We start from the raw sequence: 121,896 nt of genomic DNA on the forward strand, positions 1-121,896 counted from the left end.
AAAAAAATGTTGGGTGACCCTCCCCTCAACAATGAATAAACAGACATGACCCTCCCCTATTTTCCTCTGGTGGTCCATTCCATAAATACCGAACGGTCCCTAAGGTCTCTAATTCAGACTCTCCAGACCTGCGTTGGACGCCTGGCTCAAGTCTGAAGAGAAAAGAGATTTCAGAGCCAATCAGAGTTAATAAAAGAATTCAGTTGTGTGTAGACAATATGTAAGCAGTCTGGTAACCACAAGCAGAAGAAAACATAAAACGGAAAGAGAGCAGCTAGACTCTAAAGGAAGAAATGAAACTCAGGAGACTTGTGTTGTGTCCCCATGCTTCACTGACCTAGAATGAACTCCTGGATCTGATCAAAGGACTCAAAGGCATACACGTTGTCACACAGCCATTCAATGATCTAGAGGCAGGATGGAAACACACAGGGGACAGGTGTCAATGTGGTGGGTACAACAGTCATCTTTCAATATCCTTAGTATATATCCTCTATCCTTTGAAGGAATAGTTTGACATTTTGGGAAATATCCACTTTCTTGCTGAAGTGTTAGATGAGAAGATACTGCACTCATGTCTGTGTGTTATTTCCGAATTTCCCCGCTAGGGATCAATGAAGGTGTATCTTATCTTATCTTGATATAAAGCTACAGCCAGCAGCCGATTAACTTAGCTTAGCACAAAGACTGGAAGCTGTGGCAAACAGCGAGTCTGACTGTCCAAAGCAGGTTAAGAAGTTCCATCTCCCAGCAACTCTAAAGCTGAGTCATTGGGACATCATATCTGATTTGTTTAATCATAGCAGAGATTGAAGCGTAAAAACAACAAGTTGCAATTTTACGAGGGATTATGTACTTATTTATTTATTGACCGAGCACAGTAACTTCCTGAAGTCTCTGCTGGTTGACTGGCAACCTCATGGTATGGAACTGTATGGGTTAAACAAACAAACTTGGTAGTTAGCTATTAAAGTGCTAGTAATTCGGTGGATTTAGTTACCTATGGACAGAGCCATGCTAGCTGCTTCCAGGCTTTCAAGCTAAACTAAAATCTCCTAGCTGTAGCTTCATATTAAGCACACAAACATGAGCGCAGTATTGATCATTTCCATCTAAATCTCGGCAAGAAAGTTAACAAGTATTATTATGTGGAAATATGCCTTTAATAACCCTGCTTTGTTTTATTTTAGCCATGCTAGCTATTGTGGCTTTAGGAATGGCAAAGTCGGTCGGTTGGTCCACTGCTTTAGTAACAGTTAGAGAGTTACGGAGTAGAATAAACAAAATATCTCAAAAATAACTCTTTCTCTAATATTAGATGGATTATTGGATGAAATTTGGTACTATGCCCTTGGAGATCCACTGACTTTTCATCTAGCGCCAACAGCAGGGCAATGATAGCATGTTACTGTAACACATGGTGAATATGTTAAATATACTTGCTGCATTTTAGTTTTGTCATTGAGAGAATGCTGATATTAACCGCTGTTCAAACAGTTTTAGTTACTGATCTGTGGGATGATGGGTATAGTGATGTTTACATTACAGAAACATGAAAAATAAATGATGTCCTCAAAGATAGCTCCTGCAAATCTCACAGCCACAGTGCATCAGAGTGAAAACTCATTTTCTGTTGCCCATTTCCCTGCTGTTTGTACAAATATCTCTTTACCAAAGACAGTATGAGTCCAGAAACAAAAATACTATGTAACAATTGCGTGAAGAGGAAGAAAAAAAGAAGCAAACGTAGGAGGAGAAGAACTCAATTTGCACAGCATTCTTTTAAAGTTACAAACAAAAAATTGTGAACAAGCAATCGCCTTTATTAAAGCCACTACTTTTTGTGCTGCTGTCCCTATTAACAGAGTCCACCAAGAATACAAAAGTTATGTGTGGTGTCTAATTTGTCAGTGCTAGCTGCACTAATGAAGCTGGTGACTCATTTAACCTTTAAAGAAATAATTTATAACAATCTATCAGAGCTGGAACATCTTAATTTAAGTGTACTACTTATAGAGTCTGAGTCATTGTCAGCGCTGTGCCCAAACAAAATATCTGCCCCTTTCTTTCCGTCTTTGTTTGACTCTGTTTGATCTCTGTCCACTTTTCTTCTCTCCTCTCGTTTAATTTCAACATACAGTTGTCTCTTTCTTTCTCTGTCTTCTTCCCTCCATCTGCTCACCTCCTACTCAAGGTTGACACCTACCGAATTCACACGGAAGTGGAGAAAAGCAGCCATCTCTACCTATATCTATTTATTTTTAATTAGCTGTTCTTTTTCCTTGAGTGGCATTAACATGTAGAATTGCTCTCTCTCTCTCTCTCTCTCTCTCTCTCTCTCTCTCTCTCCGCATTCAGTCTCTCCCTGACTCCTTGACTAGTTACTAGACTAGTGACTCATTAATCACTGGTAATAACTGTCATTTTTAATGATTTTATGTTATATAAAATAAATATTGTGTTGCATAAAAATGCAATTCTGGATAAAAGTGTACGTTCTGTGGGTAAGATTATGTCTTACATCTTTGTATTAAAACATTTATTTAGGAGAAAAAACACAGTAAATTTGCCTTAAATGTCAATACTTTTGTCCTTTTCTGTCTTTTTTTGTACCTTCAGCTCCAGGTTTGGGTCGTTTCCCATGTAAACCAGGAGCCAGTGAAGGGCGGCCAGGCGCTGAGGGTCAGCCTTACTGCTGGGACACCTTGGACGGAGGTGACATACAGCAAATTTACTTTTATACAACATAAGCATATTCAAACACAAGAGACACAAAAAGGCAGAAGCACAGGCAGACAACCAACAGTTAGGAACCGGACTAAAATAGTGTCCAAAAACAAAATTGAGCAAGTGGCCAGTGACGCATCTTTATCTAGCAGGATGGTAAATCCAATCTGCTGTGCACGAATTAAGCTAAAGCTGTTTTAACATCTATTCCAAATAAGACTCTGCAAGTGTATGAGCACAAAATAACTTTCCACCTGTCTGCATAGTGCCTACCTATACTCTCATCTGCTCTAAACTGCTTCCTCTATGTGTAGAAAATAATAACCCCAATATAAATAAACCCTTCATTTCCACAAGAAGTTCTGATTCATGCTCACCTAGGAGTGTCTGATCGCAGTATCTGCAGCAGGAAGGCAGGGCTAAGCTCAGCGGTGTGGATCCTCCCGCTGGCCAGATCCAACAGACTACCACTGGACTCTTCCTCTGCATGCAACACTGTGATGTTAGCTGACTGACACTGCAGGCCCAAGTCCACGTCAAGACCTTCAGGTTGTTGAGACATACAGACAGAGAATAAGACTCTTTCTACAACGAGATTACACATGAAAGCTCTACGTTTGTACAGGTTCATGTTGTTTTTTAAACCTATCAGGAATAAATATGACCATGTACTGTAGCTGAGAAATGAGGTAAACAAACTGCTCCATAGCCATCACTCAGTTTAGACATGGTTTGTACAAAAGCCTCATCTTACCTGAGAGAAAGAGGGAGTGACAGAGCATCTCCTGCTGTCTGGTGTTGACACAATGGAGGAAATAGTCCTGAAGATACACCAGGATATGGTAACCTATATACAAAAATAACACAGCATCCCTACTATGTTATATTTGTATTCTGTATGCACACCAGACATTTATCAGGCTGCATGAGGATACATGCACTCATTTGTCTTTGTGTGTCGGTGTTGCTGCTTTGAATGCAAAAGTAAGGAATGCATGTTTGGCAGTCAACCTCACAAAGTCACACACAGTTGAACTGATAAGGATTCTAAAGTGTGACTGTTTTACATTTCTGTGTGTGCAATGACCTATAGGAATGAAGAGCGGATGGAGGTAAGCGGCTTTCTGTGGCGACTGGTCGCTGCCCAGAGATACTCTGAACGTCTTTCTGCAGTCTGCAGGAGGTGAGAAAATCCAAATTTGTCACCACGTGCTCAAGATAAAAACAGTAACATAGGAAAAAGAGACTTAGGTATTATACGTTCTTTTGAATGGACAACATTAGACAGCATACTCACCTTTATGGACTAAAACCACAGTGTAGATCAGTTCCTGTTTATCTTTAAGAGGTTGGCTGTAGCACACACACATGCTTCCTAAAAACAAACCAGCGACAGAGCAATGGTGGATCACACAAAAAGTGATATCAATAAAAGATCACGTACATCCATGACAATATTGATGATAATCAATGAGAAATTAAATCAGTTGTGATACGTTTTGATGAAAAGTCAATTCACATATTAATACCTACCATTAATACATTTTCAAATGTGTATTAATCAGTAATCAATAAAAGGGGTGAGTTATTGAGATTTAGTTTTTGGTTCAGAAATCAAAGATTATTAAGATCAATCAACAATTTCATGAATGAAACAAATTAATACAAATGACTAATTCCTTGTTAGAGGTTTGACTTCTAATCTGATAACATTATCATGCAATAATTTGACCAATTTTAATTTTGAAAACTCTAATTTCAATGCACAATACATTACATTTGCTGACAACAAAATGAACCTGATATTCATTGATCCGCACCTCATTTCCAAATGAAACTCTTCAAACAATCTTTTGATCATCGTAGTGTATCATCACTGAGATTGTGAATTATGTGCTGCAGATTATAACCTTGCTTTTGAGTTGTAACAGCGACTTACTTTCTTGTTTTCACAAAGAGAAATGCAAAACACACACAAGTATATATAATTAGTAATGTTCTGTAACTGTAACGTCAGTTTGTTTACATCCGTTGAGAGAATATGTACACAGAATATGTGTGAAAGCATTGCATTATTCATGCAACAATTTATGTGCGTGAATGTGTTACCTATTCTGTCTGTGAACACTTCCAACCTAACAAGCTCCTGCTCTGGTCTCTCCATGTGATAATGGTCAAAACCCAGATTTACAAATCTGTTGGACACACATAGACATACACAAAGTAAATACAATCAGAATATTTGGGGACCTAGGAAGGTGTACAGCAAACTAATAACTTGCAACAGGAAGTGAACAGGAATTAATTGTGGTGTCTTTGATTGCAGGTACATGTCAGTACCGCGTTATTATGGAACCCGCACAACTTCTAGGAAAGACCCGCCCTTCAATAGCATTCACACACTACTATTGGCCAGGCGTTATGCAACGTAACGTAACCCGATTTGTTCAGGTCCTATCCCCTGACCAATCGGCTATCCTAACCTTAACCAATGCCTAACCCCAACCAATCAAGCTGCTTCTTAGGGCAGGACTTGCCTAGAAGTTACGTGGGATCTATAATAATGCGTCAGTACCATTCAAACAATGCAGAATATCTAGTGAACATTCTGCTGAGAGAAAGATATTTATTTATACTGTATTCATAGTTGTTGCCTTACTTGACTGTGTGGAAAAGATTAGCAGGCAACTCTAATGGGAGTTCCAACTGTGGGACAGTAATATAAAGCAAGATAACTATATGTTATTATCAAGTCAAAGCAGAAATAACAATTATGGTTAAAACATGTGCAAAAGACTGGTCATTTATTGAATTATAAGACATAGAGATGACCTACCACAGTTTCGCATTTATGGTTGGTGTAAAACTGAACACATCGCATCAGGAACTTGTCCTATGAAAGACATGTAATGCAGATGTTCTGTTATTCAGTGTACCTAGTCTAAAGAAAAACAGTTTTGTGCTTTTTATGGATGAATTCAACGCAATGTCCTCACAAGTACGGTTGTACATGCCTGTGTGTGTGTCACGTTATGAGTGAGATAGTAGACTCTTTGTGTGTGTCCGTCCCACTGGACCCAGCAAAAGTCCTCCACTATTCTCTCTGCTGTTTTCGACAAACGCTCGGGATTCGCCATCACCTGGTTCACACAAACACCTTAATATTCAGCTTTGTAGACACACTGAATTCTTAATGCAAAGCTCCCCAGGAGGGAACAATACACCATACAGTTTATGGTTTGAGATTGAATGAGGTCGAAACCATATATTCTTTGCACTGGGTTATGCAATTACTTCCCCATATTTTTTCTTATTAATTACTACATATGTGCAGAATATATAACCTTTAAAAAACTGCACAGAACCCTTCAGCCAGAAACTTCTTCCATGCAATTTATTGTTAAGCTAAGGTCACTATCCACTTCCTTCAAAAACAAAAAGAGCTGGCTAAAGGGAGAAATGTGGTGAATGTAGAGTGCAACTTACCACTCTATAACCCTCCTGCCTTGTAAGCAGAACATGGTAGAGATCCGCATCTGAAACGTACAGAAGGATATGCATAAATGTAACTATATCCAAATAATGTGGATCCGGAGAATGCTGTTTTTTTCCTCTCCAAATGTAGAAAGACAGATTATGCCTCTCTAAATTTGATGATCTGTTTTGTCACAGATTAAAGAAATATAGGCCACATAGACAGATGAGCATAAGGGCACACAGACTCACATCCGTCCTCAGTCAGCAGCAGCAGGTGGCTCTCCAGCACTGATCTCCTGTCAGTTTCTGAATGGAGGAACTAGGGACAGCCACAGAAAACATGAGTCAGCATCTTATGGTTTACAGCACTTACCAGATGGAGAAATCTATTTGCTGATTTTCATATTTTAATGCAGGCTTTAAACATTCTTGGCATATATTTAAATTTTGTAGTTTGGCAACATGACAAGCAACCAACTGTAAGGTCTAAAAGGGTTACAGCCACAGTGGCTTAATAACATGTACATACTTAATATTCCTCTGTTGATAAAAAAAAACTTGAAACTTAACTTAGAAAGAGAGAAAGATAAATATTATAAAGGGAACAAGAGAGAGAATGGAAACTACATGCCAGAGCACTTTCAGCAAGCTAGCACAATAACAAAGTCTATGGCACTGATACACTGTTAGCGCAGATGCACCATAACTGCAACATCAGCTCATGGCTGCAGTAAATCCTGCATGAAAGTGGTGGCCAAAACAACACACACACACACACACACACACACACACACACACACACACACACACACACACACACACACACACACACACACACACACACACACACACACACACACACTCTACCTACCTGCACTTTGACCCTGCAGTCCACTGCCTTGAGGACTTTAGTGTTGTTGATTGGATGGATCTCAATCAGGAGAGTTAGACACTTGGATACTACAGAGACAAGGCAGAATGTGAGAAGAAATCAATTGAAAAATGCAAACAGAAAGATAAAAAATGCAATATGAATGGTTGATGTCATGGTCTGTAAATGAAATAGAGAGAAAAAGATCTTGGATGTTACTTGGTTTGAGGCGCTCCTCTCCTCTGGTGTTTTGTGCCAAGCTGACAGCTGAGAAGGAAAAAGTACAGCCACAGGTGTGACTTAATTTACATATATTTTCCACAGAGACTACACCAAATCAGTGTTTCTTTAGTAAGTATGATTTGGCGCCATTACAGTCAAAAATATATACCCAAACTGTGTCTGCGTCCGGTGGCTTGGATCAAGCTAAAGCTTCTCACTTAATTGCCTGATTTGGGGTACTTTAAAGGTATACTAATCAGCAATTCCCTAAAAAACAATGTTTACACCCATACAAAAATAAACCCTTGCAATCATCACTTATGACCCACTAGAAGTGTGTGGTGGTGTCTGTATCTGCAGAGACCCTGCTGCCTGCCAGTATTTTCTCTTTTCTTTTTCTGTGTGGGACTTTCTGGGTGTCATCAAAGGGCCTTTGGGCCCCTACGTGGGTGTGTTTCCCAAAGCCAATAACAGCGTGTGTTTGACCGAGAGACTCTCTCTCTCTCTCTCTCTCTCTCTCTCTCTCTCTGGCTCATTGAACCGGAGAGGAGGGGCCAACTTTGAACGCTGTTTACAAACACCAACTGACAAAGACTGACTAGTAATTTGTTATCTGTATATTACAGAGGCTTACCTAACAGCGTCTCTTCCTTGTTCAGGGAACAGCTGCTGACACACACCTGCTTGTCGAATGTGTACAGGAGCTATTGGAGAGAATATACAGACACATGGGAATGGGTCGTGCAGGAACACACGTGCACAAAAGCGAAATCTGCAGCACTAAAGGGAAAGAGACATGGGACTGACACACAGTACCTTGTTCTGTTTGGTGTTGGAGTCATATTTCCCAATTCTGGTGGTCCCTGTTGCCCCCTATCAAAATAACATGGTCATTAAATCAATCAAACTAGAGAGATAGAAAATCTGTCCTGACCGAGTAAACCTTTTTTCCCACTGGTGTCTTCCACCACATTGGTATGTGTGGAACTTCATGCTTGACCTCTTCATTACCTTGGCTTACCTTGCTGATTATCCTGACTTGACATGCTTCACTTCAGACCAGCGAATCACCACTTTTTCAGGTTCAGAAGATTTAAAATAAAAGGAAGAAGTCTACTCTGGCACAAAAATCCATGGCACAGCGAGGAATACATAAAGCTGTGAACCATGCACAAAAAAGAGATTATTTCCTCGATGCAGACTGAACACTATCTTTAACCTACTAAACCCAAAGACTCTTTGGCGGGTCTATCATTAAAAAGGTATGTTGTGCAGAGAAGCACAGTTCAGCACACAGAACTTTATTTTAAATTCTAACAAGGCTCCCAATGTTTCTTAAAATATGTTAAGCAGATGTATAGAGAAATCTGTATAAAAGAATATTGTTGTTTTTTTCTTTTGGTTGTGTACATTTGATGATCAATGGTGGAGAAAATGGCATCTGGGATTTGAATAGTTCACTCCCCATGACTTCAGTGGACTGGGACGAGCTGATACAGAATAGTTGGCCAGCAGTATGCATACTGTATAATGTTATATCTAACATACACTAAGCTACTTAAGCCCCTACCTCAAGATAAACAAATATACAGTAAACTTCTATAAAAAAGTATAAAAATAGATGGCTTAAGTGCAACAAAAAAGACAAGACAATGCACATGACATGGCAATGACAGTAAAAAGAAGTAAGATCAATGCAGGTTGTACCATAGCTAAACTGTAAAGATCACTGGATTAATAAGGATTAGAATAATAACACTCACTTAATGAGTACATTTCAGTATAGGAAATGCTTAATAGGCAATGCCGTCATTATGGACTTACAGTACCTTCCAGGAGTAAAGGATGCCCCCATCTCTTTCAATGTTGAGGATACAAGTGTCCACTGCTCCAGAGTATTCTGCAGACACAGCATCATTATTTTGAACCATACATCTAATTATGTTTAAACAACAGTCTGCACTGTCAAACACGTTTTTAGTATCCCTGCCACTGCTCATGCTGAACATACTCAATGGTATGCTAAATGAGAATATAGTGTGTTTCCACTGTATAATAAAGTATTATTACACATGTAAAGTGCCCAGATGTGTAGGTGAAATATTTGCTGCTTAATGAGACATAATGAGATGCTGATGCATTACCTGCATAACCACGTACTGTCAACCATTATTTCTTATAATGTTACAGTAAACTTTTGATTGCTTAGTAACAGCATGCTATTTGAAAGTATTGCCGTAATATTTGGATCCTGCAAAGATAATTAAAGTATTTATTTTCAGTCTTAACCAAAATACTTGTACTAAGATTGTATACACTGGAAATAAAATAATCTGCATTCCATTTTATCCAATTTAATATAGAATGTTAGGTGCTGGAATCATGCAAATCCAGATATTTTAGGATATTCATTGAATAAATTGTATTTTCGATAGCTATATTCTATATTTTGTATTTAGTCTTTTATTTTAAAATTGGGACGTTTGGTTTTAAGGCATGCCGACCTAGTTTTTATACGGTCTATGATGCCGACCAAAGGTATTTTTAGAGAGGAAATGTGAAGAGTAAATAGCTCCATCTACTGGTATATACCATAAACTGTATATAAAGAGCTATTAACCTTAAACCTCTTAGCGATTCAGATTTTTTTCTATTTTTGAAGCTAAAGCTATCTAGGACAGTCATTTGTCTCCAGTAAATTGACTTTGTGTGGGATATCATGCAATTTCATACTATTACACAAATATATAATACAAATTCACGTTAAATTCACTTTAGACTCTGCATAACAGTGACAGGTTAAACTTAAAACCTGACACTTAGCTAGCACTGTTGGTCAAAGCATTTAAATGATGTAGCCTACGTTATCAATAGTTCTACACTAAAAAAGCAGCTGCCCATGGACACCTGAACGCCTCACCTTTCACCCTGCAGACCGACGCCTCCTTCCTGAGGATGTCACATACCACATCTCTGTGCAGGTCAAATTTTGGGTTTAATTTCAGCATTTTTAGACCTTTGTCTACTCCTTGGCTTTCAATTCAAAATTCCTGCTTTTAAAATACTCCGGAGTGAGTTTGTTTCCTTGAGAAGAAAAAGAAGAGGCGGCGGGCGGCACCTGCCATCTGATGTTTCTTCAGGGCAGGCATGTGACTGAAACTACGTGCTAACTTTGGGAACTTGTAAAACTGAAAGCAGTAGAGCACACACGCACATATTCACATGAACTATCTACTTCTTCTTCCTCGGCCTGTTGTTTTCAGAAACGTATTTTTATTGGCATGCGGAAATGTTACGTTGTCCCGGAGGTAGCTCCTCCCTTCTCAGGGAGATTCGCTGTCATAGGCCGAGGAAAGCATCGGTCCACCGGGTTGGAATTTCTCACCGTCCCGCTGAATGAGTGCGCCATCCCGCCTCAGCCAGGCACTTCACATTGGTGTGTCACAAATGGTTCCAACCAGGCGGGTGACTGTCAACTTGCTAAATGTATTTAACTGGAAGCTTGACATAATAGCTTGAGATTTACAATAGTGGTGTGTTTTAGGTTAAAAGCTTTACGCGCAATTTATTGTCAAAAAGTATTGCCTATATTTACCCTATTCTTATTCTCAAATTTTAGTGTAGCCTATGTTCACCCCGACAATATGTATCATTGTAAATTGAAGGGCTGTTGATCAAAGAAAATGCATTTAAAGCTGTCACATTGGACTAGAAAACTGTGATGGGCATTTTTCTCACTTAAAAACAAAATACTTTTCATACATAGACCAACATGATAAGTCAAGAAAATAAAGTGTATTAATCAATAATGGAAAAAAAATAGTAATTACTACCCTATAGTACATTTAAAGAATAAACAAGTTTAGTCGCTGCATGATATAGATTTTGTATTTCACAGCCATGTGGTCAATGCAGGAGACATTGACATTTTGAGCTTGATTTCTTGGTGCCAGTCTGGCACCTTGCAGTAACTTCTCAAAGACATTGACCATCTAATCAAAAATAGTAATAACAAAAATTAAAATAAAGTAAAAACAACAACAGAGGAATAAGGCACCCTGACACTTCAGTCCCTGTAGCAATAGGCCTACAGATATTTAAAAAACTGCTAGACAGTCTATTTGTTGTCAAGTTCTCTCTAGCCTACTGTTTACTCGTTCACTGGTTGGGTTGATGGCGAGCACATAAACGAAGGAAGTAAAATGAGGAAAACCCTTTCTGCCAAAGAACTAATTCTCTAACACTTTATTTGGGGATATCAGAGATAGTGTACAAAGTGGAAATATGCAAATGTGTCTGTAGATCATAAATGTCGTTAAAGTTGCAACGGCTAAAACACATTCGAACACTGGGACAATCCCAGAAATCTGATTCAAGAGGCAAATTGCACACACAACATGCCAGAATATTATGAAAAATCTAATTGGGCAAGCTGAGGCCACCCATATCAATTGAAACGAGCCTTGGCTCTCCTGGGCTTTTTTTAACAAGCCAGTATGATCTAGGTCTACCTTAGGTCATTTTCTTCTCCCAAAACACACTGTAGCCTGCTTTACAGATTGTATTCATAATAGCCTACAGAGTAAAACTTTCTGATGCCTTAAAGCCCCTGTAACTTGCTACACCGGCACTGGTCTTTTCACTTCTTTTGTATGATTAGACTGGCACTGGTCTTTTCACCTCTTTGCAGAATGAGATTGATTGACATCTCTCTCACATTAACGTTGGCCACTTTTTACTATTGCCATTCCTATTGGTTAATGGAGTTGTGCAGGGCATTTGACTAGGTAACGTAAATTAATTAGAAATAAAAATTCTTCCTTTGACTCTAGTAACTGCTTAACCCTTGTGTTGACTTTTTTTTTTTAATTTTTGTTTTATATTAAAAAAAAATGGGACGTAGAAATAAGCGCTGAAAATGTGTATAAGAACATTTTTACAATTTAAAACGTTGGAAAAAGCAAAAACAAACTGTGAAAAAAAGGCGTCAAAAACATCTTGGAAAAATGTGTTTTTTTCAAGGTTGACAGGAAGACTTAAATAACGAAACCCTGTAAACATGTGTATGCACAAATGCACTGTACAGCCAAATGAGCCTTTTGTCATTTTTTATATTGTAACAGCATTAGAGGACCAACACTGTCCCCTTCTGCTGAGTTTGAGAACTGCACATAAGAGTGGTTCAGGTCTGTGTTCAAAGAGGAAATGAAAGCAAAGAGCAAACAGAGTGAACAATGGTGTCCGGGTTGGAGAGGTTTATGCCTCGACGCAGAGGAGGTCCAGGGTACGAATCCGACCTGTGACGATTTCCTGCATGTCATATTCACAGGTGCATAGCTAGCTAACCTTTTGTTTGCAGTTTTCCTAAAAAAATATATCTGGTGGCACAATTTGAAAGTTGTAATAAGTAATGTTTCAACTTTAATGTAACAATTATTTTGTAAGGTGATAATTATTAAAATATATGCCATTTGTGTTAGTTACAGTTGCATAGATGCTCAATAATCTCCAAAGCATCTACAACTTAATTTCAAAGTAGCCTAGCCTAGTTGTCAATATTTTTTCTAAGATACAAAATCTACTAAGATGATGTGTTCCATGAGGATAAAGAAAATTCCAAAAATGATATCCTTTGTCAATGAAAATACGAATTCATGTATTTAAAAGAAGGCATTAGCTGAGCCTAATCATATAATGAATAGTTACAAATTTTTTTTAAGTGTACAGTTTCTTTATGAAGGGAAGAAATGAAAATCGTATTGACCATTGGGTGTCTCACTTTCGTTCTTGAGTGATCATCCCTGTAAGTGTAGACAATCTTTGGTAGAATCGGGTTGGCTGGCCGATTAGAAACGAATATAGCCGAGGGTTGCCTCGACTTTTTTGGTGACGAAAGTCCGCCCGCCCCTTCCCAAGCCCGGTTCTCTCAGCTTGTCCTTCCCCCTACCTAACTAGCTACACTACCAGGCTGGAGTCCCCCGGCAGCACTGCACGCAACACACTGACTGCTGCGACTCACTCACAACCGAGGTGGGAAAGATGGAGCACAGAGACTCCGGCTTCAGCATATTGTTGGCGACCGATTCATATAAGGTAATGTTACCGTACTCATGGTGATTTCAGACAGATAGCTAGACTGGGTGGAGGGGAGCGGCTAATGGATGGGAATGGAAAGTCAAGGTGGTTTCATCATCAGTCCCAAGGCCATCACATTCTGTGGTCGGTCTACGTCGGTTTAAAGCAGGCCGAATGGGCAGGAGGAAGAGGAGGAGAGGGGTGGGGTGGTGCTTCATATATGGGGTACCAAATTCTGAAAGCAAGCATCCCCATTTGAGCTAACGTTAACGTTAGCCAACTTATATATAAAAACGCTCTATATAACGGAGCCGGTTTCCCACCAGCTTTGCTAGTCCCAGTGGTATCATGCTAGCTGTATCAGCTAAGCTTGCTAGCTCTCAGTGAGCGCAGCAGAGAGGCACAGGGGATTGTTATTAAAATAAGAAGAAGCTAAGCGAACGTTTATGTTAGCCAGCATGGGGCAATGCCTCACGCTTTCAGGAAATCGAAACCGAAAGTTACAAAGAGCATCAGGGATTTTTGCCTTCTGTGACACAGCTAAAGTCTTGCATGGAATTGAAATGCTCGGTGCCGATAAACGTTATTGAACAGTCGACTCAGCGTCACCAGATCGTACCACAGGCTAAATATTTTTTTTATAACGTTATACAGCCTATGCTTAAAATTAACGTATTTTGAGGAAGATTATAATTCGCGAGTCATAACCATGAAAACTAATAATGGGTACGTGTGTAATTTTACAAGACACTTATTGAAACGACTTATGAAACGCCTGCAAATCTACCCACATCGGTGGGGTTAAGCAAGCTGATGATGTGTGGAAGGGGGTAACGTTATGTGTCTGTAAGTCCATCAGTCTGACAATTTTTGTAATAGCCTACTATTACAAAATGATATTACTAGACAGCACGACTGGAATCATGTTCATATTATTCATGAAGACCGTTAAGGCCATAAGCTAAGATAAATCAATCAATAAATAGCTGGGCTTATTGGTGCATTCAAAACAACTGGAGTTGAACACAGCATACCTGGTTACCTTGCTGACACAACACAACACATTGCATTTTCTAACTATTTCATAATAAAATAAAAGTCAAATCATGTGTCAGCAGTTTAAATGCTTTGATTGTGAAGCTGCAGCAGTGAAAAAGTTTAAGCTCCACCTCAGAGCAAGCCCCCAGGCTTTGAAACAAATTGAATATAGTGGCGAAACAGTGGATTTACAACTCCTGGCCCGCACGTGATGAAATACTTTCTCCCATAGACTTACATGGCCAAAGACACTTCTGTAAATCAGTGGCTTATTTTTAGTGTCAAAACCCCTGCGAAATGACTAATTTCACTATCAGAATTTGATCCATTCGGTCCTATAACATTTCAAAAGTCTAGGAGAGCCTCACGATTAAATCATTTAATCCCCATTCAAGTTAGCGGAGGGCTAAACCGGAAGTAGCTGGCTCAGCCAGCTGGTTTTATACACTTTTTGGCTCCATGATGGCTTCATGGGCCACTGAGCAACTTTAATATGAATGAACGGGGCTCCGCCTCAAACGCTGTATCCCGTTCTTTTTTATAATACATCAATTCCTCTGAGTTACTGTCTGTGGCTGCTGTGGGAGGTAGACAGCCGTGCTCGCGAGCACAGACTAAAACCATAGACTGTATAAATGAAACCAACTAATTTTAAATTGTAAAATGGTCAAATTAACATTAGCATTATGGCACTTTTGGCATCATTGATTGTACAGAGGGCAAAATCAACGTAAAAATACGATGATTATTACACATCTGGCAATGCTGAGGCGACTGCAGGCTTTTTAAGCATTGATGGCAAATATAACAGTGAGTAGTGTTAAAGTCCCATAAGACCGACCACTAACAATGGAATACCATAAGACTACCACTAACAAACAATGGAAATGGAGAACAAATGCCCTTGCAAGTTTAAGGGATGTAGTATCTATTGCACGTAACAGGTGGTTGCCGGGACAGTTGCCATCTACGCTGACAGAAATGCAAACATTATAGAAAGACACCAGCAACAAAATACAATGAACAAAGTTTACAACCGAAAGGTTCAGACTGGGGTCACATAACAACTGCATACATGAACAATGAACTTTTAAATGTAGGCTGATGTAACAAGGTGATGTTGTAATAGGATTTATAGCTGTAAAGCTCCATTAAAATATTGGCATTTATGAATAGAGATGCACCGATTACAACTTTCTAGGCCAATTCCGATTTTCTTTGAGTTAGGCCAGCCGATACCGATTTTAGCTGATTCCGATTTCATTTTTTCTAACCACTTTACAGCACACACAAATATTTATTTTCTATCTTTTCTTTAATAGAAAAGGTTACATTTCTGTGTTAAGGGTTGCTATACCAGGCTGAAGTTACTGCTATTGTCTCTTTTAAAAAAAAACTGAGTTACACAAAAGTAAACAGTAAGCCTACCAGACAGTCATTTAGGATCAGATGTCTGAATACCTGAGGTCTCATAGTATGCTAAATTCACAGCTGTCACAATGTGTGGTTGTTAGGGGTGTAAATCACACTTTTTATTACGATACAATATTATATCGATTCTTTGGACAACGATACAATATTTACTGATATCACAAAGTCTGCCACGATACAATGTCGATTTGATTCAATTCATGGCCAATATGAGACTAGGTTTTGGGTACCGACCAAATTACGTCGGAACTACCGAGGATAAGCTCGCGCTTACGTGCTCTCAGGTACCAAAATTTGCCACGTTTGATTTAAAGTGAATCGGTCCTCTGTATTACCGACAGAATTTGGTCAGTACCCAAAAAAAAATCAGAGTTTGGTACCCAACCCTACATTTTACATTTATGTAACATGACATTTTTCTGACCCTTAAATCCAAACAGAATTACAGTGAGTAAATATGTAGGGGTTAAGGATTTTGTGGGATAAACATTTTCATAGAGCAGAATGGCTACAGTGAAGGTTGAACCTGTGGCCTTTAGGTAATGGGATGGTCTCATTAAGCATTATGCCTTAATGACTAACAGCTTCTGCACGCTTCAGATGTTGTGCTGTGTGGGGAGAGACACAGCATCACCTGAGAAACATCCTTTATGGTGGCCAGATTAGGGTTTATTGTGTCCAAACATTTCATTCTTAATACAAGGTTCTGCCATTATCTCATGTTCATGACACCTAAAATCCTAAAAGGGCAACAGTGAAGTAATTTGCATGTTTTAAAATAACAAGTGTGCCAGTAAATTACTGACTCCACCTGGACTTTCTATATTTTAATGTGCAGTGTGTACGTGTGTGTCTATATTTCAATCAATATATATTGGTGTTCTTAAGTACCTCCACCACTTTCAGGGTTTTATAGTACAGACAAAAGAAGGAATATATCAGAGAAAGTCAGATCAGAGATTACACTGAACATTAATCCATAGTCGGCTTTGCTCTAGACAGATTTAGTCTTGAAAATTGCCCATTACAGTTTGCCACAACCCAAGATGACGTCTTCAAATGTCTTGTTTTGTCCAACCAACTGTCCAAAATCCAAAGATATTCACTTTGCTGTCATGTACAACAAAGAAAAGTATAAAAAAAAAAAAAAATCCTAATTAAGAAGCTGGAACTAGCAAATGTTTGGCATTTTTGCTTAAAAAAAAATTATTTGACTTTTGAATTTCTGTCAATTGACTCATTGTCAGGGCACCCTGGTGGAGAGAGAGAGAGACCAAGAAAACGCTAGTTGTTGGAGCAGGGTTTCCCGCAGCACTTTGCAGTTAAGGCGCCGTCAAAAAGTATATGAGCGATATCCGCCATGTTACTCAGCGTCTTGTTTTCTCCCTTTCGTTCCAAAGCACACAGTTGAAAACCTGCAGGTGGAGACAGGCTCAGACATACACGCCGCTGTGGACTTGTCAGTCTCGCAAGTTTCAGGAAAGTGGCTGCATGTGTCTGACAATGCACAGAACATTAACCGGTAGAAGCCTACAGCTGTCCGCGGATACGGAGTGCGGAAAGTGTGTCAGAGGCTCCCAGACGGTGAACTGAGACTCCGTTACCTGCTTGTTGGTCAACGGTTAATGATCGGTTATTTAATTTCATTGTGCTTTCTTTTGGAAGTCTGGCTGCCAGAAATCACCGCTTACTAGCTAATTAATTAGCCTGAGGTAAATGATAGCTATCAGTAAACAGAAGGGACGTGGTTACTGGCGTCTGCGCCAGTTTTTGTGTGTGCGCCAGTGTTTGTGTATGGGTGTGTGTGGGTGTCGGCCCGTCCCCGCGAAGCTCCGACCTGCACACAGCAGAGGAGCAGAAGAAAGTAGCTGCACCTTCACAAAAATGAAGACTGAAAAACAGAACTATTTTGATACAAACATTTACTCGCCATGTGGCAGATAGCCATATAGATATAATTTATTAATTATATATTATTTAAATGTAATATTTAGTGTTTAATAAATAATTGTTAAATGTAGTACAGAGTCTGAAGTCTATTGCACAAACAAACAGTCGACGAATGCTGCAAACATTTGACAGCCAGTACGAATTGCCTGGGAGAACATACGTGTCACAAACGGCAATTCCACAACAGCGTGAAAGACGACATACTAAAAGAAATCAAAGACATATTGTGGATATTTAAAATGTCTTCCAGTTCCAGTGTTAAATATTCTTTAGAAATAAAAGTTTATTGATCTTTGAAAAGGTGTACCTGCATTATTATGCCATTATCATTATATTAGATGAAAATGGTCTCAGAACGACAATATTATCGTTTATCGCAATCATTTCTGGGACAATTTATCGTCCAGCAAAATTTGTTATCGTGACAGGCCTATTCATTCCAGACACATAGAAATATGTCAGACCTCCGTTTAATAAAACTATATCACCAAGGCTACATTGCTGTATGATTTATACTAAACTATAGGTTTCCATTTTATTAAACGATGGTCCATGTTGTCATTATACTATTATATTGGATAAAGAGTGAATAACCTCATTGGACTAGACTGTTAACACTGCGATTTGTGATTTTTAAAGCAGAGTTTGTGTATATACATCAGCATGTGGGCCAGTGAATGTGTACACACACGTGGTCAGGCCTAGTGTCATGTTGTGGGTCGACTCTATTTTGAGTCCTCGAAAGCCCAGAGGAAAGGACAGACAGGGGTCAAAGACACTGAGTAGTTCATTGACATTTATCTCTTCTCCTCACAAACTGTAATGAGCCAGGAGTTGTTTTCTTCCCTCTTCATACAGTACATGATGCATGTTTTTCTAGCTTGGGATCAAGCCTTTAGGCCATTTTCACAGGTTTATACCTGCGGCTCCAACGTTACTTTTATTTATTTACAATGGTGAGACATTAAATGTTTCCCAAGGTTGTAGTAACATCAAGAACAAGCCCATGACCTATATTTAGCCTTGTATTTTCTGTAGTAAAAGGTCTTCCTTCATCACTTAATTATTTCTGTAGCACTGATCTGCACTTTTTCTTTCATAGTAGTATTTCCTGAAGGCACTTGCACTTTTACCATCGATATTCAGTGAGTTCAGCTTATTACATCGCTGAGATTGAACCCCTGACATCTCTGGCCTCCTGGGGTTGTAAATGTATTGCCATTTCACGTTTTAAGCTACATTTTGTATGGCTATTGAAAGCAGATTACTCTGAAAGCAAATATTAGGTTACATAAGGAGTAAGTGAGCTGTAGCAGTTACTATCATCTTGTCAACCCTATTTGTGGAAGTTGCTCTTCAAATGCCCCGGTGTACTCTCTGTGGCAATCACTGGACTCATTTGGGATTTAATTGATGGCCTGATGGTTCCAGCTGACACTATATTTTCCTTTCTGTGTGTCTATATTTAATGTGTAGTTCCTCTCAAACAGTGTATGCTTTCTCTGTGTGTGAAACATGCCCGGACATGTCTCACACAGTACTTGATTGCACAGTCTTGGTTTTAACCAAACTGTTTAACTGTTTTCAGTATTGCCAATAGCGACTTTTCAGAACCCCTTAGCGACTGTTTTTCAAAAAAGCGACTAGCGACAAATCTGGCGACTTTCAGTATTGTCCAGCAAGCACGCAAGGTATTTCTCTCCTGTAGCCGCCAAAACAGTCTTCTGTTCTGCGACTGCGGAGCAGCCTCTCCCCTCTCTCCTCATGTAGGTAGGAGAGACAGCAGGACGCGACAGGAGAAAGCACCGCTGAGCTGGCCTGGACCTGGGCAAGCCAGCCTTCTTTGAGAATTCTTTATTTACTTCAAAGATAGGCTACCTAAGTAATAATTATAAGGTAAAATAAATTCCTGTATTGAATTTGTGATTATTTGGCTAAAGAGTTCTATTTCTTTCTATCTACCTTACTGACACAACCACTAAGCTTTATACAAATGATTGCGTAATGACGTCAAAAATATGCAAATGAGCGTATGACATCATCTAGCGACTTTTGGAGCTGGTGCTAGCAACTTTCATTGGAAAAGAGTTGGCAACACTGACTGTTTTAGGTATCAGTCAGTTGACATTAGATTAGATGATCACTAGAAACACACACAGCACTTGAATGGTATTTTCTGAATAATAGTAGAATAATGGAGAGCGTGTCTGTGTGGGAAAAGTCTGACATGCCTTGTCCCAATTGTGACATTTTAGTTCTGAAATATTGGTTTAACACAATAGATGTATTGATGGGTCTTTTGTTGAACTGGAATGTTTTCTCTAATCGCAGATAAAATATCACAATGGCAGTGCTCCGTAATCTTTGAGTTGTGACCCTGAATAGCTCCTGGGATTGTGTCTGTGTGAGCTACTGAATTCTTAGATTCCTTCATTTCCAAGCATGAAAATTTTGAGTTACTCAAATGTATTTATTGTTGCCCTGCATCCCAAAAAACTGCTCCGATGTCCAACAAAAAAAGCGTCCTGCGTGTGTGTGTCTGTGCGTGTGTCTGTGTCTGATATGAGCGTCAGTTATAGGGCTGGGCGATAGGGAGAAAATCAGATCTCACAATATTCTTGACCAAATACCTCGATATCGATATTGCGGCGATATCCTAGGGTTGACAATTGGTGCTCTAACAAAATATCTTCACACTTAGATTTTAGATAAATAATCATCAGTAATGTGGACATAATGTCTAAGTGGGGAAAAGGCAAATAATAGAACAGCTAGAACAGTCTGGTAAGTTCAGAAAAGTATGTCACTTTACTGTAATGCAGCCTGTAAAACCAGTAAAAGGCAACACTTGTCATATTACGATATCCAAAATTTAAGACGATATCTAGTCTCATATCACGATATCGATATAATATCTATATATTGCCCATCCCTAGTCAGTTATGCCAGCAGTTTATGTGCATACATGTTCTATTAGTATTATTCTAAATTAGTTTATTTATTGTAAATGGCCATGCTAACATGTCTCATCTCCTTGACGTTTGCTCTGTCTCTGCAGGTAACACATTACAAACAGTACCCCCCCAACACGAGTAAAGTGTACTCGTACTTTGAGTGCCGTGAGAAGCGGACCGATCCCACCAAAAGCAGAAAAGTCAAATATGACAAAACCGTCTTCTATGGCCTACAGTACATCCTCAACAAATACCTAAAAGGTAAGTCCTGACTCCAGAATTAAATTGTGCTGCTCAGTATTGAATGGAATAAAAGTGCCCTTGAGCACAACACTGAAGCGCCCACCTCCAACCCAGGAGGAGCTTCAAACACTGCCAGACTGAATGACTTTGCAACTTGTAGGTTTTGCCCTATGAATCCACCACCTCTGTTAATGATTACTTGTGCTTGTGGTAATATAAATGGGTTTCCAGTCAACTTAATAAATGAAGTAAGGGTAACACTCCAATACTTGGATTACATAACCCAGTTTTCTTTTTTTTCTTTCCTTTTTCTTTTTTAACTATTATTTATTAAAGTCAGCTATGCACATAATGCTACAGCCAACATTCTGTAGGAGCTGCCCAGTACATTATTCTTCTGTTGTCCACTGAGGCTCAGTTTGCACATACCAAAAGTCTTTTGTGGTGCGTTATTGGTCTCCTTGGAAGCATTTTATCTTATTGCTCTCCCGCCTCCAGTACAGGGTCAGACTAGTGCAGGGTCAGCTTAGCTGCATGCCTGGAGCTCCTCAAGATTGAGTGCATTGTTTGAGGACATTTCAGCAGGGCAGATGCTTCTTTTTTTGTGGCCAGCAGCAGCAGTCCTTTTACTCATTTATGAAAGAAAAAGGGTACAATGTGCTTCACATTGACTAGACTTTACAGAGCATAACACAAACCCCGCAGGTTTAGAAGAAAAAAGAGATGGAGAAAACTAAAGACTGAAATGAGGCAAAGTATATCCATCCAATATATTCAATGCTCCAATTAACTCAAGCTTGTAAAGGTGGATGTTTAAGTTCATCAGTGTGAGAGAGGGCAAGAGAGACGGAAACAGAAGGATTTGAAAGAAATAATTCATCTTCCGCCTGTCTCTTAAGAGGATTTCATGGTGCGGTAGCAGGGGTGCAGGGGAGACGGAGGGCCAGGGAGGACAGAGGGAGAGAAAACAAAAGCACAGCTGCTCTTTCACCGTATGAGGGAGATGGACCAGCTGTCTGCACGGAGCGTCACTCAGAGCTTAATGATTAGCCCAACTATTAGAGATGCATCCTTGATCCTCCAGCTTATGAAACCAATTTTGCATCATGATTCTTCTAGACGGGAGTCATCATGGAGTGAATTTTCTCTAACTGTATCTTCGTTCTGAAAGCACAACTTCTGCTTACCCAAACCACCATATTAGGTTTTAAAAAACGAACTTCACCATTAGGAGTTTCAACTGTTTGCATTATAGTTTTTCATTCTCCCAAAATGGAAAGTATTTGATTGAAAACAAAGAAGTGCTTTAGCCTTGAGATTACAGGTAGTCATGCCTTTTAGTGAGCAATGTTAATAAGATTTTGGAGACAGGTTGACAAATGTAAACGCGTTCCCACCGAAGCGTTTTGAAGAAAACAAATCAAGTCAAAGGAGAAAGTTTTAGATTTTGGAAAATTCGCTTTCAAGCTAAAAGTTAGAGGGGCACTCTCATGTCTGTAGGGTAAATCTGAAGCTGGAGCCAGCAGCCAGTTAGCTTAGCTTAGCACACAGACTGGAAGCGGTGAAACCTTGGCTCTGTCCAAAGGTGCCTTTTGTGTAGAAACGCTTGCATTTGTACATATCTTTCCCTGTTGTGGTTTGTTGTGTACAACCGTTTCTATGGTCTTGAAACTTGAAATGAGACAAGGAGATGGTTGGTGTGTCAGTATGCACGGGATGCTTCTAATTGAATTACAACAGTGGACAGTAGAGTAGCATTCCAATGCCTTCTCTCTCTATCAGTGTGTGTTTTTCCAACATGTCTTTCTGAACCTTCTTGTGCTTCTTCTTTCTTTTCCCCTTCCTCCTCTCCAGGAAAGGTAGTGACCCCAGAGAAGATCCAGGAGGCAAAGGAGGTATACAGAGAACACTTCCAGGATGATGTTTTCAATGAGAAGGGGTGGACTTACATTTTGGAGGTAAGAGACTGCAGAAAATGACCTGACCTTTTTTTTCAAGGTGATACTTTTGCAGTTGTACAAAGCAATTTTTCTGCATATTTGTGAGAAGAATCATCCATGAGAGACTATTTACAAGGAATGGGTTTATTGAGGGAAAAGTTGGATGTTGGGACTAGGTATTCAGGTGTACATACACAGCAGGTGCCAGGAGACACTAATATTTGAATTGATGTCCCTTTTATTAGAGAGGCTAGAGGTCTGTCTGTGCACACACACTCAGGACTCAGGAGGAGTGTGTTCCTGATAAACAAACTTAATAGAGAAAGCCTGCATTCTGATTAGTCATAAGGGTTACATTCTGCAGTAGCAAAGTTGTATCTCATAAAAACATTTTTTCTTGATGCGTAAGGGAAGCCTGCACGCTAAAATAAGAAAAATCCGTGGTTTTCCATAGGAGGAGGGAAAGGCATAACTAGTAAAATTCTTGAACTAGAAGTCAGATTCAGCAACTACAAATTAATCTCAGTCAGTTTATATATCTTAGAAAATGTGCATACAATGTTTCTGTTTTTTAAGAGGTACTGTTCAGCACCTTGGAGAGAGCGCTCTGTACTGACCACATATTTTCTCAAGTGAGGATAAGTTTCTACTCCTTTTTTCCTTTTGTCATCTCTTAACCACATTACTAAATCAGCTCTCATCCGGCAGTCTTGTTTTTCACAAAGTAAGTACATCTGTAAGTCAGTACACGGCCCACATCATGCATATATTGCTCACTTTGGGCAGTGGTGTGTATTACGGTAGTTTCTTTCATACAATGCACACTTTACTTTCAGTGTGAAATGCAACACATTTACTTCAGACCAGGTTTGAAATGCAGGAATTCTCTCTGAGTAAATTTGAGCATAATCTCACTGCCTTTCTTCCACATTGCCTCCAGGCACTAAGCAATGTCTGAAGGTTGAATCTCACCAGAAACTGTACCGACTCCAAATGTGTGTCACTTTTGTCTCCTTTTTTAAGGTCATCTCAATAACCAGTCCCTCCAGGATTTTGCGGCCTTTTTTTTTTTTTTTTTTGAGATTGTTGCGGCCCAAAATGCCTGATTTCGCGGGAGCTTTTGTAAAAAATTGCGATAAAAGTTGCGATGTCTTTTGTATGTTTGTTGCAATGAAGTTGCGAGAGACAGTGAAAATTGCAAAAAAAAGTTGCGATTAGTAGTTCTTTAAAAATTAAAAAGGAAACTTGTTTCGGGGAGAATAAAACGACTCCGGGCTGAGTTTTCCTAGGAACCTTACCAAAAAAGCTCAGGATGCTGCAAATGTTGGTATAATATGAAAATGGCTGGTGGGTTTAAGACAAAAAAATAATAATTTATTAAATGAATCAAATTTGAACATATGTGTCAGTGGCTTGTTGATCTTTACATTGTTAGTTAATTACCTAACCTGGCCTGGGACACACATTCATACGGTTTGATAAAGGACTTTAACTCATCATTGCACTTACAATAACGAGAGTAGCCGTCCTCAGTTTAGGTCATCGTGTCGTCTCATCTGCGGTTTTTCCTGCATCCACCGTGTGTGTTTGTGCGTGTGCGCATCAGTAGGGGGGGGAACCGTATGAGCAGCAGCCCCGCCCGCTGCAGAGAGCCGACAGGATTGAAACGGCAGCCGCTGACTTTAGAGTGAAAAAAGGTTACAGCGTACATTGATGATAAAATCTATGCAGGTTGGCAGGACGGTCTGAAATGTTTTGCACGGTCTTGCTGTACGTTTTGTTGGTAAATGTGAGATGTTCGAGTCTCGTCTTCATATCGGAAACCAGCTCTCTCTCACTACCGCTTGGTCAGTGGCACTCAGAGTCACATTATACTAACGTAAAGTCTGGCACGTGGGACTGCTGGGATTGGTTGAAGTCGCGGGAAACTCCGGTTATTGGTCAAATTTGTGGAAAAGTTGCAGTGATTGGTCAGAATTGCGAGTCGCACCAAAGTCACGGTGATTGGTGGAATTTGCGTGAATTGGCGACATCGCAAAATCCTGGAGGGACTGAATAACATAACAGTCTGCACAATCCACTAAGAAGAAAACTGTCACGATGTAAATCGAATTCTGAGTGGAATATTTGTGTATATGTGTTTACAGAAATACGATGGACACCTGCCTATTGAAATCAAGGCAGTGCCAGAGGGGAGTGTCATTCCTCGAGGCAATGTTCTGTTCACAGTGGAGAGCACAGACCCTGAATGCTACTGGCTCACCAACTGGGTGGAGGTAGGTTTGTTTTGTTTGTCCTCTGGGCCTAGAATGGATAGCGGGTTAACTACTGTGGCTCCAGACATGACTCAAGTGTATTATTCAATTAGACTGCATCAGGCAGCGAGGGTCTAACTACAGTCAATTCATCTTCAGTTCTGGACTAGCTTTGTAAAGTGTCTCACCCCTATGGCCTCATATAACAGTTTAGATTTTAATATGCTACCTGTATTGCTACAAAAACTACCTTGCTAGGCATATCAGTAAGATTTAATGGTTGGCTTTATTTGATTATTGATTAAAGACAAAAAAAATATTAGCAACATCTATGCCCTTTTTATTACATCGGAGAATTAACAGTTTAATAAAAGCCATAAACTAGATAGCTTGGCAGCTCGCCCAAGGGCACCTCTTATCTTTCCTTAAATCTCAGAATTACAGCCCTGTCTTGGCTTTTTGCTTAACCGCTGCTCAGAAATGTGCTGTGAATGCAACAGTCAGTCACACAAGTTGGCTGAAAAGAGCGAGAGCAAGCCGAGAAATAATTTCACTCCTAAAATCAACCCCTTGACTTGACCAATTTTCTGTTTCCTGAGGCATCACACATTTTGAACCTATTCTGAACTGTAAAGAATGTGTGTCAACTTTATTCACTTTGTATTTTAATTAACTCGAAAACTGTGCCAGAGATGAAGGGCCACTAGGTTCAAAAAGATTTAGTTCCAAGCCTTCTTTCTTTTTTATACATACAGTAGCTGCTTTGGTGCAGTTTATCACGTAAATGGTATTGTACCTTTTGGATATTCCAGCATCTGGTCGTTTTTACACTTTTCAAATTTACTGTACAGGCACGTGAGTAGTACCAATCTTCTCATCTAACCCTCAGCAAGAAAGCAAATGAGCATATTTCCCAAACTGTTTAACTAATCCTTTAATCATCATATTCATACTGTGGGTTTAGTTTTGTTATCAGGTGACATCGAAGCATGTTTATTACACACAAACTTGACAGCAAGTGTTTTATGTGAGGAAAAAGTACAGCAGAAGTGAAATAGATTTTTTGTTTTTGAAGCAGGCAGTCTGGTGTCTAATGCAGCCTTCTTAGTGCTGCGTTTATGACTTCGAGCTAATGCACTCTCTCTGTGTGTGTGTGTGTGTGTCCTCGCCGAGATGAGGAAGATCTCAATGCTGCATGAACGGACTGTCCTCTGTGACTCTGCAGAACTAAATTCATTTACCATTAGCGATGTCTTCACCATGTCTCTGCCTCTCTCTCTAACTGCTCCCTTTGACTGATGCTCTCTCTGTCTGTCCTTCCTCATGTCAGCCCCATTCATAAATATCATGTTTGACCTCTGCCACAGCGGAATCCTGCAGCAAGTTTTTCTGAAGATGATTAGACAACAACAACAAGCTTTCTCTGTTTCAATCCATTGATGCAAAAAGAAAGCTTTTACAAAAAGCTGTACAAAGGAACATTTGTTCAAGTCATTACAAATTACAAATGTCTCTTTGATTGGGTATAAGTCTGTCTTTTGTTAACTGAAATATCTCAGCAAATCCAGTGTTTCCTGAATGTTGACTAATTTCAGATCTATAATTTGACAAATACAGTCAACTATGACAAATACACCAATGAAAGGGAGCAGTGCTTGAACGTAGGTCACCCACAGCCAAGAGCACAGTCACAAAACACGCACACACACACACAGTCTCCACGGCGCTCCACGGCTGATATAAATACATGCATAAGCACACACACACACACACACACACACACACACACACACACACAGTCATTCTTCATTGCTCATGTTAAGTTAGCCATAGCGTTCAGCCTGGTGTCCTTGGGCTATTTCTCCCCTTTACTCTTGCTCTCCCTTCTTCTTTTACTTTTCTTTGTCGTTCTCTCTGTCATATTCTCTTTTTTTCTTTCTTGTTCTTTGTTCCCCCCTCTCTCACTCTCGTTCCTTATCTTCCCCCATTTTGTTCTGGGACTTTGACAGAGAAGGTGTGTGTGTGTGTGTGTGTGTGTGTGTGTGTGTGTGTGTGTGTGTGTGTGTGCGCGCAGTCACATGAGTCCATATTATGGTTTAGATTATAATTAGTTTGAGGAGGCATGTGCCCTCCTCAGGGTTATAGGGTGAAAACACAGACTGCATAGTATTAGTAGGCAAAGTGAAGTGAGGAATTAGGGCTACGTTTTTTTTCTCGGGGTGGAGGGAGGAAAGAGGGCTGTATATCCTGGTGTTTTGAATGTTTGTCATGCTTGTTCTCTTTATCTGCTGCTAATGAGGTTTAACACACACGTACTTAGCTATCATTCCGGTGATACACACATGGCTTCATGTTGCAAACACAGTGTGTCATTTCATAATAATATCAACATCCCATATGACCCAGCGGTCATCAGAGTCATTCTTGGTTAAATAAGTTGTAAAAAAAAGTATCTATTTGTCTGAAGATGGATGTATGTTCAGGACGATAGACAGGCAGACCTTCACACACACATGTGCTGTACACTTATGATGGTAGAAAGTGTGTATTCATGACATTTCCCAGGTGGTGGTGGTGGTGGTGAGTACAGATAAGCCACTTGTTTTGACATCAAAATCTGTGACTCTGGTCCAGAGTTGACATTAGGCATTGAGGAATGTATTTTTTTCCGGAGTTTGTCTTGTATGAATGAGCAGCCCCCTTTAATCCCTTTGAGTGTTGGTTTTGGGTTTACTACCAGTTTGATACTGGGAAAGTGGGGTGATTGGACCAAACATGCATTGGTCAGTTCAGTGCTGAAAAGACTTGCAACTTTTGCTGTTTTAATGTAACTTAGATTTAATGTTCGCATATAAATGTTTGTTTACATAGGCTCAATAGGCTTGAATACAATGTTGTTGTTTTTTTGCTGAGATGTATTGTTAGTCATTGGTGCATGAGGGGAAATTAGAAGAAATGAAGCTTTTTAGTGAAACAGTCTGACACCCTGAAATAAAAATAAAATGTAGTAATCTGGACTCTCCTTTCTTCCCTCCATCAGACCATTCTGGTTCAGATCTGGTACCCCATCACTGTGGCGACCAACTCCAGGGAGCAGAAGAAGATCCTCGCCAAGTACCTCCAGGAGACTTCTGGGAACTTGGAGGGACTAGCATACAAACTACATGACTTTGGCTACAGGGGTGTCTCCTCACAAGAGGTATTCTATATACAATACAGTAGATATTGTTGAGCTTAACCCTACAACGGTGGAAACCTTCACTTTTTTTTTTTTTTTAAGCTTGAAAGTTAATTCCTGACATTGGAAAAAGTTTCATAAAACTCACGGTCCACTTACTAGCATTTTCCTGAGCCTTCACAGTCTTGGGATGGAGTTTGCTCAGTTGTCACAGAGATACGTCTGTTGACCTAGTACTTAGTAGGTGTTCAAATTTCATCCGCACCATAGGACTTTGGTAATAATAGTTTGACAAAACAATCCTGACTCAAGGTCCACTAACTAGCTTTTCCTGGACCTTTCAACCGTATTACACAGTGTGTTACGGATGAAAGCGCTGGAAAAAAGCTAGTGAGTGGACCGTGGGATTGGATTTAATCAAATATTTAATGTTTTTGTCTTCTGACATAAAATGTGTAATGAATTGAATTTAATGCCTTTATTGTCATTGCATTAAGTACAATGAAATTATAGAGCCATTAGTAAGGTGCATCATCATTGTAACACACACACACACACACACACACACACACACACATATATATATATATATATATATATATCTCACAACACATTCATTGCGCACACACACACACACACACACACACACAAACACACACACACACACATACATGTACCGAATACATCTCACCCATCATTCATAGCAAACACATCTTTCCTGCAAGCATTTCCTAACCATAACATAAAAACACAACTTGCCCACTCTCACACTAAGTGGATAATAAATATTCTAATGTGGATAAAGTGCTGAGTAACAGTGCAAACTGCATCATTAAAAAAAGTTTAGCTTCATTTAAGACTGTTATTGCTTTGGGAAAGAAGCTATTCCTAAATCTACTAGTCCTTGTTTTTAGACATCTGTAACGTCTCCCTAAGAGTTCAAACAGTGGGTGACCAGGGTGAGAACAGCCATGTGTAATTTTGGTGGCTTTTTGACAACCGTAGACATAATTTGCTTGACACTGCCCCAAAACAACTACCAAAAACAAGAAAAAAACCTCCATACTAGAGAGCCGTAAGCCGCTGCACTCGTACGTGCCGTCATTTTCCCCCTTTAGTTCCAGAGAGAGTCGCACATGGGGACAATGGGACGCCTTTGCCCTTTATCTCCCATAACACAATCTCCCTCCTATTGCAGACTGCGGGCATCGGGGCCTCCGCCCATCTGGTCAACTTCAAGGGCACAGACACGGTCGCCGGCATCGGAGTCATTAAGAAGTACTACGGCACCAAGGACCCTGTGCCAGGCTTCTCAGTGCCTGCTGCAGAGCACAGGTAGACGCCTTTCTCAACATGTTATTTATTTGATGTTGCTCATTGTAGCTTTGTCCCTGCTCGGAGACGGGATGTTTCTCCTTGTAGCCCACATTCCTTAGCTGTAGCTATAGAGTGTTTCATGGTTTTACCAGAAGAACGTTTCCACTGAGATGTAGGGCAGTAGTTCACCACCCACTTTAATCGTTACACCAGTAGTATAAGACCTCCAAGTAATCATGGGCGACTGCCAACGTGCTCACTCTCTTTTAAGGGATGTGCAAAGGTTGGCAGAAACGTTTATGCATAACATTTTGCCCCCGGGAGGCTGCTAAATTCCTGTGCAGATTGCTAAGGATCAGCATAAGCCGTGTGTTCACATATTCCCCGAAAATACTAGTATACAGTAGGCACACCTCGGCTCTATTCATCTCTGGTGAGAATGTCCACGTCTTGGCTAAGAGCCAGCTCTGGAAGCAAACCTTTTCACGCACACAAGCCAAATTCATTTCCAAAATAGAAAACTTGTTTCAAATAACAGCTGGTTAATCAACAAAGCTGTTGATAAAGGGAATTTATCAGCCCGGGTGAAAATGCACTCATCATTTGGCTGACGTTGGTGTTGATTTGCTCCCCCGATTAGAGCTTGGTCACCCTCACACCAGTTATCTGGTTCATCTATCTCAGACTGTGAATGGGGCTACGATTGGCTGGATGTGAAGATTTTGATTGGCTGCTGCACTGACGCACATGCCCCTCACATGTCTCTGGTGTTGTTTTATGGCACTGATCCATTTATCCTGCACACACACACACACACACACACACACACACACATACTTTCTCTCTTTCTGTTTCACTCTCATGCACACAGTCACTTCTTCCTTGCCACCAGGGCAGTTACTGCTGCTTCAGCGCACCCTTCTTCCTCGCACGAGTGCATTGTGGGATGGCGGCAGAAGTTGTCATAGTAATGGTTATGTAATGGCGCCCCTCCTAAAGTCTGTTTGGTTTCTACCTCAGAGGGAGGAGTCACAGTGAAATTCCGCATTAATTTTGATGTAGAAGGAAAGTAATGGGCTGGTGTTTTAGAGCAGGGGTGTGTCAACTTCAGAGCTCAGCAGAGTATTCTCCAGTGTTTACAGTGAACCTTCACTGTAACAGAAATGGCCTGGGAAGAAATAAAAATGAGTTTCATAGACGAAGTAATGGTCAGATCTGCACTGTATGGAAACTGAATCAGAGATACAATTTAGAACTCTGTTGTTTGTGTGAAATAGTATCGCTCTTAGTTTTTTTTTTTTGTTTCTTTTAAATCTTGTAAAGTAGCTGAGGTTTACTCTGTGTACACTCGACAGGTTTCACATGGAAGCTAGTAGCTCCTAAACAGAAACAAAGTTTCGGGCACCTTCATTGTATTGGGGTGGTGGAAGGCATTTCAGATAGCTCATAACCTCAGCACATAAAACTGAATTCAGGGCCAGCTTTGACTGCTGAAAAGTAGAAACAGTGTGTCCTTTTTTTTGTAATTTGGGTAAATATGTCATTGCCTTTTTAAATGTAATTCATCTGGTAACTAAGATGGCTACATCACACCTATTTCAACCTTAAGAAAATCCAGTTTAGCCCAGGTTTGGTTTCATCCAAGACTAAAACCTGGAGTGCACTGCCCTCTTCTGGACGATCTTTTGCATTAGCATTTGATGAATAATGAAGTCTTCTTGTTTAATGAGAACATTTTTTACCTTTTTAATGTGCTTCTCCTCATGTTCAATTTCTCAGATCCCCAGATCCCCACAAATCTAAAGTTCATGCTAGCTGCAGTTCATTGCTGTTGAACCTCTTACTCTTTGCCTTCTCTATTTTTAGAATGAATGGTGGGAACTTTTTATTTGTTCATGTAAAGCACATGTGTCAAACTCAAAGCCCACGGGCCAAATCCGGGCCCTCGCAAATTTTGATACGGCCCGCATATCATTTTAGGTTCACAATACATTTTGGCCCGCCTAGTTGTGGGCCAGACCAAAAAGACAGGAAACAGTTTTTCAAACTGTAATTACGCGACACTCATGGCAGAATTTGGCAGATTGCCGACTTTGAAACTTTGCTAATTCAGGCTGTGAAACAGGTTGTTGTGAGTCGGCTGTGTGGTAGCATAATCATTGTTTTGCTTGATTTGCTTAACTCTAAGGAACGTTTTTTTTTTTTTTTAGGACTTTATGTCGACCAAACTGTAAGTGAGAAGACTATATGAGACATGCAATAATACAGTCAAAACTATGTTAATTTTTCAATTAAATAAAAGCATGTCAATGAACTAAACATGTCTGGCCTTTTGGTGTAGTTCTCATTTTCCAGTGTGGCCCTTAGTGAAATAGAGTTTGACACCCCTGATGTAAAGCATGACCCTAACACTCTCTAACCAAGCCCAGATGTTGTCCACAATATGTTATAGTTTTGATCAATCGTATGGGAAGAGAAATCACTGGGACAAAGAATAAGGATTTATCTGCCGTTCTCTCTTCAGTACCATCACAGCGTGGGGGAAGGACCACGAAAAAGATGCCTTTGAGCACATCATCAAGCAGTTCCCCAACGTGCCCGTATCAATCGTCAGCGACAGCTACGACATCTACAACGCATGTGAGAAGATCTGGGGAGAAGACCTCCGGTCGCTGATAGTGGCCCGCAGTGCAGATGCCCCATTGGTTATCCGACCAGACTCAGGAAACCCGCTCGATACGGTTTTGAAGGTGTGGTCACGTCGACATCTTGGCTTTCAATTAGAATGGCTTAGAAAACAAGCCAGGACACTAAATCCCCCCCTTTCTCTACCACTTTTCCTTTCTTCTTTTACTTCTGTCAGGTTTTGGAGATCCTGGGTAAGAAGTTTCCGCCAGTGGAGAACTCCAAAGGTTATAAGGTTCTCCCTCCTTATATCAGAGTCATACAAGGAGACGGAGTTGATATCAACACACTGCAAGAGGTATAGAAACATGCTACTTATCCATGCAATGTACTAGGAGACACAACACTACCATGACAATAGTTGTGTCTCTCACATAATGTTACTGTGTGCGTTTTCCCACAGATAGTGGAGGGTATGAAGCAACACAAGTGGTCCATTGAGAACATTTCCTTCGGGTCCGGCGGGGCTCTGCTGCAGAAACTGACCCGAGATCTGCTCAACTGCTCCTTCAAATGCAGCTATGTGGTCACTAACGGACTAGGGGTGAGTACCGATACATTAGAATGTAGTTATTGTGTTTCATGGCCATTTTGTAACAGTTGTGTTAGTTGAACAGTGAGTAATAAACAATTTACAAGTTGGCAAGAGTCTGCAGATGACCTGCCAAGAGTTTTTTTTTGTTTTGTTTTTTTTGTCTTTGGAACGTAGAAGAAAGAAAAGTACATTCTCATTCCTAAGGGTTGCGTGTCTTTGTTAAATACTTTCAATTAGCCATTAAGTTGGTTTTCAGTGTCTTAAGACAGTTTATATATGACGGAGCCTTTGATAAATCGGTACAGATCTCTGCTTAAACCCATGTTTTGAAATTCCCGTTCCGTTTTAAAATGCGATATTTCTTTTCTGTGTGTTGGGAAAAGGTGAATGTGTTCAAGGACCCAGTGGCGGACCCCAACAAGAGGTCCAAGAAGGGTCGCCTGTCTCTGCACCGGACACAGAGTGGCGACTTTGTCACCCTGGAGGAGGGCAAGGGCGACCTGGAGCAGTATGGCGTGGTGAGTTAAAAGGCTACAGTAGCACACAGACACTTTTGTACATAAACACGTTTTAAAGTCTACCAAAATCTTCTCAGCAACACTGACCTGCCCCTTTTTTTGTTCTGTTTTCCCCTCTTTTTTTTTGCTCTGCCCCTTCTTCCCTCCCTTGTCACCTGTCCTTCTGTATCCCTGTTTCTTTTTATTTACCCTCCCTCCAACTTGTTTTTCTATTCATCTCCAGGACCTGCTGCACACAGTCTTTCTGAACGGAAAGATTGTGAAGACGTACACATTTGACGAAGTCAGAGACAATGCTCAGCTCAAAGAGAGCGAGCTTAATGTGCTGCTGGACTGAACACAGCACTACTAAATCCCCACCCTCCACCCTAACCCCAAAACAAACCCCCTCCCCTCAACCCTTCTTACTTTTGGGCGCCGACGCAACCCCAGAAAAAGGAGGCGGTGTACACTAATAGATCCCTCCCCCAAAACGTTCCTAAAAACCCGAGACTCCCTTAAAATTCACAGATCCTCACCCACAGTTCCAAAATGCTGTTGTTGGTTCTCCAACAGAGTGGGGGGAGAATTTGGAAATTTGCACACCACTGATGAACGGCGAACACCCCATGAGTGTGAGAAGGGGGGTGGGGGGGGAGATGAGAAAATGTGTGTGAGGTACAGTAAGCAACTAATGACAGACATGTCGAGGGATAGAAGTTGCGAATATGATGATAAACCGTGCGTTCACTCCCATGTGCCACTGCCCCAAATTGAACTTCGGCATATTGCACTGATAGGCTAGACATATTGCAACCTAAGAATGTGACTGGCTGCTGATAGATCAGCGGACTTTAGTAAGATGATTGCGAATGAGCTCCGGGCAGCTGCATGTGGAGTGGACCCATGGTGAGTCAAAGTGAGAAAGATGATGACAGAGAAATATGAAGCCACACCAATGACCGTGCTCCGTGAGTTGTGTACAGAACTGTTAAGAAAAAAAAAAATACATGTCTGAATCTACTTTAGCTTTGTCTTTTATGTGAAGGAAGAAAAATAATGCACATGGTTTATAATGGTGCACCGATAACATTGACAGATAGCAGCTAAAATGTTGCTTCTACTTGGAAACAAGGTCATAAACACACTGTCATTATGGGTGATGAAGGAATTCATTTTCCCCAGTTTTCTTGTTTTTAGTTAGTAGTTTTGGCCCAAATTATAAAAGGCCAACATCTATCACGTACTTCCTGAATATTGTGTACTTTTATTTTGCCAAATAAAATGTTATGGGTGCATCTCTGAAGGTATATAAACGATTATCTACTTGCCATTATATTGGCCACAGAGTGTTCACATCATGAAGGTCCAATCATACCACGAAATCACAAATTCTGTTCACGGAGGGAGGATGAAACCATTCTCAAAGAGATGTTTTCATTGTTTTAAATTTCAGAAACGTGTAAACAATGGATTTTTTTCCATCGATAATTCCAGTGTTGTCAAAGCCACAAATCTTTACAAATTGACAAGATTAGATTTGAGTTAAAAGTTTCAGATTGGGTCTTCACGATGGTGAATACTCTGGAAACCAGTCTTTGCTGTATAAGACCAAGAGTGTAAAAAAAAAAAAAAAAATATATATATATATATATAACAGAAATGGTCTTCACTGGAATCAAGATAATCTATGTTTTATGAAAGATTATGTGGCTCCTGGGCTGCAATGTATGTTGTGTGTGTGTGTGTGTGTGTGTGTGTGTGTGTGTGTGTGTGTGTGTGTGTGTGGAGATTTTCTTCCTTTTAAAAGATTGTGTATTCCTTTATGCAAATGTACACTAGTTTGATCGGGGGAACTAGAGAACACTCTTCCTTTTACTTTGCCGGCCTTTTATTCTGAAGGGAGACACAGCGTTGTGACAAACGATAAAGTAGCGAGTGTGTTTTTTCTTTGGGGCAATGTAAAAGCAACCAAAAGGCAGAAAAGTGAGACGCGGGATCAGGAATAACTTCCTGACAGTAATGTCCCCGCCATGCTTTGGCAGTTGGTGAATCGTTGCCCTTGGGATCACTGCCTTAACTAGGGAAAAGCAGGGATACTTCAACAGCTGTGTTTCTGCAAAAATTGTAAATGTGGCCAGTGGTGTTTGGATTAATTGCCCAGGTATGGGATCTTGCTGATAATGCCTCACTAATCTTCCCATTCAGAGCATCCCAGTGGAGTGCCACTCCTGTTTGCAGGTGTGTTTAGTCACATTGCTGAGTTGGCCATTTCAGAGTGAAGGGATTATTCTTTAGCAGAGCTTGGAGGGATTAAAGAGGAGCTGGTGACATCACAGCAAAATAAATATTTGGCAGAATTCTTCAGGCTGTGCAGTGTTCCTACCACCTATTTAATTCTAATGTGTCTTAATACTTTGATTTATGACTAAATGCATACAAAATTAGCGGCATTCCCATCAGCTTCAATTGTATTTTGTGTGTTTAGTGCTAATTAGCTAATGTTGGCATGCTAACACGCTAAACTAAGATGGTGAACATGGTAACTAGCATACCTGCTAAACATCAGCATGCATTGCCATTGTGAGCATGTTAGCATGCTGACATTAGCATTTAGCTCAAAGTATCTCACAAAGCCACTAGCATAGCTGTAAACGGTCTTACTAACACTTTTAAAACTCCAGGAAATCCTTTATTCTTTATTCACACCCTTTTTTAGACTTTGTTATCCAATACTGGAGTAACAACACAACAACAGTTATTATGGGGTGCACTTTAGTAAAACTCTGATTTTACTGTTTTGATACTGTCTCAGTTCTTACCTCAGAGAAATATTATTTTGTATGACAAAGGAGAGAAAATATGCCAGAAATATTGCAGTAAATATCCTTATTTACAAATGATGCGGCAATACTGCCTTTGCAAGTACATACAACAACTAGTTTGACTAAAAGCAGAGAGGCAGGTTAGGGAGACGACCACACGAGATAATATTATTTTTGTCAGAACAACCGTTTTTTTTACCAACAGAAGAATATCCAAACCTGCTTGACTGAAGTGTGTGTGTGTGTGTGTGTGTGTGTGTGTGTGTGTGTGTGTGTGTGTGTGTGTGTGCGCGTGCGTGCGTGCGTGCGTGCATGCGTGTGTGTGTGTGGTCCTAGTCCATTTGTGAATACTATTTTTACATTGTTGTTGTTGTTTCACTTGTATGTATATGTTGTTTTTCCCAAATTCTCTCCCAACACAACTGATATGTTAACGAACATAACTTGCTTTATTGTCAACAATACATTGATTAAAGATGCCACCCTGTCACTTTGGAATGATTGATTTATTTTAACTTCTTTTGTATAGGGTTGATTTAAAATATTTCACTTGTTTAGTGGTTTTGTTTGCAGTTGAAATACCTTATATGTCCTCAGCCACTAATATCACGTTCTTTAAGAGCCCCATTTTGGCAAAGTATAACCCAATTGACATTAAGGTAACATTTTCTTTCCTAATCATTTTACAGGACGTTTCGCAGAAAGAGGAATGCAATTTGGTAAAACAATTATCCTTGAAATATCTGCTCCATTAAAATCCAACTAAATATTAGTTCATTGTTCATGTATTATTGGAAACTTTATTTTACATATTGGTTGAATTGTTTGCTTGTCTGTAAGCAGATTTCACATTTGCATGTTTAGCTGACCTGTTGTGAAGCGACTAAAATACTCTGTAGATGAGGCTGGCGCTTAATTGAAATGAATAAATTGGAAGTGTACAGATTTAATCCTGCTGCTATTTTCCCCTTGATTGTACCAAATGACACACAATTAGAGCTGCATTCAAACCGTTTTGAAGTAGCATTTCTATGTAATGTCTGTCTTCAACATACAGGTCTGCTTGGTGTTGGTATGCTTTTGTTGTTAAGACACATCCTCCATTTAACAGAGAAAAAAAAATCATACCCAAAAGAAAATGCCACTGTTTTTGAGGAATAAATCTCAGCTCTGTCTCACCATAACACTGTTTTGGTTAGTAGCAGTTTTGCATTTGCATACAGTTGGTTGGACTTGCTTCGAGGCAGGGTAAGGGTTATAGGCTGAAATATAAATAGCAACAAAACAGCAATCTTTAATTTGACCCTCGTTGCCTAATGAACACCCCCATATTTGAAACGACACCCGCCCAGTTTTTTTTTTTTTATTTATTTATTTGTAAGATTATTTTTTGGGCATTTTTAGGCCTTAATTGACAGGACAGCTGAAGAAATGAAAGGGGAGAGAGAGGGGGAATGACACGCAGCAAAGGGCTGCAGGTCGAAGGAGTAAACCTCTATACATGGGCGCCCGCTCTACCAACTGAGCTATCCGGGTGCCCGCCCTGCCTAGTTTTTTAATGCAAGCTATGTTAAAGTTTTGAAGTCTCCAACCCTAAATCAAGATAACCCAGATGATGTGTTTAACATTTCTTTATTAGGAGTAACCCCTTGAGATGCACCATCTCGTTTTCGAGGGGGTCCTTAACAATAATTGAATATACAGTACAATCATAATTGGACACAACAGTTAACAAAACAGAAACAGACAGACAAAAAAAAACAACAACGTCATCAGGGTTAGTTTTTCCAGACTTTGAAAAGCTCCTCTGGAGCTACAGAAGACATTGTACAACTGTTATTACAAGTTCAGTAGTTCTCCTCATTAGAACTAGACCGAAAGGAAAAAAAATATATAGACAGTATATTATTCTACTAACTGTAAATACAATCAATCCATAGAATATCGATATTTCTATCATCAGACGTATGATGAGTAAACATATCGTTACACGTAAAATCGGTGGAGCTCCACTTTAAAAAAAATTTGGGTTCAAACAATCTCATGTTAGACATGTGATGTACCCTTATCAAGTAATCTTGTGAAATGCCCCTTTATGTTAACTCGGTCAGTTGCAGCTCGTCTCTGAGGTTTTCTTTTTCTTGGTTGAGAGTCATATGACCCATTAAGCACCAAAGAGGCGTTTCACAGTGACTGCAAACTCAGCAAGGAGGATCATCCTGCGAATTCTGGCGGATAGATCCAATGAAAACTCAGAAGGACACTTCTGATGCCTTTTGTTACTCGGGCTGTAACGTAACGTTAGTCTCCTGGTGTTACTGTGCATGGTAATGCATTGCTTATATTGTAGCTGCATGTATAAGTTCTCTTTGAGGGATTTTATAACAGCATCGTTTGGTAGATTCTTTTTCCAGCCAGTAGACCAAAAACAAAACTGTCTTGCAACAGTGTTGAACCTATCAGAAAGGATCACGCTTTTTCATTTAGCATCTTTTTCCTGTAACTAAATACCAATGACGCCACCAAAAGCAACGCGTAATTTGGCACACTTTACGCTCTTTATCCGCGACATCGCCTGCGTATTTTGCGCATCACCAAGTGGAGCGCTAGACACTCGTTTTTCAAGCTACACTGCAAAAAATATCCACACTAATCATTTTGTTCTTTGACGTTTGTTGTTAAAGATTCCTGAAACGCGTTAAGCTGTAGTTTTAGTAAGTTGAATCAACTCCCCTGCATGGCAGAGATGTGATTTAGTGCAAAGTTTGGTTGGAGAAGTTACTTTAAACACCTTGGACTGATCATTTCTTGCAGCGTCGGCAGTAAAACCACGTCATTCTGTCAAACAACTCCCCTTTTTCCTCCCTGTTGGACCAACATCCACAGTTTAGGAACAACTGGATAAAGATTTTTGGATCAAGCACAAATCATGATGACCGGATTTCGGCTGAACTTGTCGCCGCTGAAGGAGCCTCTGGGCTTCGTCAAACTGGTGGAGTGGGTAAGTTGGATGCATACGCTAAATGTGTGTGTGTGTCATACCCAGAGGACAGGGTGGTTCAGTCCTTTTCTTGGTCCTTGGATTTTCCCTTTTCCCGGCGATTTTCACTCCTGAGAAAAATCCTAAATCCTGGGCAGATGGCAAACATATTACATGACCATGATTTTTTTCAGACATTCATAAAAGCATATAAACTTTGAGTTTTTACACTTACAAGAATGAATAAAATGCATGCAGTAATTTAATAAATAAAGCTTAAACGTTGTTAGTGTTTATCATACAAGAATAAACACCCTAATACCCAATAATAAGCCGATTATCAGAATAATTTAGGCCTTTTTCAAAAAAAAAAAAACTATTTAACTTGACATGTCTGCCAGTGCTTACTATCTTACAATACATCCAGGTCGTTAAGATTCATAGATTGAAAGTGAAGATAAACTGTTTGACAAAGAAAACTTGGCTGACGTGAGTTCAGCTCAGTTATGTCCAGCGCATTTGGATCATTTTGCTGGTTGCATGGGCCTGTCCTTCAGAGGACACAGTTATAGATTAATGCATCTCTCAGCAATAATTTACCACTGAAAAACTGTGCAGTTGGCTGCTGATATACTCCAGTTTGTGTATCATGAGAGGACATGCAACAGTTTGTCATGGAAAGTCCAGTAATCAGTTTTGCTCTACACAATTGGGTCAGAGGAATCCAGTGAGGAGTAATGAAGCTCAGCTACAGTTTCTCTCAGCTGTTCTATTTTCTCATACACACACACACACACACACACATACAGTCTTGTCCTGAGTCAGATGACTGGGTGTTACTGCAGTTTAAATAATGCATGTAGAATACTGTATATCTTGCTTTCAGGCTGCAGCAGTGAATGTGTGTTTGGCCTGTGGATTTCGGACATATATTTAACACAGCAGTTGAATGGGAACAGCAAGTTGATGATATCATTTTAGAGTTCTGACATATGGTTCATCACTACCGCTGCCCATGAAATTGGATGGTATCCAGCAGTTTGCCTCGTCTAAAGTCCAACATTTTCGCCCGATGTCCATTTACCCTGTAAACATCTGAGTCATCTAAATGGAAATTAGTTTACTTGGCACATGAGTGGTTTAGCCTAAACCCTCATACCTCCCTCGATATTATCGCCCACGTAGTAGTAAACCAGAAGAAGGGTTTGGAGTAACAAATGCTACGAGGCTGCCCCATTCACTCAACATGTTGAATAATGATGATAAAGATATTTCTCTCTTTTTGGACTTGTGGTGATGTGATGGTGTCTTTGCCAAAAGAGGGAGAAACAGGTTTCTTGGGCTTCTGAAGGAAACCCAGTGACAAAATGGGCACACATGGTTTTTGGTTGGACTGGCCTGGACTCAATGTCTCAGAACACTGCTGATTATTCTGTTCCTACAAGATATTTCAGATTGATGAGGATATTTATCTCTTTTTTAATTATTATTATTATTTTATTTTTTAATTTTTAATTTTTAATTTGGCAATGTCTGGAATGTCCATAAATTGGTGCTGTGTAGTTTGCAGATGTGTTGGATGTCTGTGATAAAGTACTGGCAGCTGTTTGTCCACTGTCTTTGGCAGTCGCCATGTTTAGAGAAGGTGCCACCTGTAGCCTTCATTAGGACTAAAGGATGATATTGGAAGCTTGACAAAATGTCCCACTGTTCGACAGTGTTTGTGCAGTACAGTGTTTATGCTCGGTTTAAAAGTGAACATAAACAAAAGAATTAAAATGTTGTGTGTGTGGCCTTGACTATCATTATTGCTTGGTATCACTCTGCATACGCATTTTTAATGAAACCACTAAAACCTTTAAAATAGCCTTATTTGAATGAATTGACTCATTACAAGGTGTCATAAGATCACTTTTTATGCTCTTGCATGGGTGTAAGAACAGGGGCTGTTCTTCAGCCAGCTTTAATATGTTTATGTACGTTCTTGACAAGAGTTATATAAGAAGGTTAATACCACTTTCATGTCTGCATGCTAAATAAAAACTTATAGCAGAAATAGGAACTAGAACAGATTACAGTAAACAGTAAACGTATTACAGTGTCTATATAATGTCAAATGCATATTGATTCCTCGTGAAAAGGTCACCGTGCAGATAAGGCGGAGGAACATGACCGTGTGTGTGTGTGTGTGTGTGTGTGTGTGTGTGTGTGTGTGTGTGTGTGTGTGTGTGTGTGTGTGTGTGTGAGTTTGGTCCACCCTGGCTTTTACAGTTATTCATGCTGAGGCTCCATGAACTCGTAGTGGGAGAGTGACAGAATCAGTGAAACAAGAATGTGAGAGAAGTAGCTTACTGTGGTGTGTGTAGCCAGAAAAACAGGAAGTGGAAGCCAGTGACATCTGGAGAAACATCTGGATAGAGGCCTTGAGGTGTGTAGGTGCATGTGGGTCTTGTGGTATGACGCTAAAGACCAAAAGTTGAGATGGCCTGTCGTAAGCATTTTTCAAGGGTGTGCGTATGTGTGATACTGTTGTGCTGATGAAGCAGAATTGAAGAGGTCAGTTAAAAGTGCTTCTTTTTAAGCAATGTGAGGTGTGAGTCAAAGATCATTCCTTTGTCATATGATGTAATCCACTTCCTGTCCACTGCATGCTGTCTACTATAACAGAAATGCCTTAAAAGTGTTAATTCTCATAATCTACGTTTTTTTCATTTTGGTGATTTTCTGACATGTTATATGCCACATTTCAGCCTTTAGTGTTGCAGTGCAAAGTGGACAAAGATCATCTTAACCTTACAGACAGACAGACAGACAGACAGACAGACAGAAAGACTACATTTAGCAGCTAAAGTTTCACATATTTCTGTTAAACATGCTAAAAGTAGAATGAATATTAGACTAACATTAGTCAGGAGGCCAGAAATACAACTCCAAACAAATGCAAATGTTGCTCCGTGTCTGCTATATGTAGACGTGCAAATAAGCCACTGTTGCTAGCTTAGGTCAGTGTTGTGTTCACAGCTTATTGTGCTGCCCCCGGGTCGCCAAAAAAAAAAGAAGCGAATGCAGCTTTACAATGTTTTTGAAAAAAAACGGGGATGTTACAACATGATTCGTGTTGCACTGTAGCACAGCTGTCTGTTATACTGGAAGGCTCAGTGAGGATGTGTGTTGATGGGCAGAGACATAAAGCTATGCATGTCAAGACTGTGTGAAAACTGTTAACGACATATTTTGAGATAAACAAATCCAATCCATGAAGTCTGAGTAAATCGATATCAGTGAGAGTCTGTATGAGCTCAGTACCCTCGAATAATAAGATCTTCCTAGTGCAGCTTGAGGGTGAAGCTTAGCAGCTGCCAGCCTGACTAAAAGAATTTTGTATGTGTTGGTTTTAAGGAGAGTATTAGCATCACATGGCCTACACACTGAATCAGATGCTTTCTGTCCCTGCAAGAAAGAATTCAGGAGCTGAATAGCAGCATTAGTGCGGCCATGCAAGTCACATTTTATTTTATTTGTGAGAAGTCTTCCAAATCATCTCTCAAACCACACATGTATGTAAAACCAAACTTGTATTGCTGTTTTAACATATGGTGTTGCTGGATGACTTCAGCAGCAAATTAAAGGTTAAAGGTCCCATATTATGCTAATGTTCAGGTTCATACTTGTATTTTGGGTTTCTACTAGAACATGTTTACATGCTTTAATGTTCAAAAAACACATTCTTTTTCTCATATTGTCTGTCTAAATATACTTGTATTCACCCTCTGTCTGAAACGCTCCGTTTTAGGGCCTGTCTCTTTAAGGCCCCCTCCTGAAAAAGCCCAGTGTGCGCTGATTGGTCAGTGTTTCCGGGGCGGTGATGGCGCAGTGGATATGACACATACCTTTGGTGTGGGAGATCTGGGTTCAGTTCCCACTGTGATACATCAACCAATGTATCCCTGAGCAATACACTTAACCCCTAGTTGCTCCAGAAACGGTCAACCTCTGACATATATAGCAATTGTAAGTCGCTTTGGATAAAAGCGTCAGCTAAATGACATGTAATGTAATGTTTCTGGGTCTTCCACATCTGTGCTCTCGGAGTCGCTGCACCGCGGGGGAATGAATGTAATGGTACTGAGTGTCACTTTCTACCTATATATATATATATAGTATAGTTGTGACATGACAACAGTATGTATAAAGGCACGCTTGCTGTGTGCCAGCATTTCTCTGTGAATTGATTGTTTTGTTCCTTTCACTGTATTTATATAGCACCTCGACCTGCTTTATAATAAAAAAAAGACATGGAAATCTTACTTTTTATAATATTGAAAATACCTTTAAAATGATACAGAAGACGAAGATAGAAATAAAGGTGTTCTTGAAAAATTTGGTTTAGATTGGGTATTTCTATCAGAGAAAAACAAATGTAAGAAAATTGATCTTGTAAAGTAGTAAGTTTTATTTTCAGCTGTTTTTTAGAGTAAAATGCTGGCCATCTGTTAATCCCTCTGGCTCTTTACTGCTGATGCTAAGTTTTCGGTGCCAGCTTTTTTCTGGGTGTGAAATTCTGGTGACACACTTTCAAACTGTATTTTCCAAGAGTACAGACAGGTACGTCGGGAGTATCATAATCAAATTATGATTAGTATGTTGGTTCCATTTACCAGTCAATGTAATATAGTTAGTGTTTTGCATTGTAGGTTTATTAGAAAGAATGTACTGAATATCTTCCCCTCCTCTTAAACAAATCTCCAATATCTTAGGTTTCTTGATTTTTATATTATTTCCTTAAAGCTGAACAGGGTTTTCTTACATCAGACTCAACCATTTCCCCAATCTCTCCCTCTCTCTTGTCTGACCAAACAGCTCACGGCCATATTTGCTTTCGGATGCTGTGGCGGATACTCAGGGAAGAACATCATCTCTCTCTTCTGCGGCGATGGCACGAATGAAACTCTCACTGCCAACTTTCACTACCCATTTAGGTGAGAATCACAACACACATTTTGGTGATTTTTTTAAAGTCAGGCACAGGTTTAAAATATCACTTATCAGTTACATATTAATTTCAAAAGCGCCATCTGCACAAATGGATGATAAATTCATTATAGTACTGAATTTGAAGAAATTACCATCTAAAAATCCTCCAGGTTAAGCCAGGTCCCGCTCATTGAGGGAAACGCCACTGTGTGTAACCACTCTGTCACGACAACACACATGGTGGGAGACTCAGCCTCCTCAGTGGAGTTCTTTGTGGGCATCGCCATCGTCTGCTTTCTGTACAGTATGGTGGCTCTTTTGGTATATTTAGGCTACATGCACGTCTACAAGGACTCTGACTTTGGACCCATTTTTGTGAGTATTTATCTTGCTGTTTTGTTTCCCAATAGACACTGTAATTGAGTGACTTGTAGCTTCTGGCTGTAGCGTTGATGTGTCAATCCTCGTTTCCAGGACTTTCTGATCACAGCGATTCTGGTCTTTATGTGGCTGGTGTGTTCATCAGCCTGGGCAAAGGGCCTGCAGAATGTGAAGGATGCCACGGACACTGGAGGCATCAGCGCCACGCTGGAAGTCTGCAAGGGGAGCAACATTACCTGTGAGGTCACTGAGTTCGCCAGCATGCGGACCCTCAACATCTCTGTGGTGAGAAAAAATACAGAGCAGCTTTAGAAATGAGATTTTGGTTACACTAATCTCAGTCAGCATTCACTTCAACTGTCGTTAATTTCCATGATGAAATCCAAATCATTGGCCACTAGAGAGGATATTTATATAAGGATAAAATCAGAGTTATTGACTGTGGCAGTGTCCCATCCCATTCGGTTTATATTATATTACGCTAGCAGATTTAAGCAGAAACATTAAGCAGCCTGACTCACAGTCATGAGACACTGAGCAATAACACTTTGATTTTCCTCGGACACTGTTGCTGTGGTCTGCTCAACATTTTCTGTGTCACAAGTCCAAAGCAAATTTGTTGGAATGAACACAAAAATGTGACCACAGTGCAAGTCCTCAAACTGTCCAAGCATGTGTGGGTTTGTGATTGATATCAAACCCATCAAGTTTCAAAATGTCGTCTTTTTGTTCCCTAGAGTTTTAATGCATCATCGCTCATCATATACAACATCACAGATTTACAGTACATTATGAGAAACCTCCTTTATTACATGTGCATTCTAGTAATATTAATCTGTAGGTTTGTTTCTGTCTGCATTCTTCCAGGTGTTTGGCTACCTTAACATGTTTGTGTGGGCCGGCAACGCCTGGTTTGTGTACAAGGAGACCCGTTGGCACTCCCAGAAATTCTCTTCTCAGCCCGGACCTGGAAGGCAACAGGTCCCTGCACCCATCTAACATATACAATATAAAGCAACACATACACACAGTCACATACATGTACACAGCACACACAGAGCAGACACAGTTTGAGCACATGCACACTGTATGCGCATAAAGACATTATTACACACAACAAAAGCTCTGTGAAGATGACGAAGAGAGAAAAAATGAAGGATAAATGTATAGATGGTTAGATAGTTTAAAATCTGATGGATTTGGATGTTTATTGGATTTGGACCTTATCAACACAGTAGCAGCTTTGTAAGTAGTACACAGAGCATACTGAGAACAGTTCTAAAAGCAATGTAAATTTCCCAAAAGATTTCCTCTGAAGGCCTAAGCACCCCTGCAGCAGGAGGAGGCTGGGCAAAGAGAAGGAGTTCTAACTAAGGTTTCATGTGTAGGTTAGCATTTGTTATTTTTATTTTTTCAGTTTTATATACTATACATCTAGGAAGAGAGGTTTCCTCATTTCTCTGGTTTTTTTAGGACAATGGCTACATGTATTATGCTTTATTATATACTGATGAATGTAAGGTACTTTGAGCTTGTCTCTTTGTCTATATAACATAAAAGCAACCACAAGGAGCAAGGTTTTTTAACATCTGCCGCAATAAGGATAATGTAAGTAGTAGTCTTAACAACTAAAGCACCATTCACACAGGTATTCATACACTGGTGGCCGATGCTGCCATACAAGGTGTCACCTGCTCATCAGATAAACACTCATGCACATTGACACACTCATGGCGCAGCAATGGGAGCAACGCGGGGTTTAGTGTCTTGCCCAAGGATACTTCGACATGTAGACTGCAGGGGATCGAACCGACGACCTTCCGATTGGTAGATCGGAAACCGCTCTACCACCTGAGCCACAGCCGCCCCGGGTGATCAATGTTTTCAGTGTATCAGAGAGGGTGCGACAGTTGTCTGTAGTGCACTTTGAAGCATAACACTCTCTACTATATTACCACACCGTTCATTTGAATTTATTGACATACAGTGTATTGCATACATTTGGTATTGGCCTTGAAATTTAGCCATGCATTTGCATCTTTTTCCTATTTTGTATATTTTATAGTTTCAAAGCACATTGTGTACCTAGAAAATGACTCAAATATTAATTCATTCTTTCATTCATAAGCGCTCTCACAGTTAGCCCATTTTCCCCGTACTGGTGGCAAACAGGTACTGCAATATGTCAACAATTAAACTAGGATTATTAATTTACCAAACTAGTGTAGATATTTCCTCTTTTAATGAAGCACACTGATGAGGTGAATCAATATAAAAGTCTTTATCCTTTCACCGATTTAAGGTACATCTGTGCAGGCAAGGAGACAGGTTAGATATATTAAACCTTGAGACATTAGCCATAGACTGTGTAAAATGGCCTCCAACCCAAATATCAGGAAGGCAGTTTGTACATTCAGCGTATGATGTTCTTATCACAACATGCACATCGCTCATATGGTGCTTAATATGCTTTTATGATGTCCTATAAAGCACTGTGAGAGTATTAATCCACAAAGAATACTTGATTGAAAGTTGGTTACTTAATGAGTTCAGGAAAATGTTGCAGCCAAAGTTTGAGATCTTTCAGTTCCTCTGTGGCCGAAGGCTTTGATTTATTTTAGTCTCAACTAGGGTACAAGATGAAGGTTAAATCCTTGAAATTTTGAATATAGTCGTGACTTTTCCATCAATTTTTTGCATCACTGTTAAACATAAAACAACTCTGCCAAAGCACTATTTCTTTCTTCCATGTTTAAGCTTATTCCATATCTTTGTGTGATGTTAATCAGTTATTTTGTTGTTTAAAACAGTCCAATTTATTTGATTGTCTAGTTTTTATAAATCCTTCTTGAGACACCAAACAGTGAGCTGATGTTGTGTTTTATAAACTATCACTTTTTTGTCCTTATTTTTCATTTTTTTAGCATATGTAGATGATTATTTGTAGTATCTATTGCTTTTTGATATACTAGAAATGTAAGTGGGATGATGTAAATTCATTTAACTTTGTCGATCAGCAACATTAAATGAATGTGTGTGTGGTGTACTGGTTATGCCTCTGCACTCTTGTAATCATCCAACTAGCTATAGCTTTGTCAATGATTCATATGCATTTAACCTGCCAAACTGTCTTATTCAAGAGACACATACATTCAGTCTGTGAAATGCACAATTTCAATGTACCTTTGTTTTTTCAATAAAAATGAATTAGTTTTTTCATTAATCTCTTTGGTAAACATCCTGTCCATCTGCAAACTTGTGTGTGGTTGTATGTGTGCAGTGCACATACATACACATACATGCCTGTGAGTGTGTTCGTTTGACTTTTGTGTCATGCCCCCATATGAAAGCCAAACCATTTTACAAAATGTCTATTCAACTTTAGTTTCACTCCACATTTTCTCCCTGGTCATGTGTGAAATCATGTGATTTTATGATGCAGGTTTAAACATCTTGGATTCAACTGCTCAGGTGAGATAAAAAAAAACAAAACAACCTAGAAGGTTAAATAAAAGAGTGAAAGCATTTGAAGACGCTGAAGTGTTTGTGACCCAAAACCATTGTTACGATCTTTGAAGAAAAATAGTACTTGTGTTTCCTGGTTTGTCCTGCGACCTCAATGATCACTGTGCAGGAAACAAACAACATTGTGGTTGAGTCATCCTTTGTGTGTGTGTGTGTGTGTGTGTGTGTGTGTGTGTAGTGTGAGAGAGAGAGAGAGAGAGAGAGAGAGAGAGAGAAATAGGAGAGAACAGAGGTGTGTGTGGAAGGATTGCATTCATCCACAGATGATTGTATGAATTGTGTGTGCGTGTGTGTGTGTGTGTGTGTGTGTGTGTGTGTGTGTGTGTGTGTGTGTGTGTGTGTGTGGATTTGACCTGATTTGACACATCAGTATAAACTAATCAAAGTAATTTCCTTGCCCTCATTTCAGGCTGCCATTTCCTCTGTATCTCCACCCTTCTCTGGTTTTCTCACTCAAATTAGATGTCAAGCAAAATGCAGTTGTACCATAGAACTGCTGTGCTGTTCATCTGTTAATAATTTATAATAATAAAAGTTGGATTTAAGTGACCAGTTAGTCGTCATAATAGGAGAAATCACGTTTCTTGAAAAGGAGACAATCCCCCTTCATTTTGCACTTGAAATGTAAGTTCTGTTTTCAGCCACAAGAGGTCAATGTAGTGCCATGAGTTTGACCTAATGAGCCACTTTGAGACGCTGCACATCCTTGGACAGTTTGTTTTAATGACCAGAGAATTCAGGCATATTTAATCAATGATGTCCTCTATTAAACTCAAACTATAAATGTAGCTGTGGAATCCTCTCTGAAAAACCCTTGGTTATCCCTGGTCCCCACTTCAGGAACCACTGGTTATGTTATGTAGATGTTTTCTTTGCAGTGGTGTCTTTAATCTCTGACTTAACCTGCACAAGGCTGCAACATCGTTTAGACCTTTTTAGGCTCTCAGTGAAGTCAAATAATCAAAATAGACGTTTTGCTATTCACAAAATTAAACTGTAGCTTTACAATGTAATCTGAGCTACTAAAACCATAATGTAATTCATGGGTCTGACCTCCTCTTTCTAAAACCCATTATTACCATTACTTTGCAACTCCCTGGCAACCCCTTATAGTAGCCTACTCTAATTCCTTTTAATGAAGCAGAGAGATTTAAATCTAGCATTGGTACATTTTTAGATTGTGGAGTTTGTCTACATGTTCATTCCTGCCAGGTCTAATATTATACAGTTATTTCAGGTTACAAAATGCCCAATTGCCACCATTTTTTCAGTACAGTGTAGATCAAATAGATCCCTTGTATATTAAGGATTGCCTGTGCCATTGTTAGTAAGGCTAGACCAATTAAGGCTAACAGTGCAGATAGTGTTACCTTTAGTGGATAATGAAGGTATGGTCTTAACATTTACAGTCACAGCAACAGGTAGATAGATCAGTTCATTATAATGTCCCCTTGATCTTACAAATGTATCTTACTGTTGACATTTAGCAATATTGACTGGATGAGGTCAAGTTATTATCACTACAAAATTGTTTTAAATGCCTGGCAAAGAATTGTTGAATGAAACATCCCCGCTGTAAACATAGGTTTTGTTATACACAACCATACGAAAAATCCACCTTTTTTATGATATAATTAAAATACCAGGCAGATAGCCTATTGATACATTTCCTGTCTTTGTAGTTAATAGGTCCACTAATATCTAGTCAATAACTGACACTGTCATTTGTTTTTTTACGGCATTCCGTTATGTTACCCAATGCTATTTAAATTAAAAGATAATTTCTAATGTTTTCTAATGCAACAGAATTGAACCGTATAACTGCCCTACAGTGAGCAATCTGTATAATATTAATAGGCTGTACAGACTGTAAAGAGGTACTACAGTAGGCTATGTACCTATACTGAACTTTTGAACTTACATGCTCCCTCTCTGTCGCGTTCTCTAGTTAGTACATCCATGTTCCCAGCCCTCCGACAGATGCCGAACCAAGCCGGAGCTCACCGACAACGACGTCACTATATCTCGTTCTTTCGTTTTTCGCCTGCTGCGTGCGAAGGAGAGAGGAAAAAACGGCTCTCAGCAAAGCAACAAGAAGGAAGAGCAATGGCGACACTGGATCGCCAAATACCAAGTCCGGATACCTTCCTTTGCGAGCCTTGGTCTTCCTTCGTTAGTGCGGCTAAATTACGTTTTGTTGACAGTAAGTTCGCACGTCGGTAGCGTTGTTGTTTTTGCGGACAAACTGTCGGGAAGTGCGTGGTCCAACTGCCTGTGTTTGAGTTGAGTAAGCTCCTCCACCATGCAGGGTCTGTCAAAGCGCAGCAAAGTAACTGTCAAAAAATATTACTACGAAATGCAATATTAATAGGTTGCTTTAACAGTCTTGCAAAGGCGCGTGTGCGAAGCTAACCGCAGAGTTTGTACCGTTGGCGCGTGCAGTAATGATATCCTCAACTGTCCAGCTGTAAGTTTGTTAGCTTTGACAGCTTCACTTGATTTAGGAAGCCAGCTAATGCTAACCTGATAGCCAGCCTCGGACCAGCATGGCTCCACGCATGGCCCCAAAGTTTGTTGTAAGTGGCTGTTGTGTTTTTTCTGACGCAGACTCATCCTTGGATAACAGCGAGAAAGAGCTTTACTGCCTCGCTGAAGCCGTGAGGCTCAGCAAAGAAGGTGAGGAAGTTACTGATGGATACTTAACGCTGTCACTTACACTATGATGGTTTGTTATTGTTTTGTTACATGCTCTGCAGCATTAGGGTTCCAGGATATTTCTGTTTTTAACCTCTTGTCACAGAAACCACCATTGCTGGGCATCATACATACTTTTACATTACTAGTTTTTTTTAAATGCATACTTTACTATAGAAAAATTGTGTCTGTATTACAAAGCTGTATTACAGTAAGTATCCTGTAACTATTGATTTTCTTTTGCCCATGAAATGTCAGAAAATTGGGGGAAATGCCCAAAGTAATTTCCCAGAGCTCTTTGAGATTGCTTGTTCAGCTAACCAGCTGTTCAAAAGCAAAATATATTCAGTTTAGTTTCATACATGACAACAAAAAAACATCAGAGAAGCTGGAACCAGAGAATACTTTGCATTTTTTGCTTGAAAAATGATTATCAGTTAATTGTATTGATTAATTGATCAATTAATTGTCTAATTGTTTCAGCTCTACCTGAAAGACACAACACAACACAAAATATGATTACTTGTTAACAGTATCAAATATAAACCAGTAGCTGTTATGCTGTGATACTTGTGACACAGCATTAGTGATGTAACCTGAGGTCACTGGATGTTTTGGGTCTTTGAACATCAGGCCAGGTGAAGTTGTTAAATGCCATACGTATTGAACTTAAGCAAATCTGTTGGAGATAAATGAATATAGCTGGAGCTCAGGGGTTCAGATGTGTTTTCAGTATTACCTGTAGTCTCTCTCAACCTGTTTGATAGAAATACTGTACAGTATCAGCAGCAGTCAACTAGAAAGTGCTTGTACTGTTGTGTGTTTTGGTATATTTATATGTATGGTCTATAGTGTGTGTTATACTGATAAGACGTGTCCTTAATGGGTAAAGCTTGTGTATGGCTTAAAGTCTGTCTTATGTATTGTCTTAGCTGTGTTGCTTTTGTGCAAGAATATAGTTATATAAATCATATGTATTTTGAGGGGGTTGTGGGGTGCCCCTAAGCAGTGAGTAGGTACCTCCACGCCCCCAACCCCCCAGGGACAGAGCCAGAAGAGTTCCTCCACACCTCACAACATATAAATACCCACAGGACCATGCGCTGCACACTGACACACTTGAGTCATCACTGAAAGTTTGAACGTGTTGCAGCCCTCGTACAAACACAGTGACACACACAGAGCCGGGGAAACTCTTCTCACTCTCCCTGGTCAAATACCGACACACACACACACTCGCGCTCACTCACATGCCTCATCTTCCTTCCTCAGAGCCAAACTGGAGCAGGTTTTTTTTCTGAATTGCTGATCAGTTGGCAACATGACACTAAGCCCCGCTGAGAGTGATATGCACACAGACACCCATAAGCCTCACAGGGAAGCACGTCTTAAATGCTTTGTTTGTAAATTTGTATCTAGCAGAGAGTAGTGTAATTCATCGTTGATTTATATATTAGGCTACATGTTTAATCACTTGACACTTCAGTGCACACACATATTTGTAGCTAGTGAGCCCTGGTTGGCAGTAATTGGTGTGTGTGTGTGTGGTGCAGGACATGATTGGTATCTATGTCTCTTTCTCGCTCGCACACATACACAGTGGAGATGATGACAACCAACAGCAACTTTGTCGGGCTGGCCGGACAGCCACTGTCATCATCTCGCTAGAAATAGGCAGTGCTGTAATGCTTCTCTTTGTATGTTTACCACTGTCTTTAGTGGGGAGGGCAATTTTCAGGAACATCATGTCATTATAGCGATGCTTTAGGTGATAATTATTATAGCCTTCTTTGAGTGTATTAAATATTAGTGCTGGGAGGTATGACCAAACATTTGTTTCCCTGTATTTTTTTTAAGATTCTGGTGGTTTCACAGTATTTTTTTTATTTTGTTGCATGACTGGGCCTTTTAGGTTTATATTGTATTATTTTACTGTCAGGAGTACGTATAGAATATAAAACTGGCAGCGTGATTTAGTAAATGTACAGTTATTAGTGTTATAAATTGTTACAAAAACATGCAGCAGAGGATTTTAAATTCAAAATTTAGTCATTTAGTAAATGTGGTTCTATTGTTTGCATTTAAATGATTTGTGCTGAAATAAGTCATATTACCCTGTCAACGCTTGAATGCAGTCAAATAAAATGATGCATACATTTCTTGTACTTTTTGCAAATGCTATAAAGCAGGGTGGTTTCAAGATCCATGGCACCATATGAAAGATTGCCAGAGTGAAAACTGCATGAAAGCAAAACAGTGTAAAGTCTACATCAAAAACCTTAAGAGCTGAAAAGATTAGTCAAAAAATTAATCGGCAACTATTTTGAGAATTAGCTTTTTTTTTTTCTTCATCTTATGTGATAGTGAACTGAATATGACTAATGCCACCTTAGGCTTTAGGAAATTGTGACTGTAAAAAATAAATCGTTGACATTTTGTAGACCAAACAATCAATCGATTAATGGAGAAAGTAACATGCAGTTTAATTCATAATGAAAATAATTGTAAGATGTAGCCCTAAAAGCCTTTAACATATTGTCAGAATTGAAGCATAGTCTAAAGTAGAGGGAATGTTTGACAAAAAAAGAAGTAAATGAATCAAACCCTTCTGATAAGCTATTGGAGTGGAATGAGCTTGTCCTTGTCAGTGTATTCAGTCTAGGTGTTAGATTGTCTAGAAAACTCTAGTTTCACATTTTGTGATCTATCAGTGAAACCATTCATACGGTTTGTAATCCATAAATGGCTTTATGTAATAGTTTCTCTGACAGGAGTTCATTTTCAGCCTGGCTTTTATACCTGATGAAACAGATGTGTGACCTGCCTTATACAGTAATAACTTGGGAGAAGTAACTTTAAACTTTTCTTTTTTAAATGAAGATTTCTTGTAGTCTGGCTATCCCCAGACCAAGCTCTTTTAAGATTGAACATTAGTCTGGGGAGTCTGCTCTGTATTTTCTACTGCACAAGAGGTGTGATCAACAGGCATAGTTCACGCGATTGGATAGTCCTTCAACCAATCAGACCAACAATCTGGGTGACGTAGCAGCGACAGCGGCATCAACGGGTTGCTGCGCTTCGGTGGCCAGCTTGTTGAATGTCAACAAGAAGCTGCTTGGTCGCTTCTCTATCGTCATCGTGTTAAACCCGCCAATAGCGCGCCAGGTGGATAAGCCAGTTTGTGATTGGTTCCCAGAGATTTGTAACTGAAGCAGGATAGATAAACGTACAGGTTCCCAGCCTGAGCTGCAGGGCGAAATCAAATCGCCGGCAGATCGGGGTGGGTTTACCCAGTCTAGATTTCTTGATCATAACCCAGCACATTTGTTCAGTTTCTCCTTGTGACATGTTGCTTTATTACTATTGCTAACAGGTTTGCTTACAACAACAAAATGACTTGGGATTGTCTTTATACAAGATCCTAAAAACATCTTCAACTCTATAAGATTAACTCTGATTTAGGTCTCGGAGAGTTTTGTGAAAATGGAGAGAATAGTTGAATTTTGTAGCCTGGGGTCTGCAACATTATCTGCAAGCCAGCTGCTGGTAAGCTGGTAAGTTTACTCTATTAGACATTTTGGTGCAGTACCAATAACTATCTGGTGTGCCTGTTCAAAAAACTACTTTGAAGCAAAGCTGTTGCTGCCTGTACTCTCCTCTGGACGGTTGAAACAGTGATTATTCAGAAGTGGCTCCTATGCCCAAGGTTTCCCCTAAGTTGGTTGATTATAGGTCATTTACTCAGTGAAACATGTTGCTGTTTCTTTGCTACAGTTGCATTATTACTTTCTGTGGGTGTTAGTCAGCGAGACCTCAGTTTTCTAGAGCAGGGCTGAGTTATTTGATGTTCTCTTTTTCTTTCCATGTTGATTTTTTTTAAAGAATTTTCTTTGGTATTTTAGGCCTTTATTTGTGACAGCTTAGACATGAAAGAGGGGAGAGAGAGAGGGGGAATGACATGCTGTAAAGAGCCGCAGGCCGCGGCCGTGGCGAGGACTGAGCCTCTGTATATGGGCGCGCGCTCTACCAGCTGAGCTACCCAGGCGCCCTACTCAGAGCTTTTAAACCATGTTTGTTTACCTGTAAGTTTTTTTTGAAGTTGCTTTCCAAACTGCAGTTCATCAATGGGAAGTTGATTTATTACTCTAAATGTAATCCGTGTCCAACGATTGATTGTTTTAGTAGCTCCAAACATGTTTATTCACCAGTGACTGATTGTTTTTGTAGTTCATTTTAAGGCCCGTCAGTCATTTGGCAGTGTGTGGCAGTTGGCTTAAGAAACACACAATTCAGGCTGCAGAAACAGGCTACGCACTTAGTTTGCATTCAACTTGGCAGTTGCAGAGGAAATTGCATTCTTGCTTTTTTTGCGGTACTCCCACTAAAGTCCTTTGCATATTTTATTTTGGCTGGGCTTTCTGTGTAGTTTATTACACAGAAAACGATCACAGGAAAGACACAAACTGTGGGGATGCTAAGCAACCTTTTGAGCAGAAACCACTTGGCAGCAGTGTTTTCCTGGCTCTGTTTAACTGCTCGCATTACAAAGTTATTAACACTTGTCATTATAGTCAACAGGTTGATAATATTAAAAAGTAGTTTTTCACATGCAGCCACACCTTTCCACCTCACCTTTGTGTTTGTATTATAGCTCAGATCAGGCCCGTTTCAGTCAAGTCAAAAACGAACACTGCAGTTTATTTGCTCGTGAGGGAAAGCAGTTTCTGGTCGGCAAACAACAGGAAGCAAAGAGTTTGAATTGTTGCTTAAATCCAGCAGCATGGTTAGAAATTATGGCCATGGAAAATGAGTGAGAAATAATCTCTTCTTTTGTATTGACAAGGTGAACTTGTGCAAAGCATCCTACTGCTAACTGCTTCAGTGCAGCTGCTTGGCATCTAACGGTGGGCCTGATGTGAAAGCCTCTACCTCAGCAGCTAATATCAGTTAGCGCTTTGGTATTACTATCTTGCTCTTCATTCGATTCATTCTCATTACCCTTCTGTATTTATTTAACTGTAATCTTTAATCAGTATTAACATTACTCCAAAGTTATAAAATATTCCTGTGTGTGTGTGTGTGTGTCCTTGAACAGTATGTATGTAAACACACACACACACCCAAGCACAAGCTCCTGTTGTCTACATATTTGTATGATATACCTTTGACCTTGAGTAACACACACACACGCTGATGGGCCTGAAGCATTTCTTCACAAAACTTGCCATGCACCCACACATTCTCCAATTTTTCCCTTGCAAGCTTTCACAAATGCACACATCTAAACACACCCCACCTCCCCTCAATAAATCTGGATTAAGCCCCATGCTAATAAGTGCTGTGAATTCTGTCAGCATAGCTTGTTTGGGTACAGGAAGCTTAGCCAAAGAGATAGTGGTTATTTTCCATTGGACATATTTCTATCAATCTTCAGTTTAGTTTGGTGGGTGGGGCATCTCTTTTAACTCCTGGCACAACGTTGCTGTATGCTAGCTAGAACGCAGCATGCTAGCGTGTTGGAAAGGATTGACTGTCCTTTCTGTCCGTCTCTTTATGCCCGTCTGTTTAGTGATTAGAACACACATTAGCATCTGTGTTTCTGTGGAGAACAGTTGGTTATGATGCTCCATGTCTCTGATAATTGTGACTCTCATTATCTGAAAAGCAGCTCCAAAGCTCAATAATAATGTTAAGCATTATGAGCTTCAATTTCTGGCAGTTTTATTGGGGGAGTTTTAGAAGCTTTTAATGTAATTAAAGTACACAATATATTTTATTTGTGTTCTTTTTGTCTACTCTTTTGTTCTACACAGTTCTCAGTTGTGAGGATTTTCTTACCTTTTCTGTTTTGTATCCTTGCAAGTTGGATATCTTTGCACTGAGAGTTACTTTGGATAAAACTGATACTGAACAGTGTGATAAAGTGGTAGCATTGAGCACCTGAACAAATTAGCCAATTGGTGTCTTTACAGCTCAATTAAGTTTTGCAAAAACATACTGTTTTCCATACTGTTTGATTTTTTTCTCTAAAATGTGGTCTCTGCTATTTATGTCATTCTCAGAGATGCTTGTCTGCAGCCAGTTTCCAGCACTGGAGGACTTTTGTCTTGTTGTCTGCCATGTCTGCAATCAGGTGGTCACTCCTCATGGCATCTTCACACACTATGGTAAGACACATACACAGGGCATAGTCACACATATAAACCTCAGGGCGTAATCATACACTTTACCAAGGTACACACACGTCCACATCTTGGGGAATCTCATGTATCTTTTCTATTTATCCCTGCAGGGCACTTTGAAACATAATCGACCTACAATTATCTTCCACACTAATAAACACCACTTGGTTATACCTTCTAATACTCAGCAGGCTGATAACTGGAAAACACTAAATAATTTACAGAATAATGGACCAGATGTAGCATAGTGGACAAGCTTCTTTTTTTTTTTTATCCAAGAAATAAGTAAATGGACACTGCCAATTATGAGAATAACCATTTCGGCTCTTAGGATTATGCTTTTGATATCATTTGATATTCTAATTCTCTACTTTCCTGATTTAATGTTACAGATTTTCTTTTCAAACAGGGTTGGAAAATTAATTTGAAAAATTAAAATTGTAGAAAACAATGCTTTTTGGGCCCAATACATATGATACGCACACACATTGTTCAGCTGCATGTGCTTTATATACCTGTAGGCGTACTATCATTTCATGAAATGCAATATTTGTTGCTATGGAGACTGTAATCTTCAACAAAAAAACCTAGTTGATAGATCTGGTTGAGTTGTTGCTCTGCCACTATCAGTTATTTGTACATTAAACAAATACAGTATTAAAATGTATATTGAAATTAGAAAAAGGATGGATTTTTTTTTTTTAAAAAGGTTAATATATATGTAATAGATAGGAGGCTTTATACATTCACCTTTTTAAGAGTATTTGTTGTTAAAGTGGTAACACTGTTGATCCCAGCTCTCGTTGGCCCTCCACACTGTCCGTCTACCTCTTGTTTGTTTTTGATTGTGGCTCCACTGAGCGCGCTCGCATCGGGCTGCTGCTTCCGTCTGTTGGCGGCACGTGCACCACCCTGAGCTGTCTGATTGAGCCTAAGAGGTGGAGGGGGGGGGCATACACACACACACACACACACACACACACACACACACACACACACACACACACACACACTTCTCACTGAGTGGAGAGAGCCCAGTGGAGTTTCATGCACACATTCTCACTTTCTGTTTCTCAGCAGAAAGAGGTCAGTGGTATTGTGAGAAACACAGACACTCGCACACTCACTCACTTATAGACTCCTGGCAGGCGCTGTTGTTTTGTCCTGTTTCTTTTTTTTTGGCAGCGTTTCTGCTTGCTGACACGCACACAGAGTCGGTAACAACAGGTCTAAAACATACTCATGCACACACACATACACACACAGTCAGGAGTGGGAATCTCCTGAGAGCTTCTCCATAAAACAAAGCTATCCGCAGGCCACAATATGATAACAAGCAGGCTTTGAGGTGAACCAGCAGGCCAAGTTGCAAGTCGTATGTGTGAATCATTTTCATCTTGTTTCATCATATACTTTTATATTTCTTATCATTTTAACTATAGTACAGTGATCTACACACACAAATGCTCTGTGTCATGCCATGAAAAATGCTCCTCCTGACTTGCTGCTGAGTGGATTGCCTCTAGGAACTGGCCCTGTCAAGATTTTCTTGTGATGTTTTATGCATTTCCTCCCATTGTTGCTCATTCCTCATGTTACTGTAACATCCTCACAAGTATAGTGCCATTGTTCCCTGCTGGGGATTCTACTTTAAATGTTGTGACCCTGCATTTGTATTCATTGCAAAACATTGGCCTTGTGTATCCATCATGGGATCTGCTTTCATGCTTGACCTGTGCGTTGAATCAGCACTGAGGCCTTACATATACAAATATGCATGCACACACACCCACACAGAGGAGGAGGGGGTTGGCTGCTTCAGTGGTCAGTGGCTCTGAGTTATACACACCCCTTTTGTTGTTCAAGCTTTGCTGTGTGTGACGAAGAGAGTAGTGACAACTAGGCCTGCACGATTAATCGTTATAAAATCGCGATCTCGATTCACCCTGTTCACGATTTCATTTTTAAATAACTTTGATTTTTTTTTTTTATTTAAAAATGTTTTTTTTTTTTTTAATGACTTCGATTCTCATTTAATTTTACCAGCCAACTGCATCACAAACGCTACTACTTTCTTCTGTGAGTTTTAAACATAGACTGTATAAAAAAGGTTTTAAAGCGCTCCCAAGCTCTGCAATGCTCTCCCTTCTCTTCATTGAAGCCTCGATGTTTACAGGCTTGTGGTGATGCGCAATGTGCTATAGGTGCCAAAAAAAAGTTTGGTACTGCCAATTTGTTTTGTTTTGTCATGGTTCATGTGTGCAATAAACATTACACTTTGTGAGAAAAAAAAATTGTGGCAGAGAATCGTGATATCAATTCTAAGCAAAAAAAATCGTGATTCATATTTTTCCCCGAATCGTGCAGGCCTAGTGACAACTTAAGCTTGGACCTGTGCTATATGGGTGTTAATATATGCCACGTCTTCTATTCAAAAAGGTTAAGATAAACTGTATTTTATACATCAGAGACTTGTTCCATTTAGTGGATTTGTTTATTTAAAGTAAAGTAAAGCAAGCATGTATATTCTTAGCATAAGTGGCCACAGTGGGATATCAAATAAATCCCTCACACTGGCAGTGTTCGTGCCATGATCACTCCCATGAGCTTGTAAAGAGAAAATGTGCAGACATTTTCTGAATGAAGATATATGATTTCACCACTCTTTTAAGCAATGTGGAAACATTATTGAAACTGTATTCATATTTAAGTGTTTCCTAAGGGCTAGTATAATTAGAATGAGTTTATTCCAAAGAGCATTTCATATGTTGGTACATTTTGGGCCCTGAACACCCTGACAAATTATGGATTTTAAGGGTCACAACTGATGATCTGTGTGTGTAAGTCATGCTTGTGATGCTGTGTGTTTGGACAAATCAACGCACCATGCTGTTCAGATATGTCAGTGTGTATTCCTTCCGATTCTCTCATCTACTACAATTTCTTCTCCATTCTTTCAGTCTGTCTCCGCTGCTGGTGGCCTGCTGTGTGTGAGTAAGTCGAGTGCACGGTGAAAGGGTTGTTGCTGTTGGTGGTGTCTGTCTCTCTCTCTACTCGCCTTCCAACTTTACTCTGTAGTAGTGGTGGATTAATTAAGCTCTGAGGCAGATCAACAAAAAAAATCCTCTGTTTCCTTTCGGTTTTATTCTTCATGCTTCGCGGTGCTTCCCTGTCTTGAGTTTATTGTTGTGTAACAGTGTGTGCCGGGCCTGTGGTGTAGTTGTTCATGTCACATGATGTTTGTCTGTTGTTGGAAAGTTTTGCCCTTAACAACAGAAGTTCTGATTAGTTTAGTTGACTGGTGTTGTTGTTGCTCATTCTCCTGTTGTGTTATTGCGACTTGGCTGTGTGAACCATTAGCCGAGGCCCGGGCCAATTAAAATGCCAGCTGCTACTTTACATCAAGGTAGTTTCTTTGCACTTAAATTTGTATGGCATCAAAAGAGTTTTTACCCCATCTGAGAACCAAAAGGAGAGACATTGCTCAGAAGTCATTATCTTCTAAGATAATTGATCATTTATCAGTTTCTTTTCTAGACTCTTAATACATAATAGTATCTTTGCAAGAGTAGTTCGCAACCTTTTTTTAACCATGACTTCCCTTCATAGTGATCTTTTTTCATGGCATCTCTCTATGCTTACTGTCTGATTTTTAGTTTAATAATAATTTCATATTGGTTCTCTCATATTTAAAAACATAGTATAAAAGTGTAGCTAATGTAAATGTTGCTTTGTTTTTATGTGGGGATTGTGTTGTTTTTCACTTACATTTACGAAAGACCTAGACATGCCTTTATTATTTTTTTATTTTTTATAGATTTCCAGTAGTATGTGTACTACCTACTGGTTCCAATATAAGCTTCATTGCCTTTGACTCAGTATTTCTAGATATCCTGAATGATTTTGAATCTTCATAATTTCTCTCTGACTCTCTCCCCTGCTCCTCGTTCAATGTAAACAAACCCAGCTGAGCTCTGAGAGCCTCTGCTTCTTCATCACGCAATGGCTCCACCCACAGGATGAGTCAGCAGCCAATCGGCAACCAATTGAGTTTATCTCAGCATTGCCATAACAACAGGCAGGCAGGAGAACGTAGTAGTGAGGGTGCCCTTGTGGTCGAGTGGCTTAGTGACCTTGCCTGGGCAGACATCCATGTATTGTAAATCAGGACAGTTAGCTCCCAACTGGCTCTTTACTCACAGGAAGAGCTCTGTTACAAATAAGTTAATTATGTCTTACTGTCGATACATTAGCTGTAAAAGGTTTTATAATTTTGGTTGGCCCACAATTTAAGCTGCCCATAATTGTTGTTTTACTTTTACAGTTATAAATCTAGTTAGCCAAGCAGTACCTTCACTTTTGTCATTTTTCAGAATTACTTTTTTTATTCAAATTCATATTTTTTTTGCTTCATACCGCATTTAAAAACTACATAGAGAATGAATTAAATAGAAAAATGAACAGGAATCCAGAGAATCTAAGAAAAGCATGCAACATAGTTTGAATAGCTGGTTGAGTTGGAAGTCACAGGTAAAGGGTTTATTTGGCTTGGCCAAAGGGCACATATCATATTTCTTAAGATTCAATGTTTATATTATTCCTGCCTGGAAAAATAAAATGTGGAAGAAAAAAGTCCATTGCTATACAGGGCTCTAGAGTGCGACCAAAATTTGTAAGGGTGCGACTAAGATTTTTCCTAGGTCGCACCGGTGCACCTAACGTCCTCGCATCCGCTGCCTCTCTACGATCGAAGCAATGTCGTTTATATCGATATGGTTTAATGTTACATTACATGACCCATTCCTTCTGTAAAGCCGTGCCTGTGTTTGGATCTCTCCTCTGCGCAGCCCCGCCCCCATTCACGCACACACGGCTCCGCTGCTGCTGACATTTGTCTACAGTTTTAATTGTTATAAACATAGCTGTATATTGTTAAGTATGAGAGGGAAACCTGTATTGGTACCAGTGTTTCCGCTGGTAACTCTCTGTTATTGCGGCCTCCACGGCGAAAAACACATTAGAAGTTATTAAATGCAACTAACTTCAGTTCGTTGAGTAAGCTAATAGGGTGTGAGACGGAGCCTGCTGGACCTGGGCGAGAGATGTGACCCATGGCCAGAATATCAGAGTTCATAAAAATGCAGCGCAGTGACGATACAGACATTTCATAGCCTACACAAGACATGTGTAACGACGCTGACCCGCCAAAGCGCATTCGAGCCGTGCTGGACCCATTCATAATGAGTCAGCCGTCACTCTGTGAGTAGCATACGCTTCAGTCCATCACACTCTCCCTCTCTCCCTCTGTCTCCCTGTCTGTTTTTTTTTTTTAAAAAGACTTAGGCCTTTATTTTGATAGGAAAGCTGAAGACATGAGAGGGGGGAATAACATGCAGGAAAGGGCCGCAGGTCGGAGTCAAACCTCTATATATACCAACTGAGCTATTCGGGCGTCCTCTCTTTTAATCAGTCTGTTATTGTTGTTGAAAACAAGTGAAGGAGCTTTCTCAGAGATATATATTTTTTAAATATATCCTAGGCTGTTTATTTCATGTGTTGCAGCTGTATATTTTCAAACTGGGAAGGAAACCCTGTCTTTGCATTTTATTTTAATCACAATCTGTTTTAATGAAAGAGCTTTGACTTAAAACTGAACATTTAGCCCACTTTCTAAGAAAATACAGAGCTATATATCGTGTATCGCCATTCAGCGTTAACGGCGACGCAAGGAAAAATTTGGGTGCACCTAAATTTTGTGCTGGTGCACCTAAATAAAAAAGTTAGGCGCACCAGTGCAACCACGGCAAAAAGTTAGTCTGGAGCCCTGCTATAGTACAGCTTCATTGAACTGTACAGTTGAGTTGACTAAAATGGTGTGTAAAAATGAAAAAGAATGTGTGATTTAATGTGTGAAAGTATTACTGTTGTAGCTGCATACCTGCAAATGTGGCTCTGGACTTTGATCCTGCTACTCTGAATACAGCTGTCTCCCCGGCCCTCTGCTTCCACTGGCCTATTTACACACCTGTCACATGCGTGCATGCACACACGCGCACACACACACACACACGCACACACGCACACGCACGCACATTCTCACATATACTAATTTGCAAAGTATGCTCATGTATACATACTGCATGTAGAGGCATATGACTCTAATATGCATGCAAACTTCTTACAGTATAGCCTATACCTTGGACAAAAACGCATACACTGGCAGTATATAAGTTTAACGTGGTATCATACCCCCATGCACACACCTGTTATACTTATACATGCAGTGGCTAATCTCTTCAATACACACTTTGCACACACATTGTACACACACTCTCCCTCAGTCACCTGCAGTACACTTTCATGTGCACTCATGCACTCTGAGCAAACACACAGGGTTGGTCAGTCTGTCTGCTCTGTTTGTTTTTTCTCCAACTTGCTGCTGTTACTACTACACTCATTAACTGGGTTGTAGAACATTGTGACACACACGCTTCACACGCACACTGAATCCCTTATGCTGCTTACTGAGTAAAGCATGACATCAATGCTACTTGGTCAAGAAACATTCTACAGGTATTTTGTAGCACTTTAACATCAACCAAATATCTTTAAATGAATAGTTTGACATTTTGGGTAATGTGTGTAAACACAGCTTAAATGTCTGTGCGACTGAAGCTAGAGCTGACCAGCTTAGCTTCGCAGAAAGACCGGAAACGGCTAGCCTGGCTTTGTCTGAAAGCAAGAAAATGCGCCTGCCAGCACCGCTGTAGCTCACTAATTAACACGTTATAGCTCATTTGCTTAATCTGTACAACAACAAACAAAAAAAATGACACCTTGTGGTTTTACTGAGGTAATAGGACTATTTCTTGGCAAGGCTATCCGTTTCGCCTCTTTGTGCAAAGTAAAGTTAACCGGCTCCTGGCAGTGGATACACTCTATACACTCTACTCTATTTACTCTACAGACATGAGAATGGGTCAGTCTTCTAATCTAACTCTAGTCAGAGTTGGATTATCTCCCTCATCACACTGGATGAGGGTGAGAGGCCCCTTTGCTCTGTGTCCTGTACGTGCCCTCAGATGCTATGATAGTTGCACAACAAGACAATAACAGGGTGGATGACGTTAATAAAAATAAATAAGTAAATGAAATAAAAACAAATAAACAATAAAATTGAATTGAAAGTACCTAAATAAATCAAATAAAACCAACAGTACAACAAAAGTATATATACAAGTAGGTAGTCAGATAAGATCAAAGCGAAAGCAGGTAAGGGGAGATCCAGAGATATAATAACATAAATCATCCAGCAAAAGTGTTCCAGTCTAAAGCATATCTCGCACAACCGTTTTTTTGGGAAAATCTTGGTCGGCCATGGACCACAGGTGAGGGTAATCCTATGACGGCTCAGCGGCTAGCTACTGGTTGTGTTGTACAATTTGCAGAGGTCACGAGCCAATGGGAACCTCAGGGATATGACATCTGGTTTCTGTGCTTGCTACAAGGTCTGTGGGGGCACCATCCTGTTGGGATTTACACAATCAGGTTATGTGCGGCTTTAACTTTTATTTATTTATTTGCCGTCGGTATAGCGTTGTGTGGCTCGGTGCGAGCTACTTTGTTTGTTTTGCCATTTACAGAGCCAGGGCTGTGTATGAACACCGGATTTATTTTCAGTGCACTCACGGAAAGCTAACAGACTGAGGAGATATGCTGAATTTGAAGTGTATTGGATTAGAATGGCAGACTTCACCTTTTAATCTGTGTAATTGTGATCATATGTGGTTATGCCCTCAAGTGAAGTTGCTTACTTGTTTTTTATGTTGATGATTGTGCATGTTTGTACATTTTAAACAGTATTTGTGTTGTATGTTTCCATGGTAAATATTAATGACACAATTAACTGCTGACTGTTAACAAAGCTTCTGAGTAAAATTTATATTCTACCTGAGCTGCTGTCTTTAGGTGTATTTCATCATCTCACTCACGTTTTCTTCATTTTTTGATTTGCATCTTATCGGTAGACCGGACCCTATGCCGTAGCCTGACGTGCACCTCTCGAAAAATGTAACTACACGTCGCAGCGACGCACGTCGCTTGGCCGTGGCTGGGTAGCGTTGCATGTCTCCCGACTCATTTCTCCTTCTCCATAAACAACATGAAACCAAGGAGAGGGTTAACTTTTCCTGCTACAGATTTCCCACCGTGGTCAGGGGAGACACTTTGTTTCTCTCACTATGACTCTTATCGCCGTCACTCGGGCTTTATCCCAAAACCGCTGCTTTTCACCATCTTATCTATTAGCTAGATCTTTCAGATGTTGGTTATTTACCTTCCGAAGCAGCTGGTAGATTAGAATAACATTGTTTTGGACTGTGAACATAATTACATTGCACCTCATTTTAGAGCTAAATGTTGTATATATAACTTGAAATACTTTTACACCATTGTACGCAATTCAAAACACTTGCTGTGAGTTTTCTGCACCTCCTTTTTCTGTTATTTTGTTACATTTTTGCCCTTTGTTTTCACTCAGGTAGCTGGGGTATAGTTTCCCTGTGAGACAGTCAAAGAGAGACAGTCCTGGACCACACCCTCTCATTCCCTCTCCAACTCTCTCCCACAAAGACATGCATAGTAAAAACCGTAAGTGTGAGCTTCTCTCCTCTCCTCCTACTTTTTTTCCTCCCACAGCCTTGTGATTTATTCCCCTCTATTTTATTTCTGTGTCTCAGCATCCTTTCACTTGTGTCTTCTGATCAGATCTGGGTCAAGTGTATTAATAATTGTTGGCTTTTGTTTGAACTTTGCATAATAACAGATTGGTGGAGTTAATCACACAAGGACACTTCAGATGGTGTCAGGAAAGTTGCTAATTAAAGCAAAGTACACTAAATTAATTTTAAAATATTTTTTTTTTTTTTTTGGTGAAAAGGTTCTGGCACATATATGTATCGCCTGTGTTACATCACAGCCACATGGCACCTAAGCAGGGTAGAACAAAACAAATACCAGTGTTATATATTATATAATCTCCTGTGTCTTGAGCTGTCACACATCTATGTGACCTTACACACTTTGTCTCTGTCTTGGCCTGTTCCAGAGAAGCGTCACGGCTCCCCCGCCACCTCCAGAAGCCCCCTGGTCCCCATGAAGCCCAAAGCTCCTGCAGTGGCCCCCGCCGTGGCTCCCAGTCCTGGGGACACGCGGGCCTTCAGGGTCCCTAGAGATTACCCTCACTCCTGCTTCAGCAAGGCGCCTCTTGCTGTCTATCCACCAAAGGGGGCACGGAACAAGACATGGTGGGCACATCATTCTTTATTGAATATGATGACTTTCTTACATCCCCACAGCAGTTTTTAGGAGCTGTCGGAGTTTCATAAAAAGCTCCCAAAACATTTAGTGCTTTAACTACACTCTTCCTCTTCTGCAGTGTATCCCTTCCAGTCGTAAGCCTAGAGAAGATGCCCTGTCTCAGCCGTGCCGACTCTACATCACATGTGCACCTCACCTCCTCCTCTTCCTCCCCCGCCTCCTCCCTCAAACCTCCGTCGCTCACTCCCCCGGCCTCCCAACGATCCAGCGACAAACTCATGAACGGTCGTGGCACCAGCGGGGCATCCACACCACGCTCCACCGCTTCTCCATCTTCTCTGGACGGGCGGCCCAGCCCGGCACGCTCTCCACTTGACAGACGGCTGTCGTCTACCCCTTCTCCTTCCCTGCTGGACCGGAAACCCTCCCCTTCACCTTCCCACCGATCTGGCACTCTGCCGGCCTCGTCGTCGCCATTGGGGAAGAAGCAGCATAACGGGCCTAAGGCTTCCTGCGGGTCGCAAAAAAGACTCTCAGGTCAGTCCTAAGAATTCTTTTCTATATTGATCCAGGTGAAATTCTTGTGCATGCATATTGTTTTCCCTGCAACTTCATGTTTCTCAGTGACATTCTTTTAATCTTCGGGGCATCACAGTGCATCCACAGTCCTCTACTGCCGACTAATAGGTGCAGTAGTTGGAGTCTAAATCTGTGCTGGAAGAGTTAAATATTTCTGGCTTTGCTTCTTGACTGCTCAACTTTCTTCTTTTTAAATTAACATTGACGCGTAACGTCAACCTAGTGGTCATCTCAAAGTAAGAGATGTAAAAATATACATAGCAATAAGGTCAAAACATGTTGATGGATGTTATCATGTTTCTCTATCCAGCTTTTATTCTTCTTCCCTCATTTCTCTCTTCGTTTGCGCTCTATCTCGCTGTGCCTGAGCCTTTGATTTATACCCTCTAATTCACAAACTCCCGCTGCCAAAAAGCTGCTTGCCTTCTTGAGAGATTTCCCCCACCTCCTATGTCTCTATATTTTGTCATCCTCTCACTCTCCACCTCCTGCCTCGACCTCCTTGTTTCTCTCTCGCACACTCATACTCTGGCCTCATTTTTTTTCTTTCACACACTCCCATCTCCTTCTCTCTGTTGCCATTTTCTCTCTGTCTTCTGAGTGTTTTTCACTCATCTTGTTCTGCTTTTTTGGGTTGTTTGGTTTCCCTTTCTCATCAGTGTCTTCCTTCAGTCTGTGTTTACACTACCTATCTTCCTCTCTTTCTCTTTCTCTCTATCTCTATTTCAACTTCCTTTTTAAGTTTGTGTGAACTTGTGAGTGAGCGTGTGAGTTTGTTAATGTCTGAGTGCATGTTTGATGCTGTTGAACTTTTGCATGTTTGTCTGTCTACTCGTATGCATAGTTGCCTCACACTGCACAGAAAGATTACAGGGATTATTGCAAAGGCCAGCACTAGATTACAGCCCTCTGACAGTAACACTGTTTAAGATAACCTGCTGACTGGAGGTTGATGTTGGCCTGCTAGTTTGTGTGGGGCAACAAAGGTCTCTCTGTCTTTCTGAGCAATACTTTTGCAATCAGTATAGAACATTTACAAAAGTTTGTTTTGGAAGGCCTCCATGGCTTAACTTTGTGTGAGCATTCACCATTTGATCCAGGATGCAACTAGTAGTTGAAAGTAGCAAGTGGTATGAACATTGAAGTTAAGTTATTAGGTTTTTTATGCAAACAGAAAAGTTGTAACTTAATTCTTATTTTTGTATTTTTGATCATCATTCTTGATAGTTTTAACAATTTGTTCATTGTTTTTCAATGAATTCATTCATTCATCAATTTCTTCATTACTGAGATGAAAGGACTTGGCAGCTACTTTACAACTATTATCATTATGATCATTACCTTTAAAACAATGGTCTGGTAATATGGTTTTACCATATTATCTAAAACACTTGTTTGAAAGCAATTGCCCAAACAGTCACTTGTAAACATATAGCAGAGCTATTTCCTGGATCAACTTTGACCTACATGCAGTTTTACAACAGAGTGAATGAATGGTTTGAGTTAGTATGATTATATTATTTAAAATATGTGCTGTAATTATGATTGCTCTTGTTGCTGAAAATGTGGGTTTTTATTTACCCAGAAAATTCAATAAAAGAAAGAAAAATAAGAATTTATTCTGAACTAAAATGGGCCCTAAAAGAGTTTAGCAAAACAGAACTGAACAACTGACTCGGACCCTATTTCCACCTGGTATTAATGTGTAATGGAATGTGTCCTGCCCTACATTCCTGTTTTTACGTTGCAACGTCTGCTGTTTAGAACGTGGCGAGGCTGAGTGGTCAAAGAAGTGGCTGTAAATAGGCAGAGCGGTTTCATTTTCTATAAATTCTTCACAATAAAGTCCCCCATTATTTTGTTATTTGAAAGCTTTTATTATGAAGCAGCAAAATCCGGAAATGTTGGGACTTCATTAACAATAACTTAACACGACCCCCTTTAAGCAACATGAAAGTAAAATAGATATAGAAACTACATTTCAAATCACAGAGATTCAGTTAAAAGCTACAAAAGTACGGAGAGAGCTGGCCTGGCAACCTGTAGTAGACATCCTTATATTTATGTTCATAAAATGTTTACATAACGCCGTGGCACATAGACAGACACTAGGCAGTGCTTTTCATTAGTCATCGCACGTTTCTATGTGAGAGTAAAAAATGAAAATCACACACACACACACACAACCAGCCAATATGCAACCAGAAATGATGTACGTGTTCCATATAGAGCGAGGAAGTGAAATACTATCACAAGTGGTCACTCAAGACACATTTGGAGACACATTCTACTGCCAGGTGTGAACACATGTACTTAGAGCTGTCCACATTCAGGACAGATTTTAATACCAGGTGGAAATGGGGTCTTAGACCTACAGTAACTGAATGACAAAGAGGGGAACATATATTCTAATTTATTTGTACTAGTGTAAAAATGTAATCTACTTCTTTAGCACAGTGTGGATGTGGTTTGATCAGATTTTATTGACAGTGAAACTACTCGACAACTGTCATCACATTCTGATTTCAAATGTTGCTGAATCCTGCACACTTCAAACAAGTGAGAGGAGCACGGAGAAAAAAAGTGGTATAGAGATCCATCCATCCATCTTCGTCCGCTTATCCGGTATCGGGTCGCGGGGGTAGCAGCTCTAGCAGGGGACCCCAAACTTCCCTATATAGAGATCTCTCTTGTGAAATAACCTTAACTGTTCCAACTTTGGCACACAATAGTGTGTTCATGTAGGATCCCATTACTCATACTAAGAAGCTGACTGAGGAAATGTATTGTAAGAATGTTCCATATTAATCCTAAATCTGCTATTTCTAACACCTGACCATTTTTAAAAACATTTTTGCCATAAGAAGAGCTCTTTACGATAAACGCCAGAGACTTTTGGCTGCAAGCTGACATAGTCTTAAAAAGTTAATGGCTACATTTCATCATCAAAGTACATTTTCTATTCATTAAAGCGGTAGAGCGTTTTCTTAGGGCTGTCCGTCACAGTTGACTCTTGTCCGGCTGCCAGCATGTCCTGTACACTTTATCGTTTTGAAACTGGAAACACTGCTAATCATGTCACACAGAATAGTACTATGAGACTGCAGTAGACCACAGCTGAATGATTAAATGAACAATGAAATATGTGAATAGACAAATGTCAGTGAGTGAACCGCTTTGTCTAAAGAGACAAATGAATGCACTTGTACTGTGAGGCTCCCACTCCCAGCAAATGTGGTTTGATACTTGAAAGAGGGAGGGAATAACCAGTCGTGTGTGTGTGTGTGTGTGTGTGTGTGTGTGTGTGTGTGTTTGTTTATGTTTTACAGGGAGAGTGTTTGATCCTAACAAGCACTGTGGAGTCCAGGACCCAGAGACTAAGCGGCCCTGCACACGGTCCCTCACCTGCAAGGTAACAACACACACACACACACAAATACATGAGCACTCATACTCTCCACCTGTGTGTAATTTTTGTGGAGACAATAATAGTTTGTGACCCTTCTTCCTGCTTCCTGTCGATGGCCGTCTGACCAGAAAAGCAGCTTTGTTTGTTTATGAGAGTAATAATATTGAAGGGTGCACCAGCATTACTATTGTAGGACTCCAACCCACAGCTATGGCCCTGTCTGCCGCCCTGTCTGTCTCTGTGATACGTCTGCACTTCCCATTTCTCAGCGCGCAGTAGCAGTGCTGAGGCATTATAGGGCCCACACTTCCCTTGATGAGGTAATTATAGATGTTAGATGATGCTACAGCATCTTTCAGCAGTAAAACTGTATTTTACTGCCCTTTAATTACTTCGAGCAAGCTTTACTAATCACTTCAAACTGGTTATTAAGTAATTAGAGAAAGTGGCTGGTGAGATTAATGAAGTTTTCATAATTTTTTATAATAACATTTTCATTTATACTGGTGGTCCCAATCAGAACCACAAATTTAAAGAAAGGGACCTGGGCCCTGTTTTTCAAAAGCATCTTAAGGCCAGTTCAGACCGAAGATTCGTGACAAGACAGGGAACAGTTGCAGCGGTCTGAACTGCCCCGTCTCGGCTTGATGTCAGCGATGTCGCCTGTTTCAACCACCAATCGGCTCGTAGCAGAGAGAGGAAAAAAAAGCAGTAAATCAGATAAATAAAACCTTATTTTCACTGTTTAATCATCACTACTAGAAGTGCAACTTCTAGCAAGTATCTCACTATCACTATCCCCATTTATATTTTAAGACGCTACAAATTATATCCAGCTACAAAAAAGCCTGTAAAGTCATTGCTATGGAGAGAGCGCTGTAGACCAGTGCATTGCAAGTAGTTGCAAGTTTCCAATCGTCTTAGTTGCTCCACTCTGAATTCTTCACAGATCAATATTTTTATTAACAAAGTCTATCTGGAAATAACCCTAATATATCTTTGCGCTTAGTGCTTATTAGCTTACAGACGGACAAGTATGAAATTGCTATTAACCCTTTATTGTGTGTTTCTTTGGCTGCCACAGACTCACTCCTTAACCCACCGCCGAACCGTCTCTGGCCGAAGCAAACATTTCAACATCCTCCTGGCCGAACACAAGGGGCGCGCAAAATTAAATGAAGGAGCGAAGGAGAAAGACAGGGACAGATCGCAGGGAGGGAAGGAAGGCAGCAGCCAGAGTATCATGTCACAGGAGACCACATGTCCCAGCAAGCCTCACTGCCCAAATGGACGACCTCTGTCCATGCTGAAGCTACGGCTGGCAAATGCACACATACCCAGGTAGGACAGTGGATATCCCCACGCACAGTATTAACTATGCATGTGTGTACAGACTGTTATTTGGTTCCCTTTTTAGGAACATATTTCCTAAGATTAAGTCAAACAGTTTACTAGTATTCCAACTGATATTGCATTTTTATAATCCTATTTCTTCACATTTGTAAATTTAATCTGTACGTTTCAGGAAAAGCAACACTTTCTGAACAAAAGACTCATCTTTTAATTTATTAAGCATTATTTATTTAACTTATTTTTTGTGCACACAGTGTACCCAATGATTTAAGACTTTTTAGCAATGTAGCTTTTCTCTTGCTTAATGTATATGACTTTGAATACTTTTTCACATCAATGGAGTTTAACTGTACTGGGCCCAGACAGATGCGTGGGAAATCCTTGTCTGTTCATGTTTTTCCCACCAGGGGATGCTGTAAACAACAGCAGAAACAATTAGTAAAGTAATGGCAAGTTTGTCCTCATGACAGGGTTAACTAATTTCCTCTTTCTATTTATAAGATGATCCTCTGTTTGAAAAAGGAAGTTATTTGGGGGTTTGTCACTGTAACAGACATTGAGAATAACATTGATTGCAGTGTTTTTTTTGTTTTTTGTGTTCAAACTTTTCTGTCATTCTGTCTCTTTTCCTTTTTATTTACTTCCTTCTTTTTCCTCCTCCACACTGTCTCTCAATCTTGCTTTCCTTACCTTTTCTTTCTTCCCCTCCTCCTTTCACTCTTCATCTTCATTTATTTTCCTCTCCCGTTCTTCTTTTTATTGCACATTACTTTTTCTGTTTTCTTCTGTCACATCCTTCTCTTTCACTTCCTCTCTGTTAACCTTCTTCTCCCTTCTTTCTTCCAATCTCTTCTTTGCTTCTCCATACCACTAACTTCTCATCTTCTTACCCTTCCTCTTCTCCTCATTTTCATTTCCGTTTCCCTCCAACTCCCCCCTCCCTTGCTCCTTCTCCTCTCCTCTCCTTTCTTTTATTCACCCCATCTTTATTTCTACCATGTCCCCCCTAGGGTTCCAGGCTCCACCACCTCCAGTCCTCTGCCCCCAGCACCAGCCTCCGCCCCGGCCCTTAACCCAGAGCAGTCTCCCCACAGTTGGGTGGCAGTAGCAGGAGACGGCGGTCGACTTTCCAGTGATGAGGGAGACGCAGAGACTCTAGAGGACACTGACAGACCTGCCTTTCACTACTCAAATCGCCACCCACAGCCTTTAGGGGTAAATAATTTGACTAATAATGCTCCACTAACAGACATTTTTATAGTCCATAACCGTGGGGGATTAAATACCCACTCGCACAAGTTTGTGGCATTATCTTCCATTTGGACCCCGCAGGGTCTGCTGTTAGATGCCACTTAGAGGAATTATTTTTGTCGATGTTCAGACACTCTAATTGAGTGTTTTCAGTGCACACAAAAAAGCAGGAGAGTTGTGTGCAGTTTTGATGTCAGTATGTCAATGGCGCAGTAATATGTGGCCATTATGTTACTTTATTGAATGGGCATTTGTTTGGTATATACATTGCTGATTTATTTTATATATACATTTGCTGTGCTTTCTGCAGTTAATCAAGTGTAAAGAACACACTGTTTAACAAACTAGTCCTGACAAACTGCCCACCCGAAGACATAGGATTAATTGAGAAACTGTTGTTGTTCATAATCTGGGTTAAGACCAAAAAGGTGATCACAGACAGGATACATGACTCCCATTTCCTGTCGTAATTAAATTTGACATTATTGTGTATATTGTCATTAAATCAGGGACAGTAAAACATTGAGCTGCCCACTCGCATGTGTGTTCAAAACAAAGTCACATCTTTTGTTTGAAACCAAAAAGAGGCATTGATTTGGTAATATTGTCGTAGCTTAGGAGATAGTCAGTCAGGTTTACAGCTTCTTTTTTTAGATCTCTGAACATGTTAAGTTGTAGATTTTAGTATTGCTCGTGTTATCAGTCGGTCTTAATTTGGTATTTTTCCATCACCTCTCTGCTCTCTCTTGGTCATCTGTTATTTTCCATCAATCTCAGTTTCTGTCATTTGATGCCTCTTTCACTCTGCGTCCTGCTCTGTCTACCCACCTCTTAATTCTTAATTCCTCCCTCTTTCTCTCACCCTCTCATATTCTTTTCTTCCTTGTTTTTCTCTGCATCCTCTTAATTCATCTGCCTGTCTTTCTCATTTTTCTCATGTGCCTTATCCTCTTCTCCCATCAATATCTCTCTTCATGCTTCCTTCACCTTACCTCCCTTCTGTTTTCTCTCCAGTTTTGCGTATTCAGCAGCAGGCTCATGGGACGAGGCCACTATGTGTTTGACAGACGATGGGATAGGATGAGGCTGGCGCTCCAGAACATGGTGGAGAAACACCTGAATGCACAGATGTGGAGGTGAGTGTGCCAGAAAATACACTGTGTAAATTGTTTCTTTGGTTGGGTAGAGCTTTTCTCACATTAAAGTCAACGTTAAGGCACACATCACTCATGAAATGTATTTCCAAGCTACTGTATGTACACAGGAGTAACTACAGTATGTGATTTTGATTTTGTCAGATCGACTGTCACTATGAGCACGTGTAAATATGAGAGGAAGTTATGTGTGGACTGACCTGTTTTTGAGGAGAAGAAATACAATTTAGTGGGTAGACAGGAAGTGATTTTTTAATGTCAAGCCAGTTAATTTAGGGTTAAAGGGCAGCAGAGAGAACAGCACAAATACAACAAGAGAAAAAGTTGAAAGGTTTGCATGCAAGTGTTGATTAAAGAATCATAAAAAAAAGTTTGGGAAAGGAATAGTTTTTGAGTTGTGATTATGTTATTAAAACCATGAGAAGAGGATCAGTAGCTAACAGGTTAAAGGTGCAAGACAGTCATATATACATATCATACTTAACTTCCCAATTCATGTAAACACAGAAAGCCATTGTTCAGTAAAATGCAACATATTGATTAGTATTTAAGGTTTAGTACTCGGAATCTATAATGGCAATGAAGCAACTTAATTGGTGCATTTCTTATCTTCTAACATCCTCTTCCTGTTTTAGGAAGGTGCCTCTGGCTGCTGAGAGCCTCCTCTCCCTCTCCTCCTCTGGTACCTCCCCTGCCACTTCCCAACAGACTCCCCTTCCCACCTCCGTCACTTCTCCTCCCCTCTCCTCCCCCTCCAACTCTCTTTCCTACACCGCCACATTTCCTCAGTCTGCATCTATTGCCGGGGTGTTCAGCATTCGAGACGCTCCGCAGCCCGTCGCCCCAGTTTCTGCACTGGGTAAAGCCCGTAACGGCACGCATAAAGCCAGCCGCCCATCCAAAGACATGGTGGACTCTGTAGTGGGGTCCAAGAGGAGAAAAAACTCTTCCTACTCCTCCTCCTTTTCGCCATCTTCCTTGTTTCCGACTGTGGATAATCACAAGAGGAACGGCAGCAGCTATCATCCAAGGTTACAAGGTTCAGGGGGGGCAGCAGCAACCCCAGCCAGGAAAAAGGGACTTGGGCACAGGGGAAGTAGGCTTTGGAGCGGCGGAGAGGACTGGCTGTTGAGAGCCGATGGGTCTCAAAGCCACAACTCACAGAACAGGTGGGTACAGGGCTGTTCTTAAAGGAACACGCCGACTTATTGGGACTTTAGCTTATTCACAGTAACCCCCAGAGTTAGACAAGTCAATACATACCCTTCTCATCTCCGTGCGTGTTGTAACTCTGTCTGACGCCTCCAGCGCTAGCTAAGCCTAGCACAGATCCTGGAGGTAACCGGTTCCAACTAGCCTACTGCTCCGAATAAGTGACAAAATAATGTTCCAACATGTTCCTGTTTACATGTTGTGATTTATATAGTCACAGGGTGTACAAATAACAAGGTCACTATGCTTTTACTATCTAGTAATTGTTGACTCTATTACTCCAACTCTGAGTGAACTCCAGGCGAACTCTCTGCTCCTCACCACGGGGCTTCAGGTGCTGCTAGCAAATCACTCCGCAGAAGTAGCAGTGCCTCGCCTTTCTGAGAATATAGTTCCCAGTTTGTATACAGTTAGAAGACGGCTGTGTCTCATGTGACCTTGTTATTTGTACACCCTGTGACTATACAAATCACAACATGTAAACAGGAACATGTTGGCGTTATTTTGTCACTTATTCGGAGCAGTAGGCTAGTTGGAACCGGTTACCTCCAGGATCTGTGCTAGGCTTAGCTAGCGCTAGGGGCGTCAGACAAAGTTACAACACGCACAGAGATGAGAAGGGTATGTATCGACTTGTCTAACTCTGGGGGTTACTGTGAATAAGCTAAAGTCCCAATAAGTCGGCGTGTTCCTTTTAAAGTTTAGACAGTCATAGCAATGTATTTGATCAGCCTTAAAAGAGAGCCAGATCTTAAAAGTCAGGACTAAAAACAACACAATACAGGCTCAGCTCAACACAACATAGTACAGGATGTTGAGAAACGCATGAGGGGGATTTAACAGGAGAGCATCGTGTAAACAGAGAGGACAGTGTTACCAGTGCTAACACTGTGATGACAGGTGTTTAACTTTCCTGTCAAATATACAGCACTGTGATGATTTTATAGCAGTCCAAATAGGTTCGACTGTACAGCGAAAATTGTACTGGAGCTTACAATATATCATGGCAATTTCCCTCCTCTTCTGGTCTCCAGTCGCGAACTTGGCACGACCAGTATACGCTACTCACCCAACAGGGAGCCGGCCTCTACCCCCCATCAGCCCCTGGCTTCCCCCTCCGGACCTTTGGCTTATAAAGAAGGAGCAGAGGGGAGGAAGAGGAGGAGTCCCAGCTCGTACACAGGGAAGGCCAGCAAGCTGAGCAGACCGGGCGGGTTGGAGAGCCTCTTTGGGAATGGGAGCGACAGCGTGGGAATACTGGCTTCGGGGCCGGAGTCCCCAAGACAGGTATGTGTTGGGCTGTCTCTTTATTATCCACTAGTAGGAATATACCCCTGAGTGTAATTTGGTGTGCTTAATTCTGAATTGTCAAACCTTGTTTAGCCTTGTTAAACTGTCAGCAGTCTCGGTTATAACAGATATATTCTCGCATTGCCAGACCTATCTCCACAGAGCTGTGGAGTAAGGACTGGCTACACCACAGATTCTGGGATAGGAGAAAAAACTCTCTGGGTTGTTTGCATTTCTTTAAACCAATAGCCATCATTTAGGCAGCGCTAAGTTCTGGACGCAGCAACCGGACAAAAGAAAACGCCACATAATATATTAAATGAAGTTAACTGTTCACACAATACAGTAATGTGAGCTATTTAAATTAGCTGGATACATGGTTAAACGTAATTTGCTCTTACCGGTGTATCGCCATGTGTAATTCGTCCATAGCAATCCTTACCAATCAGTCCCAAACCGTCCCAGTTAGATAGTAAATGCCGTAAACATATGTAAATTCCCCGAAAGAACCAAGCAGGCCTGCCTTATTGCACATTAAAATGTTCTTGCCTTTTTCAGTGTTGTTGTTTCCCGAAGCGAAGGTAATTTGGCAACGGCAACACAGAGAGTGGAAGCATAGGGACATCAGGTGTCAGGCAGTTATCCTGGAAATATGCCATTGTTGATCCAGACTATAACCGATACAATGCTAAATCACATTGGAATTTGTTTTATGCATATTTTGATGTTAGAAATTGCTTCACACACAGTAAAGCCACCACTGAGCCAATAATAAATGAAAGCCAGCAAATAAGTCTCTCTCTTCTTCTCCCTGCAGGCCAAGTTGCATCACTGACAGAAACCCGTTTCATGGATAGAATGTTGGGCAGCTGTGCAGCCCACCACCGTTTGTGACCTTTGACCTCACCACTCTTCCGCTGACAGCACCAATCAGACTGCTTTATCTCGACCGTGTCACTCCTATTCATCCAATGACGGTTCAGTTCACCTGCTGTGACATTGGGGTTCTGGAGTCTTTGCCCACAGTTGGCTGGGAGTTACTTTCACTCTCCAACTTTAACCTTTGATAATGGATCGCTCTGATGGAAAACTGCTGTGCCTGACTGTGGTCGCAGTCTTTAAAGAACAAGACGGTGGAATCCAAAAAACGCATCCTCTGAAAAAGGGAATATGCCTCACATTTTCAAGGCATTGGTAATATAATACCACCACTGTACAATTTTTTTTTTTTTTTTAAACAATCAGTTTATTTTCTGGTTGTTTTGACCATTTTCCTGGTTCCTGTGTCTGGTCAGTGACAAGGAAAGAGGTCTGTGATTGTTATTGTGAGTGAGATGGTTGAAGGACCTACTGACATGACTACTGTAGGACTCGGCCTTCATTTATGCCACCTCAGCACCCCCACCCCACCCTCTTGCTCTTGATTTTAGCTTCCCCTCTTCCTCATAGATGGAAGACAACAGCAGCTTTAGTTTGAGTTTAACTTTTGGTTTTATCCTGCTTTTTCCTCTCTTTCAACCTCTTTTTCTTTATTTCTCTCCATCTTTCTTTCCTACTTTTTGTCAACACCTCTACAATTCCCATCTTCCCTTTATCCCCCCCCCCCCCTTATCCATCCCAGCATGTCTGTGTTCAAAGTGCACTTACAGCCCTCGCTTCCCCCTTTGCTTCCTTCTTCACTGACTACAGCAGTGCCACACCAAGGACCTGTTCACACAAGGGAAGAAAAAAAATATCTGTTACCAATGATGTCGATGTATGTCAATATAGGAAGAAATCCGATTTTAGTTGAAGATTGTTTTTTTTTTTTTCTTAGTTCTGGTTTTAAATGTTGCAAGAAACACAAACTCCTGTCTGTGCGCCAGGACTTGCATCCAAAAGGAATGATTACTAACGTGTTGGATTGTTTTTTTATTTTATTTTTTATAATTTATCGTTTGTTTTCCAGCTGACCCTCGAGGTTTGAGCTAAAGAGACTTTTTGAGGAAAAGAGTAATTTCTATGGCATTTTGAAGAAATGTTGAAAGTATTATGATAGAAAATGTGTACATATCGATTATTATTTTTGTATTTATTAATAATTGTCCCCTTTTACTGAATATGAGTTAAACAGAGTATGTTTGCCCCCATACCTAGGTCTGTGTTAAATGATATTGATGAGATTGGCCTGATTTCTCAAAATCTTCAAGGAATTTGTTCATTAGCAAGTTTTTAAATAATTACTAATTAATACACAAACACAGCAAAATATGAATTTTGACTGTGGCTGCTGTGTATGCCATTTCCATTTTGCTGTGCAGACAGTTCACATACCGTGGCCAATTCTGAAAAAGAATATATATATATATATATATATATATATATATATATATATATATATATATATATATATGTGTTATTATGTGCAGCTTATATTGTAGTCTGACAAAAAGATCTTAACTCAAGGAACACTCACATGTGGTTGCAAACTCCAAAAAAAACTGTCCCATTTCCCTAAAAGTCAGAAATTGTATGTAAGAGTATGTGCTATTTACTAATTGTTAAAGAATACTGTAAATTATACAATACAGTATATGCGCCAAACTGCAACTTTGTGAAGTTTAATTGGCAGTAGCTTTCCAATAAGAAAGCGGAATACGTTTTCCAAAGATTTAATAGTCTTTTTTTTTTTTGCTAGATCTTTTTGTCTCACCACTGCTTGCAAATGGTGTATTTTTTTCAGCAATAAGCAGCTTCTCCATTTCCATAAAGGTCCATCAACAGCACACTCAAAGTAGTATTTTATTTCAGTAATTTTTAGAATGCATGCTGACTTGACTTTAGAGTCTACTCAATTTTGTCCCTTTTCCAATGTGAACACACTACATACTCAAACCCTGCATGGAATTAGTCTGTAGTTTGAAATGGGGATATAGCCACAGCCTTCATCAGCAGATGGAGTGTACTCCGTTGCCCTGGAGACAGCCCAGGTGTTATCACATGAAGAGGGGGTCTAGTCCATAAATACCCCATGAGTTAAGTTTTTGTTATCTAAGTATTATATCTAAGATTAATATTGAACCTTCACAGTCAATTATTTTGTATTTTGATGCATTATTTACCATGTCAAACATAAGAGATGATGTCATCGTTTAACTGTGCTATATAATTTGACTTGGTCTAAAATGTAAGTTGACGGTCATGTTTCTACACTAGTATTTCTTCACATTTCTAATAGCTCAACAATTTGTATCTGACGTTCGCTAATGAACAAAGGTTGATTTTGTGACACCAGGCCTTGGTTAGTATTTTCATATAAAGGGACCCACATTCCTTTTTGCCTGTGGATCCACCCTCTTTCATACTTCTTCCAATGTTCAAAACTATAGCTATATTTTTCAACTGTCTTTATCTTTCAGTACCGATTGGTCTAGTTCCAGTGCAATTATGCTTGTTGTTGTGTATTTAAAAATCAAAGCCAGGTCAAAGTGCTTTCACTTACTTTTCAGCTGCACCAGTCAAGCTTGGTACCAGTTCTTCTCTGGTGGCTCAGTAGTTCACTGCACTGTAAATGCAGCAACATTCATTCCTCTGAAATAACAAGATATAAAAAAAAAAAAAAAAAAAAAAGTTGGTTTATTAAAAGTGGTATTATTAAATGGTAAAAACCTTTTTAAAATGTCTGAAAAGTACCCTGTCTATTCACCCGGTGTTGCTGATAAAGCCAAAGTAACTGAAACCATTTAGATTTGCTTGATAGCAGCGTGACGCTGTGAGCGACGCTCCCACCTGGTACTCGCTGGCTGCTTCAAATAACTATTTGTTGATGTTTGTTTTGTTTTTTTTGTCTCAAAAGCATCGAAGCACTATTGATGTACAAAATCGGTTGTATTCGTGTTAAGCTTTTTCCAAGTGCTTCCCATGATGACACTTTATTCTACAGTGTGTGAGATCGTCAACGTACCCTTAGATCAGTTTAGTGATACTTTATTTTACTGTAGATAGACACGCAAGGTGTATCCGGGTACTCGTGGTGTACAGTTAACTCATTGCAATTACAGTGTACATTTTCTCTGTGTAATGCAACGTACCAACAAATGTACTCGTAAATAGATGGTTTATGTTGGCTTAAAACAATGGTTTAGGTGGGAATTAAAGATTTAGTTTCCGCTAAGTATCTTCAGTGTGTCCACAGATCAAAGATGACGATCTTACCGCTGACATGTTTCTTGGGGAATCCCACCGTGACTTACTGTTAATGGAAATAGAAATGGGAAGTTACCATCTGTTGCAGCTAAAATTAAGACAACGTTCATGAATTTAAGAGCAGTTGTATATTATCTTTGCTGTTGAATTTTATGGAGGTATTGACAGTTTTTATAAAGCCTCCCCTCTTTCCTTTTTCTTTTTTTGCACTTTGTCATAATGCCCAGATCTTGAATCAACTTCTATTTATATAAATATTTGAGATATTAAAAACAAATCTATATCTATATATTTGTAATAGTTTTTCTGGCAACTATAGTAAACGAAGATGAAGAGTATATTCTCAGTGAGTCGGCCCCTAAACCAGTTGTTGTATTTGATCCAAACTGTGTAGACTGTCTGAAAAATGCCTTGTAAGAGTCGCCGTTTATTCACTCTCACTGAAGTTGGATCAGAACAAGGATTTTCCCATCAAAACAACTAAACACTTGCTGTATAAAAAAAAAAAAAAAAAAAGTCTTATATCCAAGCTTTTATTAAATGATTGAAAGTGGATGTTGTGTTATTTGTAAATCAAAGATGCAGCTTTTGAATTGGAAGGAAAGTCCCACTGATGATAGTTTGTTTTGTATAAGTTCAGTGGTTTCTGTGAAAGGTTTCTTTGATGTCTTACAAGATATGTTGTGTTGTTTGAGAAGAGCAAATACGTCTTCTGTGGCTGTCAGTGTTTCACAAAGGAGCTTCAATTATGTATTTTGTGCTTAAATTCTTGCCAGATGCATCTGTAATTGCCACTTTCATTATTGAAAACGCTGAACTGGGCTGAGCCCTGAGAAGAGTTGCAACAATTGACACTTTTCCCCGAATTCAGTTGTCATGATTTCTTTTCCCCCCAGCATCCTGGCTCCATTGACTGGCTCTATGGTCCAGACTGAAACATCTCAACAGCCATCAGACGAAGAGGATCAATCCTACTGACTGGTGATCCCCCTGACCTTTCCTCTTAGTGCCACCAGCAAGTTTACATTTTTGGGCTTTTTGTGATATAGCTTGACAATTATTCGATGGATTGCTATAGAATGTGCTTCAGATATTCATGGCCCACAGAGGATCAGGATTTTTTTTAAGATTATTTTTGGGGCATTTTAGGCCTTTTATTAATATAGGACAGCTGAAGACATGAAGGGGGAGAGAGAGGGGGAACGACATGCAGCAAAGGGCCGCAGGTCAGAGTCGAACCGGCGGCCGCCGCGTCGAGGAGCAATCCCCTGCACGTGGGCGCGCGCTCCACCAGGTGAGCCACCCAGGTGCCCCAGAGGATCAATTCTTATAACTTTGGTGACCCCCTGATGTTTAATAGAGCACCATCATCGGGTCAAAATTTCAATTCGTCCAATAATTGGCAGTTCTTATCAGCCTCACCTGAACTTTGTGTACTAAGTAGCAAATGTTAACAGAATGCTAACACTCAAGAATAAGATGGTGAACATGGTAAACATATCTGCTAAACATAAGAATTTTAAGTTACACTTTACTTGAAGGTATCTACAGAAGAGTGACATGACACTGCCATGAACGTGTCATAAACATTTTAGACAAGTCAAACGTTTATGACATAATGCTTCTTTTAGTAAGTGTCATTCGGGTTTTTGTCACGACAAGTTATGGTTAGGGTTCATGTGTCATGACTGTGTCATGAGAGTGTCATGTCACTCTTATGTAGATACCTTCAAGTAAAGTGTTACCGAAGTTTAGCATGCTGACATTAGCATTTAGCTTTTTATGATGAGACAGTTATCTCATAAATTGAAGGGACTTGCAGCGCCATCAGACTCTTTTCAAAGTTTTACACAGTATACATTATTGAATTAAAACAAGACATGTTATTAACTTGTATTTCAGTGTAATCTAACCGGAGTCCTTCTTGATTATTAGTAAAGGGAAAGATGATATTAGATTGTGACTTCTTCTCCACAGCAGGATGACTGGCCAGCTCTAAAGGCTGATAACACAAAAGCACTAGTTGTTTTATTGGAGCTATGGCTCAGCAGGAATATCACCTATGTTGGCAATAAAAAGAAACCAAAAAAACATTTTGTGCAGCACATAATTAGGTGCATAACAAGCAATCTTTGGAGAGTCCCTCTTGGTGCTCCTAGTTGGAGCTAAGCTGCCTTTCTCTCTTTATAGCACTGATTTGATGTTGTTATTGTTTACAGTGGAAAGCGGACTTCTGAGAACTAAGCTCTGCTCTGACTGGGCATTCACCAACATGAAAGGACACTGCTGGCAGTAAACAGACATTTTCACGCTCTCCTGTGCTTTTCTACTTGTCCTTACCTGCGAAGCTTTATGAAACGAGGTCAGGAAATATGGAAATAATGCATTTTTGTTATGATATTAACAGTAACTGTCTCATCCAAACAAGCAACGCATTCCTTCTGTTCGTCATCATTTACAAACCGTGCCAAAGTTTTGCTGCTCAACGTGTTTTGAATTATTAATATAACTAATTGAGTCGAGGGAAAAACCAATTACATTTAACATCGACCTTAAAACAGGCTGGTTTTGATCATTTTACTGATTAAGTAAATGTTGAAATGAACTGTAACTCAAAGATTTAGCAGAAAAGTAGTTACACCCAAATTTCCAAGGCTAATAGAGCATTATTAACCGGCTTCATTTCCTGTCGGCTACGTTTAATGTGCATTAGATTGATTTAGAAAGGGAGCACAGACTTTATCTGGATTCATCTGCTTAAGCCATTGTTTAAAAAAAAAAAGTTTTTTAGGGAAAATGGGACAGTTTTTTTTGGAGTTTGCAACCACATGTGTGTTCCTTGAGTTAAGATATTTTTGTCAGACAACAATATAAGCTACACATAATAACACTTAGTTATTAGAACATGCCTGATTTTTTTATATATATATATATATATATTTTTTTTATATCTAGTGATCCAAAAACCCGGATTCCTTCACACCAAACTTTCATTATTTATCTTTCTTTGATCTTTTTACCATTATTTTGCTGACAGCGATGACTGAATTGTCTTCTGTTCATCCCTTGCAGGTGCTTCTTTCCACTGTTGTTGAGGTCAGCGAAGTCTGAGTCAGATGTAACTGTCGACGCCCAGAGAGTGGTGACTAGAGGCCGAGAAAAACAAGAAAAGAAACACCATGATCATGGAGAGATTGCAGCTGACTACAAAAAAATACCGTTCCCACATTTTACCACTATAATATTTTTAATAAACTTTAAAGCAAGACTATTTAACTTTTGCTGAACAGCGTCCACTGTCCCCACAAGACAAATGATGGGATAATGGTCAATGTTTAAACGTAGAGTAACGGAACCATAAATATAGAGGAGTCAAAAAAGGCAGTGACTAATTAAACAACATCTACTTTACGTTTACCATCACAAACTAACATTAGCAACCGTAGGCTAGTGGTCAGTAAGGCTGTAACAGCAGAAGCTGTGAGTAAGACTGCATTTTATTGTTTGTGAATTCAACTTTTCATTTCAGAATCCGCTTTAATGGCCAAGTAAGTGTGTGATACATACAGGGAATATGACCCTGGCTTTTTGTTGCTCTCAATGTACACAGAAATACAACAGCTAAAAGGACAAGGACAACAAAGCTGAACAAAGGTAAACATTTGACTACTATGTACAGATATAAATATATATATTAAAAAGAACATGCATGTGTATGTATGTATGCGTGTGTGTGTGTGTATGTATGTGTGTATATATATATATATATATATATATATATATATATATACATATATATATATACATACATACATACTGTGTGTAATAGGTTATTTTCTTTCAAAAGAATCTCACTTAAACAATTTGAAGTTTAAATTTCCTTCTAAAAATTATAAAGTCTGAAACCGAGGCCTTTGTAAATACTGATTTGGCACTGAAGCAGTGGCTGTAGTTACATGTACAGATGGCTCTACTGCCATCTATTACTGCTCTCCAGACAAATCACTACATTCAATTAGATTTATTTGAGCATGACATCCAGCAGGCATTTTCTACCCGCTGCTTTCCTCAGTGCTTTTTACATTAATGGAGTGAAATGACAGAAAAACACATTCCCAACAACATTGACACCTTGTGGTCAGTTACCTCTAACACGACCCCAAATCTCATCAGCCACAAATCAGTTTAAAAGCACTCGGGAAGAAATGCAATGCAGGAGAAATGATGTTAACCTCAGAGTAAGGAACGACCCTTATTTAGTCTTCATTTATTCCAATGCTCCTGCTGGGATGAACAATTACTGCACAGGTCGTCCACTGAATTCATAATCACAACAGCTACCACGCGACAGCCAAGGAAATCACTCGCATCCAAGGTACAACGGAAATTAAATGAAAATAGACTTACGTTTTCTGCAAATTGTAAGAATTTGCATAACATTTATGTATTTGTCAATCAAAATATTTGCTCCAATTGGAAAGCTTAATTAGGAAAATCAAACATTCATCTTGTTTGTATTTTACAAAGTGGATCGCACTGGAATCAAGTTGTATCCTAATCTCCAGCATCTTCACCAGTCCCTCCAAACAAGCCCCACTTGTAGCCCATGCTGTAATTATAAACAGGCTATTTAAACTACCAACATAACAAATTATGTGTCATGCACAACAAGTGTCCAAACATGTCACTAGGTTTTGTGATAAATGCAGCTGGCATGTAATTGAGAAGATAAAAGCTCTCGGCTCTATTCGGCGACGTCTATGAATGCCGAGGAGTTTCTCCCCCCATTGCAAACAGCATTCTTATGATAATGGAATAATGCTGGTGCTTTAGTTAATTGTGTATAGGCGATAGTGGTGGGCACCTTTTGTTGTGAGCTCTCATGAGCCTAAGGGAAAGAGCTGGCAGGGATTATAACTCTTATTGAACTTCTCAAATTCCCCCACTTTCTACCCACTTTGCATTCAATGAGTGTTTTTCTTATTGGATTTGAGATCTTCTAGGATGTATTCAGGATACGTAGGGCATATCTGTATCATTTTACACATATGTGATATGATATCCATCAAATGTAGCCTAACCTGGTGGCTAAATAAAAACTTGTTAATGAATAGCTCAATATGTTGAAGGATCTTTTACTGCAGGTGTAACAGCTTAGCCTAAGTGGGACACTTTTCTTAACTATACTCATACTCTAATTCAATCTCTACCAGTTTAGTTTCAAATGTGTTTGGATTTTGCATTTTTTCATTCAAATGAGTTACCAGGTTGGGTGTGAGTCTTTTGCTTATTGGCTGGTTTATCATCCTGTTGATGACACCCTGCTGTCTTGAATCACTATTGATAAGCCCATACAATTGAGTTACCAAAACAAATAGCGTAGCATACCTTAGAAGTATAAATAATAACAAAACATAAATACACTATAAACAAAAAAGCCAGTAACTGTTATTTACAGCCGCCAGTCATATTGTTTTTGTTAAATTACTGGTAACAACTACTACACTACATGCTAGAGTAGTACATGATGGCATTACTTGTACTACTTCTGTTATACTGTAGGCAGACATAATATCATTTAAGATTGTATTAAAATACTACCTTATACCTCTTCCAGAGTAGAAGTGTATATAAGGCTATAGAGCTTCAATTGTTAACAAACTTTTTTTGTTGCTACAAACTATGCCACAGAGTGGGCCCCCAAGTTTTAGACCATATTGCTTTTGTTTAAAAGTATAACTGTTAAATTATTCCTATGAAACTACTTCTGTTGTATTACTATGCAGTACTTAAGTAAACATTTAGTAGGCTACTTCTGTAACAACCTATTTCAGTTTCATTCATTATTTGAACAGTAGTCCATGAGATGCCATGTTTCACACTGAGGAAAATGACCTATTGCTTCTATAAAACTGTGGTAACACAGCCGTACACTAAGTACTAATGCACTAATAAGATTTTATGAGCTATTCGATTTGACCACCGTCTTTTATCATATCAGTTTACTCCATATCTGTCAATTCTTAATTTCAAAACTTTTATCAGGTCCATGCAAATGTTCCTCTCCATCACCTCCACCCTACCTGCATAAACTCAACTTCACCATCACCATACATGTCAAATGTTTGAGCCAGCTGCACCTAATTATCTTAACCAATCTGATACTTTCGCATTAAACCCAGAAACCATAGGTTGGTTAGTTAATACATTAGCTAGCTAACTTTATTTTCATATCTTGCTTGCTATGGAGCTTGTTTAGGCCTACATTAATATTCAGCTAAGTTATGCGGTCAGAGGTGTGTATCTCTTTGACATAACTCAAATTTCCGTTATCTTTCAGCTGAACACAGGTTTCTGTTCAATAATCTGGAAACAAGGTAAGGATTCGCTGTTTTAGCATAAATTAACATTTCCTTGTAAACAGTTCTATGCTCACAAATTATTAAATAAAAAAAAACCTGAACAGACGGGCCACCTCTCATTGTAAATAACATAGCTAACCTTGCTTATGTTTGTAGCTGTTGTTGGTGGGCTCTTGCACAACTTAAGCTAGCTAGCTTTGGCACAAAGTTGATATTATCCCATCGAAAATATTCCCACACACCTGTAATTTTATTAAACTAGAAAATCACAACAAACTTTGGTATTCTTGGTTTGGTGTCCTGGCTTGGTTATATGCAAGTGTTGTGAGGGGGAAGTAAGTGGACTAAACCGTTAAAGTACTGCTAACGTACTTCTGCTATTGCTAAATTGATTTAACGTTAGCTAGCTTTACATCAACAGCATGGCGGGAAATTAGACTTTATTTTAGTTAAGAATCCACTCACTTATCACTACCAAATCGTTAAACAATAGAAAACATGTTTTTAAATGCTTCTACGTTTGTTTGCAGGGGAGTTGTGTGATAACAGTGTAAACCAATTAACATATAAAACAGTCAATAATAAATGGTATTCACAATGGGCTAACATGTTTTGTCAACTATTGATTGACTCAGTGGCATTTGTATTGGCCTTCTATGCTCTTCATTAACGTTAGTTTATGGGATTCATTAATTCACATTCATTAACTATTCCTTTGCACAGTGCAGGAAGTGTGTTGAACAAGTTAAATATAATATTTCTGTTCTTTGATTTAGGGAAAAATAAACTTCTCAGATGTGGTTCCTGAGGATTTTTTAACCAAATGTAGGTCTATTGTCCAATGTCTCTCTACTTGAACCCTCTTTTTGGAGAAAATTGTGATCCCCTGGACTAGCTATACTAAACGTGTATATTTTTAATGAGTGAATGCCACAACTTTTGGCCACACATTTCTGAATATCACTTTAAGTTGAGTCCTCTTTGTGCTATCTGGCTAATGAGTAGGCCTAAGTATTTAATTGGTAATATAAAGTAGACTATTTTATCTGTTATAGCCTATTAGCTAAGTTTTGAGAGGGTGTCTCCACCTGTTTTATTTTGCGTAAACTTGCGTCGTGGACTCTATAAGATTGTGCGTTTTGGGGGATAAATCAGCACTACAATCGTTGGTTTTGGCTAAAAGCTGGATTGTAATCAAAGTTTTCTTAATTTAAAGAGGTCTAATCTATCCTTTTTTCGCAATGTCGCCCTAAAGTGTCGACATTTTCAGCTGAAATTGGACGTAGAGGGTGCACCTTTGCGCAGAGACTGGTTTGATGCTGAGAGGCTCCTCTGGGTGCACAAAGACAGCGGCTCGCTGACGAACTTGTTCAGAGTGAACCGGGGACGCTGGGAGGCGAAATAAACAATCTCCGGACTCGAAGTAGCCACGACCGCGTAGTTTTACCTCGTCAAACACACTATTCCACCACACATCCAACAAATACAAGGTAAGGACTTGTTTTTAATACGTTTTAGTGGGACGGGAGGGCTGCGGAGCGGGTTAAACCTCCTTCGCGTTGGCTTCCCGAGCATGGTTGTTTTTGCAGAAAATGGCGTCATCGCCCTCTTGTTTCTGCCTGGCCGCGGCGGGGAGAGGAATAGTTTCCGAGACTTGTAGCAGCCTTTGCATGTAGCGTTTCCCTCTTCAAAGATGAAATCACCTACTACAATGTGTTGTATTCAACCGTAACTCGTCAAAACATGAGATAGTTCGTGATTTCGCTCGGTAGAAGGACGCGCAAAGATGGAAGGGTCACCGGTCCTGTGCGCCAAGCTGCTTCTTGGAAAAGGTGGCACGGAGCCGCAAAACGCAGCGTTGTACATTCACGATAATGCCATCTTTACCGGCTCTAGGCTAATCTAAATGACCAAGGATGATTTAGTGTTATTACGAGGGTGGTGATGGACGTAATTTGTGGGAGTACTGCACCTTGCCTTTGTGTGTATTTTATTCGGGTTAGCTCGTTTTTACGCCGCACTCCCCTGCCATGCTGCAATCGTTGTGAGGGGCCTCTCTTTTACGGCTCGAAAGGTGCATTTTGTACTTGGCTTTTCATTTGATCAAGTCAAGCTGTCCCATTGTTGCTCAAAATACAGTTTTTTAGGCTGACAATAACCGTGTAGAACGAGATTTTCGGGGATAATGGGGGCGATGCAAATCGTGCCATGAGAATGGCGACTGCCCTGCGCTCTGGTTCGCTGCTTGCCAGGCGAGGACAGCCTGAATGAGGTAAAAATAAAAGTCTTTTGGACGAATCACATAGTTTGCACAAAACTGGGGAAGTCCGGCGCTGCGCAATGATTGTGCTGCTGCTTTGCGCAGAGCACAGTGGCAGCTGCTGTAACCGCCGCCACCATTTCGCCGCGATATTTTTTGTGTGTGTTGGCCAACCTTTTGTAAATAGTTGGGGACTGTTGGATAAAAGAGCACAATAGTATTCATGCGGGCCCTTTATGGCCTGTGAATGCGATCCTAAGTCCCACTCCGGCTGTCCTGTCTTTCTCAGTACGTGCATGCGTCCTAGCACTGGCCACCACACATCCACCATAGCGAGGCCACTCGGTTCCCTGTGTATGCTCTGCTTGGTTCCTCCTGTGACCAAAAGTCGAGGACTGATTGTGTGCTGAGTGTTATGGTACAGGCCATCACGATCAAATCGAAACAACGTCAAAACATCAGCCATTGAGACTGCACATCGTTTGCTCCGTGCACATTTTTATTAAGTTTCCTGAGTTATGCAACCGCATCCCCGTAGAGCGAACTGCTTATCCGCCTTTATTTACTCGTCACCCACCATCCGATGGATATTTGTGTGCAATATCTTGTCAATTGGATCAGTCCCCGTGGCGACGACACTGAATTAGGAAGATATGTCATTTGCAAATCACCCTGTGCAATTTGCGTCACAGCCCGCGGCCTCGCACGCCCATGGGGGGCGATGGAGTTGCAAATGGAGACTGTGTGTGTGGTGACGCTGCCCCAGCTGAAAGGGAACCAATCGACACGGACCCCGGCGGCAACAATCGCCGTGCGCTTCCACTCTCCAGTAGTGTACCGACTTGGGATTCTGTATCAACACGGAAGATCGCGCAGTTTTTTCGGGATGGTTAGGTTTCCTTCGCCCTGCCTGGGATGCGTAAGTGGATGCGTACACACACTAACCCTGCTTCAGGGCTCGACAGGCCAGCCGGAGAGGGTATATACGTCCGGTCCTTCCCTTCCCTCATGGTGCTCGGTGCATGTGGCTATTATGGAGTCAATCATGTGTGGATCAATGTCTTTCCACTGGATCGTACTTATATGACCGTAAAACCTTTATTAACAGCGCAGCGATTGTGTTTTGGACACTGGATACACACCCGCGTCGTTTTTATTACATCCACAGCGCGCCACGCGTTTCTGCTATGGAGATGAGCAGGGCGTTTATGTCCTGAAACATTTTATTTGTTGCTGTTGCGCTTTTGGGCTCTGCGCATGGTTTCATCCACCAGAGCTCAGAGAACTTATTCACGAGGCAGAAAGTCCTGAAATTCTCAAACTAGAAAGTGCAGATTCAGTCAGCATTGAAATAATTTAGTTACGGTGTGGAGGGGAAAATTATAATTTATATTTGATCAATTATACCGGTTGATTGGTAACTTGCTGGTACCATAACACTTATTCTAATGATATGGCATGCCTGTAGTAAGCATTAAATATAAAAGCAATGTTTTAGAGAATATGACTAAAATGTCCAACTGTAGCAAAGTTATACTGTTAAAATAATGCAAATATATAACTATTTGATATGTGCAGTTTAATTTAGTTTTTCTTGCAGAAATATTTTTTTTTCTTGCAAAGCATGTGTTTCCATTTACTTCATTTTTTAATTTAGATGACAGTGTCCCCTTCTTGTGCTTTATTAAAAGCTGGAGATGATGGTTAAAACCAAATCAAGGAATAGAGACTGCTACCTGAACCCCAGAAAGATGTTCCCTAAGGTAGAGATTCACCCCAGAAGGCCTGAGTCAAGCAGCCCTGCTACTATGGGCTATTTTTATCCTTGATAATTTATGGTTCAATTCAAGGTTTATTGGGGCAACTTTGAACCTGCACGTGGTTGTTATTTTACGGTATGGTTGTTTGACTGGAAACTTATTTTGCATTGCATGTTGACAGAGAACATGGCTCGGTCTAAGTTCAGATGTTGAGATGGCTCTACTGTACATGTGTTGTAAAGTTAATTAGTTCAGATCGGGCCCATTACCATCACCCCCTTTAAACACTTTCAACACAGTACATGAGTATTTCTGACACAAGGGAGATGGCCAGTCTAACCTTGGGGAGGAATATGAATGGGTAACTAGGAAATTAGTGTTTATAATGAACTAAAATAAAATGGAAATACAGATTGGCCTTAAATTGAAGGAATTGGTCTACATATGTCAAATACTTTATATGTGTTGTTCTGTAGCCTATATACAAATTGTTAGCATTTATCCCATTTGCTAGTCTTTTGCCTGATTACCTGGCCTCCCATCATCTCATGAGACTTGGAGTTATAGCAACCTGAGATTAGTCTTCTCTTATTCGAACAGCAGCCAGGACTGCCTGGCTCTCCTCTCTGATAAGTTCCCCAGGTATCATGTTGACTGCAACAGTTTAATAATGTCACTGTATGATTCAGTCAGTTAAATGATGTAGTGCTGTGTTCAGTCACTGTGGCAGCTTATCAAACAAATGTGCTAAGTTAAGCCAGTCAACAAACCCATTAACCTGCCTGTCATATAACCAGTCAGTGAGGCAGACATTAATTAAGATATCCATCCAGTCAGGCAACCAGAAAATCGTAACTAGCCAGTCAATAATAGTCAACTACAGTTATCCAATAAGGCAGTTAAGTCAGTCTTATTATCTGTAAGCCAGGAAGCTGTGGTCATATCTATTTTGATAGGTGACACACCAGTTAATAAGAACACCTTTTCTAAACTAAACAGTTGTCTTGCTGTGACAGTGGTAAATGTGAACACTGTGAGTTCCCAGCTGCTCAACATGTCAACAAAGACCCTCTTTCTGCATATTGTGACAGAGCATGCTCCGACTACCTGGAGAAGATCCGTTCAGTAGTCTGTTATCATAACACTCTGTTGTCATTACAGGGTGCCATTCTCAGTTGATAAGCTTTTTTATAATACCTTTTGGATGTCACAGGAATTGCTGCTTTTTTTTGCTTTGCCATTTAATGTTGACATCACCATATACAGCACTTAATTATACATTTACATGTCATTTTAGATGAAAATGTCCATTATGCATCTCCCATGTCTATATTTATTTAAATCTGTGTTCCATTTTCTCACTCTGCTACTGCATCCCTTTATGTTGCTTCAATGTACCTGCTTTGAATCAGGACTTTACATACTGTGCAGAAGTTTCCTTCCCTCGGATACCCGCTGTCCTGCCACCAAGTGTTTTTTGGCGTGATTGGGTGATGAAAGCTATCACAGAAAAACAAGTGGAGGTTATTGCAGACCCTAAAACAGCATATGTTTCAGTCTAGTAAACCTTGTTGAGCAATGAAATATTTGTAGATGGTAAAATTTGCTCTTTGGGAGACCGAATAGTATTTCTATAAGTTGGTGTATGTGTGCACACGATTCTGCATATGTGTGTAATTTGTGTGTGTGCACCCCTCAGGTATTTCCCCATTTGCAAAGAAATCTCTGCAGAGAATGATTTGTTGCCACAGTGATTTATGTTTGTGAGTTTTCCTAATTCAGTTGTTTGATATTCCCACACTGGAAATATCATTCACAACTGTGTGTGTGTTTGTAAAGGTAGTTACACACCAACCAGACGGCCGACCGTCAGCAGGAAAAGGCAGTCGGACTGATCAGTCGGGTCCCCTAGGTCCAAAAAGTGCCTCAGAACACACCGAAGAGACGCTGACTTGAGCATACGCTCTGCGCGTGCGCGGAACGTAATACGTCTCCATAGCAGCAGGCGGTGCTGCTCTCTATTGTTTCCATTAACAGTCTGATTGTTTCCCAGAAAATGAAAACCGGCAGCTGATTGGACGAACGCGTCACGTGGTTCTTTTTTTCTCCGGAAATTCACAGCCAGACTGTCGTGGCGGCTTGTTCAGAATACGAGCTCATATTGTACTAAAATAGTTCACCGAAACGTGTTTCTGAAAACATTTTAAGCGAGAAATAGGCCATGCAGTTGCTGAATCTGTCTTTATTTCAGATCGACAAAGGTTAGTTTAAAAGATTTTCGTCAGATTTTGAGAGGCTCATCCGCTCGCCATTTCCGGGTGAGTCCCGACTGCCCTGTCTCCGACTGAACATGTCGGGTCGGCCAAAATGACGGACGACGGCACGGAACACACCGAACAGACTCGAGTCACCGACCTCGCCAGACGGTCTGACGGCCGATAATCGGCTCTGTGTGTTAGCGCCCTTAGATCACGTCTGTTCATAAGCATATGTCAATTAATGTTGTCACATTGGACATTACAGTCACCGGCAGTAAGCACTGTCTAATCTTAGACAGTCATATTTGAAAGTCAATGTAATGTTTTCTGCCACTGATGACTTTCCTGGCGTCAGTGGCATTTTATTTATGCATAGTTTTTTATTATTTTAAAGTTGTCAAATACATCAGTCAGCAACGTTTGGCATATTTAACATTTTCACATGCTGTTTTACATTTGTATGTCATTCACACTGTGGTAAAGACCTCAGTCCTGTCAAACTCACACGTGTGGAATAAGTCTTGTAGCAGAACTGGGATAGTGATACCTTTGGAAACACACTAGATCCAAGTTTTAAAGGGGTGATTGAATGCAAAACTGATTTTACCTTGTCATAGTTGAATAACGACAGTTTAGTGGGTAACTAGGACATACATAGAACCTCAAAATCCCATTGACACCTCTTTCATCTGCAAATCTCCCAATTTGAAACTGCCTCTGAAAACGACCGCCGAGTTGACGTCAACTCCTTATTTGGCTCTAGTCTCTATCTTTGTCACGCCCCAACATTTACATAGGCTACACCACTGATCTGAGATACAAAGTCACCGTTTCTGGGTTACTGGACTACCAAACACCGCTGCCCTGACAGAGCTCCAGGGCCTGCAGCTCCCCTCTTCCTGCTAAATGGCCGGTGTGTGTGTGAGTGAGAGCGCGGTCAGTGAGCTTGTTACGCGAGCAATCTCTTACCACAGGTTCCAGTTAATCTTATAATGGATATGTGTGTTGAGTTATTTAAACAAACGAGCGGGGAAATAAACGCCTCTTGTCTGCGAGTGAGCTGGATGGAGCTCTATCAATGAGAGCTAGCTTGCCTCCTCCTAACCTAAAAGTCACAAAAATGCATTAAAATGAAATCGGACAAAAGTGTTCGCTAAGCTTTGTAAGACCTCAGGGTAGCTGTGATATACATGCCGTGACGAAATTCAAAGTGTAAATATTGGGGCTGTCAATCGATTAAAAAATGTAATCCAATTATGTATGTGATTAATTAATCGAAATGAATCACATACATAATTAACGGTGCCTGAACCGATACTTTTTAAGAAAGTAAAAAAACAAACAAAACGGTACTAAACAAGAGTTGTTGACATTAAAGAACGGCTTGGTTATTGCTAAGGCCATATGGTCAAAATTAAATGATTTAATAATAATGTATAACAATTAACAATACCGCGTTATTTTTTCTCAGATTAATTAATCGAAATTAACGCGTTATTTTGACAGCCCTAGTAAATATACTATAGTTATGCCGAAAGTGTAGCGGCGATGTTTTCCCATAGGATTAAATGGGACACACAGCCTAGCTTGATATGAGCTTTATATAGTTATATGAAAATAGCAGACAAACAATGTATAACGTTGCAGTGTCTGAAATATGAGATCTGCTGTCTCATCTCTGATGTATGTGTATGCGGTTCCTCAACCAATCAGCGCGTAGCTCATCTAAATATTCATAAGCATACCATATTTGGAAGAAAAGCTGCCGTTCCAAATAGAGACATTCCACAGGGATGCATAAGGGCCAAAATAATAGCACCTGGGACATTTTCAGCCCAACCAATGTTACATACCCTATTAGGAGACCTTAAGGAACAGTGTGAAATACCCTATATATTCATTCTATCACCCCTTTTAAAATGTCCCATTTGGAAACAGCTCCTCTGGTTGTCATTTTGTTGGGCACAGAGATGCTGTAGTGTAATTTTATTGAATGTACTTTATGTATGTACTGTATGTTTTTAGAACATATTCCATCTATTATATATGCATAATGTCATTTTTGTCAAGTATAACTCGATATGCCGACAATAAGAGGGTGACAGAGTACAACGGGACAATACGCTTCATTTCCCTAGATTGCCAACATTAGGTAAACCTGAAGTAAGTAGGTAAAAGGTCAGAGCCACAGAAAATTAACTTGACCATTCAGTAAAAAATCCCAGAGAAAAGGCAGGTTTTTAAGTGCAGGGGAACTCTGTCAGTAGACCACAGAATTGTTCCCATCCTATCTTGTGGTCAGGTGGTATTCCTGGTGTGTGTGCCAGCAGTCAGCATCATGTCAGTGAGTGTGGTGTCCCTCCATTAGGAGGAAGTCCTGTCAGTCCGCCCCCACACAGCCATCGGAAATAACTATGAGAAGGCAGTGGTGATTGCAGGCACACATCAATTGGCTCGAGAACCACGCAAACATTTAAATGCATACATACATGTATGCATACAGTATATACATGCACACTCTTATATAATGAAACATGACAGGCTAATGTTTCTTTATGGGATAGGCGGCAAAGAAGCTGAAGCTCCAAAGAAGAGGAAGTTCTGCTCTTCTGACATGAATTTACCTCATTTGTTGCCTCTGATAGGGCAAACAGGGATTTGTCTCCTAAAATAAGAGATGTTCCCAAAAGGGAAACACTTTGACAAATTGATTTCTGGCTGGCATAAACAAAATTCATTGGATTATCACTGGAGATGAAACTTAAACATATTAGCTTATAAAATATGTAGCACTGGAGAAGATATCATCAGGTGTATTTGTGAAATATTAAGCAAAGGAAGTAGCATTTTTGCTGAGAAGGGTTAAGTATGTGAAAATAAACTTTTTAAATGTGTCTTTCAAAATTGGTCTTTCAGCTTGTGTAGAACAGGGAATACGTTTCTCACATTTTCACAGCACATCTGAATAATATCACGTTTCAGTTCTTCAGTTGTGTAGATGTGTTTCTTAAAATCAAAGGTCAGGGCATCAATAATCACTGCTTTAATTACAAGTATTAAGCCTAACACCTAAACAATAGTGAGTTTAAGTTTGTAACAGAATATGAATGATGTTCAACTGTCCTCAGAAGACTTTGGCATGTTTTTGTTTATATAGAATAAGTTGAAATTAGCACAGAAATGAAATAATAAATACATACATTTCTTATCTTTCAACATTGCAAGCATCCCGTATTAAGCAGTAAGTGGAGTGTATATGGAGGAGTTGGACCGTAGATGCAAACCATCCTCAAATCCTCAGTTTGAGCCCAGGATACCTATTACCTGAGTCAGAACAGGAGTTGCTACTTCACAACCACGTCTGTCTGTTGCCATGGAAACGGGAGAGTCCCTCATGTTAGTGAGTGAGCGTATTGGATGCATTTGTGTGGCTAGATGTGTTTGTTTTCAACCTTTTGTAGAACTGTACATATAGCCTCTTTAGAAGTGAGTTAAGAGAGTGTTGGGTATGGTCTCAGACAGTTGTCCACACGGGTTTTTAAGCCTTGGTCAGCGCCGCCAGGCTGCTGCTTGTAAGGTTTTTATGAAACACTTCTCAACAAAGTAATTAGGCTGCTGTTGGTCCTGGGTTGGGATTTGCAACCTTCTTGGTGACACGGCACACTCAAATGAGACTCTGAATCCTAAGACAAACCGAGCAATTGATTACCATTTAAAATCATACTGTAGATGTAAATGAAGGCAGTAAAGTTACTTTTTTGGTTGTGATTGTAACAGACCTTTCCTATTCTGCCTATACAAAGCCATTGGGCGTCATGAAAGAACCGCTTGTACAAACAGATGGCACGTGCAAGTGATTTAAGAGAATCTGTGGCATTCATTTCATAGGTATGAATGACATTCACAAGTGGTGCTGTCAAGTACAGATGGTATGCCTTTCTTCACAGGGGAAAAAACACTTAATTGACTTGACTAATGCCTCAATTTTGAATGAATTTAGAGTTTAAGTATGAAACCAAAAATTATTTAATAAAATATGTTAATGTATATAGCCTAAAACAAACTTATTATTATTATTATTATTATTATTATTATCAATTAAACTGGCTACCCCGGCCACGAGAGCAGTGTGTAGTGGTAGAGCCGCTCTACAAGCTATTCTATTTATATTTTGTATGCGAGGTGTGTGCGACCCTTTTACACAGAAATGGATCATAAAGTGTCTATATGTCTTTTAAATCAAACTACTGATATACAGGAAATGACTTAATGACTGTCAGTGAGTGTATTGGCAGTTTGGTTTTGAGAGTTTCTGTTTTTATTTCATGTTTCCTGTCACCAGCATCCTCTGATAACAGCTGACGGTAGATTGATGTTTCCAAGCGCTGTGCCGGCTCCAAAAAACGGAAGAAACAACAACAATCCCAAAGCAAAAGCTCACCGTCTGGGCTGTGACGTACGCCGTGTGTGCGCTGCAGGTGTAGCCAGTTAAAGATACATTCCGCGAACGGAGCATTAATCGTTCAATGTAGCCAAAGCGTCAGCCAACCAGTCAAACAGGTGACATTTATCATGTTTGTGCAGTAAGCAGGGGCGATTCCTGGATTTTTTTTAAGTGGAGTGGCACGGGGGGACCAATAATCAGTCAGGGGGGCCCTGGGGGTGACATTTTATCAAAATACAGCATAGAAAATCAGCTTAGAAATATAGAAAATATTGGATAGGATAGTACCCAATGTAATTCTGCTAAATATTCATTTACAGGTTTTCATTTTCAAAGGATCAACACTCACGGTTCGGAATGCATGTGAACCGCAGATCAATTGCAAAGTTTTACTATAATAATAGTGTGTGTGAAATTCATTTTTACTGTCGCTGTTACTTAAACTAAGTTGTTGAATCTCTATGAAGGGTTGCCGTGAAAAGATACGGGCAACGGAATCTTCACTTCACATGAACGGCGCATGTTAAAATCCAGTGCTTATATGGCACCAGTGCCTTAACGAGCGGTATCTAACGCGGATTTAGGTGCCTCATTTCTGTGCCAATGTCTGCGCTGCTCTCTGATGCTCCGAAACCGACATTACAGGCAACAGAAGCATTGCTGCATGTCACGCTAGTAAACACTAACGTTACACCTGGCATTGGGTAGCGTTAACCTACCGTTAGCTAAAATGCTGACAGCTAAACTGTAAACGGTGTAAAGTGTGTATGTATTTCACTGTAGATGATTCCAACACCGGGACGTACAGCAGTCTGCCGCTAAAGCTAAGAGCAAAAAGACACAAACTAGCACTTGGTCACTGCTGTTGTCAACCTCGTGGTGCATTCAAAGTTATTATTGTTGAGAGATAATGTTATTACATTTTTAATAAATCAATTAAATTTCCCCTTTTTTTTGTGCTGATCCGAAAATTGATCCGTCCGTGACTCAAAACCGTGAAACACTCCGAACTGTGAATTTTGTGATCCGTTACACCCCTAATTTCAGGTACTTGCTTATTCCTATGACAGGGTGCTAGATTGTAACCCAGCATGCATTAGGTGAAATGCTGAGAAACACCCTCAACAGGTCATCAGGGGCGACAGAGCTAACACACTAACACGTAAGAGAGCCCATTTCACTCAAGCTCATGCTCACAGATAAGACCAATGTAGAGTCCTCACCAGAGCTAGATGAAATTTAGACAGTGGAGGGAAAATCCCTCCAACATGAGAACATGCAAACTACTACTGACTACATTTGAAAGAAAAATCACAGTTCTTATAATGGTCTAAAAATGAGTTTTTAAAATTCAGGAACAAACTATACATGATCCGTTTTTTTTAATTCAATGCAAAAACTCCCTAATCACAGTGACACCTCTTTGTTCAGGACCATACATGTGTGTGATAAATACTTTAATTTCCCATTGCAAGGCAAGGCTCCGTGTTGACATTGTTGTGGCAGATAATTTGGTTGGGGACGTTGTGTAGCTGCTGTGTTGAAATGTAATCATCTCTCCTGCTCCTCTTTGCTTCAGCTGCTTTAATTACCAGGCAGAACTCCATCTATGTGCATGCGTTAGTGAAACAGTACAGCTAAATCACATCCTTTGTATTGAGACATACGTTGGGGCAACCCCTCTGTGGCCCCTTGACTGTGTTCCCCTGTACTCTGTGTGTCTTGTCTTTTGGAGACATCAGCAGACTACAAAACTTTTCAACTAGCAAAACATTTCAAGCACAAGCTTTGTCTCCCTCTGCTGGAGATCAAGTGGAACTACAAATCTACTCAGGTGGAGATTTTCCATGTGCACATGACATTGGCTGTATCATCAAGCATGTGACATTACCGAAACCCTTACTTTTCACTGTCAGTGTTGTCATGTAACTTCACTGTAGGTGTAGGCGCAGGCTCTACTGTTCAGTTTCTTAAACTATGTTTCTGTCAGATTTTCTTATATTATTTTTGAATCTAAGTTTTACCATAATTGTAAGGCACAATGATTAGTTCTAGCTATTAGTCTATGTATTTACTACTTTACAATAGTTTACCATAAAATAACTAATTTATGTCGGCCCCAGGTGTAGAAGAGATGTTAGCTTATTTTAATCAAAAATCAATGCTTTGCCTTTCCCATATTCTGCTCAGTTCTTTGGTGTTGTCCTGCTGTTTGCTTGTGTCTGAGACACCTTTTGGATGTCATACCCAAAAAGGCACCTGTCTCTTAAAGCTCATCTAATTAAGCCACCATTTGACTCTTGGGGAATTGTTTTATCCACTGTTAAACAATGTCAATTTCCTAATGTCTAGAGTTATCTGTTGGTCCTCTAACCTCGGTGGCAGCTAATGCTGGCCTTCTGTAGCTAGTAGGTATGACAAAGGGTAACACATTAGAAAACAGTGAAGCTGTTCCATGGCCATAGTGCAGCTAAAGCATGTTATACTGAACCAGTAGAACTGAGCACTGGTGTGGTGTCAGGTGCATGTGGCTGTTTGACCAAGTTGTTGTAACCTAAACAGCCACTAGAGGGCAGCAACAAATGTTGTTTTACCCTTGATGCTGTAAAATATAATAAAATAAAGCACACATGTTTTTTAGATGAAGGTTAGGGTTATCAAAAGTGATTTACACAAGTTTAATAAGTGGGACCTCATAGACTACTTTTCATATTAAGACTGTAAAATTGCCCCAGGGATCTTAATTTAATGCCCAGTAAGAGATACAACATAACGAAAAGTGGTTAAAAATGTCCACCCTCACATTGATTCTCTAATATGCCAAAAGTAAATTAGTAATAAACCAGAGGTGGATATTGATCCCAACTCTCATACACATTTCAGAAGCAGGTTCTTAACTTTTCCCAGTAGAAGTACTTTGTTTACTTTATATACATGTATGTATGTATGTATGTATGTATGTATGTATATAATATATATAATGTGTGTATGTTGACCACAACAGTATTTATTTGCATACAAATGTTTTGTTATTAATGTTTTTAATGTAGATCCACATATAACAGGGATCCTAGGACTGGAAGGTCCTCTAGGAAAAACACATTAGCATTAGTTTTTATTTTAGTAAGGTCAGAGTACTCTTTTTAAATGCACACAGGGACAGTGGGCCTCATACGGAGTAATGGTGCAGGTAACATGGGTTTAATTGTCCTGCCAGCAATATAACCAACAGATTTAGCATTTTGGGAAACCATTACTTTGACCTTTTAAAATATTCAATTCTGTTTTTATATTTAGATCCAATTTAGTGTTCTCTACAGCTGGTAAACACACAAAGTTGTTATGTTTGCTGCATGTTTTGAAATGCAAAGGTCTTTCAAATCACCCGTACTTATTTTGAGATGGCTTACAGATGTGGAAAATCTGGGGGGCAAAGTTAAATTGGTAACATTTCCAATCTGTGAAGTTCAGGTTCTAACACGGTTAGTTTCCAGCAGTGGTGGAAAAAGTATTTAAATTGATTACGTAAGTAAAAGTAACAATACCACAGTATAATAATGTCCCGGTTTACACCAACCACTATGAAATTGTCCCGGTTGTCAGCAATTACGTGTGTGTGTGTGTGTGTGTGTGTGTGTGTCAATTGTAGCAGTCTGCGTCTGCATAATCTGTGCAGCCAGCGTTACAATGTATATTTGTAAACATTGTTGCAATGTCTCTTCTTATCTGTCTTGTTTTAACGGTTAGGCCGGCTGCATACTGGCTGCGTGGCGTGAATTTTGCTGACCCCTGTGCGCAATTTCACAGTAGGCTTTCAGCCAACAAATTGATTCTTGAGCAAATTCACTCCTCCAATAGGGAAGCCATCTGCTCTATCAAATGAGATTACATGTATGTGTGTTGTTGGTTAGAATAACACTGGTAACAGTTTACTGGTTTACAGTAAGGGTACATGAATTCTCATAAAATCATGCATGAATTAATTGATGTACACTACCGGTCTAAAGTTTGGGGTCACTTAGAAATTCCCATTACACACAGAATACCAGCTGAGATCAGTTGCATTGTTTTTTTAATCAGGGCAGCAGTTTTCAGATTACATTATGTGCTTACATAATTGCAAAAGGGTTCTCGACTGTTGTAGAAAGAAGTGGTGATCTTTAATGCAATATCTACATTGCCCATTATCAGCAACCATTCATCCAATGTTCCAAAGGCACATTCTGTTTACTAATCTGATATCATTTTAAAAGGCTAACTGAGAAAACATTGGAGAACCCTTTTGCAATTATGTAAGCACATAATGTAATCTGAAAACTGCTGCCCTGGTTCAAAAAACAATGCAACTGATCTCAGCTGGTATTCTGTCTATGATGGAGTGGAATGGACATTTCTGAGTGACCCCAAACTTTTGACCGGTAGTGTATGTATTATTATGCATTATGTAATTAATGATTTATGTAGTACTGCATTCCGTAATATCCCATGAATCATCAGGAATTGACATGTTCATAGTCTGTCATTTGTGACCTCATACATGAACAACACAACTAAAGCATTGGGTACGTGGGGACATCATTATTAAGCATGATTATTTATTATTATAAATATTATTTATTATTTATTTTTCTGCAAAACACGTGGTCATCACTGCGCAAATTCTGATTTGAACACAACTTGTGCATAACGATGTACTCACCTTACCTAATGCTTTAGTTGATGTGTTCATGCATGAGGTCATGAATGAGAGGCTATGAACTCAATTCCTGATGATTCATAAGATGTAAAGGAATGAAGTAATGCACAAATCATGAATGAATTCATGCATGAATTCATAATTCATGTACCCTTACAGTAAAGTGTTACCATAACCTTAGTTCAAGCCTGTGGCAGCAGTTCCAAGTAATTTGTTAAGTGCCATGCAATGAAAAATAGAGTGGGTGCATTTTCCAAAAGAATGCTTTAATTCTGAAAAATAAAGTTGGTCCCACACAAAACTCACTCAGTGTCTTTTAATATTATTTCTTAGATATGTAGGCTACATTACCAAGAAAATTGATGAATATTAACTGAGATACCCCATTATGTTGTGAGCAGTAGGCCTGTGTGTGCTGTTGACAAAATTGTGTCTAATCTGTCTGTGTCTATGTCTGACCTGGGCTGGCACATGTTCACGTTAAAAAGCGTGTGCGTGCACGAGCACTACGGTCACGCGCAAAGTGTCCCGGTTTTAGTTCCGGGAAATCTGGTCACCCTACTTATAATGCAGAGTGGATGCAGTGTTCTGTTAAGCTATTATATTATTGAATCATTATTATTGATGTGTTGATATGTAAGTGGTATTTTAATGTAGTTGGTTAAGGTGCAATTAGTTTTAACTGCTTCACATACATTTGGTATATTGGCATATTACATTAAGAGAATGAACAGATGTCTATCATCATCAACGCATTTCCATTGCTTTTATAATGTTGAAATGTGGGGCTCCAATAATGCCATATGTAACCATTGCTTTATCCTATTCTCTTAAATGTTTAAGTAACCGTAATGCAGCAGGTACTGTGTATAGTTGTAGTGCAGCTGCATGTAATGTACACACACAAAAGTTTAGTTGTTGAAGGTAACAGATAGCCATTAGGTGTAAATCCTTATGCCAACAGAGCAAACAATACATAAGAAAATGTAGCAAAGATGAGGCATGAGCAGCCTCTGTAATTCTTATACATTTAAATATTTAAAAAAAACTAAGCTCAGGCTCAGAAATAAACAAGCATTTTATATTTTAGAAGTACATCCAGCAGCAGTGGTACTTCATTAAGTGTAGTCCTTGGCTCATGTGGGGTGTTGTTGCAGGTTACAGGAGTGTGCTGGTAGGACCGTGTGGTGCAGCAGGCCACTCTTGGCGGCATGGTGAAGGTCCAGAAGTCAACTAGGAGGAAGAGCTCTCACTGTCTGCGCAGACTGGAGGTACTGGGAAAAAAGATAATGCCTAGATGTTATTGTCCAGTTTCACTCCCTTCACTGTAAGATTGTGGAAAACACACTTCCTCTGTGTTAATCTGTAACTCGACCCCCACCTGATCAAGTCATTTGAACAGTTACAGTCATGTAATGGTCAGATTTTACTCTCTGTGTGTCAGTGGAGATAAACTCCAATTTGATGCTGATGAGTACACAGTGTATCCCACTTAATACATGTGGAATAATTAATTAATTAATTTTTCCACATGTATTAAGTGGGATACACTGTGTGTATCCCCCATCTTTCCTATTTTACCAGACACTATGCTCTCAATTAGCACATGAAACAACCCAACTTTACCCACTTTCACTTTAGTCACACAAGGTAAAGTAACAGATGAAATCATACTTTGATGTAAGGTATATTCCATTACATAAGAAATGAATTATGTTGAATAATTGATCATAATAATTATAATCCATCCTGTTTAATCCAGGTTTCACCTGTCTATTTTATTCTTTGTTCCAACTCGTTGTTTTATTGAGCAGTAAGTGGAAATGAATGCCTGGTCCGCCTACTCTAATCAGTACCCTTCTCATGCTTCATGCTCACCACTTCTCAATAAAAAATGAGGCATGAATAGTTGGTTGACTGACTGACTGATCAATTCATATGCTATCTGAATGGTGGCGCTCCCTGATGCTTCCTTTTACTTGTGCACTGGACAGTCGAAATGTGTAATGTTTCTTTTCTTGCCATAGTAATAAAGACATTTTAGATTTTAATGAAATAGGTACCATTTTCCCCCCATCTTTTCCCCAAGAGCATGATCCACTGGTTGAGATAGAAAGTGTTTGTGTTCAGCGGCTGTAATGGTTTGTTTGTGTTGTACTGCACATATGGGTTTACTGAGCATGTGTAACATACTGTTAAGCTATTTTATGGTCATTGGATTATGCCATGGTATGCACAGTGTATTTGTGTCCAAGTGGCCCACTTGTCCGGTGGTGATGTGCTGTAATGTGCCTGAATGGTGGAGTCATTTATTCCTCTTCAAGGGCGTGGGGATGCGAGGAGTGAGAGAGATAGACACAGGGACAGAGAGAAAATGAGGATAAATTGGTGAGTGGGAGAGGAGAAAAGATTGGGGACTTCAGAGAGAGAGGAGGTCTAGTCAAGAGACACAGCTACACACACACACACACACACACACACACACACGTATGTGCGCACACTGAAGTTGGTGTGGAGTCACTTATCTGCTGAAGGGTGGCTTTGTGCGACAAGGTTAATGTCCCCCTACACAATCTCTGGGTGCTCTGGAAACATGAAATCACACACACACACACACACACACACACACACACACACACACACACATTCTCACACACACATTCTCTCTGTCACCTGCTGTGACCCCTCATTTATCCCAACGATATGGATTGTTTGTTTTTTCAGCAAGTGGTGGTGACTAATGTGGTGACTAATTGTATTTATGATGGGCACTCTTTCCTCATTCCTGATCAAGTTTAATTTATGAGATTTTGTGTGAGTGTGTTTTATGTATCAGTCATTACAACTAGATTGTTAGTGTATCTTTCTTAAAGCCACTATGTAGTGAATTTGAACATTTCTGACTTTGGCGCCTTCCAGTGGTAGTATTCAGAAAGCATTCACTGTGGCAAACAGCAAGTCTGCTGCTTCCCTCACCACTCACAGATTTGACCCAGGGACACTGAGATTATTCGATTGAAAGCAACACAGACTGCACCATTTTTCACATGTTTGTGTCTTATTATTCTACAAAAGAAATGCTATGACATAACAGTCATCCTTTTTACCCTTTTATTTGTTGATTTGTTGCCTCCTTTTTCTGTAGCTCATGTTTTCATGTCTGATTTTGGTCCCACAGAGTGGTGGTCAGACAGTGATGGAGGAAGGCCAGCTCCTTTCAGACAGCCAGCATCCACAACAGGAGGAGCCCCAAAGAGCAGACCAGTCCTCCGATCAAGCCCAGCTCCAGACCTCTGCTCCAGATGAGACTGTGTCGGAAACTCCGATGGATGACCAGGAAAAGAGCGACTCTGAGGCCCAGCTCCAGGCAAAGCCTCTGTGGAAGCCCATTCCCCCTCTGATGCCTGAGTCCCACAGGAGCGCCACCACTGGGACCAGGGACCAAATCTGCCAGACTGAGGAGTGGCTTCAGCAGACCAGCGCCGGCAGCCACGGTCATAACACAGGTGGGTCAGGTTGTCTTCCCACTACACTTCCTGCTGCTTCGATTCATCCACCTACAGGCTAAGACTGTCTGTCAGCCTCCTGTGTAGCTTCACTGCCAGAGCATGGTTGGCTGTGTGCTCCAAATAAGATCAAATGGTCTGTCCAAACAGACGAAATGGAAACCAAAAGAGGTTTTGCATTTAGTGTGCGTTGCTGTCTATGTGACAAACATTTATTAAAGGTTGGAACTTTCAGACGGAAAAAGTAAACCTATCTCTGCCATAATTTGGGAAAGCTTAAATCTTTTTGGTTTGTGGCAAATTACTTAAAATAAGCATAGCCTGAGCAGCATGAAACTATAGAATGTAAAATTTGTATTTAAAAAAAAATAAAATTATTAAAAGATATTGCTTGAATGAGTTTATATATTGCTATCCAAGGTGTAACCACTTCATCTACTGAAATGTTGCTGCCTCGAAATTAGGCCACGCTGATCTGTCGCTCTCAGGTTGATCTCGCCTGAAACTACATGCACCGTGCACTGCCATGTGTTTCATGACCCTAAAGCCAAGCTAACCTATTGATATTGTATTATAAAATATACTACATGGCTATTGAAGCTGCATTTATGATGATGTACTGTTTTCTACTGAATGCTGACATGTTTGTTTCTTTAAATCCTTCCTTAATTTTGGCTTGGCTGCCCATGTTCCTCTCTGCGTTTCTTTCACCGTAGCTTTACTTTGAAAATGGATGTAGACATCTTGATTCAGATGTAAATCCAGCTACTGTGTCTTCATTTCTAACAGTGCTGCTAAGAAAAGTGCCACTCGTAGTAAAAGGAAGCTGTTTGTGTCGACTGACGTTCTCATTGGTTGATCTTTGACCCTCTTGCAGAGGGGGATGTGGAGGTCGGCCGGTCGCTGACCTGCCCCACTGGGATTATAGCAGTTTGCCTGGGAGATGTGTGGGGGGATGGGGATTGGCAAAACACATTCTGTCACACATTAATACATAATCTCCATCTCTCTTTCTGTCAAACCCGCTCACACAGTTGTCATTCACATTTCTAGCTCTCTTTCTGTCTGTCTTTCTGGGTGTGTCAGTCTGTCTGCTGTTTTTTTTGCCTTCTGTCTTTCCTTCATTCTGTTTCTTACTCTCACACACACACACACACACACACACACACACCAACGTATAAGCATATATTGGGCCAACAAGACTTTAAACTTGCAAGGTGTCTGCTTCTAGTCTTATCTGACCAGAAGTAACTTCATCTTGGATAGAGCCAAACTGAAAAAAAGTTAAAAAAAAACAAAACAGACAAAAATCACTGAAAATATATATATATATATATGTATGTGTGTATATATATATATGTGTATATATATATATATATATATGTATGTATATATATATATATATACACACATAGATATACACACATATATATATATATATGTGTGTATGTGTATGTATGTATATATATATATATATATATATATATATATATATATATATATATATATATATATATATATATATATATGTGTATGTGTATGTGTATGTAGTATGTGTGTGTATATATATATATATGTATATGTGTGTGTCAACGTGAATTAACAAAGCACAGCATTGTTCTTTGATGACAATAGTGCATCTTTGCTAACCTAAATTGTAGTTTGCAGGCTGTAATTGAAGTGTGTGCTTCAAAACCGAACAAACATTTGTCACAGTTGGAAACATTTGCTTTGTCCCAGTTACCACTGTTACAAAATGCTCCTTTTGTTGCTGCAGAAATTATGTTCATCCTGTCACCTTCTTTTACACCAATATAAAGTGAGAAATTAGACTTAAACATTTGAGGTGATTACAGGGTCTGTTGTGGCCTTTGTCCATGTAATTGGTCTGCTCTTGTGGCTGTTTACTTACTGTTTGTATGCCAATCGCCATGAAAAGTCAAAAACGTAGTACTGAAGTTAAGTTGCTGAATTAAAAATAAAAATGGAGCCACAGTCAGTTTGCATCAATAATGCAGGAACCATGCTGCTATTTTATTTTTAATGATGAATTAAATAGTTTGGCACTTCCTCACACATCAATAAGTACAAAAAACACCCTAAAGGTTTTTTGGTAAATTATTTTTTTGGTGTTTCTCTGTTCCAGACAGAAGTGTGTGGTTGTGTTTTTTTTAGAAAAGTAGAATGAATTTGTTCTATGCAGTGATTTACAAAGACTGAAGATTTAGCAGGAGACAAGCCAACCTGTTTTTTGTTCGAAAATAACACGTCACACTGATTTTGAAATAAATCTCTGCTCTAAATTGCATATATTGCTCATACTGAGTATCATGCTAGATTGCACATATTTTAATTTTAGACATTTACCCGATTAGTATTGATTGCAGTGAGTGCAATAGTGGGATATTTTTCCTTGATCTACAATTCACCTTACAAGCAACCAGAAATGTGCAGGGTGAAATGTGATTTCCTCACTGCCATTACAGTATTATTGTGGCAATTGAATGATAACAATTAAAGATGGCATAAAAGCAAGTCTGTTAATTAGACAAAACAAACCTGTGGGACTCCTGGTTATCCGTGTACAGTGGCTCAGTCCTTGTCGCAGCAGCCGCAGGTTCGGTTCCGACCTGCGGCCCTTTTCTGCATGTCAGTACCCCTCTCTCTCTGACTTTGTTCCCCCATTACATGTTTGCCAACAGTCCCACTTGAGCTGTAGTCCTCTAAACAAGCATCACAGAGATATCAATAGCCTTAGTCTTTTTATTTCTGCACCCTGTATTTCCTTTTTGATCACGTCCTTGATAAAGCTAAGGAATGAGGGATGTATTTAATGATGTACTGAAATTATAAGGAAAAGACAGATGACCTGCTTTCTCATAGTCATTTGTGTGTGTGTGTGTGTGTTAGCATGGAGCTAATGAGGTCAGAGTGAATCACTGTCTCATACAGACCTCATTGTATGACTATGATTGTGTGTATCCTTAAAGCACAATGCAATATACCTTGTGTCTTACCAGGTCCCCAGAATTCCCAGTTGATGGTGTATTTCTCCAAGACTGTCATACTCTGATGTAATTATATGCTGGCTTTGATGAAATGCAATCTCTCTCTCGCTCTCTCTCTTGCTCTCTAGGTCTGTGTGTGGAGCCCGGAGATCCTCCTCTACTCCAGCAGCCTCTGCAGACATCCAAGTCAGGGATTCAGCAGATCATTGAATGCTTCCGTTCAGGTTTGTGTCTGTGTGTTTTCTTTTTATCCATTCATTTTTTATTTAGTTATATTTATTATGCAGACACGGCACAAGTGTTTTTCCAGATGACAGAAATGACATGGTCTCTATGCCTTGCAATGTTTAAAACTGAACCACCAAGAAAATAAAATTATAATAAATAAATAAAAAAATAAATAAATCAATTAAAAATCAATTAAAAACAAACAAACACTCCCTTCAACAATAACAAAAAAAGAAACCCCACCCCAAACCATACAGATGCTGCAGTATATAACAATACATTTGAAAGAGAGAGAGAGAAGAAACTATATATCTATATAAATTGTACAGGAATATGACAGAAAATAAATAAGTAGCACATATAAACAAAACGATCAGCCGTTGCCCTCCAGGGACAAGCGAGTCAGAGTCTCTTTAGGAAAGAATCCAAGGGTTTCCAGAGTCTCCAGAATTTGTCTGGGAGATTGGGATTCAGTGCCAAAGGGGACCATACAGAAATGACAGTGGGAATATTTAAATATTTTCTCAGATCCCTCCAAACCATTAGTGTGTTCCAAATAATTACATTGTTAAGAGATTCTATCTGATCTGTATTGTAGATAAAGGTGATGGATTTAAGCCCTCCAGGATATCTATCTTATAAATAAACCAAAGTCATAATTTAAAGGTGGGCTGACCAGGTAGATTGAGCAGGGATAAACCTCACAGTTCCCTTGGCTTAATAAAATTAATGATATATATATATATATATATATATATATATATATATATATATATATATATATATATATATATATATATATGTGTGTGTGTGTATATATATATATATATATATATATATATGTGATGTGTATATATATATGTGTGTATATGTGTGTATATGTATATATATATATATATGTGTATGTATATATATATATATATATATATATATATATATATGTGTGTATATATATATATATATAATATATGTGTATGTGTGTATATATATATATATATATATATATATATATATATATATATATATATATAATATATGTGTATGTGTGTATATATATATATATATATATATATATATATATATATATATATAAAGGATTTTCGTTTTTATATCATTGATTCTCCCAAAGAAGGAAGTGGGCAAGGATGTCCACTTCTTCAAATCGTTTTGAATTTTTTGAATTAGAGGGGAGTAATAATTCCAAAATCAATTATTGTGACAAAAAACCTTTCTGACCAATTTGTTTTATAAAAATTGCATTAGCAGTCTTCACCAACAGTCTGAGCCAGTGGCAAAAGAGCAATAGATGCCAAGGATACACAATTCTGAAAGAGAAAAAAAACACGTGAGAGGACAATGCGTGTTTTGGTGTTTGTATGTGTAAGCAAGTTGCACAAGTACTGACTGTGTGAGTCACAGTAGTAGTGTTTTCTCAGTAATTTTGCATGAAACGTTTGCGTAGTAAAATGTCCAACAGAGCATATAATACATGCTGTTACTTAGGCAAAATATGAGTCAGATATATTGAAATTGAACATATGAGTCAGCATGCTTACGACAATGACAGGAAAAAGTAAAGGTGACGACTGCAGTGACGCAAAAGTAGCACTTAACACAAAGGCAAATATCATCTGAGTCCTTTTAAATGTCAAAGAGACACAGGCATTTTACACAGACTGGAATTTATCAGCTTAATTTCTCTGTTCAACTCTTGTTTTCCCTGTTTTCTCAGCAATATGAGATTATATAAATGCCTGTAATTTTCCAGACAGTTTTCCTTTTACATTTGAGCTGTTTCAGCAAGATATTATAAACATTTCAGTGTATTGAAACAGTGTATTTGATCAGCCTGAAATGGCTCACCACCATTATACATCTTTGCAGACTCCTAACAACTACACAACAAGAAATATAAATTAATTTAGATTTTCTGCAATGAATTGTACAATATTCTGTATGTACACGGTATACTGTATATCTTATAATTCTCCCTGAAATCACTGGAAGTAATCATCACTGCTTTTCTTTGGCTTGCAGGCACTAGCCAGCTGAAGCACATGCTGCTGAGGGAGGTGGACACCATCTTTGAATGTAAACTGTGTCGCAGTCTGTTCAGAGGCCTGCCCAACCTCATCACACATAAAGAGTACTACTGCCTATCACGGCTGCCTGAACCCGACGGTTAGTGACATAACGCATTAGCATGCAGACACACAAGCGTCTATAATACTCGTTTACTCACAAAAATCAAAGCACAAAAAAATTAGATAGAAAGGTAAAAATGACTAATGAACTCAAGAATAAAATCAATTGGCAGAACAGGTAAAACACGATCTTCAAGAGCCAAGGCCAGAGCATTTATGCATGCTGAGGACCAAGGTTATTATGGTTTTGCATTTTTCATTAGTTTTTATTTTTATTTTTGTTTTGACTTTTTGTTTTCAAATTCAGTTTAGTTTTAATTAGTTTTTAAAGCGGGTTTGCTAGTTTAGTTTTTGAAAACGCTTAGTTTTAGTTTAGTTTTTATTAGTTTTAGTCTTTTTTTGTAATATGGGTTATTTGTCGGGGGATTCAAAAAGATCAGAAAAAGTATTGTGTAATAATAACTCAACAAAAACATCATACAATTTTAGAAATATGTATTCAACAATAACACCAGTACATAAAATGTAGCCTACATATGGTCATAAATATGTAAACCGTCTACACAAGACGCAGTATGTGCAAAATGTGTAAGTGACATGATCCAGGAAAAAAACCTAAATAGCCAACAGACTAAAGAAGACATACATCAACAGGTGTTTTCAACTTTGGTTCGATTAAAGTGGCGAACGTTTTGAAGTCAATCGAGTCACACAGTTGTGTAGACATCCCAGTATTAATCCACATATTAACCCACGCTTCCTCCCGCTTTTGGTATTTACTAACCAGCAGCTATCGGGTCACCGGTGAAAGCCCTCCTGTAGTGTTCTCTGTCCTGCTGTTGTCTCTGTCATGCTGCCTGGCCCTGTATCCATACATCCATGCCCGTAACGTTACCGGGGTTAGCTTCTGTTTCGGGGAAAGGGGGCTTTGCGTTCTCCTTTACCTTGTTAAGGTAAGCTAGGTTAGCCTCCTAGCTTGTGTGCGCTTCTCAAATGTACTTTCAAATGCGTGGGATGTTTCCCTGTAATAAATTGCCCACATATTTTACCACCTTCCACTGCAAGGCGCTTTTATCTGACACAGTCATAATCAAATAGGACTGTCGCTTTCTTCCAGGTGCCAGGCGAGAGGCACGGAGCCACGGACATGTTGTGTTCAATTTGACGTGGAATGTCGGAATTTCTGGGTTCCCAGTCGGAAACTATACATGTCTACGGGAAATGTCATGGTCGGAGAGATATAACGTTATTTGCTCTATGAAAGATGGACAAAGACGAAAACTAAGGACATTTACTCAATTTTATTTTATTTTAGTTAGTTTTGCAAACAGACATTACAATTTTAGTTTAGTTATCGTTTTTTTGTAATGCCTCGTTTTTATTTTTATTTCAGTTAACGACTGTTTTTTCCCACCTAGTTTTTGTTATTTCGTTCGTTTTCGTTAACGATTATAACCTTGCTGAGGACATGCAAATGCAAACTTGTACAGATCACACAGACAAACGGAGACTCCTTGAACAAGGCAGGGATCAAAAGGACTTGAGCTAGTCGCCCATACACACCTAGTTATACACACCTATGCACAGAATCATTGATTACTTTAACATCTCTTACGGCTACTCCACATTTGACTTCATAGTCTGTCACTCCAAAGTTTCTTGTCTCTCTTTCACGCCATCTGCCTCCTACTCATTATTCTCCTCTTATCTCCTCTGTCTGCACATTCATTTCATTCATTTGCACACAAACTCACATGCACATTGTAACATGCTCAATCCATCAATCATTTCCCTCACTCAAAGTGCTGTTTCTCATCTGCTCTCCTCTCATATCACTAAGGAAGTTGACTTTGATCTGCTAGGGGTGGGAAAAAAAATCAATACAGCATAGTATTGCGATATTTTCCGTGGCAATACTGTATCGATACACAGACGCCAAGTATCGATCTATTATTATATGTGTGTTTGTGCTTGTCCCATTTTGCAGCAATACAATTTTAATTATTATTATTATTAATATAGTATCGTGACATAAGTATCGTGACGATATCGTATCGTGAGGCTTCTGGTGATTCCAACCCCTATGATCTGACATTTGTATTTGATCTACTTCTCATTAGCCACAGTATGTGTCCACGTCTCTTTTCTTTGCTGCTTAGAAGTGGTATGACTTGTGGAAAGAATTAAGCCTTGGAGACTCTGTTTCTCTGTTCTAGTTTAACTCTCCTCTCCTCTCTTCCTAAAAGAGAAATCAATCTGAACACATACTGTCACGTTATATTTTTGCCGTTTTATCCACTGTAATGAAACAAATGTCATCACAATCTTTTTTCCACCTGCTTGTTGTCTTAATTAAGCTGTTTGTTGGCTTAATTCTTCTCAATCAAGAGCCCATTACCAGCGGATGAAAGTGTATTGCATTGCTATTTTGATAAATTACTTAATTTGTGTCTGTTTTTCACCAGTGAGACACTGGGTATTAATTGTGTGATTACTGGATTATAAAAAAAACTAAATTTTTCACCAGCCAGCCCTGACAGAGGACCTATACAGTCTCCAGTGATGATTTGTGGTCCATTTTTAAAGTGCCTAAAATTCAATTACTCTCTTTCCATCCTCTCTTTATCTCCTGTTGTGAAGAACGGTATGCAATAAACTTGCACATTTACCAGAAGAGGAATACCCACATAAAGGAGGCTTTCGAGAGGCAAAATAATTGTATTTACTCTAAAAGAAAGCACTGTGTGGGTAAGTGCCAAAGCAAAAGTGCACAAACAGAAAATGTTTTGTAGCCAGAGACCATCATCTTCTCAGTACATAAATGGAGTCACACTAACTCTTTGCGGGCATTTTAAATGGGTTCAATAACACAGAAGAGAACTGAAGAGAGAGGGTGACAGGTCTCTGTGAGATGATGTTTTCTTTTCAGATTTTTTGGGGCTTTTATCTGATGCACAATTTGCCACAAGAAGCAGGAATACTTTGGTTCAGTGTCTTGCTCAAATACATGTCGAGATGACACACAGGCTGCTGATACACACACTTTGGCTGTTAAGGGTTCTGTCATTTTATTCATAGGATGATTTTCTAACCAGGTGGATAACTTTCCACCAACTAAAATATTTCCATTTTTGGCTATCTATTATATTTTAATATTAATATTTTAGATATTCAAGATTAAATGTACCCTTTTAAAGGTGCTATCAGTAAAACATGACTCTATAGTAACATGGCTCTATAGTAACATCAAGAGAAAGTAATGGCAAACTAAAACAGCCAACGTGTCCTTTTCCACAACCCTTTGTTGTTGTTATTTTGTTTTTTTTCTAAGAAAATCTATATTTTGTTTACAAAAGTTTAGCTTACTTTCACTTACGTAACTGATACAGCGCTGCAGATATAAGACCAGATTTTGGTATGTCTACCCTATGTTTCCAAAGTTTACACATGCGGATAGGGATGTAATGATTACCGGTGTATCGGTAGACCACGGTAAAAATGTTGATAACAATTACCGTTTTCATTTAAAATATCATTATCACGGTGGATTACCATGGTGTAGAAACCGCATGTTCCCAGCTTCATCCGAGTCTCCTGAAGTTGCCGCGTGGGCGCACTGCGTAGCCTACAGTGCGTTTCTTGAAGTTGGAATCCTGGCGTGAGGAGGAGATGACGCTCAGGACATTTATCAGCCTTGTAAAAAAGGCCATAGTAACACCTGCTCTCTCTCCTGAGATGATTGACCAATCAGTGACGAGAGTCATTTCTTTGATCTCCTGCCAATCACTTGCGCTCAGACAGGAGAAGGGGACAGAACAGCTGTAAACTGACTTTTTTCTTATCATTTCTTTTCCCGTTTTCGGACTTGTTGAAGTCATGTGTGTAGCCTAGAACGTAAGTTAAAACTATTCTGTAGCTTGCTAAATTGTCATGGGTTTTACTACCTCGTTATCTGTGTAAACGTTTAAGCTACGTTTATTCATATTTCAATAAGTGTACTGCTACAATGTGGATTAAGTTTTGCCTGTGTTAGCCTACGACATGACATTTATTTGGAGTAAGAGATATATTATCGCCTTGATAATATTGCTGTTGCTGTGTTTCTTGCTATTGCATAGCTGATAGATGTGCAGATTGTTTAATATTACTTGTGCAGCCATGTGTTGATATTCAGGTTGTGTCGGGGCAATTTGCTAGCAACATGCAATCATCAGTAAACAGATAGCGCTGTGGAGCCATGTGCTTATCTATTAAAGGTGTATTATACCGTTTGCTCCGTTATGGATATGTGTGTTGTAATAGATGTGGCTTATTCTCAGTTTGTGTTACTGAGCAATATGTTACATTTATGTTAATTATTACAGAGAAATGAATGTAATTCTTAGTATTGTTTCTTGTTATATGCTGGTGGCTATAACATTTAGTTTTGGTAAATCATGTTCATAGTAAGTCAGATGCTTATTGATGTGCATTATTATTTGCTTATATTTCAGAACCACATCCAACTTCACATGTAACATCAAATACAACTTCATAGTTAACTTCATGTTGGAGTTGTAAATAAATCTTCCTGGATTTCAAAGTCAGACATCTCTGGTTCAAGTTCTTACCGGACACCCTACAGCGGGCCGGTGTGTCAGTAGCCAGTTTTCAATAGTTTTTACAAGCCTATTGCCTATATTTTTGTAATATAATAAACACTGTTACACTTGTTCAAACTATTTCAGCTTGTGTAGGCCTATCGGTGCTTTCTGAACATATTGAACACATCTTTAAAAATGCCGCGATAATACCGAAAACCGTGATAATTTTGGTCACTATAACCGTGAGGTTAAATTTTCATACCGTTACATCCCTACATCCAGACCTCCACTGAGTACAAACTGACTCCGGTGAGGCACAATTGGCTGGATGTTTGTTAAAAACCATCTAACTTCAAAGCTGTGGCAAAGTCCCACCTGTTATGTTGCATCAGCAAAAACACATTGTGTTGCTAACATTAGCTACATCATATGATGCCTACTACAATGTTAGCTCTACACCAGTTCTGAAAAGAATTCACTTTTTGAAGCTCCCAACACTGCACCATTGTTTTAACCCTGGGAAATTCAAGCATCCCTACCATTAATGAGCTGGGCCGAGTCTGTCTGCTTGGAAATATTTCAGCAGAATTTTTCACCACCCATTAAAGTAACCGTAGTGATTGGCAATGACCAGGGTCTCTTAAAGTAGTTTTATACAAAAAGTAAATATAGTATTGCTAATTTTGACCTAAATAGTATTACACTTTTACTAGTTACTATGCTACTAATGTTTATTATAAACAATTTCATTTATTTTTTTGGATTGTTCTTTGCTAGGTCCGTCGGGTGATGACAGGCAGAGTGTGGCCATGAAGGATTTATTGGACGCCATATATCCCAGAGCCCCAGACTACGTGGTCCGACTGGAGCCCATTCAGACCACTACCAAGGCCGTGTTCCAGTACCTCGCCACAGAGGAGGAGCTTGCTAGATTTCCGTCACACACACCCAGGTAGGTGGTATGATGATGGATTAAAATGTACTGTAACTTTTAAGATGCAACATATTTGATTCGTTGTTCACAGAGGAACACGACAAGCTTCATCAACGCAAATCCAGTTTGTACAATGTGGTCTAGACTTCTTGTTATCTCAGACCCTCATCCTGTGAATGGTTTTTTAGGCTAGTCCCAGTCCCAGTCTCTCACTGTTTGTCTCAATGTCCTTCACAGTGCCAGAGAGAGTCCGGTAGCATGGGAAGGAGAACCAGTGGAGGGTGTGGACAACAACCAGCCAAGCCAGCCAGGAGGGCCAGAGAGCCACAGCAGCCCGGGACAAAATCAGGGACAGAAGAAATGGGAGGCGGAGGAGGAGGCTAAAGAGGAGCAGCCACAGCAGGAAGACGAGGAGTCCACCAGTGGGGTAGGTGACTGGACACGTCAGGAAGCACAAGTGACAAAGTAAAGTTGGGGTGCTCAGAGTGAATATGCAACAAAAGTCTTTTTTTACTGATAAATACCTCTCATTGCTGAGGTGTGTTGCATTCTCATATGCTAAATGATTATCCACATTGCCTTGTTCATCATAGTCAGTCAAGCTCTCTCTTCTCGGTTCTCTCCATCCCATCCAGGTTGAGGATGTGACAATCTCTTGTTGTCTCTGCGGTCAGGACTTTAACTCACGCCGCAGCATCAGACGTCACTGCCGCAAAATGCACCAGACCAAACTCGAAGAGCTCCGAAAGTTCACAGAGACACGTACAGTTCCCACAAGCCTTCTCTCTATGGTGAAAGGTAAGCGTTTATACAAATTACAATGAAAAACGACAAACAATATTGAATATGGTGATTTAGAAATTGGTCAGTATGATAACATATTGATTAAAACCCCACATAACATAACAAAGAGGTGGTTTGACTTGACTTGGTGATTAAACTTAATTGAACATTTGTACACTAAACCTAATGGTCATGATAATGGTGTTTCTTGCTTTAGCTGAATAGTTACAGTGTAGATTTTCCACAAACTGTCGGAAATAATCTGAAACAAAAATGTCAGTACTTTGTTTTATGTGTGCACATTGGATGTAGAGGCATTGCAAATTGCCCATTGCCATATATTCAAAGGAAACATGAAATAATATGTATTGCTGTTGTTGCTGGAGGTCGGCCAAGGACTCTCAGCACACCTACTGGAAAATCCTGCCCAGTGTGCCTCAAAACCTTCGCTACCAAAGCCAACGTACGCCGCCATTTTGATGAGGTGCATCGTGGTCTACGGCGGGACACCATCACACCCAGCATCGCCTCACGGCCTGGCCTGCCCTTCTCTCTGGAGGTCACACCCCCCAGGAAGAGCAACAATGCCTCTCCAACACGTGGCCACAACTCCAAGTCCACCCCTGTGACCTCGAAAACAACACATTCCAACCAAAACCAGTCCAAACAACAGAGTCAGCCCGCAGCCTCTCCACAGGCGGCACCTGCCTCATGTCGCTGCACGCTCTGCAAGAGGAACTACAGCTCTCAGGTTTGTTTGTTGCCCTACTGGCAGCTTCAAGCTTTTCTGGCTTTTGGTGTTTTCAAATCTCAGGTCCTGGCAGCATGAGGTACACTCAAGATGTTCTTTTGGATGGTATTTTATTATCTTGAATTGGTTGAAATAGTCATGTTTCTTTCCCAAAGAATGAAAACATATCAATTGATCTTTAATTTTTCTGTGTATTTCAGCTCATGTTGAAGAGACACATGCGTATTGTCCACAAAATATACAGCATCAAAAGTAACAAGTCTGCTACCACGGCAACCTCCTCTACTCCGGCAGCCACACCTAACAGTAGCAGCGCTAACTTAGGCCCAAGCAACAACATCCGAGTGAAAGAGGAAGCAGTAGAACCTTCAGATGAAGACGACGACGGGGAGGACTTTGACAGTAGTCCTGCCCCTTCTCCCAGTGACAGCACTGGGACAGCTAAACGGGTTTCTGTGGCACACAACACCATGAAGGTGAAGGAAGAGGAGGCCCCGTCGAGCCCAAAGATGACGCCATCCTTATGTTCGCCATCCTCACGTGGTGGCAACATGTGCAGCGGGGGTGTGCCCGCCAAAATGACCAAGCTGTCAGTGGGTTTTGACTTCAAGCAGCTTTTCTGCAAGCTGTGCAAGCGACAGTTCAGCTCACGTCAGAACTTAACAAAGCACATTGAGCTGCACACGGACGGCAACGACATCTTCATCAAGTTCTACCGCTGCCCTCTCTGTCGCTACGAGTCGCGTCGCAAACGTGACGTCCTGCGTCATGTGACTGTGGTCCACAAGAAGTCATCTGGATACCTCGGCAAGATCATGCCCAAACTGGAGAGCAGGGCGGTCAAGAGGCTAGCTGAGGTAGTCCTCAACAGTACGACCCCCAACAAGAGGACAAGTGGCAGCATCAAAGAGGAAGTAAACGGACGTCACGCTTCTTCGCCATCGTCCTCCTCTTCTTCGCCCCCTGTCACTCGCAAGCTAGAGTGCTCCACGGCTGCCCCAACCACTTCATCAGCTTCCTCTTCCTCCGCCCCGCCTCCTGCCCCTGTCACTCGGAAACAGCTGGACCTCTCATCGCCAGTGGTCACCCCGTCCCCTCCTGTCACCCGTAAGCAGGAGAGGGAGCAGACCCACCAGCCTCGTCCCATCAGCCCCCCGCTGACCCGCCGCAGTGAAAAACACACACACCAACGCAACTCCTCCTCCACCACTCCACCCAGCAACCAAACTCCACACACCCGACGGCACGACACCCAGTCAGAGAGCAGCGGCACAGGGTCGTCGTCCTCCACTGAAGTCAGAGTGACCAAGAATTTCTCCCTCCACGCATGCGACCAGTGTGGGCGGGCCTTTGCCAAGAAGGTACTGGATTTTCAATTACTGACATAAATATCTCCTCTTTTAAAAGACACACTTTGTAGACTTTCCCCAGTGAGGACTAACACTCATCACTAAACAAATGGAGTAGACTGCTACTGCTAGTGGAAATGATCCAGTGTATCAATTCCAGTCTGAGGGGTCATTGTCAGGGCATAGAGTGTGGTGGTAAGATCATTATCATCACTTGGTATGCACTCATGTAGACTCTACATGAAGAGAATGGGTGTCTTGCTTATAACTGCTTTGAACTTTTGTAAATTGACCCCCGGTCCTAATTAGTTGATGAAGTCATTGGTCGATCGAAAGAAAATCGATCGTCTTATTCTGATCATTGAAATGGAGTTCAAAAGTCATTTTTCAAGCAAACATTCTCGGTAACCAGCTCCACAAATGTGTAGATCTGGTGCTTGTCTTAGCTTTATATATATATTGTAAATTTAACATCTGTAGGTTTTGGGCTGTTGGTCAGATAAAACAAGACATTTAAAGACACATTTTAGAGGGGTATGCTTCACTTTTTTTGTTTATGTGTATGTTAGTGTATCATGATGATGATTTTCTTTATCTGGACTCTGCCGACTGTTACAGTAAAGATGTAGCTTAACTCCATGTAATAAAACTAACCTCGGTAGCATGTATCGTGTACTGTATGGATTTATAAATACAAAGCAAGTGATCTTTTCTTTAAATTGTTTTTGTCAGCTGTACCTGGAGTCTCACAAGCGAAGTCATCGTAATGCAGTGACCGCAGCAGCCAGCAAGAGGAAAGGAGTCAGCACCCGCTCCAAATCCCTAGTCTGGTGAATCACACACACTGTAAGTACACAGAAGGGCTTACCTCCCTTACAAGATGTGTGTTTATGTTTGTGTAGAAGACCATTCCCTTGGGCAAAGATAAGACACCACAATCATTCTGCAGGCTTTAATTGACCGCTAAGCCCGTTTACCAGCTGCTTTCCACATTCTACCTCTCGCTTATTTCTCGGTGTATCACTCTGCTCATTAGTAATCTTCCTCTTTGGTCTAATTGTTGCTTTTCTTTCTGGATCTTTCCTCTTGCTTTCCTTGTTGTTCTCTCTTGATCTGTTCCCCTTACTCTCTCTATTCTCTACTTCCTTTTGTCTTCCCTCTTTCCTCATCTCTCTTCTTTTTCTTCTCTCTCTCTCTCTGCTTACAGTCTGCCGGGGATAATGGACGAGCGAGCCTCTAACAATGAAGAAGCGAATCAAAACTTAATTGGGAGAATAATGGACGAATAGAACGAGCACAGAGCAGAGATGAAGGAAACAAACAAAAGGAACAATGGAGCACCATAGAGGAGTGAAGTAGTGCTTAAGAACCAAACATTTAGTTGGAATCTGACTTTTTTTTGTATAGGTTTATTATGAAGCCAGCCAGCTTGCTGGACGGTGGCGCTGCTATCCATGAAGAGACTGTAGCGAACAGAAGGTTTACTACCACTGTATATATCTGCATTTACTTCCAACAGTATGTAAATGTAGATAACTGATTTGTACTTGGTAGCAAAGGGATGCAGATAGACTGTGTGTGTGTGTGTGTGTGAGTGTGACAGAGGGACTCAAAACTGGATCGTGACCTCTACAGAAAATAGACTGGAAACTAATTGTTGATTTTTCTTTCTTTAGAGAAAGCAGAATATTGTACCCTTGCTGTCCCGCACAGATACGCAAAACATACAGTATTTGGGTCCTTGGCTATTAGCATTGTATCACTTTTCTGTATATTCACACCTTATATAGTGTTTTAGGGTGTTAACAATTTGATATATTTCAATACTACTTGCTCAACATTACGACAGATTTAAAACATTTTCCCACTGTCGATTGGAACACTGTTGTGTCCTGTTATCTTAACAGAGAAACCATAGCCAACGTGTTTCCACCGAGTCTTTAGAAGGCTAGCTGCTTGCTTTGAGTTGAAAATTACTTTTATCTTCTCATGTAAATGTTGCTACTGAAAAGCAAACGGATCACAGATCAGAATTCCAGAAGTAATATTCTTCACACAAGCAGTCCATAGACATATTTAGTTATATCTGCTTTTGTAGTGACTAACTGCAGCTGGAGTGAATT

General features: G+C 39.9%; 5 protein-coding genes and 2 long non-coding RNA genes across 13 annotated transcripts in view; 5 read left to right on the forward strand and 2 right to left on the reverse strand.

Moving 5' to 3' along the window:
* gsap (gamma-secretase activating protein) overlaps positions 1–10,573 on the reverse strand; it is a 36,734-nt gene extending 26,161 nt beyond the window's left edge. For all 3 annotated transcript variants that reach the window (XM_078281379.1, XM_078281380.1, XM_078281378.1), the window contains exons 1-18: positions 10,218–10,573; positions 9,127–9,197; positions 8,114–8,170; positions 7,932–8,001; positions 7,295–7,342; positions 7,076–7,164; positions 6,454–6,523; positions 6,214–6,263; positions 5,742–5,867; positions 5,564–5,620; positions 5,387–5,433; positions 4,837–4,922; positions 4,025–4,102; positions 3,815–3,901; positions 3,482–3,574; positions 3,105–3,270; positions 2,614–2,704; positions 338–407 (exon numbers count right to left, since the gene is read on the reverse strand). In XM_078281379.1, coding sequence (XP_078137505.1) covers positions 338–407; positions 2,614–2,704; positions 3,105–3,270; positions 3,482–3,574; positions 3,815–3,901; positions 4,025–4,102; positions 4,837–4,922; positions 5,387–5,433; positions 5,564–5,620; positions 5,742–5,867; positions 6,214–6,263; positions 6,454–6,523; positions 7,076–7,164; positions 7,295–7,342; positions 7,932–8,001; positions 8,114–8,170; positions 9,127–9,197; positions 10,218–10,305 — 1,444 coding nt within the window. In that variant the 5' untranslated portion in view covers positions 10,306–10,573. The remainder of the gene's footprint in view (positions 1–337; positions 408–2,613; positions 2,705–3,104; positions 3,271–3,481; positions 3,575–3,814; positions 3,902–4,024; positions 4,103–4,836; positions 4,923–5,386; positions 5,434–5,563; positions 5,621–5,741; positions 5,868–6,213; positions 6,264–6,453; positions 6,524–7,075; positions 7,165–7,294; positions 7,343–7,931; positions 8,002–8,113; positions 8,171–9,126; positions 9,198–10,217) is intronic.
* Positions 10,574–12,596: 2,023 nt separating this feature from the next.
* Positions 12,597–34,691, forward strand: nampt1 (nicotinamide phosphoribosyltransferase 1). The gene is made up of 12 exons (XM_078281555.1): positions 12,597–12,626; positions 13,253–13,390; positions 20,850–21,006; positions 22,843–22,946; positions 25,076–25,204; positions 28,224–28,382; positions 29,560–29,696; positions 32,203–32,428; positions 32,542–32,661; positions 32,767–32,907; positions 33,282–33,416; positions 33,640–34,691. The coding sequence occupies exons 1-12, from the start codon at positions 12,612–12,614 to the stop codon at positions 33,751–33,753; spliced, it is 1,575 nt and encodes a 524-aa protein (XP_078137681.1). The 5' UTR covers positions 12,597–12,611; the 3' UTR covers positions 33,754–34,691.
* Positions 34,692–38,931: 4,240 nt separating this feature from the next.
* sypl1 (synaptophysin-like 1) lies at positions 38,932–47,774 on the forward strand. The gene is made up of 5 exons (XM_078243236.1): positions 38,932–39,221; positions 44,061–44,179; positions 44,345–44,549; positions 44,649–44,840; positions 45,423–47,774. Exons 1-5 carry the CDS (start codon positions 39,150–39,152, stop codon positions 45,552–45,554), a joined length of 720 nt encoding a protein of 239 aa, XP_078099362.1. The 5' UTR covers positions 38,932–39,149; the 3' UTR covers positions 45,555–47,774.
* LOC144512467 (uncharacterized) lies at positions 44,649–50,188 on the reverse strand. Its single transcript, XR_013501008.1, has 2 exons — positions 50,002–50,188; positions 44,649–44,835 (listed from the first exon to the last, which is right to left on the reverse strand). It is a non-coding gene; the product is annotated as an uncharacterized LOC144512467 (long non-coding RNA).
* Positions 50,119–80,670, forward strand: atxn7l1 (ataxin 7-like 1). Of its 2 annotated transcripts, XM_078243235.1 has the most exons (12): positions 50,119–50,283; positions 50,688–50,756; positions 56,837–56,941; positions 66,063–66,261; positions 66,393–66,811; positions 70,183–70,265; positions 71,347–71,603; positions 72,626–72,830; positions 73,881–74,002; positions 74,656–75,189; positions 76,267–76,519; positions 77,340–80,670. In XM_078243235.1, the coding sequence occupies exons 1-12, from the start codon at positions 50,187–50,189 to the stop codon at positions 77,355–77,357; spliced, it is 2,361 nt and encodes a 786-aa protein (XP_078099361.1). In that variant the 5' UTR covers positions 50,119–50,186; the 3' UTR covers positions 77,358–80,670. The 2 variants fall into 2 exon arrangements, with proteins under 2 accessions (XP_078099361.1, XP_078099360.1); XM_078243234.1 differs by lacking the exons at positions 50,119–50,283; positions 50,688–50,756; positions 56,837–56,941 and adding an exon at positions 65,500–65,605.
* A 211-nt stretch (positions 80,671–80,881) lies between these two features.
* LOC144512466 (uncharacterized) lies at positions 80,882–84,410 on the forward strand. The gene is made up of 3 exons (XR_013501007.1): positions 80,882–82,001; positions 82,927–83,069; positions 83,780–84,410. It is a non-coding gene; the product is annotated as an uncharacterized LOC144512466 (long non-coding RNA).
* Positions 84,411–88,390: 3,980 nt separating this feature from the next.
* On the forward strand, positions 88,391–121,630 carry znf800b (zinc finger protein 800b). Of its 4 annotated transcripts, none has more exons than XM_078242503.1 (12): positions 88,391–88,559; positions 103,645–103,758; positions 105,666–105,993; positions 109,130–109,225; positions 111,267–111,410; positions 116,734–116,908; positions 117,128–117,317; positions 117,526–117,688; positions 118,060–118,424; positions 118,625–119,785; positions 120,506–120,619; positions 120,981–121,630. In XM_078242503.1, the coding sequence occupies exons 2-11, from the start codon at positions 103,699–103,701 to the stop codon at positions 120,605–120,607; spliced, it is 2,784 nt and encodes a 927-aa protein (XP_078098629.1). In that variant the 5' UTR covers positions 88,391–88,559; positions 103,645–103,698; the 3' UTR covers positions 120,608–120,619; positions 120,981–121,630. The 4 variants fall into 4 exon arrangements, with proteins under 4 accessions (XP_078098629.1, XP_078098631.1, XP_078098632.1 ...); XM_078242505.1 differs by lacking the exon at positions 120,981–121,630 and adding an exon at positions 120,810–120,957; XM_078242504.1 differs by lacking the exon at positions 88,391–88,559 and adding an exon at positions 90,173–90,248.
* Positions 121,631–121,896: the final 266 nt, after the last annotated feature.

Source organism: Sander vitreus, chromosome 23 (genome assembly GCF_031162955.1).
Source record: "Sander vitreus isolate 19-12246 chromosome 23, sanVit1, whole genome shotgun sequence".
Taxonomy (NCBI): Eukaryota; Metazoa; Chordata; class Actinopteri; order Perciformes; family Percidae; genus Sander; species Sander vitreus.

What these genes read in the sequence shown, in the direction of transcription:
- znf800b (XM_078242503.1), top strand. Translation starts at nt 103,699, where the DNA reads ATGGTGAAGGTCCAGAAGTCAACTAGGAGGAAGAGCTCTCACTGTCTG. An exon ending in ACTGTCTGCGCAGACTGGAG is followed by an intron (nt 103,759 to 105,665) that starts GTACTGGGAAAA and finishes TTGGTCCCACAG; the next exon opens with AGTGGTGGTCAGACAGTGAT. An exon ending in ACGGCTGCCTGAACCCGACG is followed by an intron (nt 111,411 to 116,733) that starts GTTAGTGACATA and finishes GTTCTTTGCTAG; the next exon opens with GTCCGTCGGGTGATGACAGG.
- atxn7l1 (XM_078243235.1), top strand. Translation starts at nt 50,187, where the DNA reads ATGGCGACACTGGATCGCCAAATACCAAGTCCGGATACCTTCCTTTGC. An exon ending in TGGCATCTTCACACACTATG is followed by an intron (nt 56,942 to 66,062) that starts GTAAGACACATA and finishes GGCCTGTTCCAG; the next exon opens with AGAAGCGTCACGGCTCCCCC. An exon ending in GTCGCAAAAAAGACTCTCAG is followed by an intron (nt 66,812 to 70,182) that starts GTCAGTCCTAAG and finishes TATGTTTTACAG; the next exon opens with GGAGAGTGTTTGATCCTAAC.
- sypl1 (XM_078243236.1), top strand. Translation starts at nt 39,150, where the DNA reads ATGATGACCGGATTTCGGCTGAACTTGTCGCCGCTGAAGGAGCCTCTG. An exon ending in AACTTTCACTACCCATTTAG is followed by an intron (nt 44,180 to 44,344) that starts GTGAGAATCACA and finishes AAAATCCTCCAG; the next exon opens with GTTAAGCCAGGTCCCGCTCA. An exon ending in CTGACTTTGGACCCATTTTT is followed by an intron (nt 44,550 to 44,648) that starts GTGAGTATTTAT and finishes CCTCGTTTCCAG; the next exon opens with GACTTTCTGATCACAGCGAT.
- nampt1 (XM_078281555.1), top strand. An exon ending in CCTCAACAAATACCTAAAAG is followed by an intron (nt 21,007 to 22,842) that starts GTAAGTCCTGAC and finishes CCTCCTCTCCAG; the next exon opens with GAAAGGTAGTGACCCCAGAG. An exon ending in ATATCAACACACTGCAAGAG is followed by an intron (nt 32,662 to 32,766) that starts GTATAGAAACAT and finishes GTTTTCCCACAG; the next exon opens with ATAGTGGAGGGTATGAAGCA.